The sequence below is a fragment of the Bactrocera dorsalis genome, chromosome 3 (genome assembly GCF_023373825.1).
Source record: "Bactrocera dorsalis isolate Fly_Bdor chromosome 3, ASM2337382v1, whole genome shotgun sequence".
Taxonomy (NCBI): Eukaryota; Metazoa; Arthropoda; class Insecta; order Diptera; family Tephritidae; genus Bactrocera; species Bactrocera dorsalis.
Window position 1 is genome coordinate 42,258,730 of NC_064305.1, and position 138,306 is coordinate 42,397,035.

A 138,306-nucleotide genomic window follows, 5' to 3' on the forward strand; every position below is an offset into this window, starting at 1 on the left:
AAGGAAGGAAAGCAAATGGGTCTAGCAGTGAACGAGGGCAAGATGAAATATCTCCTGTCATCAAACAAACAGTCGTCGCACTCGCGTAATTGTTGACAGTCATAACTTTGAAGTTGTAGATAATTTCGTCTATCTTGGAACTAGCGTATGCTCCACCAACAATGTCAGCCTAGAAACCAACGCAGGATAACTCTTGCTTACAGGTGCTACTTTGGAATGAGTAGGCAATTGAGAAGCAAAGTCCTCTCTCGACAAACAAAAACCAAATTCTTTAAGTCGCACATAATTCCCGTCCTGCTATATGGTGCAAAGGCTTGGACGATGTCAACAACGGATGAGTCGACGTTGCGAGTTTTCGAGAGAAAAGTTCTGCGAAAGATTTATGGTCCTTTGCGTGTTGTCCACGGCGAATATCGCATTCGATGAACGATATACGACGACATTGACATAGTTCAGTGAATTAAAAGACAGCAGCTACGCTGGCTAGGTCATGTTGTCCGGATGGATGAAAACACTCCAGCTCTGAAAGTATTCGACGCAGTACCCGCCGCGGGAAGCAGAGGAAGAGGAAGACCTCCACTCCGTTGGAAGGACCAAGTGGAGAAGGACCTGGCTTCGCTTGGAATATCCAATTGGCGCCACGTAGCGAAAAGAAGAAACGACTGGCGCGCTGTTGTTGACTCGGCTATAATCGCGGAAGCGGTGCCAACGCCAATTAAGAAGAAGATATAAGAAGTAGGTGTGGTTGAATTTGATCGGAAAGGTCTCGAGATTTGTGTTTTCACCTAACCACGCCCATCGTCCGATTTTGACAACCGATTTCACTATCGGTAGTAGTTCTTATAGTATTTGGGCCAATTTCTTCAAAAATATTTGCCTATAGGTGCCCCTGTACCAAATTAGAGTTTTATATCTTAATTTAGTGCTGAGATATTGCACTTTTTAAGGTTTTAGTCAATTACGTTTTGTGAGCGTGGCAGTGGCCCGATTACGTACAGACAGACAGTCCCTCGATTTCAATTCATCTCGTCATCCTGACAATTTATATATAAATAAGTCTGTATCTATCAATTAATCAATTAATTTTTGGTGATACATACAACCGTTGAACAAAACTATTGTACTCTGAAGCAACATGTTGCAAGAGTATAAAACGTGATGTTTTCAAATAAGTTGAGTTCTTCTCGGCATTAAAAAATGTGAAAGAAAGTAGAAAGAAATGGAAATATAACAGTCGTATTTGTTATTCTTTTATAATTACTAATTTCTCATCCGATCTTGTTAGAGACCTTAATACGAGTATGTGATATTATTTGACCAGTTCTCGGGTAAACGGGGTAGTGTTGACTGACCTTACTTTTCATACAAAAACGAAAATTAAGAGTAGTAGTCAGCGCCCAGTACTGCAGGAATATTGCTAGGTCGGATTTTCAAGGAAAATTTATTTTCCATATATTTACTGTTTGTTCTAGTCAACGTATATGGTATTTTAATAGTGGGAGAAACAGCTTTTAAGCTAATTTAGAAGAAGGAAACATCTTCACTAAATTTCAGTACCTTAGGAACCTTCCCAAAGGAAAAATATTGAACAAAATGGTATCCGGGGTTAGGGGTTAGGGTATCCCTTATGTGGGAGAAAAAAAAAATTGTTTAGGTATCGAAACGTATACCTCCTATTTCTTTTTAAATACAAAATTTACCTTTCTACGTCAACGTTAAATCGTGCCAAAAGAACTCTAAAGATCTTAAAAATTCCTGTTTTTAACCCTTTCCGTTTTCTAAATCAATTGAAGTAATAAATATTTTATGAAATATTTATTTAAAGAATATAAAATTACAGATCAGGCAGGATATTTTCTTCTTAGGGTCAGATTTTTTTGCTCCTGAACACAGCGTAGCAAAAATTGCTTTTGCTCTTCTTTTGCAGTGATCAAACCATGAAAATCTTACAAAAGTTTTTCAGCTCTTTCAGCTGTATTGTTAACTGCCATTAAAAAAGCCCTTTCCTTTTCGTCTCTAAATATGCAACATCTTTATCCCATGTAGAAATGGGACTCAGAGGAAAATTTTATAAATTTTAAATCGGGAAAAGTAAATTGGTGCTTCTGACAGACACAAAATATCTTAAAAATTTTCCTGCAACAATAATTAAATAGTACTATTCAATAAACATTCAATAAATTCACAATATACAATATAGTATTTATTATTTACTTATTATACCAATAATCAGACATATCTTCTTTAGATGGAATATATCTCTTCCCACAATCATACAAACTCTCTCTTTGGAAATTTACTACTAAATTCCTTTTGGTTTGTTCATTAACTTCATCATCAAAGAGTGACAAAACGACAATTTCTTCTGACAAGTACCAAAGATGAGGACTAAACTTGCTCAGGGCAGCTTCGGAGATCAATTTGTCAACACGTTCATATTCCTTGAGCCGCTTTAAAAAGTACAAATATTGATTTTGTGCCTTCATCGCCAGACTATATCCAAGCCATGGTTTTACATATAAAAATTTTGAACTAAGATTGCAACAAATATATCTTTAAAGAGTAAACAGCTCTAGCCATCCACCTTGGTTGATACATCGCTCCAGAGGCCTAATTTTATTTTTTTTTTTCATTGTCTCCTCCTAAGAAAATAATAGATGGTTTAATCAGTTCCCGATAATCGCCACGTCTAATGGTGTTCTTGATTATAAAATTTAAACAAATCTTCTATGCTTGTATTACAAAAATTTCGTGTGACGATATCGATATTTGTTTTTTGTTTCAAGGGCAGCAGGATTAATAGTTTTCCAGTTGTCTCAAAAATTTTTGAACAGTGGGATATCAGGACTACTAGTTTTTGTTCCAAAAGTACACAAGCTTGTTTCAATCGCCCAGTATGAGACGCAGTTGTGTCACACCTCATTATTTGTACTTTGTTACCGAGGTTCCAGTCATAAAGTGCGTTCAGCACAGCTTCACATTGATCCTGGCCGGAAGAGCTCTCCAGTTTAGGTACAGCCAGAAGTTGTTCTTTTTCTAAAAATTAAATTAGAATTGGTAATAATAACAGGTAAGAATTTCCCATCCCAATGAACGGTAACTTTTTCAGGCATATTATTCCGCAAATCTGATTTTTTAGATTTTTTTGTCGGAAAATTATCACAGCTAAGATCTACAGCTTCTTCTACAGCCTAAAATATGTAGACAGAATCTCGTATGCTTAATTGACACCTATGTATCTAAAGCTTCAAATAACTTAGGCGTGATAAAGTATTTCCTTCCTCGTTTTGTAGTTTCTGAACTTACCCATTGAGAGGTGGATGCCAAGGATTCCTCAAGGCTTTCATCAGCGCTGGTAAGTTGGTCTTGATGTCCTTGCATTTAAATAGAATCTTGCGCTGTAACAGATGACGATGAACCTCCGAAGCACATTTGCTTAGTAATTTTTTCTTCATTCAATTTCCTTAATCTTATTCTTTCTTCTTTTTCAGCTAACTTTTTCTCTACACCCGCTAAACACTCTGGACGCTCTGATTCTCTTTGTTTTTGTAAAAATATCTTATCTTCTTCAATATTCATTAGTTCCAAAGCATCAGCTTGTACTACATATGTATATCAAATAAATTATCTAAATTGTTCTTAAAATCCTCCTCACTACGCTTGTAAACATATTTTTTTAGGGTTTTTTCCAAAGAAAACCCATTCTTTATTGCTTCTTAATTCCTATGCCATCTTTTAAATGCATAATAATACGTGTTAATCGCGAGAATAATTGAGAACAAATGACAAAAGCCGGGACTATCCATCGCTCTTGCCGCGCAACATGTATGAACATGATTCGATGCAAGTCGGCACTCTGGTTATCGCACTCCAAATAAGGTAAAAATTTATTTCCTACTGTTTTAAAGGCAAATGAACAAAATTAAGACCTACGTGATTAAAATTTAAAAAAATAAGGGACACCCTAATGAGGGTGTTGGCAAATCGCAAAGGAGAGGGGAAGAGAGTTGAACTTAATAATTAAAATAATTCTGATAGTGAAAATTAACCACAATCTGAATGTTACAAAAATTTAGTTTTTGCACATCATTAATAGTTTCTGGAACAACAAATAATTTTGGACGATCTTCACAAAATTGGAGTGACTTATGACCTCGTCACTCCAATTTTGGTGGCCTGTATATTGGTGGAATGAGAAAATTTCCACGCTGAGAAAGCTTTGTCACTCAGCTAGACGGCATCTACATCATAACCGGGGCGAAACGAACGAAAATCGCCTTAGGGAAGAATTTAAAAGCCATAAGAAGCTCCTGAAGTCGGCAATTACTCGAAGCAAAAAGTCATGTTTTGAGAAGCTGTGCGAGGAAGCAAACATTGACCTTGGGGTACTGTTTCAAAATATGTATGTCGAGATTTAAAAGTAAACAGCAGCAACCTACAGATGCATCTTTTATGGGAAAGGTCGTCGAAATACCCGGAACCGACCGGATTTCGTATGCCAAGCGACGAAACGAAGCTGCAGAGTCACTCCCGTTAGTCACGGAAGACGAACTATTGGCAATAGCAAAGAAAATCAAGAATACCAAAGCGCCTGGATTGGATGGCATACCAAACAGAGCTCTGAAAGAAGCCATAAGCTCAAAACCTCGAGTTTTCGCTAAAATGTACAACGCTTGTATAAAGGAAGAAGTATTTCCCGACTCTTGGAAAGTACAACGTTTGGTTCTGCTCCCAAAACCAAAGAAACCACCTGAAAAACCTTCATCGTACCGACCTCTGTGTATCCTTGATACAATGGGTAAAGTGTACGAAAGTATAATACGAAACCGCTTGGAGCTAGCAATCCAAAAAGCCGGCGGATTATCGGAGAGACAATACGGCTTCATAAAAAAGAGATCCACTATTGACGCACTACGAGAAGTCGTCGATACTGCGAAATGTGCAGTAAGTGGCAAAAGATGGAAAGGTGGCACAAAAAAGTACTGCGCACTGATTACCCTGGATGTCAAGAAAGCGTTCAAATCGGCAAAATGGGCACACATAATCAAAGCGCTGGATGAAATCCGAACCCCTGAATACCTCATAAACATTATATTGATCTATTTTAAAAACAGAAGGCTGTTTTTTGATACAGACGAAGGTACCAAGAGCTACTCTGTCTCGAGTGGCGTACCCCAAGGCTCAGTGTTAGGCTCACTATTGTGGAACCTTATGTACGACGGGGTGCTAAAAAGACAGCAACCAACAGACGTAAAACTGGTAGCATAAGCGGATGATTTCATGGTGGTAGCAGTAGCCAAACAATTAGCCGACCTGAGAAATAAATGTAATAAATGCCTAAATGGTCTGCGCCAATGGTTCTTTTCTGTGAGTCTGAAACTGGCGAAGGAATAAGTAGAAGTTTTACTCATAAGCGCTAGGAAGATAGAAGAACGAATAGAGCTAACTATAGGGGAGTGCGAGATTACCTCGCAACCGGGAGTAATCTGGGAGTAATGGATTCCAAACTAAAATTCAAAGAACACCTGGAGTATTCTTCAGCGAAGGCAAACAAAATTTATAATGCCCTATTGAGAATGATGACCAATAGAGGCTGTGTGCGTTCCAGCCGGTGATTCTTAATAACGAAAGCATTGAGTTCCGTAATACTGTATGCGGCACCAGTATGGACACAGGCAACGGATATAAAAGCGTATGTTAAACAACTAATTGCAGTGCATAGGCTTTCTGCAATTCGTGTAATAAGTGCTTTCTGGACTATATCAACCGACGCTGCTGAAGTATTAGCCAGCATGCCGCCCATTGACTTCCAGGGACACGAACTCGATCGTTTATATCAGCTATCAACGTCTAAAACAGTATCGGCAAGGACAGAGGAGAGAAACAAGAGCACTAAAATGTGGCAGGAGCGGTGGAATTCCTCATCCAAAGGGCGATGGACTCACCGACTTATACCAGATATCCACTCATGGATAGACAGACGATATGGGGATCTAGACTTTCATCTGACCCAAATACTTAGTGGACATGGATGCTTTAGAATCTATCTTTTCAGATGATAAATGGAAAGCTGTCAGCAAATCGTCCGTGGTTCCGTGGGAGAGTCTTGACTTGGGAGTAGGTTAGGTTTAGCGGATTAAAGTTCCGCACTCCGGCTTTCGATGCTTCCCCTACTATAAAAAAAAAAAAAATGACCTCGATTGGATTCGCCATACTATTGATAGTTACTGGTCCTTGATGGAGCTCCATCGTAAAAAATTGTTGCCTAGTAAATCCACGTCGAAAGTTCTAAGAGTATTTTAAGATATTGTAAGTAAAAGTGGCCATACACGACACACAAGTGCGTTCGATCGGTATGTGTGCGCATGCGGTTTACTCTTAAGGGCTTGTGTGCATACCGATTCATGTTCGCGAAAATGTTTGACTTTTTACGATCGGTGTGCGCACATGTGTGTCATGTATAGCGCTATGTGCACACAAAACGTCATTTCTCTCGTGTCACCGAACAGTGAAGAACGCGGACGAACAATGGCAAGTGTTATGGGGTGAACCTGCTTTAGAGGCTTCAAAAAATCGATTTTTTATAGTTATATACTGATACTATTTTTTGAATACAAAATCTTTGATTTTCTTTCCCGATGCATCTCGCATGAGCATCTGCTAGACGCTCGGTCACTATTTCCCTTCTAGCTTCGATAATATTGGGTTGTCAAAAAAGTCTTGCGGTATTGCTCTTGCTCTTGACCGATGCTACGGCTGCTACTATGCCGGTCTCTTTCGACCAATTCAGCGATTTTATCGCAATTTTCGACGACAGGCCTTCCGGAGCGTGGCGCATCTTCGATCACCTCTACACCAGAACGAAAACGTTGAAACCATCGTTGTGCGGCGGAAATGGAAACTGTATCGGGTCCATAAACTGCACAAATTTTATTGGCGGCTTGAGATGCATTTTTGACTTCATCGTAGTAGTACTGTAAAATATGCCGTATTTTCTCTTTATTTTGCTCCATGTTTGCGACGCTATAACTCACGAACGACTTAAAAGAAAGGACAATCAATGAAACATGTGTTAGCGCGTGAAATGAGGTTTCCAAAAAGGTATAGCATGACCCGATGCGACGAATAAAACTAGAACTACGCGCTTTCAGCGCCAACTAGCGAAAATGTGTGTCGTGTAGGGCTCCTTTAACACAAATAGCGATCGTCTGCCAAAACCTTAGGAGTATGTATAACAACAAAAATGTCAAACCAGAGAACGTTTATCATAGACAGAGAACGTTTATCATAGAGGAGGTTCACGGCGCGGAGATCGTAAATGTTTCACCACTGCCTGCTCTGCAGGAGAAATTTTCGCTTGAACAGAGCTGAGCGTGAAATAAAAACAAGTAAGGAAGGGCTAAGTTCGGGTGTCACCGAACATTTTATACTCTCGCATGATAAAGTGATAATCGAGATTTCATTATCCGTCATTTACATATTTTTTTATTTTGCTGTAAAATTAATTAGAATTAAATTCTGAGAGATTTACCGATATTTTTGGTGAAAAATTAGGTTAGGTTAGGTTAGGCACTGTGTTCTTCGTGTTCGATATCAGGGACCTTGAAAAGCTATAGTCCGATCACGACAATTTTTCCACAAGGGATACCTCAGCTCAAATACCGTATTTGTGTAAAGTTTTATTCCGCTACCATCATTGGTTCCTAATGTATATATTATACAGAGAAGGCATCAGATGGAATTCAAAATAGCGTTATATGGGAAGAAGGCGTGGTTGAGAACCGATTTCGCCCATATTTAGTATATGTCATCAGGGTGTTAAAAAAATATTATATACCGAATTTCATTGAAATCGGTCGAGTAGTTCCTGAGTTATGGTTTTTGGTCCATAAGTGGGCGACGCCACGCCCATTTTTAATTTTTAAAAAAAGCCTGGGTGCAGCTTCCTTCTGCCATTTCTTCCGTAAAATTTTGTGTTTCTGACGTTTTTTGTTAGTCGGTTAACGCACTTTTAGTGATTTTCAACATAACCTTTGTATGGGAGGTGGGCGTGGTTATTATCCGATTTCTTCTATTTTTGAACTGTATATGGAAATGCCTGAAGGAAACGATTCTGTAGAGTTTGGTTGACATAGCTATAGTAGTTTCCGAGATATGTACAATAAACTTTTTAGGGGCGGGGCCACGCCCACTTTTCCAAAAAAATTCCGTCAAAATATGCCCCTCCCTAATGCGATACTTTGTGCCAAATTTCACTTTAATATCTTTATTTATGGCTTAGTTATGACACTTTATATGTTTTCGGTTTCCGCCATTTTGTGGGCGTGGCAGTAGGCCGATTTTGCCCATCTTCGAACTTGACCTTCTTATGGAGCCAAGAAATACGTGTACCAAGTTTCATCATGATATCTCAATTTTTACTCAAGTTACAGCTTGCACGGACAGACGGACGGACAGACAGACATCCGGATTTCAACTCTACTCGTTACCCTGATCACTTTGGTATATATAACCCTATATCTGACTCTTTTAGTTTTAGGACTTACAAACAACCGTTATGTGAACAAAACTATAATACTCTCTTTAGCAACTTTGTTGCGAGAGTATAATTATGCTCAAAACTATAAGTATATTACTCTAACAGAATCGAGTATCAAACTATCATAATATTATTAAAAAAATGAAATATATTACAATAGTGATAAATGTACATTAATCTTATACATATGTATTTTATCATTCAAAACTTATGTTCACATGTATCATGACCAGATGTGTTTATTTTCGCTTTCGCGAATTCAAATCATATTATCACTTATCAATAATAACATGTGCGCGGTGATCAATGTACATATAAATATGTGCGTATGACATTGGCACACAAAAAACGCATACACAACATACATACTTATATGCGTTCACATGTAGATATGTCATCCGCAAAAACTACAAACATTGCTTTACAAAAACAATAACCGTTTGAAATAGCATCATATGTACATACTCGTACTTATATGTTTGCACATTTTTTTTTTTGTTGTCGGAGGGGGAATCTTCTAAAGATACTGCCAGGGTGAGGCTGGTAGCATGCACGATTCATATATTGTTCGCTAGAGTACACCTCTTTCGGGTCCACGCCCAGCCAGTGTTTGATCACTACGCTGGACTTGCGAAACAGTATGCCTACGTACTAAACCCTTAACTCCGGCTGGAGTTCACGACCTACCTCCAGGGTTATTCATGCGGTCTTATGCTTCTGCGCTGCCTTTCTTTCGTTCTGAGTTCTCGTAGCGCTATTGCACTCCACTCTTTCATTTTAGCCCACACCAGCTGTGATCGCAGCATGTGACTAACTATGTTGTCGGGCGTCATCCTTTCATCTGTTAGTTTTTCTATGGTCTCTCTCTCAATTGAATACCTCATGCAGGAGAAGAAGATGTGCTCTGCGATTTCTGCGGCATTTTCAGAGAAAGAACAGTGTGTTTCGTCATCATGACCAAATTTGTGTAGGTATTCCCTGAAACAGCCATGGCCCTATAAGAACTGGGTTAAGTAGAAATCTGTCTCCCCATGTCGTCTGTCAATCCAGGCCGGTACATTCTTAATAAGCCTATAGGTCCATCTTCCTTTATCTGCCACATCCCATTGCTTTTGCCACTCCTCGAGACTGGTCTTCCTCTCGTTTTTGCGCTCGTCGGCCGTTAGGCGCCTATGCATGGCTTTTGTTTTACTCTACTTAACTCAGAGGCCATTATATCCGGTGGCATAAGACCAGATATGATAGCACTCGCCTCGTGCGACACCGTTCTAAACGCATAGGCAACACTAAGGGCGCATAGCCTGGACACAGGTTTGGCCATATTGATATTTATAGATCGAGAGCCAACCGGCTAAAGCTTATCCTTGCGAAGAAATGCCTAGCGGTGGTCCCGCAAGGAAGATAAATAGCTAGAGGAGACGGAGTTAGGGTTTAGTACGTAGGCGTCCTACCCCGCAGGTTCCGCACTTGGTAACAATGGCGGCCCATGCGCGTGTAGGATGAATCGTGCATGCCGTCTGAAATAGGACGGTATCTTTCGAAGATTCCCCCTCCGGTAACAAAAAAAAAACAGGTTTTTTGACGAAGGGCTGTCCCCCATATCGGAGCTGCGTACATAAGCATTGATTGGCTAACTTTAGCCAGCAGAGCTCTTCTACTTTGACTTGGGCCACCAATGTTTGCCATGATTCTCGACAGGACCGCAGTCACTTTAGCCGCCTTACCACAGGCCTTTTAAATTTGCGCCTTGAAATTGAGCCTCGTATCGATCATAACACCAAGGTACCTCAATGAATTTTGCGTTACAACGTTATATCCATCAATGTTCAGAGTCACCGTTTCTAGATTTTTTCTGTTCGTGATGAGCACTGCCTCGGTTTTTTCACCTGCAAGCTGCAGCTCATTGCATATGTTTTGTATCTGCAAGAGTTCTTTAGTTACGATCGTTACGGCAATGTCGTCCGCATAGCCAATTATCTGTGCTTCTTTTGGTAGCGATAATCGTAGCACCCCGTCGTACAGCACATTCCAATATAGTGCGGAGCCTTGTGGTACTCCGCCTGTCACCGCGTAGGTTTTTGGACCTGCATCGGTATCATAGAGCAGTAGTCTGTCTGACAAATAGCTGCTAATTGACCTCAGAAGATAAACCGGGGTGTTTCTTGCCTCTAATGCTCTCAGTATATGTGGCCAGTACGCCGAATTGAAAGCGTTTTTCACGTCCAGCGTAACAACTGCGCAGTATTTTTTATCTCCATACATCCATCTGGAGCCCTCTATGGCTTTGGCCGCAATGTTCGTCACTTTTCCAACTGCATCAAAGGTGGACCGATGTCTTCTGAATCCAAATTGGTTTTCAGATTACCCAGGAGACTCTTCTTCTAGATGGCGTTCTAGACGTGTGCAAATTAGTCTTTCCACGATACGCACTCGGCTCTCCCGCCGGTTTGTTTGGCTTTTGGAGAAGAACCAGCCGCTGTTTCTTCCAAACTTTCGGGAAAACACCTTCGTTGAGACATCGTGTGTAGAGTTCGGCGAATGCCCTCTTGGTATGCCTGACGGCAATTTTCAGTGCCATGTTCGGGATGCCATCAAGTCCTGGAGCCTTTGCGTTGCCAAATCTCTCCGCTACTTACATTACCTCCTTCTCGTCTACAATTGGAGATTCCATCCTGGTTGGTATCGTTCTACTCATTTGTGGTTCTTGCGTTGGGGCGTTTTCACCACATTTTTTAGGAGAATCGGACAGGTTGGCGCTTGGCTTTTACCCCCTCTGATTTTTGCCATCACTATTTTATACGCGTCACCCCACGGATTCTCGTCCTCCTTCTCATATAATTCTTTAAAACTCGAGAACTTACTTCTTTGATAGCCTTTTTGAGTTATTTACGTTTCCTTTTGAAATTTTCTCGCAATCTAGTGTGATGTAGCGTACCTTGGCTTCTTTGGCAGAGGCGTCTCGCTTTATGGCATTCACTTCTCAGTGTGCTGATCTCCTTGTTCCACCAGTATGCGGGCCTGTGGGTTATGTTGTGCCTTTTCCTACACATAGCAGCATCACAGGCCTTACTTATACGCTTCACCAAATTTTCAGCCTGTCGGTCAACGTTGATCGCACCATCTAGGTTCCCATCCAACATAAGTTTGAAAATTTCTTCATCGAACGTTTCCACCTTCCATCCTTTTTTCTGCCATTTTTAAGCGCTGGATCGAGTTTGTATTTGTTCGCGCTTTGAGTAGAGCATTACCCCGTCTGTTTGTGTAGCTACTACCCCATTCAATTGCCCATGCGTTGAAATCGCCTGCTATCACGTTTGGCGTGGTAGTGAAGGCGTCTCGGACTATTTGATCAAGAATTATTTTGTAGTCTCTTTGCAACACACTCGGGGGAATATAGCAGCTGCAGAAATAAATGCCACCTATTTTCGCTCGTGTATAGTAAGATCTTCCTAGGAGCGGTTTATCTTGGAAGGCGTTACCCCCACAGGCCCATATGGCAGCTTTGTTTTCCATGTCAGAGATCCACGTGCCAGCGTTTATGTTTTTATATTGCTCACACACTATCGCCACCTCTACTTTTTCCTCGAAGATTGTTTGCTTTAGCAGCTCTTGAGCAGCTTCACAATGATTTAAGTTGATTTGGACCACCTTCACTGCTTTTGCATGCTGCACACGACGGGCTTTTATCACACTCCTTTGCGAAATGCCCCTTTTCACCACACTTAGCACAACATTTGCTTCGGTCATCCTCACTCGTGCATGCCCTCGCCAGATGGGCGTATTCCAGGCACCTGAAACACTTTCTGAGATTCGGCTTCTCCCTTATTCTACAGACCACCCATCCAATCTTGATCTTATGGGCGTCAAGTAGCCGCTTTGAGTCCGCTGCGGGGAGACTGATTACTGCCGTCTGTATGCCCGCGTACGCCTGTCTCATGGTTTTGATCGCCTTTTCGTCAAAGGAATTTAGCTCTTTGATTTGTGAACGTATTGCCACTGCTATGTCTTCTTTGGTGGTTATTTCGTCCAAGTCGCGGATCTCCACTGATACTTCTTGGGTTAGGGCTTTTATTTGCGCCTGGTCGCGCAGAACCTTGCGTATCTCCTTTTCATATGCTCCCGCGTTCATCTGGGCCTTCTTCATTTCTAGAATTATTTCGCCTTTTTTCGCCGTCTTCCGGATCCGCGAAACGTTTTCTCCAAGCTCTTTCAGAGCATCTTTCTTTTTGATCGTTGTACGACATGTTTCCAGTGCGCGCAATGATAATTGCATCGGGCCTCGGACGTGGAGCAGAAACCGTCTTCTTATTCTTGTTTTGTGTTTTTGGTTTCACCTGCGTCCATTCACCTCCCTGTTCCTCTGCTTTCCGTTCTTTTGTAGGAATATTTCCTTCATTCCTCTTCCACGCAGTGGTCCTCTTTTGGGCTTCCTCTTGGCTGGCTTTCTTTTTTGGCGGGGTCTTTCGCGTCTGCTGTTCATCCTCGCGGGGCCTTTTTGGAGTGGAACCTACTCCAGTGTGTCTCAAAGTAACATTTCGCCTGGTTGCTTTAACTGTGTTATACTCCATTTGGCCGCGTTCATGGAGCTTTGTGACAGAAGTTAGCAGATCCCGGATCTGATTGTTGATCGATCGTTGAGGCAGTTTCATTGCTTCCGTTAGCCTCTTGATCATATCTCCCAATTCAGCCATAATGTCCCCCCGTGGTTGCGTTAGCTCCGCTCGAAACGTGCTGTCTTGCAGCGCTGGTGGCGACGATCTCGCTCTTTCAGGCCTTTCCACGGTGAGCCCCTGTTTCGGTGATCGCATCAACCTTGGTGCGCGTCTAAAGGGATCAGCTTCGATGCAAAAACCACTCAGCGTTCTCCTGGATTGTTCCGTTTCTGGCATCTTACTGCCAGGGCTTTGAGAGCCGCTGCTCGTTAAGCAGTCTTGTACACTGCTACTTTTGTGTTTGTTATCTTTATTTAAATAATTCTCCATTCGTTTGTTTTTTACAGCGCATCGTGTTTAGGGGGCGGGCCGAAATAGACAGGAACGGGTGTACCCTCGGAAACCATGCTCCTACCCCAGTTCCCTGAGGCCTGTCCTTCGCTTTACCAGTCCCGGAAACTATTACCCCTGCGCCCAATGTATGTATGTTTATTTGTGTGGGAATGTCATATGCACATATGTATATACATGTGTACACATATAAGTATGTATGATGCTATTTCAAACGGTTGTTGTTTTTGTAAAGCAATGTTTTTAGTTTTTGCGGATGACATATCTACATGTGAACGCATATAAGTATATATGTTGTGTATGCGTATTTTGTGTGCCAATGTCATACGCACATACATATTTATGTGTACATATGAGCAGCGCGCACATGTTATTATTGATAAGTGATAATGTGATTTGAATTCGCGAAAGCGAACATAAACACATCTGGTCATGATACATGTGAATATAAGTTTTGAATGATAAAATATAAGATCAATGTACATTTATCACTATTGTAATATATTTCATTTTTTAATAATATTATGATAGTTTGATATATATGTATGCACATATATAATGAACTATACACATAAGTATGAATACATATGTATATCAAATACAAAAATTAATTATTAAATAGGCATTATTTTCACATTAACTACGAATATTGAAAAAGTAATTTAATTCAAATGTATTCAATTGCACATGTATTCATTAATATGCACAAAAACAATTCATACGAATGCACATGTTCGCATATAAACGTATACAAATATAAGCAAAAGAGCGAGCATACGTTTGTTAGAGCAATATACTTATAGTTTTGAGCATAATTTTTATTTCACGCTCAGCTCTGTTCAAGCGAAAATTTCTCCTGCAGAGCAGGCAGTGGTGAAAGATTAAGATCTCCGCGCCGTGAACCTTCTCTATGATAAACGTTCTCTGGTTTGACATTTTTGATGTTATACATACTCCTAAGGTTTTGGCAGACGATCGCTATTTGTGTTAAAGGGGCCCTACACGACACACATATGCGTTCGATCTGTGTGAATTCGTTTCGCCCATACATGACACACAAATCCATTTTGCGTTCGTTCTTCACACAGTGAACACGTGCGACAGGCAAGCGGAACATTTCTTGGAATTTATTTCTAATGTAGCACTTTTAACTATTTCTTTGTATTTTTTATTATTATTTATTCATTATTATATTATTATTATTTATTACTTATTCCTACTTTTATTTTTATATTTATCATTTTTCGTTTGCCAAATTGCCAATTCATTTTTTATAAGATCAATAAATACTGATACGAAATCTTTAACAATGGGGGAGCCTGCTTTATTAGCTTCAAACAATCTATGTTTTTTTTTGCTTAAATCTCTTTAAAAACTGTATAAGAATATATCCACAAAGTTGTAGATAGTAATTCGAAATATTATCGAAGCTAGAAGGGAAATAGTGATCGAGCGTCTAGCAGATATACGAACGCTGGGGCAAAAAGCGAAAACTTTGAAGCGCGATTTCTCTGTTTTTAATATTTACGATTATTCTTAATTGACGGGCAGGATAGGAAAAAACTAAACGTCGTATAAAATTGGGGCAAAGTTTATTATCTTTGGAATAAAATTATCTTCTATATAAACTAAAAAAAACTGAGAAATCTCAAGTATGAACATATTTTTAAACAACATAAAGTAAATTTTTTTATGGTCAAAAACCACTTTAAATTTAAAAAAAAATTGTAAAATTTTACACATTTTTTTGAAATTTCTTTAGTTTAACTAGAAGATAAATTATTAAAAATATGAATCTGCGTCCTGCCCGCCGTCCGAAAAATGCTCATGCGAGATGCATCGGGAAAGAAAATCAAGGATTTTGTATTCAAAAAATTTGTGAAAGATGTTTAAATATATAACTATAAAAAATCGATTTTTTGAAGCCTCTAAAGCAGGTTCACCCCATAACACTTGCCATTGTTCGTCCGCGTTCTTCACTGTTCGGTGACACGAGAGAAATGACGTTTTGTGTGCACATAGCGCTATACATGACACACATGTGCGCACACCGATCGTAAAAAGTCAAACATTTTCGCGAACATGAATCGGTATGCACACAAGCCCTTAAGAGTAAACCGCATGCGCACACATACCGATCGAACGCACTTGTGTGTCGTGTATGGCCACTTTTACTTACAATATCTTAAAATACTCTTAGAACTTTCGACGTGGATTTACTAGGCAACAATTTTTTACGATGGAGCTCCATCAAGGACCAGTAACTATCAATAGTATGGCGAATCCAATCGAGGTCATTTTTTTTTTTTTTATAGTAGGGGAAGCATCGAAAGCCGGAGTGCGGAACTTTAATCCGCTAAACCTAACCTACTCCCAAGTCAAGACTCTCCCACGGAACCACGGACGATTTGCTGACAGCTTTCCATTTATCATCTGAAAAGATAGATTCTAAAGCATCCATGTCCACTAAGTATTTGGGTCAGATGAAAGTCTAGATCCCCATATCGTCTGTCTATCCATGAGTGGATATCTGGTATAAGTCGGTGAGTCCATCGCCCTTTGGATGAGGAATTCCACCGCTCCTGCCACATTTTAGTGCTCTTGTTTCTCTCCTCTGTCCTTGCCGATACTGTTTTAGACGTTGATAGCTGATATAAACGATCGAGTTCGTGTCCCTGGAAGTCAATGGGCGGCATGCTGGCTAATACTTCAGCAGCGTCGGTTGATATAGTCCAGAAAGCACTTATTACACGAATTGCAGAAAGCCTATGCACTGCAATTAGTTGTTTAACATACGCTTTTATATCCGTTGCCTGTGTCCATACTGGTGCCGCATACAGTATTACGGAACTCAATGCTTTCGTTATTAAGAATCACCGGCTGGAACGCACACAGCCTCTATTGGTCATCATTCTCAATAGGGCATTATAAATTTTGTTTGCCTTCGCTGAAGAATACTCCAGGTGTTCTTTGAATTTTAGTTTGGAATCCATTACTCCCAGATTACTCCCGGTTGCGAGGTAATCTCGCACTCCCCTATAGTTAGCTCTATTCGTTCTTCTATCTTCCTAGCGCTTATGAGTAAAACTTCTACTTATTCCTTCGCCAGTTTCAGACTCACAGAAAAGAACCATTGGCGCAGACCATTTAGGCATTTATTACATTTATTTCTCAGGTCGGCTAATTGTTTGGCTACTGCTACCACCATGAAATCATCCGCTTATGCTACCAGTTTTACGTCTGTTGGTTGCTGTCTTTTTAGCACTCCGTCGTACATAAGGTTCCACAATAGTGAGCCTAACACTGAGCCTTGGGGTACGCCACTCGAGACAGAGTAGCTCTTGGTACCTTCGTCTGTATCAAAAAACAGCCTTCTGTTTTTAAAATAGATCAATATAATGTTTATGAGGTATGCAGGGGCTCGTATTTCATCCAGCGCTTTGATTATGTGTGCCCATTTTGCCGAGTTGAACGCTTTCTTGACATCCAGGGTAATCAGTGCGCAGTACTTTTTTGTGCCACCTTTCCATCATTTGCCACTTACTGCACATTTCGCAGTATCGACGACTTCTCGTAGTGCGTCAATAGTGGATCTCTTTTTTATGAAGCCGTATTGTCTCTCCGATAATCCGCCGGCTTTTTGGATTGCTAGCTCCAAGCGGTTTCGTATTATACTTTCGTACACTTTACCCATTGTATCAAGGATACACAGAGGTCGGTACGATGAAGGTTTTTCAGGTGGTTTCTTTGGTTTTTGGAGCAGAACCAAACGTTGTACTTTCCAAGAGTCGGGAAATACCTCTTCCTTTATACAAGCGTTGTACATTTTAGCGAAAACTCGAGGTTTTGAGCTTATGGCTTCTTTCAGAGCTCTGTTTGGTATGCCATCCAATCCAGGCGCTTTGGTATTCTTGATTTTCTTTGCTATTGCCAATAGTTCGTCTTCCGTGACTAACGGGAGTGACTCTGCAGCTTCGTTTCGTCGCTTGGCATATGAAATCCGGTCGGTTTCGGGAATAATATTTCGACGACCTTTCCCATAAAAGATGCATCTGTAGGTTGCTGCTGTTTATTTCTAAATCTCGACATACATATTTTGTAAACAGTACCCCAAGGTCAATGTTTGCTTCCGCGCACAGCTTCTCAAAACATGACTTTTTGCTTCGAGTAATTGCCGACTTCAGGAGCTTCTTATGGCTTTTAAATTCTTCCCTAAGGCGATTTTCGTTCGTTTCGCCCCGGTTATGATGTATATGCCGTCTAGCTGAGTGACAAAGCTTTCTCAGCGTGGAAATTTCCTCATTCCACCAATATACAGGCCACCAAAATTGGAGTGACAAGGTCATAAGTCACTCCAATTTTGTGAAGATCGTCCAAAATTATTTGTTGTTCCAGAAACTATTAATGATGTGCAAAAACTAAATTTTTGTAACATTCAGATTGTGGTTAATTTTCACTATCAGAATTATTTTAATTATTAAGTTCAACTCTCTTCCCCTCTCCTTTGCGATTTGCCAACACCCTCATTAGGGTGTCCCTTATTTTTTTTAAATTTAATCGCGTAGGTCTTAATTTTGTTCATTTGCCTTTAAAACAGTAGGAAATAAATTTTTACCTTATTTGGAGTGCGATAACCAGAGTGCCGACTTGCATCGAATCATGTTCATACATGTTGCGCGGCAGGAGCGGTGGATAATCCCGGCTTTTGTCATTTGTTCTCAATTATTCTCGCGATTAACACGTATTATTATGCATTTAAAAGATGACATAGGAATTAAGAAGCAATAAAGAATGGGTTTTCTTTGGAAAAAACCCTAAAAAAAATATGTTTACAAGCGTAGTGAGGAGGATTTTAAGAACAATTTAGATAATTTATTTGATATACATATGTAGTACAAGCTGATGCTTTGGAACTAATGAATATTGAAGAAGATAAGATATTTTTACAAAAACAAAGAGAATCAGAGCGTCCAGAGTGTTTATCGGGTGTAGAGAAATAGTTAGCTGAATAAGAAGAAAGAATAAGATTAAGGAAATTGAATGAAGAAAAAATTACTAAGCAAATGTGCTTCGGAGGTTCATCGTCATCTGTTACAGCGCAAGATTCTATTCAAATGCAAGGACATCAAGACCAACTTACCAGCGCTGATGAAAGCCTTGAGGAATCCTTGGCATCCACCTCTCAATGGGTAAGTTCAGAAACTACAAAACGAGGAAGGAAATACTTCATCACGCCTAAGTTATTTGAAGCTTTAGATACATAGGTGTCAATTAAGCATACGATATTCTGTCTACATATTTCAGGCTGTAGAAGAAGCTGTAGATCTTAGCTGTGATAATTTTCCGACAAAAAAATCTAAAAAATCAGATTTGCGGAATAATATGCCTGAAAAAGTTACCGTTCATTGGGATGGGAAATTATTACCTGTTATTATTACCAATTCTAATTTAATTTTTAGAAAAAGAACAACTTCTGGCTGTACCTAAACTGGAGAGGTCTTCCGGTCAGGATCAATGTGACGCTGTGCTGAACGCACTTTATGACTGGAACCTCGGTAACAAAGAACAAATAATGAGGTGTGACACAACTGCGTCTAATAAAGGGCGATTGAAAGGAGCTTGTGTACTTTTGGAACAAAAACTGGTAGTCCTGATATCCCACTGTTCAAAAATTCTAGAGACAACTGGGAAACTATTAATCCTGCCGCCCTTGAAACAAAAAACAAATACCGATATCGTCACACGAAATTTTTGTAATACAACAATAGAAGATTTGTTTAAATTTTATAATCAAGAACACCATTAGACGTGGCGATTATCGGGAACTGATTAAACCATGTATTATTTTCTTAGGAGGAGACAATGAAAAAATAAATAAAATTAGGCCTCTGGAGCGATGTATCAACCAAGGTGGATGGCTAGAGCTGTTTACTCTTTAAAGATATATTTGTTGCAATCTCAGTTCAAGATTTTTATATGTAAACCTTCTGGCGATGAAGGCACAAAATCAATATTTGTACTTTTTAAAGCGGCTCAAGGAATATGAACGTGTTGACAAATTGATCTCCAAAGCTGCCCTGAGCAAGTTTAGTCCTCATCTTTGGTACTTGTCAGAAGAAATTGTCGTTTTGTCACTCTTTGATGATGAAGTTAATGAACAAACCAAAAGGAATTTAATAGTAAATTTCCAAAGAGAGAGTTTGTATGATTGTGGGAAGAGATATATTCCATCTAAAGAAGATATGTCTGATTATTGGTATAATAAGTAAATAATAAATACTATATTGTATATTGTGAATTTATTGAATGTTTATTAAATAGTACTATTTATTTATTGTTGCAGGAAAATTTCTAAGATATTTTGTGTCTGTCAGAAGCACCAATTTATTTTTCCCGATTTAAAATTTATAAAATTTTCCTCCAGAGTCCCATTTCTACATGGGATAAAGATGTTGCATGTTTAGAGACGAAAAGGAAAGGGCTTTTTTAACGGCAGTTAACGATACAGCTGAAAGAGCTGAAAAACTTTTGTAAGATTTTCATGGTTTGGTCACTGCAAAAGAAGAGCAAAAGCAATTTTTGCTACGCTGTGTTCAGGAGCAAAAAAATCTGACCCTAAAAAAAAAAATATCCTGCCTGATCTGTAATTTTATATTCTTTAAATAAATATTTCATAAAATATTTATTACTTCAATTGATTTAGAAAACGGAAAGGGTTAAAAACAGGAATTTTTAAGATCTTTAGAGTTCTTTTGGCACGATTTAACGTTGACGTAGAAAGGTAAATTTTGTATTTAAGTAAATCTGCATAGCTTAAAAAGAAATAGGAGGTATACGTTTCGATACCTAAACAATTTTTTTTCTCCCACATAAGGGATACCCTAACCCCTATCCTCGGATATCATTTTGTTCAATATTTTTCCTTTGGGAAGGTTCCTAAGGTACTGAAATTTAGTGAAGATGTTTCCTTCTTCTAAATTAGCTTAAAAGCTGTTTCTACCACTATTAAAATTACACATACATTGACTAGAACAAACAGTAAATATATGGAAAATAAATTTTCTTTGAAAATCCGACCTAGCAATATTCCTGCAGTACTGGGCGCTGACTACTACTCTTAATTTTCGTTTTTGTATGAAAAGTAAGGTCAGTCAACACTACCCCGTTTACCCGAGAATTGGTCAAATAATATCACATACTCGTATTAAGGTCTCTAACAAGATCGGATGAGAAATTAGTAATTATAAAAGAATAGCAAATACGACTGTTATATTTCCATTTCTTTCTACTTTCTTTCACATTTTTTAATGCCGAGAAGAACTCAACTTATTTGAAAACATCACGTTTTATACTCTTGCAACATGTTGCTTCAGAGTACAATAGTTTTGTTCACCCAACGGTTGTATGTATCGCCAAAAACTAATTGATTAATTGATGGATACAGACTTATTTATATATAAATTGTCAGGATGACGAGACGAATTGAAGTCGAGGGACTGTCTGTCTTTCCGTTGAGCCAGGTAAAATTGAGGTATCTTGATGAAACTTGGAATGCGCGCTTCTTATGTACGTAATCGGACCACTGCCACGCTCACAAAACGTAATTGACTAAAAACTTAAAAAGTGCTATATCTAAGGACTAAATTAAGATATAAAACTCTAATTTGGTACAGGGGCGCCTAGAGGCAAATATTTTTGAAGAAGTGGGCCCAAATATTATAAGAACTACTACCGATAGTGTAAAAATGGATGAAATCGGTTGTCAAAATCGGACGATGGGCGTGGTTAGGTGAAAACACATATCTCGAGACCTTTCCGATCAAATTCCACCACGCCTACTTCTTATATAGGGCAATTTATATAACGGGATAAAACTTTGCACGAAAGATGCGTTTGAAGTATGCTATCTTATGACCAAAAACTGTACAAATGGAACTAAAAGTGTTGAAGCCTTTAGGTGCCAAATGCTTAGAACCCAGAGCCTATAGTTGACTTCTTACCGAAAATATCGGTCAATGTTTGAGATATATAATTGAAATTTGGAGAGAACCTCTTCTGATAATAGTATCTCTGTGTATCAAAAATGGTTTAAGTCGTGACAATGCTTTCCTTGGCCCCATATACCTAATATAAGGATTTTCAAACTTCAGAGTGACTTTATACCGTGTATATCGGCCAATATGAGAGAGAGTGTTTTTTTTAATAATGGTGCATTTTTGTGCTTAGAATAAATCAAGACGGGTGAAAACTCGCCAAGACCCCATGTACTCGCAACTAATAAGATTTATATTTTACATGATTTCCTGAGTTTTTATTCTAAGTAGTAGGAATATAAATATTTGCTTATTTATTAAGTACTTTTGTTTCTATCCTCGAATTGCCAACAATTTGGGAAAACTTTCTATAGACGCACACACTTTTTTGCTATCACTCACTCGTCATAACGGGTTATCCAAATAGAGGTACTTTTTACAGATTACACGTAAGTCGCTTCAAGCTGTCATGTTATTTTTATTACGAAAATTCACTTTATGTAAAGAATGTTCTTCGCGCGCTTTGCTCAACTTATGGTCAACAAAAGGGGGTTTTTCGAGAATATGCTTCGGTCTTAAAACCGTCTATTAGTTGAGACTAGACGTCATCCACCGGGTTGAATGCCAATACTCTGCGACGGAGTCTCCCTCCCACACCGAACTTGCGCTGGTTTATATGGTCACTGGAGTAAATGCCACAAATACCTACTAGCTTCAGCCCTTGTCTCGTCCATCGCAATTCTTCGACGGCGGTGATGTCAGCGTTTACTCTAACGAGGAAGTCATCCATCTGGGAAACGGCATCTTCCCAATTAAGAGATAGGAGATTCCAGGTACATGTACAACCAACAAAAACGTAGGGATGTTGCACCTTCCCACTTTAGCTCGCCTTCAAACGGATGTTCTTTGGCTACCCAGAGGACACTTTGTCTAAGACCGAATGTCGTGAGCTGCTTGAGCCATATGTAAAAGAATCGTTTCTGGCCACTCCCAAGTGCATGGCACTTGGAGAACTTTCCTCAGTTGAGGGAGCTTCTACCCATGACTTCATCCATCACTTTCGCTTTTCCTAGGCCCAAGTGAACTTTAAAATAGTTTTCCCTGTCCTTTTTCACTGATCAACGCTGCCAGTAAGGTCTCTGACTATTAATCGTCGATTCTCAAGCACCAATTCCTTAATTTTATTGACTTGTTGATCATTAGTTGAACATGGTTCGCTCTCGACCTTCTTTGATTTATTTGTACCGATCAAAAACACTTGTTCGATACACAAAATTATCACCGAAGCCTTTTTCCGAAATTTTAGCACGCAAAATTTAATGGAAATTTCCTCCTTCTTGGTTATGTTGTGGAAATAGCCCTGGTATTAAAGCCACCTGCAATTATATTAGGTGTAGTTGTCATCGCATCTTTTACCAAGTCGTCAATTATTTTTTTATACTCAGCATGTGTTTTACTTGGTGGTATATAGCAGCCGTAGAAATATATCCCCCATATTTTGGTTCTCTTATAGTATGCCTTGTCAGTTAATGGTTTGTCTTGCATCATTTTATCTCCGCAAACCCATATTGCAACCTTTTTTGTGGTGTCAGAAATCCACTTGTCAGAGCCTTTATTTTTATAGTTTTCACAAATAAATGCCACGTCTATCTTTTTTGAGTATTTGATGGCCTGTGGTTGTTCTTCCACTGTTTTTATACGCCTTACAGGAGGGTTTGTTAACATATTCGCAAAATGACCCTCCTCTCCGCATTTAATACTTCCAACTTCTACACTTGCTCCTGTCTTCCAAATTGCTGTATGCTTTCCCCACATGTCCATATTCAACGCATCTGAAACATTTCTTCATTTGTGATTTTGCAGATTGTCCAACCGATTTTAATCTTTTCTTAATTTGGTTACTGATTCACATCGTGGCTGACACTTCGGCAGAGCTGACTCACATCACTCTCTCCACACCACCAGTGAAAACAGCTGATGATGCTTTAAAGGACTCCCAGTGCGCCCCGTTATGGACCGGTCTTATTTACATCCGCACGTAACATGGTGAACAGACGCTGATCAGGAAGCCGCTCACTTTGAGTCCATCACACCTGAATTTTGAACGGTCACCTATATCAGAGAGGCGGTAACTACTCGCCTCTTTCGCAGGAGTTTCATCGGCTTCGCTGGCTTTTATACATATGTATAAATTTATATAAATGTTTATTCTTTAACGTCGCGGGTGAATTTCTCAACATTGAGGGTGCTGGACTTTATCTACTTCAAAGCAATATTAACCACTAGGGTGGGTCGATTCCGGACTTTTTTCGATTCGGGATTTCTAATAGTGCGGAAAAGTTGCCTTAGTACTACCTGATTCCAATGAAACTTTTTGTTTTGAGATCGGATTGCATCTTCCACCCCAACTCCGGCCTTGAAATTTCGGAAATTCCCCTAAAATCGTGAAATTGTCTACCTAGCGCCTCAAATACGCATCTCATGGCAAAATGTATAAAACAAAAGTTATTTGTCACGTCATTTGCTACCGAGATACGAGCGAAAATGCGGCGCACCACAGCGCAAGGTGAAAATCGGCTTGCGGCCACACTTCTTGACGTTGATTTCGCCGATCACATTCATTCACCTACGCCAAAGGACACTTTCGGATAGGTCTCCGCAGAAATATTTTTTCATCGAGTTCCTTCACTCTTGACGTTGATTTCGCCGAGTGCTATCACGCACATTCATTCATCTACGCCAAAGGACACGTTCGGACTGGTCTCCACATAAATATTTTTTTACCGAGTTCCTTCACTCTTGTCGTTGATTTCGCCGAGTGCTATCACTTATATTCTCTCAACAGAACACAGAACTCAAAATGTTTGTATCTAAATTTAAATTTAGACAGAAATGTCCTGTGTTTGGCATATATCCGTACAATCTCTCTGAGTCCCAGTTACCTACTTACCAGGATGTTCTTTTGTGTTATCAGTTTGAAAGATTTCGTATAGGGCGACTCCGAGGCGACAACTATGAACCTAGGAGTAAAGAGGTTACAGAAATAGTTGCAAAAAAGGTTGAAAATACTTTCAAAAAGTCATCTATTCCGATAGTTTCACACACCAGAGTTGTACAAATGCTCACCACATACCATAAGAAATTTCTGACTCTTAAACAAATGCTTTTAAGGAACCCAATAGATTTGAGCTCTAAAAAAGACGACTTTGTCTCTTCTGCCGGAAAATTATTTGACATCGCTGCTTGTAAATGCATTTATTTTTATACTCTCGCAACAAAGTTGCTAAAGATAGTATTATAGTTTTGTTCACGTAACGGTTGTTTGTAAGTCCTAAAACTAAAAGAGTCAGATATAGGGTTATATATACCAAAGTGATCAGGGTGACGAGTAGAGTTGAAATCCGGAGGTCTGTCTGTCCGTCCGTCCGTCCGTGCAAGCTGTAACTTGAGTAAAAATTGAGCTATCATGATGAGCCTTGGTACACGTATTTCTTGGCTCCATAAAAAGGTTAAGTTCGAAGATGGGCAAAATCGGACCACTGCCACGCCCACAAAATGGCGGAAACCGAAAACATATAAAGTGTCATAACTAAATAAAGATATTAAAGTGAAATTTGGCACAAAGGATCGCATTAGGGAGGAGCATATTTGGACGTAATTTTTTTGGAAAAGTGGGCGTGGCCCCGCCCTCTACTAAGTTTTTTGTACATATCTCGGAAACTACTATAGCTATGTCAACCAACCTCTATAGAGTTGTTTCCTTCAGGCATTTCCATATACAGTTCAAACATGGAAGAAATCGGATAATAACCACGCCCACCTCCCATACAAAGGTTATGTTGAAAATCACTAAAAGTGCGTTAACCGATTAACAAAAAACGTCATAAACACTAAATTTTACGGATTTTGGCAGAAGGAAGCTGCACCCAGGCTTTTTTTTTTAATTTGAAAATGGGCGTGGCGTCGCCCACTTATGGACCAAAAACCATATCTCAGGAACTACTCGACCGATTTCAATGAAATTCGGTATGTAATATTTTCTTAACACCTTGATGACATGTACTAAATATGGGCGAAATCGGTTCGCAACCACGCCTTCTTCCAATATAACGCTATTTTGAATTCCATCTGATGCCTTCTCTGTATAATATATACATTAGAAACCAATGATGATAGCGGAATAAAACTTTACACAAATACAGTATTTGAGCTGAGGTATCCCTTGTGGAAAAATTGTCGTGATCGGACTATAACTTTTCAAGGTCCCTGATATCGAACACGAAGAACTCAGTGCCTAACCTAATCAACCTAATTTTTCACCGAAAATATCGGTAAATCTCTCAGAATTTAATTCTAATTAATTTTACAGCAAAATAAAAAAAATATGTAAATGACGGATAATGAAATCTCGATTATCACTTTATCATGCGAGAGTATAAAATGTTCGGTGACACCCGAACTTAGCCCTTCCTTACTTGTTCTTCTTGCATTTGTTCAAAGGAAAGGAAAGTTCCTATCAATGAACAACCATTTCTCTTGGACCAGAGAACCAGAAGAATTGGTCACATTGGAAGTGTTGTATATGGACTGTATTTTGACGGCCGCAAAGACAATACACTTACACAAGTCAGCGAAGGTGAAAAGTACTACCGCGACACTGTCAAAGAGGAACATATTTCTCTTATAGCGGAACCTGGTTGTCATTACTTTGGCCACGTCACCTCTCCTTCCGGGTCAGCTGAGGATGAGAAGCAAGCTATATGGCCACAATTACCAGACAATTTAGTTGATGTGGAACATCTAGAAGTTGTCGGTGCTGATGGCACCAACACGAACACAGGTTGGAAAGGTGGCATCATTCGGAAACTAGAAGAAATAATAGGTAGGCCATTACAGTGGGTTGTTTGTCTTCTACATTTCAACGAACTTCCATTTCGTGCTCTTTTCGAACACATAGATGGTGTCTCAAAGAGTCCAAATACATTCTCTGGCGACATAGGTAAACTGCTCCCTGATTGTGAGAAGTTGCCTGTTGTCAAATTTGAAAGTTTTCCATCCTTCCAATTACCTTCTGAGGTTATTAATCCGACCCAAATTAGCACAGACCAAGCTTATCTCTATAAAATATCAGAAGCTGTTATTTCCGGTCAATGTTCCTTAGATTTAGCGTCGATGCATCCAGGTAACATGTGCAAATCTCGCTGGCTCACCTGTGCAAATAGAATTCTGAGATTATACATTTTTACTGACAAACCAACAAAGGAAATAAAGATTTTGGTCAAGTACATACTTACAGTTTACTCACCTTTGTGGTTCTCAATAAGATTCAACAGTTCAATCAAAGATGGCTCGCGCCATCTCTTTGCTGCAATTCAAAGGTCGAGATACTTACCTGCTAAACTGCGCAAGGTTGTCGATTCATCCATTCATCAGAATGCTTTCTTTGCTCTTCCAGAAAACATTCTCCTTAGCATCATGACTGACGGACGGATAGAAGTCAGAAAGTTGGCCCTTAACCGTCTTCTGCCAGCCAGAGAAGCAGAGTCTGACACTGTAAATGGAAGGGTTAGATGTAATAAAGTGCCAAAGCTGAATTTCAAAGCCAATAATTATTACGATATGATTCACTGGAAGACTATTACCTTGACGGTTCCACCAGTTCTTTGTTCAGTTTCTAACGAAGAACTCATAAAAGGGCTGTCGGGAGACACTGCAGAGGTATGGAAATTTGGTGAATTCCCCTCTCACACCGTGGCAGTCGAGAGAACCGTCAAACTGGTGACAGAGGCATCTTCTAAAGTTATTGGCCCCCAATCTCGTGATCGTTTTATACGCTCTACACTGAAATCTAGGCAACAAGTGCCAAAGTTTAGTACAAAATCTGATTTTACCAATAAATTTGACACAGATTCAGACTAAAACAAGCCTGACATATGGTTGGTTGGGTTGGGCTTGGGAGGAACCCGAAGAGCAGCCACATCCACGCGGTGGGTTCTGGTTGACCAATACAGGTTAGCTGAGAGCTGCAACAATTTTCACCTTGCGCTGTGGTGCGCCGTCTTTTCGCTCGTATCTCGGGAATGGTTCGTCATACGGCCATGATCACATATACCATTTCGGTAGCGAATGACGTGACAAATAACTTTTGTTTTACACATTTTGCCATGAGATGCGTATTTCAGGCGCTAGGTAGAATTTAGGGGAATTTCCGAAATTTCAAGGCCGGAGTTGGGGTTGAAGATGCAATCCGATCTCAAAACAAAAAGTGACATTGGAATCAGGAAGTACTAAGGCAACTTTTCCGCACTATTAGAAATCCCGAATCGAAAAAAGTCCGGAATCGACCTACCCTATTAACCACTGTTGTGTACCAAAAGCTCATTGGACATTTCAATCCAAATGAGCACCAATACAAAGTGAAGAAATTTATATACCTTACTCGGGTAAGTGCCAGCTGGAGCGCAGCAAACATTCGAGACAAAAAGTAAATAAATTTGTAGAATTAACTGTTTAATTCCCTAAACCCCTTCCCTTTTGTATATATTTGTAGAAAAATTTCTTTATATTAAGAACTACCATAATAGAGTTCGGTTACTAAATATCGCATAAAAAGGATTTAAGGCGGCTGTTCAACAAATTCATTTCAGCTTTTCACCGTTATTTCGAATCTTTCAAAACTTGGATTACATATGGCCGAAAGTCATGTAATTTGGTGGAAGTTTATTGTGCACTAGCTGAGCTTGCGGGCTAAAAGTGGTGTGCACGATTTAAAAGTGGTGATTTTGCCTTAATAGACTAAGAACGTCCAGGGTGGCCTTACTCGATGAAGATTGTTACAAACATAAGAAACCCTCATCGAATCTATGGGAGTCACTCAGGCAGCCATATCAAAATGTTTATATGCTGTTTGAACGCAATAGAAATAACTCCGTTTTGCGTGTTTGTAACTGGTCAAGAATGATAGAAACAAAGATTGCGCAATGACGAGTTCAATTTTTGTTTGTTCTGCGCATCTACGTCACGGTTGACCAACGTACAATCAGCTGATTTTCAGTTGTTTGTTTTTCTTTGCAATAAGAAGTAATTTTGTATGCAGGCATACAAAAACATCAATATCATCAAAAGTTAACATCAATATAAGTGAATATTAATAAAAGATATCAATATAAGTGAATATTTTATAGTGAACATTTACCTACATATTCATTTCATTGAATTTTCATTGTATTATTTAATTTTGTCTCTTTGTTGTGTTTGTTTCAACCATATACATTTATGTAAATAAAAAGATAGAATATTTTGTAACTAAGTATCAATTTATTGTCTTATTTTATTTTCTTTTTTTGCTATACATATGTCTAGCTCTGAGAAACATATATTTTACTTTCGAGCTACAATTTACAAAATTACTTAAATCTAAATGCTTCTGGACGTAATTTGTACATATAGTACATATATGTAAATCAGTACCATTTACGTCGTCAAATACTGTTTGCAAGGCTCTCATGTGCTCCATCAACATATCTGTTGGTTTTGAGAGTTCTCCTTCAGAAAGGTAATCCACCCAAGTATAAGACGACTCGGGGTTATCTTTAGGGAATTTGTGGCAGATGTACTCTGACAAATTCTCAAGTAAATCGTTGTTGAGAATCTCCAAGTCATCATTTTTTTCAATTGGGTCAGTGGAATTTAGATCAACTGACAGCGGTTGAAAAATATTTCCTGCAAAAATATAATAAACATACATCCATGCGTATAAATAAATGGAATAAATTGTTAGTTATTATTATTAGGATAAGAGACAGTGGTTAGTATGCAAAAACTTAGTTTGTACGTAAGTACATATTTGCATTTGTTAACATCAATACATTCTTATATAAGAATATTTTCTGTAGTTTCAGGTTTATAATACTATGTACGTTTGATATTTTGATAATTACCGGTTAGAGATAAGTAATTCCCTTCCAAACCTGGTTTGTTGTCGACTTCAACGTTTCCTTCATCTGTGATCGCTCCTTCGAATCCGTTGTTTTAGTACTGTTTTATCTTTAGGGAAATGGAAAAATCTCCATTTCGTAGCACAATTCTTACCATTATTATTATTGCATCCTAACACTGCGCAACGCATTTTAAAAAATATAAAATTTCACAATTAATACAAAACTTGAAAATACAATTCAAATTCGTTTTCAATAGCGCGGGCGAATAATAAGTCAACCGTGACGACAGCAAGAACAGCTGACTGAAAGCAAACATGCGCATTGCGTAATCTCTTTCTCTGTCATTATTGGTAACTGGTGATGAAGTGGATCCATTACGGTAACCATAAACGCAAAACTCATAGGTGAAACTTAACCAATCAGCCAAAGCCGAATTTCTATGATTTATTTGAATTCCTCAATACTAATGGTTCTAAATTAATTAAAAAAATTATTGTTAAATTAGCAAAAATTGTGTGAATATTAAGAATTACTAAATTGATGTATTTAGAATTGTAAATTATACAAAGGAGTATAACAATATAAATTATATACCATACGAGTATATCATACCCATTTTACCAAAAAAATTATGTTAATATAGTAAATACCAGATATAGTAAATGTTGCCAAACAATTGATTCAAAGAAAGAAAATTTTGTTTGCGATTATATATACATGTTAATATTAAAAAGTTAATCTATAACAACTACTAAAAATTATTTGAATTCAGTTTGTAATGTATATGTAAATAGTAATATATGGTTAAAATATAAAGGAAAATGTAACTGTTATGTATAAACATTTAAACTTTCAAAAAAAAATTAAATAAAAAGAAATAAAATAAACATTTTAATTGTTTTATTTAAAGGAAAATGGCTGATACGATAGGTTAGATAGATATATAGATAAGGTTAATAATGTTATAAACTATCGGATCAAAATCAAAGTTAATCACACCGATGTGTAGTGAAAGAGGATAAATGGTTACTTTTTTCAAGAGGTTAGAACAAAAATAGCCTAACTGATAACTAAGGCATTATTTCCCACAGTATATTCGGATAGTATTAATCGGTTAGAAATAATTGGCTATCAGGTTGTTCGAAATGTTTTAAGAGTTCTAGGTCACATATATCTACATATGTATATCTTCTTCTTCTTCTTCTTTACTGGCATAAACACCGCTTACGCGATTATAGCCGAGTCAACAACAGCGCGGCAGTCGTTTCTTCTCTTCGCTACGTGGCGCCAATTGGATATTCCAAGCGAAGCCAGGTCCTTCTCCACTTGGTCCTTCCAACGGAGTGGAGGTCTTCCGCTTCCTCTGCTTCCCGCGGCGGGTACTGCATAGAATACTTTCAGAGCTGGAGTGTTTTCATCCATCCGGACAACATGACCTAGCCAGCGTAGCCGCTGTCTTTTAATTCGCTGAACTATGTCAATGTAGTCGTATATCTCGTACAGCTCATCGTTCCATCGAATGCGATATTCGCCGTGGCCAACGCGCAAAGGACCATAAATCTTTCGCAGAACTTTTCTCTCGAAAACTCGCAACGTCGACTCATCGGTTGTTGTCATCGTCCAAGCCTCTGCACCATATAGCAGGACGGGAATTATGAGCGACTTATAGAGTTTGGCTTTTGTTCGTCGAGAGAGGACTTTACTTTTCAATTGCCTACTCAGTCCGAAGTAGCACCTGTTGGCAAGAGTAATTCTGCGTTGGATTTCCAGGCTGACATTGTTGGTGGTGTTAATGCTGGTTCCTAAATAGACGAAATTATCTATAACTTCAAAGTTATGACTGTCAACAGTGACGTGGGAGCCAAGTCGCGAGTGCGACGACTGTTTGTTTGATGACAGGAGATATTTCGTCTTGCCCTCGTTCACTGCCAGACCCATTTGCGTTGCTTCCTTGTTCAGTCTGGAGAAAGCAGAACTAACGGCGCGGGTGTTGAGACCGATGATATCAATATCATCGGCATACGCCAGCAGTTGTACACTCTTATAAAAGATTGTACCTGCTCGATTCAGTTCTGCAGCTCGAATAATTTTCTTCAGCAGCAGATTGAAAAAGTCGCACGATAGGGAGTCGCCTTGTCTGAAGCCTCATTTGGTATCGAACGGCTCGGAGAGGTCCTTCCCGATCCTTACGGAGCTTTTCGTGTTGCTCAACGTCAGTTTACACAGCCGTATTAGTTTTGCGGAGATACCAAATTCAGACATCGCGGCGTAAAGGCAGCTCCTTTTCGTGCTGTCGTAAGCAGCTTTGAAATCGACGAAGAGATGGTGAGTGTCGATTCTCTTTTCACGGGTCTTTTCCAAGATTTGGCGGATGGTGAATATCTGGTCGGTTGTTGATTTACCAGGTCTGAAGCCACACTGATAAGGTCCAATCAGTTTGTTGACGGTGGGCTTTAATTTTTCACACAATACGCTCGACAGAACCTTATATGCGATGTTGAGGAGGCTAATCCCACGGTAGTTGGCGCAGATTGTGGGGTCCACCCTTTTGTGGATTGGGCATAGCACACTTAAATTCCAATCGTTGGGCATGCTTTCATCCGACCATATTTTACGAAGAAGCTGATGCATGCTTCTTAACAGCGCCGTGTTTTAATAGCTCGGCCGGCAATCCGTCGGCCCCTGCCGCTTTGTTGTTTTTCAGGCCGGCAATTGCTATTCGAACTTCTTCATGGTCGTCTGGATGGAACGTCTGCTCCATGGTCATCGATTGGGGTATCGGGTTCGCCTTCTCCTGGTGTTGTGCGTTCACTGCCATTCAGCAGGCTGGAGAAGTGTTCCCTCCATAATTTAAGTATGCTCTGGGCATCGGTGTCTAGATCACCTTGGGGGGTTCTACAAGAGTATGTTCCGGTCTTGAAACCTTCTGTAAGTCGCCGCATCTTTTCGTAGAATTTTCGGGCGTTACCCCTGTCGGCCAACTTATCAAGCTCTTTGTACTCACGCATTTCGGCCTCTTTCTGTTTCTGTCAACAAATGCGTCTCGCTTCCCTCTTCAACTCTCGGTATCTATCCCATCCCGCACGTGTTGTGGTCGATCGTAACGTTGCGAGGTAGGCAGCCTGTTTTCTCTCCGCTGCGACACGGCACTCCTCGTCGTACCAGCTGTTCTTTTGCACTTTCCGAAAACCAATGGTTTCGGTTGCAGCTGTACGTAAGGAGTTTGAAATGCCGTCCCACAGTTCCCTTATACCGAGTTGTTGACGAGTGCTCTCCGAGAGCAGGAGTGCAAGCCGGGTAGGAAATCGTTCGGCTGTCTGTTGTGATTGCAGCTTCTCGACGTCGAACCTATCTTGTGTTTGTTGGCGTGCGTTTTTTGCTACACAGAGGCGGGTGCGTGTTTTGGCTGCAACAATATAGTGGTCCGAGTCGATGTTAGGACCTCGGAGCGCACGCACATCTAAAACACTGGAGACGTGTCTTCCGTCTATCACAACATGATCGATCTGGTTGGTGGTTTTTCGATCCGGAGACAGCCAGGAAGCTTGATGTATCTTCTTATGCTGGAAGTACTACAGATAACCATATTTCGGGCCCCGACGAAGTCGATCAGCCTCAACCCATTTGGGGATGTTTCCTCGTGGAGGCTGAATTTACCGACCGTAGTGCCAAAGATACCTTCTTTGTCCACCCTGGCGTTGAAGTCGCCAAGCACGATTTTGACATCGTGGCGGGGGCACCTCTCATAAGTGCGCTCCAAGCACTCATAAAAGGCATCTTTGGCCACAACGTCGTTCTCTTTCGTAGGGGCGTGGGCGCAAATCAGCGATATGTTGAAGAACCTCGCTTTGATGCGGATTGTGGCTAGACGTTCATTCTCCGGAGTGAATGATAGTACAGTATAGTATGTATATACACATAAAAATTACGTGTCAACAGTTTGGTTCAACCTAAAAGGTGGAATAGTTTATACGTGGTGTGTTCAAAACGTATCGCGAATTTTGTGTTTTTTCAAAAATTATTTATTTATTCACGAATATCTATTTTGTCCCCTTCAAAGTAATCCCCATGAAATATTATACACTTGTGCCAACGGTTTTTCCAATCTTCGAAGCACTTCAAAAAATTATTTTTTTTTATCTTCTTCAGCTCCTCCTTCGATGCCGTCTTTATCTCGTCAAGAGAAGCGTAACGTCGTCCTTTCATGAACCTCTTCAGTTTAGGGAACAAGAAAAAGTCACAGGGGGCCTGATCTGGGGAATACGGTGGCTGCGGCATCATTAGTGTGTTGTTTTTGGCCAAAAAGTCGCGCACAAGCAACAATGTGCGAGCAGGGGCGTTATCGTGGTGCAACTTTTTTGATAGGTAAAAATCGAAGACGATCCAAAACACGTGCAAGCAAAGCAGCTGTCAACAATTAAATGAACATTCAAAATGGCCGAGCTTGTCGGCATAAGTGGGAGACATGAGTACCAACATAACGCCACAAAAAATTTGAAATTCGAATATATGTACGTAACTCGCGAAAATTCAAAATTCGCGACACTTTTTGAACACACCTCGTATCTCAAATATATTAAAACTAAAACGATTAATAAATAAAAAATGTATTTCTAAACGTAAGAATGTTCGCAATATTCCAAGAAAAAATAAAAATTAATTCAATATTTTTTCAATTGCAAATAGTATTTGTATGAATCATTTTCACATTAAACCTGAAGTACAATCTCTTGAATTCTTATGGCGGCAATTACGTTTTCACCTTTATTTTTATTTTGTATGGCAATGGAAGGGCCTCTTTAAAAAGGTCTACGTTCATTCCACGTACATACGTAATAACATAATTAGCTGACACGTTAACGTAAGAACGTTTTCGAGTATGCAACACCTATCACTGTTTCTCATCGCTCTTAAAAAAATGTAAGAGCTTTATATTCTCTTTATTGTGAAAATACACCTTGGTTTACAATACGTACGTGTATTAAAGTATGTTGTATACATAGGTACATATGTGCCTAGGTGCACAAGCTCTTGTGAGCCGAGATGAAATGCGTTGGCTGCAGTAGTGTATACCGAATTTCTCTATTCATGGATTGTTTTCCACCATGCAGAAGATACCATGGTTGTACTCGTATTATGAAAAATGTGTGGTTAGTACATTTTTAGCCCTTATTCGGAATCGACGTTGTGAATTTCTTCTTGTGCGCGGCCTGTGTAAATAAACTAAGAAAACACTTATATGTGTGCATATTACATATATGTAGTTACATATGTACATATGCTTCTCTTTTGGATACAACGGATGTGTGTGGGCAATTTAATTGCCTTGCTCGCCATCTCAGCATTTGGACAACAGTAGCTGATATATCCGTAAAATATTTGTACCAATGATGATTATGTATTATTCAATGGGCTGCAATTATTTTAAATCTTCAAAGAGTTAAAGTGGAGAGACTAATAAGTTAGTAATTTTGCAAAAACACTAGTTGCAATTGGAAATCAAGTATGTTCTCCGTTGTATGTATTTCCAAGAATGGATAAACAGAAATACAAATACATATATGTACATATGTAATCAAAATCTTGTGTATCGGCAAAAATTACAATGCGTTTAAAAATCCTATGGAGCAATAATTCTAGAGTTTGCGTCTATACCTAGCTATGTATGCATTATAGCGCATGTGTAAAATAAGTGGCTTTATGAAATTTGTGTAACTTTGTTTCGACTGCAAAATAAACAAATATCAATTAATTCAAGATTTTCTAAATTTGTATCTTCAACTAAGAGTAAATGCACTTGCAAGTAAATGTACAAATATACATATGTATGTAGATACTACATATTATAGCATATGTGTGTATCTATGTATATATGTATGTATGTATGGATATGTGTATACAAATTTGTTTAAAAAGAAAAATGGTTCGAATCCGTTTCCCAAACCAATTCGAAGATCTCAAAAATCACATAAATATACTAATGCATCCGTTTGTGAATACATATGCGCAAAATAAGGTTCGTGAAAATAATAATGTTTAATATACATTATGTAGTTGAATAACGTACATACATAAGTAGAAACGGTAAATTTGCATAAAGTGAAGAAGCATAATAATAAATACTAAAGATTAAAAAAGTGATATATACATATTTACATGTACATTCATGTACTTATATTAATCTATATAGTGCCAAAATATGGGATTATAATAAAAAATTATAGTGGAAATTAATGTAAACATTATAAATTAAAATTAATTTAAAAAGTCCATACATGAAAGTTTGCATATAAAACGATTAATATGAAAGCCCTATGCAAATAATGTAACCATAATAAACTCAACTATAAATTCAAAATGTTACCACAACTACTACCGGAAAAACGGGAAGATAGCAAGACTGAAAATTCATTCACAAGAGGAAATATAACAGACGCCAGCAGCAAATGGCGACTTTGGTGTCCATTTCATCTATACACTGCGCTTAGCTGGCAAAGTTTGCGAACTTCTCGCCTTACGAATCGCCGTATTATGCCCAATGGTGAGTTCCTTCTGATGTATTTTTTATAGGCGACGGCGTATGAAAATGCTTCATTCATTTTGCAATCCCGGTTCAGCAATGGCGTACATACATATGTATGTATATGTACATATATGTACATGCATATATACATTTACTTATAATTTATTCGTAAGAACATTAACATATTTATATACATAATATACGTATGTACGTATATGTACATACTTATGTGCAAAACTTCATCCTCATATTCATATGTTTGTATGTACATGTAACCGCTGAAGTAATTTTTCTGATGCACCTGTGCTTTGACAAAAATGGCGTGCCAGGTTCTTGTTATTTGTTATCCAACGAAGAGCAGCTGACACTAGATATACACAAATATGTACATAATCATCTACATAAATACGGTCATGTATGTATACACCTCTGCGTATCGTAATTTGTATCTGCCTAACTATGTGCAAGTATACACATCAATAATTCGTGTTACCATCGGACGTAGTAGCACAAAACTGGTTTAGGACCCGATTGGAGGCATCTTTACCACGCTAGCATAAGAGGCAAACATTTCGAGTCTATGATCGTAGTAATGACTTAAGCCCACATACTAATAATTATGTACATAGTAAAGTAATACATAAGTATGTATGTGTATTTAGTTTAATTTGTTGAACTTAATAAAAAAGAACTGATCAAGTGATTTTTTGCTGTTGTCGTTCATTCATACTATGTTTTAGCGACTTCTAACTTCGTTCTATGTATGTATGTATGTACATTGAGTTTATACTATATCTATAGTACATCCATGTGCACCTAATAAATATGTACATATGTCTATATGTACATGATATACCTATGCACATACATCAAAATTGGCAATTATTGTTTATTTATTATAATGGGAGCTCGAAAGAAAGTGTATAATCCTAACATGTTTGGATTAACGAGTGGTTAAAAGGTAGCAAGTATGTATACTATGTAGTTGCATACATATATGCATATAACAATGGCTATGTTCGTAAATGCATTATGACTTGCAGCATAAGCAACAGTAGCAACACTGCAAGTTTGACGTTTGATACTTCTTATACAATTTTTGACAATTTGCAGATACATTTGTTTGCATTTTTGAACGCGCATAATACTAAAATGGAAATTTTGCTGAATCTAACACCAGACGAAATTTGTGAGCAAAGAAATGATAGATTTTCTTTAAATTTAAGAAAAAAGAAGGGTATTGAAGAAATCATTTATTAAAACAATAAAGTCGTGTGGGCGACGTTGACAGTACCAAATCCAAAGAGGCTTGCAAATTTGCTATTGGTGGAGTAATTGAGTGCCTTGTACCATACCTCCAGTATGTAGCTTCTCGACCGGAAGAATTATTTCTTTTCTTAATGCGCTTGTACGTTACCAAGAGATTTAAGAACTTTCTCTGCGCAGTGGTGCTGTCCAGTCTTATATGTGGATTTACATTTTTAACTTCGGTCACAACTTTCTTTCCTAATACATTTTTTTCCTTCTCGTCCTCCATATTCAACCGTACTCTCAGCAATAACTGTGTCTCCGCATTACTGAGATTTTCTCTAAAAATTTAAAAATAATAATTTATACAATTATTATTAACATAATTTAACTAAATTTCAATACAAAAATTAAAATAAAACAGTTTTGCACTTACTTTTCGTCAGACATCGTAGTTAAATGCAGTAAACAATTTTTTGATAGAAATTATGAGTGACAGCTGATAGAAGTGTTGTCTTTTTGAACGCTTGATTATTGCAGTGCTGCAATATTGGCATTTCTGAACGTTCTGTTTGTTATGGAATCGTCATGATGCGCGTCATGATGCATTTACGAACATAGCCAATTTTCTACTACTACATTTGTTAGAAATTTACTGAATGCAAAATTTAGCTATTGGTCCTTTCCACAGTCGAGAACAAACACAGTGGAAAAGAAAAAAAAAAAAATTAAATGAAACATTTTTCTATACAAGCACTTGATTCCAATACTTCAATTTGTATGACAGATATATTTTATGGTGATCCGATCTGAACAATTTGTGCCCGCAGATTGGACGCTCAAAGCCGAAGCAAGCGTAAATGGGAAAATGCTCGGCTTTAAGTGTCCACTCTGAGAGTTCAATTAGGCAGTAATCCATGCCCAATTTTTTTAATCTCGTCAATTTCAAATTTCATGAATATTTTTCTTCAAAACTTAAATTTTTTATTATATTTTCTAAATCTCTGCACAACTGGTTTAAGTTAGGTTAGGTTACAAGGACGACCCAACAACAATCTCACTTGAACAGCTTAGAACGTCTAGCTAAGATCCATCCGAGAAAACGTTCACTGCGCCTCTTCTCCAAGTCGCCACGACTAATGCAGTGATCGAAGTTTTCAGGAATATGTTTGAAGAAGGAAAGAATTTCAGCGTGTCCTTGTTCAGATCCCTTCTTATATTCAGCTTAATTGAGCGCATTTCGCAGCAGTGCACCTGCCGCGCTGCAATTCACAGTATACGGGAGGTACTTATTACAGTCGCTCTTAGTACAAGTTCAAGTTTCTTACCAATTGTAGCCTTTTGGAGCACCCTCTACTAATCGAATACACAGAAATGTTATTGGTTTGACTATGGTTTCGTAGAGCCAAACGACCACCTTTGAAACTATACCTTTTCTCTAAAGCTGCTCTACAGCAATATAAGGCAGCCGAAGTTTTCCTTACTCTCTCATCAATATTTGACCTTGTTTTCATGGAAGACATGAGTCTCCGAATGAGGGAAGAGGCACCTCTGGGATTTTATACCTCCTGGTAAATAAAACCGAATGATATCGTTTTTGAAATTGGAATTAAGTATATTCGTTCCGATCCAAGTCAGAAAATTTTGGTTTCCTGATTTCGTATTAACGTTGTTTTTTTACCCCTCGATAATGGATCAAATATAGAAATTTCACTAAGTTGTACATTAATTGTTGAAAGAAAATAGTTATGTATGTAGTAGAAGGATGGTATTATATGACTTGTTGTTATTGCCTGCCTTGTTAGAAGTGAGTTCTATAAGGCCTTAACCCAATTGTTAAGGATTAAGGGCTTAACCCAATTGGCTAATGTTAAAATAACTATTTTGCAATTTATACCAATTTCTCTTGCAACATGTTGCAACAGAGTTCATCCTGTCCACTCCATATATAGCGGCACTGTTAAAAACGCCAGAGATATAAAATTTGACACCCGAGATGGTATAAAAAGGTTCTGTAGGGGCAGGCGTCAAATTTGGACGATGGGCATGACACCGCTCACTTTTAGGTGAAATCACATATTTCGGAACCCGAACTACCAATTTCAGCCAAGTTGGGTACACAACATCCTTCTCAGATTCCTATGTCACAGTGTGAAAATGGGCGAAAACGCACTACAGCCACGCCGATTTCCCTTATAACACAGTTTTAAATTCCATTTGATTCTTTCCCTTTGCAGTGTATAAATCAAGAAGCAATCAATATAATGCAATACAACTTTGCACTAATAACGTCTTTTGAGTAAGCCTTTAGGTACCGAATATTTGGACCCCAGTACCTATACTTGACTTTTTACTGCAAATATCTGTAAATGTGTGAGATATATATATAATTGAAATTCAGAGACTTAATACAAAGCTTTTTGAACATTCGGGTGACTTTTGCCGCATATGTATATCGGCGAACATGTGAGTTATATCAATGTGTTCTACTCACTCTCTGGTTGACGTTTAGCACCATAAGGTATTTCCCTGGCTTTGGTTTTTGCAAGTAGAATATAAAATTATTTGATTGCACCCGAACTTCCGTACTTGTTTTCTTATATTCTCATGCATCACAAGTTTTTTTTTTTTGTAATAATGGGAATAAATAATTAATTGTATATCAATTCAATGTTATTAGTTTACAGAATAAAAAAGTAAATTTTTATTTCTTAAATACAGTAAAGTGAACAATTTTATGCTCTTTTATTGTAAATTTTATTCTATAACAGTTTCCGTGTACATAATTATATATATGTTACACTTTCAGTTGAAATTGTACTATTTTAGTCAATGTCGCGCCATGTGTGCATACGAAACGTGAATGTAAATATGAGTTGTTCTGCCTACTATATTGATTTGATTGTTGTTTAATCTGCTGACAATCAGTCGATCATAATGTCCCTTATGCGGTCACGATAATTGAATTGGGATATTATTAAACTAATTAAATTCAGCTTAAAGTTTAAAATATATAGTCCTTTAATACTAATTTATTTATGAAAATGTATACATGTATTTTAAAATGTAAGATTTTAATAAGAGATTTATGAAGCTCATAACATTTCATAAAAGACATATATTTTAATAAAATTGATCGAATCAATGTTCTAAGACCACATACATATAGTACAGTTTGAAAATATCGAAACTTGACTTTTAAAGAACAATATACTACACCCCAACAAATATGAAAACTTCTGCAAAATGCCTTATATTTCCTACTTTTAGTTGTTACTTAATGGTAATATTATACCATCCTCCCGTTCTTCGAAAATCATGAACGCAGTGGACGCCCAAAAAGGTAGTTAAGTTTGAAATGACCAAAAAATGAGTTTGGATGAAACTGTGCCATGTCTCATATCAGTAGAAGCGCTAAAAAAACTGGATTTTAAGCCTCTTTCGTTATGCAAGTATGGTATTGAAATGTTGGAGATCGCTTTAATCGGTAGTTTGTTTAATAATGATCTTGAGTTTAACCAAATATGGTTAATAGTTAAAATGTGATTTTTGGTAAATAATCGTTCTTCGAATGTTGGATTCTGAGCAATTTTTGGTCGTCAGTCAATTTGTGCGGGGCAACCCGTGTACGCACCTTTCGTAAGCCGAAATGTTCGGTCAAAATCCGATAAATCGATTTGGAGATGTTCAATTCCATTTCAATGATTTTCCATTATGATTTCGGCTGATTTTTGATGAATTCACGCATAGTTTCGATGGAATTTCTAGTGATCACGAATTTTGATCAGTCGACTCATAGATGGCGCCACCAGGGGGCACTAGATTCAAAAAGTCCTGTTTACTTTGGAACACACCTTGTATTATATAAGTATACATACTTGTATATGTATGTACATTTGAGTTAGGGCATTTTAGTTTAAGAGTTGTTCTAGTGGTATGGTTGTGAGCTTTCATTCTCACACAATGTTATTTCAGTTATTGCATATTCCCATCTTCAGCAGAATTCCCACTATTGTTTAAATGCTTTTTTTATTTTTGGCTAGCCCATGCTTTCAAAATCGTTTTATAGAGTATTTCTTTTACGGTTGGGTGAATTTTCGTCAAAAAAAATATAATTGTACGTATTGTTGGTAAAAGCGCTAGTTTTCAGTACGATTTGTTAACTTTCCTATACATTAGCATTAAGGTGCGCCGTTGAATATTATATTAAAAAGCGGAAAATCTAAACATTTTAATCAATATCTTATCTTGAATATATATTAAATACACTTGTAGAATTAAGCATAATTGTTGTCTAGATTCCAACCACTGATTTTTCATATAGAAAAAAAGGAGAACTATTTTGAGTGCCCAAATAAGATCAAGTTGATAAAAAACAGTTTTCAATAGAGAATGAAGGGAAATTTTTGATTTTTATCGTATAAAAAACAGGTATTTAATCCTAAATCCTTTCATTGATGGTAGGAATCGTGCATTTAAACAACTTAATAGGAAAACAAATAATTATAGACTGAATATTACGTTTATTATACAATGAATTCATGTAAACTTATTCATTTATTTTAGTATATTTGTTCATTCTGCTGTTTATGGTGTTACCCCCACCGATACTGGCTCAGCAACAAAAGTTCAGAGTAACTCCTTACGATCTACAAGTGTTAGAAGGAGCGGAAGCTATGATGCGCTGCGAAGTGTCTAATAAAGCAGGCGCTGTGCAATGGACTAAAGACGGGTTTGCACTAGGGTTCTCAGCTGTTATTCCTGGGTTTCCACGTTATTCGGTTTTGGGTGATCGAAATCAAGGTGTATATAATCTACGAATATCGAATGCGTCTATTACTGACGATGCGGAGTATCAGTGCCAAGTGGGACCAGCACGTCTTCACTCAGCCATACGAGCAAATGCAAAGTTAACAGTCATAGGTAAGTAAAATATTAAAAGCTTTTTACTTGTGTGGATTGACTACGAAAATTTAGCCGTAAAATACTTTTTATGTTATAAATTCATAAAAAATACATTATCATTAATCCCAACCTTCTCAATTTTCCATTTTATGTTTAGAAAATTTTTTAATTTTTTATTTGTGATTATTATTATATCTAGCCTAGTTTTTATTTCTTAAACCCTAAAGATTATTAATAAATCTGAACAAACAATAAAAAAGAATTAAAAATCAGAGGCTGTGCTAATAATAATTGGAATAACGGACATATGTACATAATATAGTTAATAATGTTATTATTGCATTTTTAATTTTGTATACCATATCTTTTTTGATGTTGCAATAATTCATAGAAAAGCAGTCGTTGGCATAGCAGTCGTTCATAGAAAAGCAGTCGTACTTATATATTCATAATTGTTTCCCAATGGAAAACTCATTTAACTCTTTTCATATTTTTTTCACTTAGGATATCCAAATAGACACAATTGTGCAACTACATACTTATATGTCAATATTTTAAAAATAGATGATTCATTTATAGAAGATCGTGTCTATACGAAGTGTGCTTCGTCTTATGAAAGAAATGTTTGTATCCAATATGTCAAAATTCATTTCTGCACAGCTTTCTTATTTTCAAAGCGTTGGTTCATAAACGATTTTGTTAGGAAAAACATCATTTTTAAAACATATTCATTCATTATGATATAAAGGTATTTAGAATAAACCCAACTAGTAACTAGTTTTTTGGGCGGGTGTGTAAGCAGGCGTGCAGGCAGAAGATGAAGAATGAGCAATCGAAGCTTTTGGGTCAGTAATCGCGTTGTATCAAAGATATTTTACGATAAGTTTTTTCTTTCGATCAGTCAAAAATTGGTTCAACGAGTTTTACCGTGGTCGTACGTCGGTTGTTGAGGTGTCCCGACAACGGCCACTACGCAGCAGGACGCCATTTTGTGACCGTCGACAAAACATGGTTTTTTCCGCAAATAAGATATAAAAAACAGTAAACTTCACCCAACGACCCTTCTCTAAAAAAGACGAATAGTGTCCATTCAGCCGGACAGGTGACGACCACAGCTTTCTGGGTTACAGGGCTTGAACCTCAATGATTGGAACGATTGTCAAAAACATGTGCATTTGGCAAAGAAAAAAGTGTTTGTCCACAGTGACACCGCGTTGGAGCATCGGGCCAAGTGTATTGAGCTAAAAGGAAACTGTCTTGATATATTCGTATATCATTTGTTTGTTAAGTATTTATTAGGTGCCGTGATATTTTTTATCTTAACATAATAAAATGTAAAATTAAGAATAACAAGTAAGGAAGGGCTAAGTTCGGGTGCAACCGAACATTTTATACTATTGCAACTGGCAAGAATCAAAGGATTTGTCCCGAAAGTAATAGGACTGGTTTTCTTCCGCCGCGACTGTACTTTGGAGCGTGCGCGCGCCGACTGGATTCGGTAGAGCGCGTTCCTAGCTAACGAACGAGCGGCTGGTCAGTTGTCTCCGAGCACCTGGAGAGTCAGGACAAACATTTACGCGCGCGAAACACGTCTGTGAGTGGTGCAAGCCGCAAATACAGCGTTTGTTAGAGCAGAGTTACGCGATTAAATTGTGTGTGAATTGTGTGTGTCGGTACATCTGCCTCAGAGACATTTGATATAATCAAGCAGGCTTACCTAGATGATGCTTTAGCAAGAAATGGTGTGTTTCTGTGGCACTAGACCTTTTTGGAGGGTCGGGAAGAGGTCGCTGATGAAGACCGTGCTGGGAGACCTGTGGCTTCGACAAACACCGACAATGTGACTCATGTGCGTTGACTAAGTATTCGTTTAATTGCCCAGATGTTAAATTTATCTGTGGTTCATGACATTGTGGCGGAGGACTTGAACATGAGCAAGGTGTGCTCGAAGATGATCCCAAAAATTGCGGCGTGTGGAAGCGTGCCAAGAAAATTTGAACATATGTATGTGAAAGTGACCCCCAAGTTTTAAATAACTTAATCACAGGTGACGAGTCATGGATCTTTGAGTATGATCCCTGAAAAGGCATATGAAAGGCAAGCATTTGAGACGACAGAGAGGACCCAAGCAGCATCCACTTTGGCTCCCAAGGCTATTCCGGATAATGCATTCCGTGACTCCTTCCTTCCACTGGCAGCGCTGCGTTGACGCAGAAGGAACATATTTTGAAAGTTTTTTAAGAATTGTAACGATTGGTTCAATACATTTTTTTAAATCGGCTGAGTCCTATTACTTTCCGGACAAACCCTGCATTTTCTATAGGGTTTGTTAGAAACAGCAAAATTATTATATGTATGTAGTACATGGAATTTAGGAATTTGGAATGATATCGACCTGATTTTATCTATTAACTATTATCATGCCACATACTAAAAAACTGTTCCCTCTCTTTCATAAGGTACCTCGCGTACAATCACTAATCAAACAGAGTAAACTCAGCCAGTTGTTCGAAAGTGCTGATATTAGTTATATGGGGGGTAGGTCAAGTTTTCGTTAAATTCTATTTATTAGGCACAAATATATACTGTTATGAAAACATATTCTGTAATTTTCATTGAGATAACTCATATATTGGCTGATATTATGTATATATCCAGCATCAATTTTATATTAGGTATATAGGCACTCAGAGAGTATTGACTCGATTCAACACTTTTACTAGTTTTGAACAGTACCGTTATATGGGGAGTGAACGGGGTTATCTTCCGACTCCATTCATTTTTATATTGTCGGTAGAAGTTCATATAGCATTTGAGCTGCGTAAATTTAGTTGTTGCAGCTTTAGTGGTTTAGGAGATATGTAGATTAAACTTATTAGATGGCGGGACCACGTTCAATTTTTCAAAAATTTTCGACCACAAGTGCATCTTGCTACCGTGATACCCTGTACCAAATTAGAGTTCTATATCTTAATTTATGGCTTACTTACGGTACTTTATAAGTTTTCGGTTAATAGCAATTTGTGGGCGTCCGATTACGCCCATCTACGAACTCGTATTTGTTTTGCACCAAAGTACCCTCATATTAAATACCTCGATTTCTTTTAGTTTTTTTTGGGAGGGAAAAAAATAATTGACTAAAGCGAAATTTATAGAGTTTATATGTTAAACATCATCCGATTTTTTTTTTGGATACGAAATCTTTAATATTCTGCCTTTGAGAAGCAATTGTCCGATGCATCTCAAATATACATTTGCGGACGGTGGGCAGTATGCAGGTCGTCGCAGTGTAAAATTATAAAATTTTTTAAAAGTAAAAACAAAAATTACTTTATGTTGTTTAAACATATGTTTAAACTTAACTTTTCTTAGTTTAAATAGAAGATAATTGAATGCCAAAGAGAATAAACTTTGCACCAATTCCGTACGACGTTTAATTTTTTCTATCCTGCCCTCCAATAAGGAAAAATTGTAAAAATGAAAAACCGAGAAATTGCGCGTCAAAGTTTTCGCTTTCTGCCCATACGCGCATATGTCTGCTAGACGCTCGGTCGCTGTTTCCATCTACATATAACTTTGGGGACATATTCTTAGATAATTTTTAAAGAGATTTAAGCAAAAAAAAAAAAATCGATTTTTTTGAAGCTTTTAAAGCGGGCTCCCCCCCTTAAAGAAGATTTACAAAACGTAATAAACGTAATTTAACACCCAAATGCGTCTTTATTCATTCGATAAATGTTATTAAAATCTTCCTTTAAATCGGAACTAATTAAAAACTTTAATAGGATTGCTTCCAAATGTATTCATTTGCAAGTTTCATCACATTAATAAACAGCCGAATATTGGGTTTGCGTATATTCGAAAAGACGAACATCCAAACAGATTCCGTGACACCAATGAAAACAGAATTGGTTTGCAATTCTGACAGCTAAGCAATTCTGTCTTGGATTTCACAATACCCCTGAATGTTTTTTTAACAGGTTCATATTATGCTAAGTGTTAATGTTAAATGGGGCTCAAAATGTTGTATTTGCAGAATCCTACATTTTACAGCTAATAAAATCTGTTCAACATATACACATAAATAATTAGATAACTGAATTGATACGGTGATTGTTTAACGATGTGTGTTTCAAAAAACTAAACTCTATCAAAACTGCGGTACGAGATTTAGATTAAAAAAAGAAGTCGATCTCCACCTTTACGATAAAATATGTAAATAAAAAATCATGTAAAATTTTTAAATTCTATTCAATCTTTTTATACTTACATTATTGTTTTTAACTATTCTAATATCTGGATGTGTTCTTTATTCAGCACCACCTGGCTATATTGAAATACAAGGCTATACTCAGAATTCGAAAGTAGAGGTAAGGGAAAATCAAGATTTATCATTGAGCTGTGTTGTTGGAAATGCAAAGCCAGCCGCACAAATCATCTGGTTTCGTGGGAACGTGGAATATAAAGAAGGTAATTAATAAATACTAAAGTTATTTCTGTATGATATGAATATATTTTGACATGTCTTCGAAATGAACCGACATAACTTTCTGTAGAATTCCTCCAAGGCTTATTTATTGGCGTTAAGCAAATTACCATGTACAATACTCAGCTGGCTATGGAACCAGCTTATTTTTTTCGGACATTTTGTTGTAAGAAAAACCCTTACGAAATCAAAATATTGTCCTTCGAATTTCGAAATCAAATATAAATCTAAATCTTTGGAAAAAAATGCTTTGATTGCTTTTGCGGTACGTTGTTATTATTGAACATTATGTAAAGCGCACTAACGTTGCTCGAGTTCTGATTGTAATAAGTTGGTGATTAATAATATATTTAATAATATATAATATATATATAGATTTCAGATTTCAATCTTTCGACCAAGCTGGAGCAGCTCATAGTGGATGATTCCTTTTCAATTTCACCAAACATTCCGCATAACCTTTTGATCTTGGCTTTGCAACCATTTGTTGAGCTTCACCACGCTTGAACCATGATCTTTTCCGCACATTATTGTCGTACTTGACCCATTTACCACTTGCGTGGAATTATTCCCTTTTTGTAAAAAAGTTTCGAAAAATAGCGAATTTCTTCATTATTTTTACTCATTTTTGAACAGCTGTAACTTTTTTTCAACTTCCCCAATTTAATTTTTTTGGTTAATTGACGCTTAAAATCTCACCTTTCCAACACTATATGATATGACACAATGTGATTGGTAGCACTGGAGATATACGAATAGAACGATATCTATTGACAAAAGACTTTTTCGACTACCAAATATAAACCATTCAAGCTAAACCTCCAAACACATCTTTTCGACACTGTTTAGAATAATGTAAAAATTGGTGGGGTCGCTGATATATAAATAAATACATAACTAAATGCGGCAGAAACGTTTAATTTTACATCCAGGATGGTAAAAGAGGGCTCTATGGAACCCGTTGTCAAAATTGGTCGGTGGACGTGGTACCGCCCACATTTAGGGGAAATCAGATATCTTAGGACCTATACCGAATGTGTGAGGTATTTAATTGAAAATCGCAGAGAATACTTTTTTGACAATAATATGTTTTTATGTTGAAAATGGGTTAAATTGGACACTTCCCATATACAGGGTTACCATATCGGTCTCAGTCAAAGTCAATCCCGTTGAATATGTGAAAATTCTTACAATTCATTTATTTGAAGTTATATTGAACAAGTACAATATTCTGAACGGTCTCAACTGAGAGACGGTTACGCTCGTTACTCCACTGTGTATTGATTAAGGAAAAAATACACATATGTATATCCCACAAACTTTTACTTACCAATAATTACAGAAATACAATAAAATATTAGTACTCACCAACTTCACACTATGTCAAGAGCACTACCACAACTATTTATTAAGGTTTCAGCCGATTTAGAAGCAGTAAAGATAAAATTGTCAAAAAATTCTCTGCGAATTATGAAATACGCGTCCAACCATTCGCTCTATTTTGGCAAATGAACATGTATTTACTATTTAAAATACCACGAATGCAAACAAATATCGTTAAGAAGAGTATAAGCTACAAAATGGGACTAATTGAACCCTTTTTAACCACTTATTTTCTACGCCAGGTATCTTTGAAAATACACCGGGACATATACATACGTCCCGTTGATCAGAAGGGTTAAGTGAGTGTGGTTTTATAATAACAGTGTATCTTTTTACATAAAATGAATAAAATTGGAGGAAAACTTGGCATTACCATATAACTTCTTTTAAGATTTTCAAACATCTGGTTGACTTTACTCCTTATGTATTGGAGATGGTATCGAAGTACCCTAATCACCGCTTACGCGATTATAGCCGAGTTAACAACAGCGCGCCAGTCGTTTCCACAGGCCCATAAATCTTTCGCAGAACTTTTCTCTCGAAAACTCTCAATGTCGACTCATCACTTCATGTCATCGTCAAAGCTCGACTTATAGAGTTTGGCTTTTGTTCGTCGAGAGAGGACTTTTCTTTTTAATTGCCTACTTAGTCCGAAGTAGCACCTATTGGCAAGAGTTATCCTGCGTTAGATTTCCAGGCTGACATTGTTGGTGGTGTTTATGCTGCTTTTCAAATATACGAAACTATCTACAACTTCAAAGTTATGACTGTCAACAGTGACGAAAGAACTGACTTTGTCAGTTGAATGTGGAGTTGCATTGCAACCGGGTGCCGGACCCAAAGCACGGCAGAGGTTTTAGATGGGCCTCGAACCCTACCAAGGTGGTTAGTGTGTCCATTCCACACTGCCAATTGGTACTGAAAATGCTTAGCATTCTCAGGGCGCTGATCAACGCATTGATTTGATCCGCTGTGCTTTTGAGCGCCGTGGAGTAAGGTTGTCGTCAGCAGGTACCCACGTAAAACACACCGGACGTTGTCAACAGTGACGTGAGTGCCAAGTCGCGAGTGCGACGATTGTTTGTTTGATGACAGGAGATATTTCGTCGTATTTGATATCAATATCATCGGCACACGCCAGCAGCTGTACACGCTTATAAGAGATTGTACCTGCGCGATTAAGTTCTGCAGCTCGAATTATTTTCTCCAGCAGCAGATTGAAGAAGTCCCACGATAAGGAGTTGCTTTGTCTGAAACCTTGTTTGGTATCGAACGGCTCGGAGAGGTCCTTCCCGATCCTGACGGAGCTTTGGGTGTTGCTCAACGTCAGTTTACACAGTCGTATTAGTTTTAGGGTGATACCAAATTCAGACATCGCGGCATAAAGGCAGCTTCTTTTCGTGCTGTCGAAAGCAGCTTTGAAATCGACAAAGAGGTGGTGTTTGTCGATTCTCTTTTCACAAGTCTTTTCGAAGATTTGCCGCATGGTGAATATATGCTCGGTTGTTGGTTTTCCAGGCCTAAAGCGACATTGATAAGGTCCAATCAGTTTGTTGATGGTGGGCTTTAATCTTTCACACAATACGCTTGATAGAACCTTATACGCGATGTTGAGGAGGCTTATCCCACGGTAGTTGGCGCAGATTGTGGGGTCCACCCTTTTGTGGATTGGTCATAGCACACTTAAATTCCAATCGTTGGGCATGCTTTCGGCCGACCATATTTTACAAAGAAGCTGATGCATGTTCCTTATCAGTTCTTCGCCCCCGTGTTTGAATAGCTCGGCCGGTAATCCGTCGACCCCTGCCGCTTTGTTGTTTTTCAGGCGGGCAATTGCTATTCGAACTTCTTCATAGTCGGGCAATGGAACGTCTGTTCCATTGTCAGAGATAAAGAGATGTCCAACTCTTCTCTCACTGGAAGTGAGAGAACAATTGCTAAACGTCAAAACCACCTAAACTTTGACAGTTGACTGGATTGAGGAGGTTTTGACGTTTAGCAATTGGAAACGAGCGATGGCCAGACTGAAATCTTACCAAAAAAATATGAAAACGGAGAGATTTGTTGCCGCCGTTCAAGATGGCTAATAAAAATTTAAAACAATGAAAATCAAAGAAAATGCGAAATTTAAATATATTTCATGAAACGTTTTGTAATTTGATGCATAATAGAATTAATTTTATATTACAAATGATTAAAAACACTTATTAATTGAGAACTAACAGGCTTAATTCACCTTATTAAGTATTGAAAGATCGAAAGTCAGTTGATTTAATATACCATAAAATCATAAAAAAGGAATTAAGTAGATTCGCCATATATTAAAAGTCCGATATATAATAATTTGCAATCGTAATAAATGTTGGGTGTTATAATTTAAAATGCCCAAAAATTCTTATTTCGTTCAATCTGGCCATAATGGAAAATGTTATAAAAAACGCTTATTTTGAGGAGCTCTCAAACTGGAATAAGTTGGGCATCCCATTATCCCTGCCATTGTCATCGATTGGGGTATCGCGTTCGCCTTCTCCTGGTGTTGTGCGTTCACTGCCATTCAGCAGGCTAGATACGATTTCCCTCCATAATTTAAGTATGCTCTCTTCTTCTGTGACTAGATTACCTCTGGGGGTTCTACAAGAGTATGCTCCCGTCTTGAAACCTTCTGTAAGCCGCCGCAATTTTGCGTAGAATTTTCGAGCATTATCCCTGTCGGCCAGCTTATCAAGCTCTTCATACTCACGCATTTCGGCCTCTTTCTGTTTCTTTCTGCAAATGCGTCTCGCTTTACTCTTCAACTCTCGGTATCTATCCCATACCGCACGTGTTGTGGTCGATCGTAACGTTGCGAGGTAGGCAGCCTGTTTTCTCTCCGCTGCGACACGGCACTGCTCGTCGTACCAGCTGTTCTTTTGCACTTTATGAAAACCAATGATTTCGGTTGCAGCTGTACGTAAAGAGTTTGAAATGCCGTCCCACAGTTCCCTTGTACCGAGTTGTTGACGAGTGCTCTCAGAGAGCAGGAATGCAAGCCGAGTATCCGAGCCGAATTTTTCAGCTGTCTGTTGTGATTGCACTTCTCCACGTCGAACCTTCCTTGTGTGTCCGAGTCGATGTTAGGACCTCGGAGCGTACGCACGTCTAGAACACTGAAGACGAGTCTTCCGTCTATTACAACATGATCGATCTGGTTGGTGGATTTGGGGTAGAGAGACAGCCAGGTAGGTTGATGTATTTTCTTGTGCTGGAATCTAGTACTACAGATAATCATATTTCGAGCCCCGCCGAAGTCGATCAGCCTCAACCCATTTGGGGATGTATCCTTCTTCCATTGGGGAGTGGGCGCAAATCAGCGATATGTTGAAGAACCTCGCTTTGATGTGGATTGTGGCTAGACGTTCATTCACCGGAGTGAATAACAGTACTCGGCGACGGAGTCTCCCTCCCTCCACGAATCCTACACCAAACTTGCACTCCTTTATATGGCCACTGTAGTAAATGTCACAGGGAGCTACTCGGCTCAGCTTTTGTCCCGTCCATCGCATTTCTTGGACGGCGGTGATGTCAGCCTTCACTCTAACGGGGACATCAACCAGCTGGGTAGCGACACCTTCACAATTAAGGGACCAGATATTCCAGGTGCATGCCCTCAATTCGTAGTCCTTATTTCGTTTGCCATGGTCGTCATCAAAAGGGGGGTCTCCCATCCGAAGCTGATTGTTAATTTTCATTGGGGGTGTTTTTTTACGTGGCGGGTCCCAAACCCCGCGCACAACCCTATGTATGTGTATGTTGTGATTCGGCTTCTCACTTTAGCTCGCCTTCAAACGGATGTTCTTAGGCTACCCACAGGATACTTGGTCAAAGACCGGAAGTCGTGAGCTGCTTGAGCCATATGTAAAATCGTTTCTGGCCACTCCCAAGTGAATGGCGATTAGAGAACTTTCCTTACTTACGTGACACATGACTCCATTCTCCAACCTCAAAAAACGACATTAAACGAAAATCTATAGAAATCAATAATTAAGCGCTTAATTAAGATATAAAACTATAACAAATAACAGTTTTGTTAAAAACTTGTGTCATAAAACAATAAATTAATACGTTAGAGACATTAAATTTTACACCTGGGATGATACAGGAAAACTTTATAGGAGCCGGGGTAAAAACTCAGGATGAGCGTATAAAATGGATGAAATTGTGCTCAAACTTCCATGTAACTAATAATAGTATTTTTAGACATCCGACCGACTTTACTCCATATGATTGGTGAAGACCTTAAAGAAACTCCGGAAATATTGTATTAGTGTGTGACATGTTAAAATCAGGTCAATAATACCTCCAACTCCTGTATTTTACAAATAATAAATTTCCTTTTTTTGACCAACCTTATGCTTAACAGGGCTCTCATTCGTAGCAGCAAAATTGCTAGAGTTATTGCTACCGCTCTCACTTTGTCCGGAGCCACATAGCCTTAGTATAACAATGTAAAAGTATGTGCTCTACTCTGCTCTGAGTTTTGCTAGGTAAAAAACTATAGCTGAAGCGTGAGCAAAAAATGAAATTCTGCGCTATGCTCTGGCGTAGCGGTAGCAGAGTGGAGCTAATAAAAATTTTCATGTGCTACAGCTTCCGCATGTGTTTTTTTTTCTTTTTTTTTTTTGCTATATTCTGTCATCTATAAGTATGTATAGCATATAGTAAAAGAAAGTCGTATTAGTTACACCATTTATAACTCAAGAACGGCTGAACCAATATGGCTTAAAATTGGTGGGGAGGTAGCTTAGAAGGAGGGTAAGGGGCCATCCATAATTTACGTCACACGAATTTAAGGACTTTTTAACCCCTCCCCCCCTCCTTTTCACAAGTTGTCACATTTTGAACTAGACCCCCCCCCTTTCGTGACGTCACACATTTTCCAATTTTATAGATTTATCAAAAAAAAAAGGTGCGTGGAGTCCCTACGCGCGGATGAAGTTATACTTCTTAGTGATATTCAGAAATGCATATCATTTTGTATGAAAGAAAACTAGAAAACTTAAATTCACATTTTATAAATTTACTATGCACATAAAATGAAGAATAAAGCAAAGTCTAAATGAATGAATTTTGACTCAGAAAGTAGTTCCGTCTCTTCGTTGCGGAAGAGAATATGCAGCGTAATCATCTCTCTTTTGTTCTTCGCCAATTTGGCTGCCGGATTGACTTGTGAAGATCAATTTTTTGTTGGTGACATATTCATATGTGTACGCATATGTATGTTTGTATGCTTGTGATTTATTTGTTCGGCAATGTATGCAAATATATGTACATATAAGTATATATGAATGTATGAACATGCAAGTCAATGCGCGCACATGCGTATGCATACACTCTTATGAGCATGTGCAGATACACAAGATAGGATAGAAGATGTATGCCTTTTAACATCGTATACTATACAAATAAATATTTTTCTTACTAATAGAAATTAAAATAAAGAAAAATATTTATTTTTATAGTATACGATGTTAAAAGCAAAAAATTGAAAATTTATTCTGTCGGGATTCCTGTGTTAGCATCTTGACCTTCCAAGCGCTTACCACCAACACCACCATTGACAATTAGGTTGCGCTGACTTAAGTATGATTTGGTTATGAATGCAAGAAACATACGATGGTTCTAATAATTTTGTTTAAGTATAGAAATATACATACTTTGTAGAATATTTGCTTTCGCAATAAATTTATCACAGCAATACATATGCATAATATGTATATACATATACATAACATTGCTGTGATGCCCTGAGAAGTATAGTCTTAATAAATTTATTATTAATTTTTTGCTTACTAATAGAAATTAAATTTATCACAGCAATATTATGTATATGTTTATGTATATTGCTGTGATAAATTTATTTTCTATTAGTAAGAAAAAAATATTTATTAGTATTGATTTCCAAAAGCACAGAAATGATTCTGTGAATTTATTCATTAAAATCGCCACTCAGAAGTCGTTTTATCCCTTGTAAGCGAGCGATTTTTTTAAATCTCACGCTCCTAGATAAAACGATATACCTCGTCCTCGTGGGTCAATTTCAAAAACCACAGAAATGATTTTGTGTGATTCTGAAAGGCCAACGCAGAGTATTTCAATTAAGAGTCACACAAAATAGTTGAGAATTCGCAGAAAGGCAAACGAAAGAAAAAGAACTATAACTTCAATAATGCACAAGCATACAAACATACATATGCGCACACATGTGAATATGTCACCAACCAAAAATTGAAACATTGTTCTACAAAAACAACAACAGCATAAGCATGGCAACATTGTGTTGTGTTGTTGTGTCGGCCGAGCTGTGCCGAAAGAAACGAACAAACGATCGCCGATTGTCACCGCTTCGCTTGCTGCTCGCACATCTTCGCAGACAAGGTTGCGTTACATTCATATGGATGGAGCGAGGTTGCGCAACTTTGCGTTACTTTTATATGGAAGGTTGCGCAACCAGAATCTATCGCAACCTTTTCCGGCGTCGTATAAGAAGTATAACTTCAAAAAAAGGCTATTCTATTTATTCTTATATTTATAATAATCTTTAATAAAATCAACATTTAGTTAAATATTAAAGTACAGACAGAACGAATGAGTAGTCAAGAAATAATAGATACTTAAATATGCTAATTAAAAATACAAAACTGAATCATCTCGTGTCCACGGACTTTTGACCCACTCCTTTATATCATTTCCTACTGGTAAATCAGGCACTTCATTTTCGTTCTGAATTTGGATGTCAGGAACATCTTTCGTATCAAAATCGTCTTCTTCCATCCATAAAACATCGTTATCATTCATTAAACAGAGAATCCCTCGGGCACCTCCAGCCGCAATTCTTTGACGACGAATTTTCGCGATAGGTAACAGCTCTTGTTTTTTATGTGATTGTTTGTGTTGATTGGCGGCTTAATATGAAGAAAAATATAGGCCACATATGCTACACGATCTTTTGAACAACTGTGACTCGACACTAGGGCATTAACTATCATATGGAACTTGTTATAGATGGGATGATGCTTGGAGATTTAATAATATCTGTAGTAATAATGGAGCAAACTTAGCGTCGTTGTCATCACTCCCTTTGACTCCATAACCTTCTGATGTCTGTTTAATTAACACAGGTGGTGGTAAATATCCTTCTTTTAATAATTTCCAAAGACTATAACGTCTTACACCGCAACATGCAATAGTTTCACATTTAAGTATTTGTAAAAAATATTGTGACTCACGTATATAATGATGCTACTTGGTAAGCTAATCACCAAGTAGCATTATTTTTCAACATCATAGCCTGTTCAATATCCAGTCCAGTAACAGTTGGTGCAACACATTTAGCAACGACTGGAAAATTATCAATAACTAACTTGCTCCAAATGTCAGCCAACACATTGCCCGCACTTTCGAAGTTTCGGTTTTCTAGATCTAAGTCAGTAGTTCGATTACTTGAATCAAGATGTGACCCAAAATCAGCATGATTTAATAGTACACCAGTAAGTTCGCGACGGAGAGGTGCCATGCGTCGTTCAACTCTGTTAAATGCACTCCTTCCTGGGGCATTTGTAGCTATATAAATTACATCAATGTTTACAAATTTATTGTAACGAACCCTGGACACGGCGAGTATACCTCGGCAAGTTATACTTGTAAGAAGCAGGGGCATTAAAAAGCTTGGTTACAACTTAAGTATTAAAAACAAAGATTGTGTTTATAAATGCTTAATATTTTTTGTTTACCTATAAATTTCACGTTTGTACATCACAAATTTTGAAATGTGATGTCACAAAACTTTTGACCCCCCCTGCCCCTTGTCAAACAATGTCACTTCTGAATGATACCCTCTCCCCCCCTTCGAGGTGTGACGTAATTTATGGATGGCCCCTAAGGACATATGATAATTTTTTCTCTTTATGTTAAAAACCAATACAACTCATAAATACAAAATTTATATTGCAAATCATAAGCATTTGATCAAAATTAATGTAAGCATCATTTGAAAATTTTAGTAATTCTAAAATAGAAAGAAATAAGTAAAAAATTTTCATATCCATACATGCTTAGTATATAGGTTATACTGATTTTGCTTCTGAACCTGGCAGTTTTTTTAGGACGAACAAATTAATTGGGTTGCGCGAATTACTAAGAACGTGCCTGTGTCTAAGCGAATATAAAAGATGCCGGTTAAGAAAACGTAAAAAAGGGAAAAGTATATCGTCACCTGAAATGCAAAATAACGTATCATCAAAAAAATCGAAATTGAGTGTCTTATTGATTACGTTTCACTACTTCAAATTATATACATAATATTACATATGTTCAACATTTTCTGGTTCTGCGGTCATATATATTGTAATACATTTGCAACAGATGTTTTTGGTAATATAAAAATGGTAAATATTTTATACAAAAAACATTTTATAATTTATGCAATTATTATCTACTTCACTTTATTAATAAATTTCTTAAAATATTTGGTTTTAGATTTATAAAGTCACTTGATGCAACAAGTGCCAAAATGATTTGCATAATTTTTTTTTTTTGTTTGAATTATTCAATTAATTCAAATATGATGACAGAAAATAGCAAACAAGAAAAACAACAAACACATGCGGAAGCTGTTGCACATAAAAATTTTCATTAACTCCGTTCTGCTACCGCTCCCAATTTTTTTTCGATTGGTACTCGGAAAAATAGGTTCCTAGACACCTCTAAGAAAGCATCTCCAAATATGAGCTTTTAATTGTAACAGGAAGGTCCTCCTACATACAGTTTTCTATTTTTTCTTATTATCAGATAGAAAAATTTATATCTCCCTTCCAACTTCTTGAAAAAATATCTTGTTCTTTAGATTTTGTAGGAAATTGAATGCCCTAAAAAAAGGTCTCGTATGATGTTTTCGTAAACCCAACCGTTTAAAAGATATTAATAGTTAAAGTTTGATAAATTTGGGACAATTTTTTATTTCTTATGGATTTTTTAACTCAATGAAAAAAATCATTCTGAATGACTCGTTCACTCGTTCGACATACTTTTGGACCGTGCAAAAAGCTGTATTGCAGCGGAAGGAGACTATTTTCAATAAAATAAATTGATTTTGCCGAAAAAAACTCTTTGATCTGTTTTTTTTAAGTCCTGTTTATTTTGGAACGCACCTTGTGTATAATATGAATAACTTCAAAATTTTAGTGTCTAGAATAAACTTCTGTGTCATATAAAATATGAGGTGAACTTGCAGGTATTTTAACACATTTCATAATACTATCTTAGAATGTTATAATTAATACGTTAAATCAATACCTAATTTTCTTAAATGCCGAAAGACAAATAGCAAAGTGAATTTATGCTTTGAATAATTTTATTCTTTAAAAATCATATTACATTCAGCCCTATCACGCAATCCATCGTATACTGGTTTTTCGGGAAAGCTATCATACAAATCGAACAATTCCGAACGTAAGTTCGAAAATCGTAGAGTGGCAGTTAGCGGAGTCATACTTTGTTCGTAAATTCAATTTGAATAAATTTCAGTTTTGTTTATCAAAATTTAAATTTTTTTCTACCCTGCATATTTTGAAAAGTCAAAATTCAGAATTAAGGGGCTTCAAAAAATCGATTTTTTTGAAGATTTTTTGTAGAGGGAAAGAAAAAATTTATTAAAGCCTTGTGTGATGTGTGAGTGATTTCTGGTGTTTATAATTATATATTTAAACATCATTCGTAAATTGTTTGTATACAAAATCTTTTATATTTTGTCTCTGGTAAGCAATTGCCCGATGCATCTCAATCTCTATCTGAAACAAATATTTCAAAGAGATTCATATTTGTTAATAAAAATAATAAACTAAAAAAATTCCAAAAATAGTGTAAAATTCTACAAGTTTAAAAATATGTTCAAACTTGACTTTTCTTAGTTTTCTTTTTAGTTTAAATATACAAGTCTCATAAAGTTGTAAGTTATAACGATTCGAAAACATAGCATTGAGAATTGTAAATGTGTAAACTCATTTTTGTATGAAGTCCAACAACAATTTTTTTAAACAAGTGTAAAAATTTATAATTTTACGATTTTACGATGCTTTCGGACAGGTTGTGAGTACCCCAATAGAAAATAATTTAATGCCAAAGATAATAAACTTTGCCCCAATTCCAAATGACGTTTAGTTTTTTTCTATTCTGTCCGCCAATTACGAAAAATCATTAAAATGAAAAACCGAGAAATCGCGCGTCAAAGTTTTCGCTTTCTGCCCAAGCGCTCATATACCTGTTAGACGCTCGGCCACTATTTCCCCCTAGCTTCGTATTTCCATCTATAACTTTGGGGACATATTTTTAAATAATTTTTTGAAGAGACTTAAGCAAATAAAAAAATTCAATTTTTTGAAGCTTCTAAACCGGGTTCCGCCCTTAAGTCTGGTAACAAAAATTTCGAATTTACATGCATTCAGTGATATCAAATTATGCGTATTCGTAGCGGACATTTGTATTCTTAGCTTTGCTGCGTTGGATTGCGTAATAGCTGTGATTAGAAAAAGATTTCTAAGATCTGTTCCATTCCTTATTTTTAGGTCGCGTTGATAAAATTGAAGAGACTTCCTCAAAACGTTACACTACAAAGTCGACATTAAATATAAAACCAAGTGCCGATGATGATTTTATGGAATATACCTGTCAAGCGAAGCATAAGGCGTTGCCTCCGGATATGCCGCTGCGGTCGACCGTTCAGCTTTCCGTTCTCTGTAAGTAAATAGTAGTTTGAAATGAAAGAAAAATATTTACAATTTAATTTTAGCCTATTAACGTTTCTGTAAACCCTTATGTATAAATATATTTATAATACTTGAATTAGTCATTCCTAAGAAATGGTTTCATGCTTACGCAACCTAACGGTCTAAATATATATGTATATTGGGTTGTCAAAAAAGTCTTGTGGTATTTTTATTGAATCAATTCGTGTGGCACCCATACATCGAGCTTCTTAGTGACTCCAAGCTTCTTCAAATGGTTTATAACGGTTTGATGACTACTATGCCGGTCTCTTTCGACCAATTCAGCGATTTTATCGCAATTTTCGACGACAGGCCTTCCGGAGCGTGGCGCAATCTTCGACCACCTCTACACCAGAACGAAAACGTTGAAACCATCGTTGTGCGGTAGAAATGGAAACTGTATCGGGTCCATAAACTGCACAAATTTTATTGGCGGCTTGAGATGCATTTTTGCCTTTATCGTAGTAGTACTGTAAAATATGCCGTATTTTCTCTTTATTTTGCTCCAAAAAGGTGTAGCATGACCCGATGCGATGAATAAAACTAGAACTACGCGCTTTCAGCGCCAACTAGCGAAAATACCGCAAAACTTTTTTGACAACCCAATATAAATAAATGATAAAGACGACGAGAAAAGCCCGTGCAAGCGATACATTGAATAAAAATTAGTAGATGGGCGTAATCGGGCCACTGTCACCTCCACAAAATGCCATTAATCAAACACGTATAAAGAGCACAAAATAAAGATACAAAAGTGTAAATTGGCACAATTATAGTAGCACCTGCGGGCAAAAATTGTTGAAAAAATTAAGCTATTCTCTTGATATTCCTATATTAAAATTTAAAGTCAAGGTGATTCTTTCACTTTTCGGCATACAAATCAAGAACTAATTATTGTATCCGGATAAAACTGTACACGAATAGTGTCTATGAGATGTGCCACCATATGACCAATAATTGTTGAAATCGTACTAAAACTGTTCAACTCTTATATACCGAATATGTGTTCCAGTTCTTACTGCGAACTTTTTATCTAAAACAGTGGTAAATCTATATCTATTATTCGAAGAAAATCCTCTCTTGATAAAGTATGTCTGTATGACAAAAATGGGTTGAATCAGATCCTTAGCCCCCATTTCCGGCTTACTAAAATTGAGAGATGAATAAAACAGTTTAATGCTGAAATGATTTTTGTTATTCTAACAAATCATATACCAAGGATGTCGGTAAGTGACGTTGGTCCAACCTTCATATTATTAATATGTATAATGAATTCTGACCTTCTGTTTATTAGAGGATGATTCACAATCATTTACGATTTGGCCGAACAAGAAATGTTGAATTATTTCGAACACCTGATGGTAATTTCCCGGCTTGATTCTGGCAAGTTGCAGGGAATTGAAATGTTCAATAACCCCAAACTTAGCCCTCCTTACTTTTTTAATATTGTTTTTTGCATGTGTCATGAGTATACCCAATGCCTTCTTCATTATAACATTTTAAGATTCTTAGTTCTGCCATTTCTATCGCTCAAGTTAAAAATTAGTTAGTTAATATGGATTGCAAAAATATTGACCAATTATAATATGTTGATCAGCTTTAAATTCAATTATTGTATATTATATGCTATATATTGTAAAGCGTATTTCGATATATACATACTTATATTACTACCACACATATACACATGTATGTATGTATGTATACGGATTAATGGCTAAAAGAGTGCTATAATTTATTATACATATGTATATGATTGTTTCCTTTTAAGTATAATGAAGTATTTGCAGGTTATATGTGATACAATCAGCATTATTTCAGCTATATTTTATATCAACTTCATTTACACGAGTATTCGGTAAAACAATATACATATATACATATGTATATTATTCCTAATACGTACAAACAAGTTGAGATAAAAACGTCATCGTCAAAAACGCCCCCATCTTTTTTGCTTTCGATATTTTCACGTCGAATAAATTAAACTCATTCGATGAATGTTGTTGCGAAATAAAAATCTACCATTATATGATTAAATCTATTCAATGTTACTAATCTGTGTACATATTTGCATGCCTATGTATTGTATATTATTTTAATTTTTTGGGATAACTCTGAGGTATACGCCCGAAAATTTAATATGTTTCATAAAAGTTGTACTGGTTAATCGGAATCGGCGATAGCGATGTTACAAATAAATCTAGAACGTATGGGTCTATTAAGATAAATCCGGAGTTGCATATTTCCGCGTTGTAGTTGCTTTAAACATAAGCAAATAAAGAAATTGATAGGTGTCAGAAAAGCAATTACGTTCAATAGACGATGATACCATAATTGTACCACTAACCACGCTGGTAAATAAGCTTTAATTGTATGTATGCATGTTCACCTATTCGTAAATTAAAGCAAAGTTTGATTGATATCTCCCTCTGAACCAATCGTTGCTCACAATAGTAATATTACATACATATGTATGTATAATATTTCTAATATTTAGTTTTTTGGAGCTGCAGACAGCTATTGCTAGACATACCGATATTTTTCTGCATTATGATATTAAATTTATTTCTTCTCCTTTTCCTAAATTTTCCAAAAAAATTTCTATCAACTTATTTGAATAATTTTTTAATAATTTAGTATTTAGTTTCTTAGGAAATTTTTGACTATTATTATCAAATTGTTCCAAGCTTCAATTTCCGGTACAGCCATAATCGAGATAAAATCTGTATCTACATTAATTGCCGTATGTGATGACATCGGGTATTTTCTATAACTGTAATTAAAATAATATTACAGGGATAATTTTAAGAAAACAAACTTGGGGCAGATTTTCACTCTTACATTCATTCCCTCTGGTATGATGAACCGATTCTGGGAATTTAGCAACATCATTGTATCTCACAAATTTTGAAATATGGAAAAAATAAATTTTATTACTAACAGAGCCGCGAATTGGTCAAAATATAAGTTATACAAAAATCATAATCAGAATAGCACATTAAATACTTAAATGAATAAATTTGTAATTGCGACACTTGAAAACATCAAAATTTGCTAAGATATCTAGCGAACAAGAAAAAATTATTATTTTTTTGTAGAGCTGTAATAGTCGGACATTTCACACATTTTCGAAATGAAGCAGTAGTATATTCAATATTATACGTTCTCTGAATTTTCCTAAGACATCTTACATAGTGATAATGGAATAATGTCAAGCACTAAATTGGGCTGAAATTGGCCCAGTAATTTCTTCCTGTTATAGGAAATTTAACGATCTAAAAAAATGATTTTTTTAAGTCAACTCGCTCAAAATTTATTCGCGATCAAGCTTATATCGGTTGTATTGTATTAAACATCACAATAAAAAAATACAATATTCCTGTTATTTATGTATATGGGAAATCAAAAATTACAGTGAGCCACCTGTTAATTTAATATTAAGAGCTCAAACTTTACCAGAACTGTTTCGTTATTTCAAAAGATATTTTCTTTATATCTAAGGACCACAATTTTGTTTTTTGTCCACGGTAATGGGCATAACCGTACACTTTCTATACCATTAACAATGAAAATAAACGAATCGGAATACTATCATCTCTTCCATCTGTTTTTTCTTCACTTTTCATTATATAAAACAACCAACCAAAACAATTTCGGAGTAAAAATTTCAAGTACTTCTTGTCTAATAATTGTTGATATTGGCTTATCTTTTAGAGTCTAAAATAGAAATCTGGTTAGTATTGGGCTTAATGCCGAATATGTTAATCAATGCGTTAGAGGTCTATCATAATACCGGGAGTTGTAAAAATATATGTACATATATGTATTCAGTGCCGGATTAAACTATCGCGGGGCCTGTAGCAAATTCTGTCAAGAGGCCCTTGGTTTGCTATAGGTTCTTAAGTTTATGATACTAAAAAAAAAACAAAATTGGAACAAATAAAGTTTTCAGGATTTATTATAGGCAAATTTAGATATAATACATTCAATATCGTCTTCTTTAAGCAAGTTATGCTCTATATTCAACAAAGTGAGATGATTAAGACGTTCTTTGCCCATCGTGTTCCTTAATTAATTTTTTATACGTTTTAATGCTGAAAAAGAACCTTCGCCACTGAAGTTAGTAATCATGAGAGATAATTAAATTCGCAAAGCAATTTCTAAGTTTAGGTAACACGATTCTAAAGAATTATTTAATAAAAGTTATTTAAAAAATGGAAGGTCATAAGACCAATAAAAATATTGTAAAAATTTAATAATTATACTTATTTTCTTTTGACGGCCATGAAGCATTCGATATTGATTTTCTTTTTAATTTTATTTTATGAAAATATTTATTTAAATTTAAAATGAATGGTAGTATCGATTATAATATTCATAATTAAACATTAGAACATTAAAGTTAAGAAGTTCGTAAAATACCTACTTATTTTTACGATTTAACGTAACGAAATCGAGTTTTAGATTTTCAGGTGGAAGGTGGAAGTGAAGCTTAGCCTAATACTATGTTCAGACCGACACTTAATCACACGATTTCGGCTGTTGAATGGATTATCCCACTAATCTTAAAAATTTATCAAGATTTCGCCATACAAAAATGACAGTTCAAAATCACTTCATTGAAATGATTTGAAACTGATCCACGCTAAATCTGTCCGTGCGACTCTGTTTTTGCGCAATCTACTTGTCAGCACTGGAAAAATACTAGTCAGCACTGGAAATCTGTTACATTGTCACAGCTGATTTAGACACTGCAAAGGGAAAAAAATGTAAACAAACAAATTTTTTTTAAAGCAATGAATCTAATTTCACCTGAAAATCGACCAAACAAATGAAAAAATGCATCCATTATTTCTATTATATGGAAAATATTAAAAAAAGACGGCTTTTATTTCAAAATACTATATGACAATCTTTTCTTTTGATAAATATTAAGCGATGTGAATTCTTGAATGACAATAACAGCTGTTTTTTGATCTTTCTAACGGCAGTGAGAACACTGTTGGATTATGAAATGATTAAGTGTAATCTAATCTTTGAAATTTTCGGTCTGAACATAGTATAAGCGTGCAGGGATATTTTACGCTCCATTTAAATTGTTATTTTTTAATTACGGTCAGTTGGAGCGCGGGACCCGTAGCATTTGCTACTCTTGCTACGTGGCTAATCCGGCACTGTACATATATTTTTACACATTCTTCAAAGTATACATTAAAAATGTTTGGTAAACGACCATACTAATAATATATATTCCTTTGTTATTGCTTATATTTTAGATCCACCAGGCCCTCCATATATCGAGGGTTATACTCAAGGCGAGATTCTGCGAAGGGGTCAAACAGTAGAGTTGGTGTGTCGGAGTAGAGGCGGAAATCCACCAGCGCAATTAATTTGGTATAAAAATGGTTCTCAAATCCGAATGGCTTACAGGTGAGTAAAGTGAGCAATATATGTAGTTTCTTGGATTAGTCAACTGAATAACATATGTATTTATATCCGCGAACGAAATTTAACGGCCATGAACAGTTGTACACATTAGATGTACAACGTCTGTTTTCATTTGTCGTTCATGTTTGATGCTAAACTGTAGTTGTCTGTAATTATTTGATGGAAAATTGTTTAACTCAAATTCATAATCAGCACACGACAAATACCCCACAGATTTCTTAGCATATCAGTCGTAACTTTTTCTTTTAGATTTATTGAGTAGTGTTGTTTTAGCGTTTCGTGTTGTGATGCTAGAATGTAAGGGCACTACTTGTAGTTCCAAAGTTTTCAACTGACTACAACCTTACACGGTGACTCCAACCTTACACCTCTTCTCAAGCGGAGCATATAAGAGGTATTCATATGAATTTTTCACTCAACATGAAGTATGATATAACGAACAATTCTGCAGAATTAACTCAAAAATCACGTTTTTTGATTTATGCCGGTCTTGCAGCAAATGAGCGAAATGTGGTGTGGTCTTGTATTGTGTGACATTGTGTGGTGTATTGTATTAGACTGTGCCCGTGTTATCCATGTAGAGTCTTTTGTTGATAAGGTGACGTTATGCAGCACTAGGTGGAGGTTTAGACTCGTTTAGTCATATTAAGGGGATTCTCTTGCTCTTGCAAGATTGCAGATTGCAAAAATCCTATACCGAAAGAGCACCCATTGCAGAATCTAATGATATATGAACGGCTGATTCGGTCAATTGTGCATGGCTATTGTGAATGGTGCGCCAATTCATTCTTAACAAAAAAAACTGTAACAAATCTTTATAATTTAAATAGAAATTATCAAATCTATTTTAATAATTTACCTTCCTCACAATTTAACGTCAAAATACGTATTTAAGTAAAATGGCAGCTAGCACAGCAATTATTTTTTTACGTGTCATTGCACGAAAATAAACATGGGTTTTCGTCTGACATATTTTACAGCTGTTGCAAATATTTTTCTGCGTGTGTTTGTTGTTGTGCCCTTTCATTAGGTGGAAAATCTGCAATTCGTGCACCGTGCAACGGTTTTGCAAGAGCAAGAGAATACCCCTATTATATTTCGATATATGCTGCTCGATATCTTCATTGGGGATACATTCATCTATTGTAAGGTCATTTAATTTGGAAATATATGTAAGTAGACTCTAACATAAGGATGTCAAAAATATATTATTTTCCATATTCTCTTCAAAATGTTTGCCGAAATACGAAATGGACATCCAGAAACCAATTAATTTTATCATCCAGATTATGCTAGGGTATACAAATTATAATAACTATCATACTTATATACAACATATTGCTAGAGTATAAAAATTAATTAATTGAAACTACATATATTATATTTTTAAAGGACTGCCGGACGATTGTCTGAAAATATCTACACCTTTACAGCAGAAGCGAGCGATAATAATGCACGTTTTCGTTGCGAAGCCAGTAACGTAATGTCACAGAATCCTTTGAAAGCAGAAATAGACATAACTGTACTTTGTAAGTAAACGTATTATAATTACGTTCATATACATATATATGTATACGTATGTCTAGATAATATAGACATAAGTAAATTTATTTGTAATTCAAAAATGTATATTTAATTCGTATATGGAATTAATTTGTTTAAATCTCGAATTTGGGATTGCAAATTAATTTGTTTATTCAAATATTAATTCAATTATTTTTTTTATGTAATTTTAGCAACTCTGCTGCTATCCCTTTTTATAGTGGTTTTATTAAAATATCTGTTTAAATGCAGCAATGTTTATAATTCAGCTGTAGTTTTAAAAAGATTATATGGTATAACTAGCTGACCCCGCAGCCGTTTTCCTGCGTGTTTTGTAATGAAAAGAAAATTAAATGTATCATTTATTTTATTTTCAATGTAACGCAGCTTGATTAACAACATTTTTTGGTTTCTGTTCCGGTGCGTAAATGTACAGAGAAGATAGTTTTCTAACTCGTGAGCACGCCACGTATTTTTGGCCGTGTAAAAAACATAGCAGCTCAAAATTTTTGCCATACATTTCTAGCGACTATCCTTCTGTCCTGATGATTGTCATCTCAAATGCTATTTTACTGGAAACGGAATCCGTTTGAACTGAAATGGCAAATCGTGAGAACTCAAACAAATTCGTAGAATCAAGCATTCTGCCCCTTTGTATTCGATAGCTGCGTCACAATCAGTCGGGTTCCATTACACAGTTTCGGCTTGTTTCGGCGCTTGTAGATTGCGAAGCATAATAACGACAGATCCAACTTTGAGACGCAAATGATGCGCTGGCATACAAAGCCCCTCCAAAGAATTTAGAAACTCCACTGGATAATTCACGGCGTCGTCTTCATTGTCAAGACGATCGATCGATTTGTATGAGCGCAATTCTCCCGGAATTTAACTTTGAATCTTCCAGTTTAAGTCTCAACAATTCTTGATGAGTTCATCTTTCGTGAATCGATAAACGGCAAATGGAATTGATACCAAACCACCGGAATTTATCCATATTCAATTTTTAGATGTAAAATGTCTTCGGCAATGTCATTTTTGTTCGTATCCCATAATAGACGCGGATTTGGAGGCTGATATGTCGAAATTATTATCGTGAAAAGTGTGCGAACGTCATTTTCATTCCAGTGATTATCAATTTCCAGCAATTGTAATTGCTGGCTTGCTTCTCAAAAAGTTGCACACACCGTATCATTCACAGTACGCACACAGACTCATATGAAGTTGAACCGCGTACATTTATCAATAGCAACCGAAGGTAGAAACAATCGTCGTTTTTCGGGTGGATTGTGTAAATTCATCTTATAGCATTAATTGATAACACACCTGGGTGTCCATTTACTGGTTGGCCTTGCTTTCTGCGTAATTATTTCTTCAACGATGCATTCCATGCATAATATCGAGGTATTTCCGAATCTCCTCGCAAACGGATCACTGACGAAAGTTGAGCAAAAACTCATAAATGTTAATTTTGTTGCTAGCGGTGTTTCCATTGGCTGTACTGTATTCCCTGGGTTGAAATACACTCTTTGGCCATTCTCCAAATTAACTGCGAGACGCACAACAGTCGGAAAGCGCTACAAAGTGCTTTAGTGCAGTTCACGTATCAACCGTATCGTTCAAGACCAATAACCGCCATGTTGCTTCCTTTGGTCATGTACTTACAAACGTATTTTATCGATTACACCAAACTGCTATACTCAACATTGACATGACTTTTGAATGTGAATTAGACAACAGTGGTGAATATAGTACGATCCGTGTGTTGTCAACTTCGATATTCACTCTTCTAAATTGAAAGCTGAATGTTCTGCCATTGTCGTGTGGTGAGCAACGCCGATAAAGTACAGTACAGTACAGCCATCATTTCTTGTTTGTGTTTCCGAAAGAAAAGCACGTGGATAGTGTTTGGTGGATTTATTGTAGAGATGAGCGATATTGCGATTTTTAAATCACTGTGATTTCAGTGATTGCTATTTTTAAATCACTGTGATTTTATATTGCTATTGCGATCGCAACTAAGTCGACGTTAAAACGGAGACCTTTTGTTGTTGTTGTTGTAGCGGCAGATTCTGCCGATTTGACAGTGTTTGGTCGAATACAAGTCCGGGTCCCGTCCAGTTACGTACACCCGACTGTCGTGGGAACGACGAAAACATTTTGTCGTTATTGGCGGTAAATTCTCTTTTGGTTCCTGTAACTCGAGTCAAGTTTTTACGCCTTTCTTTTCACTACATTTTCGCAAATGTTGGAGCGGTTCGGCTACCTGAAACTTAGAGCTTATTGCATAGTTCATTTGTATGTTGGTATGATCCGCTTTTAATATTTTAAAAGAAAAACTATAAACTCCATAATCCATTAGAATGTTTTGAATACCCGCTAATAATATTTTCAAGACCAATTGGGAAAATATTAAAAACCCGTAACTTTTTTATTCCATATTTTTTCTGAAATTAATTAGTTACAATTCTTGTTTTCAACACAAAAAGCTTTCAAACTTGGTTTTAACAATAAGTAAAATTAAAAATTTTATTAAAACAAATTAAAATATTCCATTTTGATTATATTTCATCTCCCACTTCAAACATCACACTTCACTTCTTTTCCTTGATACATTTCCTGCCATTATTAAAAATTATAAGAACGTTACACTCAAAACTTCAAACCGCTATGACGCAAAATAGCATATACGATATATACAATACCCTGAAGAAAGTTGTTACTTTTCTGCTATTTGCTATTGTGATCGTAATTCACAGGTTCGAACTGCTATCGTAAATCACAGGTTCGAACTGCTATCGTAAATCACAGGTTCGAACTGCGATCGCAATCGCAGTTCATAGAAGCGAACTGCTATTTATAAAAAGTGATCGCAGTTGCGATTTGCGATTTTTCAATCACAGTGAAAAAATCACCGGTAGTGAAATATCGCTCATCACTAATTTATTGTCAGACATACAAATCGAAGTGGGATTGTGATATCCGCAAGGCCCGTGAACCATAATGGTTTTCATCACTTCGTATAATACTGGATCTTTCTCTGCATCAGGTATTTCAGCAGAAATGATTTCATCAATTTCATCTGGTGTAACCACCATCCAAAAAGGAATGTGTGCGTGGGGCAAACCTCTCTTTTGCCACTCAACAGAGTACATATAGTATCTAATCGCAACATATATACGTTGCTTCTAGATAAAGTCCATCGAAGCTGTTGCTTGAAAAGTCATGATGTGACATCGTGACGATCGCTTGCTGATTCACCGCGATCCATAATACCGCACGTATGTATCATCGCATCTTGGGAGTACTCGGTCAAGTGCCTTGCGCTGCTAATGTACTTATGTTGATGAAAAAAGAACACCGACCGATATTAAAAATTTCAATCTGTAATTGATCACTTTGTGTGCAACATATAAAACATTTTCATTGAATAATTTCAAAAAATTTTTGAAGCAAACGACAAATTTGAACGATTCAAATAATTGAAAAAAAACAAAACAAATTTGTATGGAAAAAATTTACTTTTTGGAATCGTCCAATTTTCCGACTTTTCCTCACGAAAAGCATTCAAGTTTTTTATTTCTAAACCTTCCCCGATCCACACAGAACATTCTCTGAAAATTTCCTCAAGATTGGTTCCGTCGTTCCCTTAGCGTTACTAATAAACAAACAAACATTCGTTTGTATGGGAAAAAGAAAATGGTTGTTTTAGGGGTTTTCCGGCAATTATTCGGGGTTTTCTTGCCGTAAAAACCATCCTTGAGCCTCAACGAACATTTAAAAAAAAGAATTGGCAAAATTTGTCCAGGCGTTTTTGAGTTATGCGCTTACCAACACATTTTGCGATTCATTTTTATATACATATGTATAAGATTATGGGCGTTTCAATTAGATAACAGAAATTGAAGAAAGAATCAAAACGTTATTTGTTTTCTCTTCATGCGATTAACAAAATTGTTTTGTACAATTTAGGACCGTTTTCTCAATAACCGCTTAATACGAGTGTTTTCCTTAATTAACAAAACCGTTTTCCCCAAATTGTGGTTAGCTTGCCTACAAATCGTTTGATTATTGTGAATTGCATCGTGAATGCGCAAAACTGTGTAAACATCATGAGCCATGTATTTGCATGAACCCAAACCGGTTTTCGTATTCAAGGGAACGACAAGGAAAAACGAGATCATACTCAGGTGGTTCGCTTTGTGTTTTTTCCGCAACAGGTCGCTACTACGCAATTCGCCATTTCTTTTCATTTTGAATTTTCATTCATTGCAACATCACTCGGATTTAAAAAAATATTTACTTTATATTCGGATATTAAATGTTATAACCTGTTTTTTGAATGCAATATCTATACATATGTATGTACATATGTTTATTGTAAATATATGTATGAATGCAAATATGCATAATATTTAATGGTAATGAGTGACAAAATAGTCCCCTTCCACACGACGTTTTTGCAGTTAATTTTTCTTAAAAATTTTACAGCTGACAACTTTCATTTCATGTTCTTCTTAGAAACTAATATAATAATAATAAAAATTCTTATCGTTCCCACAACAATCTACTTAGTTTACGTAACCGGATATGTACATACATATGTATGTATGTATGTAGGAGGTACTTTTTTGTTTGAGGAAGAATGCTCTATGCTTGATCTGCATATTTTACTTACATAAGTACATACATATGTATGTATGTATGTATGTATGTACATAAGTATATGCGATATTGCTGGCAGTACTCAATATCTTTAATTACGGTATGTCATAAGACATCTTACACCTGAGTGAAAAGGAATTAAGCAGTGAATAGCAATATTTTAGCTTGTTATGTGTTCTTTACATTGTTGTAAAGTATGCTCCGTACATAGGAAATTTTGGTAAGAGGGCGATTATTTTCTTATCACAATTTTCTTCCAGCCCCTAACATCATTTAGTAGTTTTTGGTTGTTTTATAATTTTAATCAACATCAACAAAGAGTCAGATGTACTCATTTACTTATGTATGTACATACGAGGGCTGTCTGATAAATAACCGACCTAACCATGATGCACGCGACTTTTTCAAATTTTTTTTTTTTATTTTTCTACATAGTCTCCTTGTAACTTCACACACTTCTCGCAGCGATGCTCCCATCTCTGCAACCCTTCCAAACAGAGCGCTGGAAATGTTCATGCGTGCACGTTTGTGGTCTAGCGTAAGCAAACGCGGCACCCAACGCGCGGACAGCTTTCTCATGCCCAAATCTTGGTTTAATATTTGACAAACACGTTCTTTTGACATCTTCATAATCTCAGATATTTCTCTAACTTTAATCCGGCGGTCATCTAGTACCAATTGATGAACTTTAGCGATGTTATCGTTAGTGGTTACAGTTGTTGGACGCCCAGGACGTTCATCATCTTCCAAGCTCCTGCGGCCACGTTTAAATTCAGCTGCCCAAAATTTTACGGTGGTAAACGATGGTGCAGAGTCACCATACACAGAGTCCAACTCATCTTTGATTTGTGAAGGCCTTTGATTGCCTTTCAAAATAAAAATTTAATTACAGCTCGATATTCAATTTTTTCCATTTTGGGGAAATCACCGAAATAGACTCACAAAAACGACTGTCAACAGATAATTGCGCAAGATAAATTTCTGAAATTTTGGCGAGTAGCTATTATAATATGCACAATTTGAAATAGAAACTTTTTTTTCAGATGTGCCGCTAGCTTCACGTTGAGGTCGGTTATTTATCAGACAGCCCTCGTAAGTATGTATACTATATGGATATGTAAGAATATATTACCTATGTGTGTACATATGTATGTATGTACATGTACATAGTATGTAGTTACCTACCCTGCAAACCATCAGCGGGTAAAAAACCAGATAATCAGTGGGTAACATGGTGGTAAACGAGGGGATAAACATATAGAGTGTGTCTTAGGCCGACCGAATATTTAACCCACTCACGTACGTATACATGTGATCATACAACAAAAAATAACCCGAAAATGTGCGTTGGTGTTAGTGCAAAGAGAAAAAATGTGTAGTTGTATTGAAATATTTGTCACAAGCGGGTAGCCGTGGTTGGCTGGGTACCCTCTTAAAGACTAATCAATCGACTGTCTTTTTCTCATACTTACACTTATAACAGATTTTTTTTACATAATACTAGTTAATTTACAGATTTTGTTTAGAAAACTCATCGTTTATACCATTTAAAAAAGGGAACAAATTCGTGCTGGATTAAAAAGTAAAATCGCAGATCTAATAACCTAACTCATTACAAAAATGCTGCATAATTTGTAAAAGTCTACTGTTTTTCTGTAAATTTTTACGTTTGTATATCAGACATGCATTCGAGTTGTGAATTTCTTCACAATTCATTCCATTTCCTGACGAGGTTGTTGCTTCTCTGTAGGGTATACACCGGCATACCTATGTACATACATATGTATATGTATCTACATAGTATGTAGGAAACATAAACATAAATACATATGTACATACATATAAGTATGTGTGCACACAAACAAAATGCGTCTCCTTAAAGCATTTCAAACTACCGATGTACACATTTTACCTCTTTTTTTTAACATGCATACAGTTGCATATCTAGACGTTAATCGCATTTCTCTCTGGTTCACACAATCCTATATTGTGCGCATAAAATCCCAAGTTTTAAGTATTGCGCTTTCATCACGACTACGCACCCCTAAGAGTATGACTATGCATCCAGTACTTGGCGGGGGAGCTGAGACTCAACAGTTGATGAGGCTGTGGCAGCTGTTGTTTTCCCAAGGCGTTGTTTCTGTTTAATATGCCAAGTGTTGTCAAGCGCACTCATACTTCATATTCGTAGCAGTGTTCATCTACATACTTATATACAAATATAAGTACGTACAAATGATTGTGAATTTGTACTAGTAAATGCAATGAGTATATAAATTTACATAAATGTATGCGTATGCTATATTATTTAATGTGTTCGCCTTGTATACAAAAAAGTAGATAAGTTATTACATTCAAACACCAAGAGGACAAATTAACAATTGCTCATATGTTTGCACATATTTGGATATGTTTCAATGTGGGAAGCATGTGTTTATTTTTTTGGGTCTATGGAAAGACTTTATTTAGATCATCTAGTGCACTAGTGCTTGAATTGTTTTTCTTTTTTATTATTTACTTTTAAGGGGTCAGTAGGGTACTATGGCCTCTTTTTTGACTTTTTTCATAGAAATTTTTTTTCTACAATAGAACTTTTTTCACATACCATGAGGTAAGTACATACATATATCGTGGAGTGTATAAATAAATTTTTTCAGAATTTTTTGATGACATCTGTCCGAGAAATGGCTGGATGAATGAGATGCGTTTTTTCCCTGGCGGACACGATTTCACATGTTTGGATCATCTGAAACACAAAAACCCAATTTATACTTAAAAAGTGCGTAAATGGTTATCGTCCCTACTGGAATCAAGAAAAAATGTTGATAAATAAAAAAAGTAATTAACGTTTTATTTTTCATTTTTCCCCATGTTTTTTATATAAATTTTGTCATAATATTGTCAATAAATTATAAAAAATTATGAATCTAGTAGGGACGATAGCCAGGGGTTTTGTGAACATTAAAAAAAAAAATTAAGCAAATCTGTTGAGTAGTTCGACCGGAATCATGTCCGTCAGTTTAAAAAAGTGTGTTCTGAGAAAAACGCGTTTAAAGTTTAAAGTAGTGTACTGCGAGCGCTCCGAACGTCGAGCGGTATTATTATTTTTGGGCCTTTTTTGAAACCTTCCAATTGTAAAATGGATTTCTACATTAATATTTCTAAGGTTATGAGGGAACAGAAAATGCAAAAAAAAATTGAAAAAAGATTACCCTACTGACCCCTTAAACGCACGGCCTCTGCATTTTTTACTTCTCTGAATTTTCCTAAACATTTTTAAACATACATACATACATAGAAATTGGGAGCAGACGTTTCCACATAACACAATTTTAAATTCCATCTGATTCTTTCCTTCTCAGTTTACAATTCAACAAGCAAATAATATAACGGGATAAAACTTTGCACGAATAATGATTTTACAGTATACCACTTTATGACCAAAAATTGTCCAAATCCAGCTAAAACTGTTAAAGTGCTAGGTACTGAACATATGGACTCAATATCTATAGTTGACTTTTTTCAGAAAATTTTGGTTCATGTGTGAGACATATCATTGAAATTCTTTCCTTTGAATCCTTTCCTGATAGTAGTACGTTTGTTTGCTACAAATTCGTTGAATCAGGTCAATACTACCCTTAAACCACGTATAGCTAATATAAAGATTTTCGAACTTTATACCGCACATACATACATACATATGTACATATGGGTCAATAAGTGAGTATGTTAATAAAATAGAGAGTGTGCGTTTTTCTTATAACGGTGTATATTTGTGCTTAGAATGAATAAAATCGGGTGAAAATTAACAAGCCTTATGCACCTGAAAGTACTTCCTTGGCTTCAATCTTTGGAAGTTGGAAGAGTATAAAATGTTCGGTTGCACCCGAACCTAGCACTTATTTGCTTGTTATGATATGGTATCAATCACAATCGCATCAACCACATTGGTCACCACTTTTCCTCCGTAACGGCTCTTCTATTTAGTCGGAGCGGACCGGAATTTTCAATTTGCCCAAAGACTATCATTCAAAAATATATACTCTAGTCGTATTCTTATATCACCATACAACCGACTTGCTTGCCAAATCAGTATAGCCTTCGGATTTATGTACATAAGTCTGTACAAAACTCCATGTTCTCGGTTCGTTGGTATGTACGGGAGATAAGTTATTTTTGGAATAAGCAAAGCAAAATTTAGTATATAGCGTTCCATCATAGCAACGCACGGGACCACACTCTAATGTCGAAATTAATAGGAATACTCAATTTATGGTATACCATATAACTTGAATATTCAAATTGTTATATTTTTAGGTTATTTAGTTATTTAATAAGTAAGTGAAGTAGTACGGACAAACACGTACGTATATATGTAATAATAAATGACTCCGAATAATATGGTTCACATTTTTTCATACAAAAGAATGATAATAGATTAAAGAGATACATATATTTATAAACCATGTACTTATGTATGTGTGTACATACTTGTATATATGTATGTACATACTTGTACATATATACATACATAGGCAATTCCTAATTATTTTCATTAAATAATCCACATCTCACATTACATTTCATCCCAAGTTGCTCCGACACATGTATCTATTGCGGGACCTACTGAAGCGCGTGTGGGAGACGTGGTATCACTAACATGTACAACTGCACCGTCCAATCCACCAGCGGAAATAAAATGGATGGTCGGCGGGCGTCAAATTCGAAATGCCACTTCAAAGACAAACGTCAGCTCTGAAGGTATATGAAAGTTTGTTTATTAATGTTATTGTTTTAAAAATTATATGATATAATTTACCAGTATACATACATACATATGTATGTTTGTGCTCATTTGCATTGATTTCTGTACTACATTTTCAGGTGGATGGGTTACTGTTTCCAACATAACTACAACTGTTGAAGCCAATAAAAGATCTCTTGTAGTAATTTGTCATGGACTCAACATGCAGTTAACAGAGAACGTTGTCTCCACACATACAGTAAATATTTTGTGTGAGTATTATATACATATACATATGTACATACTTATATTGTGTTATTAACATTGTTGATGATTGACTTTTTTGTAGTTTTTAACAGTAACTCGAAATAATCGTGTTAATTATTTTTTAACGGCAGGCAAAAATGACGGCGGGGGTTAGTCAAGTTCGATATTTTATATTTATAAATAACTCAACTGTATCCCTTGAAACAAGAAGCAAGTTGGATATACATATGTACATAAATACATATGTACGTTTACTTTTCCAACTAGAGTGAGTGCCCTTGCATCATGCTGAATATAAGTATGTACATACATACATATGTATAAATTAGTATATACATATACATAAATATGCGTTTATGAGCATACTATATATGTATGTGCCTTAATAATAGGAAATTAAGTGCTCAATAGTTTTCTCTTCCACAAAAACCGTTGTTCTGAGAATTTAATTATGTTCGGGTAGAATGTTTGTAGGACAGAAGAATAAAATTTTGGCTAGATTTGGAGAATTTCGATTAAGGTTCTTACATTTGTACACATACTTATACTTATGTATGCACATAATTTGTACAATGCATAATAAGCAAACATTAAAAGCCTTAATATGAATTTTAACAAGAAGACTGTTATTATTTTCAATTGGTGTATGACAAACAATCTACAAAACTGAAAATTTAATTAAATTTGCTTCGGACGCTGTTAGTTAATTACAGCTCATGAAACATATTTTTGTTCCAAATTTGTGTGACTGTTAATGTCAATATTTTTAACCTCCTTAATTAATTGAATGCGTCGATCTTTTGATTCATTCATTCAGTGCAAGTACAAACGAAAATTTCAGCGTTTTTTTTTTAGATACTTAGCTGCTTTTGTTCAGTTCATTTGTACATACCATACATATCTGCTAAGACTTAAATTGTATGTGGGGGTATGATTAGTTTACAATATGTTATAATTGTTATTGCTAACCACTTTCCAAAAGAATTGCTATTAGGGTTAATCAATAATAATTTTCGAAAAGGTGTCCGGTAGGTAACATGGATATGATGTGGCGCATATTTCAGCTGCTGCATTGTTTAAACCTTGATGTTGGATCTAAAAAAATAATTATAACATTATATCAGTGATCAATCAGTGATGTACAATAAAACTCACAAAAAATCTTTTTCTGGTAATAATGTACTATACTCATGTAGCTAATATGTATAAAAGTTAACTTAATGCCATATATGTTTGTAAATATGCAAAACAGTTTAGTTAAATTTAGCGAACTTATAAAATTTTATTTAATAAAGTCTGATGTGTGAAATTTTGCCTTGCCCCCATTACCCCTGCTCCCATATTTTACATATCGAATTTGTCAGTCAGTATGTGAGATAGGTTCATGCAAAAGTTAATACAATCAACTAACTTTTAACCGTTTATGAGGGAAATCGGTCTTTACTTTGATCTAATGCCCTTGACACATTGATTTTTGATTTTCTGGTTTGGTGCGATTTTTTGACCGTTTTTGCCTTTTTACAGATCCCCCTTCTTCTCCCATAATTTCTGGCTATATGGAAGGACAAATTATACCGGCCGGTTCTGTGCAAAAACTACTTTGTGTCTCTTCAGGCGGAAACCCTTTAGCTACCCTCACTTGGTACAAGAACGATAAGAGAGTAAGTAAAAATTAACTTATACGTATACATATGATATATCGATCTGTATATTACTACTACCATATAATATAGAGATTTTTTTCTAATGCAGGGTGCTTTTTAGATATGAAGATAAAATTTATTGTTAGGGGCAACAATTTACCTTAATAATAAAGGTAGAGGCACTACATCCCAGGCTGGCTCGAATAAATTCCAATCAATAGGCCCAATTTTTGCAGCAAGTAGGGCCGTAATTCAATAACGCACTGAATATCTTACAAGATGTTGTTGTTGTTTTTGCAGCAGCAGAAAAAATCTCTGAGGTAATTTCGAGGAATGCTGCGGAGAAGACAAACCTTAGTGCGTTGAAGTTCCGGCTCCGTTTACTTTTTTAATTTTTGTAAAAAGACCATTACTACATACAGTAGAATCGCGAAAAAGTTAACCAAAATATCCCACGGTGTTTTACTTTTCCAACATAAAAAAGGGGTTTTCGCATTTGAAAAAAAAAATACCGGAAATGAACATAATTTCGGTGATATAATAGTTTAACTTATTTGCATGGCTCACTTCCACTCGTAACAAAACAGAAACTTAGATTCAGCTTGTACTTTGTACACTATACATACATACATATGTATATATTAATTTGTAAGAGCTGATTTAAAGAAGCGGTCGTACTTGTTTGTTTCTTTTCTTCTTTGTAATAGCTCTAATAAGATGTGATTTCTGATTTGTATCATTATTGTTTTCATACCACTTTGCCACCAATATCTTAGGTGCATTCAAGTGTTTCCGAAAAACTCACTTTCTATTACTGCATATCTTCCTCGATAACTGATTCTTCAACTTCATTGTCAGACACTTCCAAACCTTCATCATCTTCGATCGTGTTCTAATTTTCGATGTCTTCACTGCTGACGTCAACACCATCTACCTTGGATAATAGATTGTATCTCTCGAAATGTATCATAGTGAGAACTATTTGATTTAATCAAATCAGTGGAATTTCTTCTTCACTGTCGTATCGCCACTGTTTTATACCTTTCCAAGCACAGCTCTTGGCAATTCACCCCATGATGATTTAAGCAGCCAAATGGCATTACGAACCTTTCTCTCGAAAACCCGTGACGTCGACACATCAGTTGTTGTCATCGTCCGTGCCTCTGCACCATATAGCAGGACAGGAATAATGAGTGACTTATAGAGTTTGTTTTTGTTCGTCGAGAGGGGTTAGTTCTCTCTTGCCTACTTAGACTGAAGTAGCACCTGTTGGCAAGATCCTGCGTTGGATTTCGAGGCTGCCGTTGTTGTTGGTGTTGATGCTGGTTCCTAAATAGATGAAATTATCTACAACTTCGATGTTATGACTGTCAACAGTGACGTAGGTGCCTAGTTGCGATTGCGACGATTGTTTGTTTGATGACAGGAGATATTTCGTCTTGCCTTCGTTCACCACCAGAGCCATTTGTTTCGCTGCCTTATCCATTCTGGAGAAAGCAGAACCAACGGCGCGATTTAGTTCTGCAGCTCGAATTATTTTCTCCAGAAGAAGGTTGAAGAAGTCACACGAAGAGAGTCGTCTTATCTGAAACCTCTCGTTTGGTATCGAACGGCTCGGAGAGGTCCTTCCCGATCCTGACGGAGCCTTTAATGTTGCTCAACGTCAGTTTACACAACCGTATTAATTTTTCGGGGATACCAAATTCAGACATCGCGGCATAAAGGCAGACATCGTGCTTTCAAAGGCAGCTTTGAAATCGACGAAGAGGTGGTTTGTGTCGATTCTCTTTTCACGGGATTTTTCCAAGATTTGGCGCATGGTAAATATCTGGTCAGTTGTTAATTTTCCAGGTCTAAAGACACACTGATAAGACCCAATCAGTTTGTTGACGGTGGGCTTTAATCTTTCACACAATACGCTCGATAGAACCTTATATGTGATGTTGAGGAGGCTAATCCCACGGTAGTTGGCGCAGATAGTGAGGTCTCCTTTTTTATGGATTGGGCAGAGCACACTTAAATTCCAACCGTTGGGCATGCTTTTGTGCGCCAATATTTTACAAAGAAGCTGATGCATGCTTCTTAACAGCGCCGTGTTTTAATAGCTCAGCCGCCAATCCATCGGCCCTCGCTGCTTTGTTGTTCTTCAGACGGGTAATTGCTATTCGAACTTCTTCATGGTCGGGCAATGGAACGTCCGCTCTATAGTTATCGATTGGGGAATCGAGTTCGCCTTCTCTTGGCTTTATGCATTCACTGCCATTCAGCAGGCTGGAGAAGTGTTCCCTCCATATGCTCTGAGCATCGGTTACTAGATCACCCCCTTGGATTCTACAAGAGTACGCTCCGGCATTGAAACCTTCTGTAAGCCGCCAAATTTTTTCGTAGGATTTTCGAGCATTCGGGCAGCTTATCAAGCTCTTCATACGCACGCATTTCGGCCTCTTTCTGTTTTTGTCTGCAAATGCGTCTCGCTTCCCTCTTCAGCTCTCGGTATTATCCCATATATTTGAATTAAAGTTTTAAAATATGTGTATTATATATATTTTTTCAGTCCTCGATAATTTTCATTATACCAGCATGTCGTGTCTCATTTCTGTGTGTGTAATTTTTCTTAAATATTTGCTCTTCCGAATTCATATCTTTTGCCATGTAAGAACACTAAAAAAACTTCACATTTGTTTCATATTTCTATAACTTTATTACCATTTAAGTCTTCTTGTGGGAATGAATTGTCATTGCATGGCCATTTATTTTATTATATAGAGAATTTATGCTACCGAAACTACCTAAATTTATTTCGTGGATATCAGAACTTATTCTGCTTAAGAAGTCTGCTACGCTATAGTCGTTTAACTTAATCAACCACCGGTAAAGTATTGGACTTGCGTCTTTTCCCTCCGTTTTTGTGTACAACCACTTGAGTGGCTGATGGTCAGAAAAAATGGTAAACTTAACTCAGTACAAATATGACCGAAAATAGCTAACAGCCTAAACGATGGCTAAGAGCTCTTTCTCCGTGACGGAATAATTAAATAATTGTCCCTGCACATCTTTTATTTGTTTATTTACTTCTTATTCATGTATTTATAGATATTTATATATTTTTAAATATATTTATTTCATGCTGCATTATGTTTGTATTTCTTAGGCGGTGATCCTCACTATAAAATAAATCTTGGTATTCATGTAACTTTGATTTTAACTGATTTCTTTCCTTGCAATTTAAGTTTTCAAATAAATGTTTTGTAAATGTTTCATCCAAATTGATATAATTTAACTGGTGAATGTCGTCTACTTTATATGGATATTATAACGGGTGATTTTTTTGAGGTTAGGATTTTCATGCATTAGTATTTGACAGATCACGTGGGATTTCAGACATGGTGTCAAAGAGAAAGATGCTCAGTATGCTTTGACATTTCATCATGAATAGACTTACTAACGAGCAACGCTTGCAAATCATTGAATTTTATTACCAAAATCAGTGTTCGGTTCGAAATGTGTTTCGCGCGCGCGTGTTTTGTTCAGCGATGAGGCTCATTTCTGGTTGAATGGCTACGTAAATAAGCAAAATTGCCGCATTTGGGGTGAAGAGCAACCAGAAGCCGTTCAAGAACTGCCCATGCATCCCGAAAAAATGCACTGTTTGGTGTGGTTTGTACGCTGGTGGAATCATTGGACCGTATTTTTTCAAAGATGCTGTTGGACGCAACGTTACGGTGAATGGCGATCGCTATCGTTCGATGCTAACAAACTTTTTGTTGCCAAAAATGGAAGAACTGAACTTGGTTGACATGTGGTTTCAACAAGATGGCGCTACATGCCACACAGCTCGCGATTCTATGGCCATTTTGAGGGAAAACTTCGGACAACAATTCATCTCAAGAAATGGACCCGTAAGTTGGCCACCAAGATCATGCGATTTAACGCCTTTAGACTATTTTTTGTGGGGCTACGTCAAGTCTAAAGTCTACAGAAATAAGCCAGCAACTATTCCAGCTTTGGAAGACAACATTTCCGAAGAAATTCGGGCTATTCCGGCCGAAATGCTCGAAAAAGTTGCCCAAAATTGGACTTTCCGAATGGACCACCTAAAACGCAGCCGCGGTCAACATTTAAATGAAATTATCTTCAAAAAGTAAATGTCATGAACCAATCTAACGTTTCAAATAAAGAACCGATGAGATTTTGCAAATTTTATGCGTTTTTTTTTAAAAAAAAGTTATCAAGCTCTTAAAAAATCACCCTTTAATAGCTTTAGTGGTTTTAATATATTTTGACCAATAATTGCATTAAACTTAGTCAATTTCCACGACATTGTTGCATATTTATGATTTTCTTTTGGTAGTTCAGTAAATATTTCTAAATTTATTTTTGTTTCGCTATCAAGAGATTTAAATTTCAAGGGATTTTAAATGGAATTCTCTTATAAGAAGGTTTTGAAATTGATTAAAATTTTGGGATTTAATGGGAATGTTTCGAATGAGGGCGCATTTCTAAACTGGTTCGAATGATTGTTACTTTGTCTAAAATTGTGATTTTGCCTAAAACTGTTATTTTGTTGGAAATTTTGATTATTTGTACTTAATTGTTGTTGTCTACTGGAATGTTGTTGATATTTGTTATTGTTATTTGTAAAAGAGTGATTTACATAACTACTCATACTGTTTCCAAATTTATTATTACGAATTAGACCCTCTCTTTCTAATAAGCTGGAGTCCTCTCAAACTATTTACTTTTCTACTAACAACAAGTATTATTTTTTTGTATTTAAGGATTTTTTTGGGAAGGAAAGAAATAAGTGATTAAAGAAAAATTTCTAGGGTTTATAGTAATATATTTAAACATCATTCGTAAATTTTTTGGATACGAAATCTTTGATATTCTGCCTTTGGGAAGCAATTGTCCGATGCATCTCGCATGTGCATTTGTCGGACGGCGGGCAGGATGCAAGTCGCAATTTCTATCGGAAACAAAAAATTAAAAGAGATTCATATTTTTTAATAATTTATATTCTAGTTAAACTAAATAAATTCCAAAAAAAGTGCAATATTTTAGAAATTTTTTAAAAATTGAAAAAATGGTTTTTGACCGAAAAAATTTTACTTTATGTTGTTTAAACATACATATGTTCAAACTTGACTTTTCTTAGTATGTTTCAGTTTAAATATAAGATAATTTAATGCCAATTGCCCCAATTCCATACGACGTTTATTTTTTTTGTTTCTATCCTGCCCACCAATTAGGAAAAATCGGAAAAATGAATAACCGAGAAATCGCGTGTCAAAGTTTTCGCTTTCTGCCCAATCGCTCATATACTATATCTGCCAGACGCTCGGTCACTATTTTCCTTTTAGCTTCGAAAATATTTCAAAGTGACATTAGATTATTTTTAAAGAGATTAAAGCAAAAAAAATCGATTTTTTGAAACTTCTAAATCAGGCTCCCCCCTTGAGAGGCTAAATTCTACTGATTTAGTTATATCATATTCAAACTTTTCCTTTTATTTTGATAAAAAGCTTAACAAAAACTTATAGTATTCACTTATCTTATTATAACGAGCTGCAAACGCCTCTGGGTACAGTTGATGCTATGAGTCTCTTACGCCAAAGTTTTGTATTAGAATCTCCTTAATGATACTCCAATTTGCACTTGCACACCTTGTATTTTGGTGATAATTATTTTGCAGAGAATACATACATACGTATATTCAGATGCCATCGGATTAGTGCACATTTAGTTATTGCGCTTTTAGTAGATTTGACCAGTATCGTTATATGGTGTGTATGCGGGGTTTTCAGCCGATTTCGTCGATTTTTACACTATCGGAAGGATTTCGTACCATTTGTGCTATGTGAATTTGGTCATCTAGCTTTAGTGGTTTAGGAGATATGCACATTAAACATATTAAGGGGCGGGGCCACGCCCACTTTTTCAAACACTTTTATCCACAGGTGCCCCTTGCTACTGCGATCCCCTGTGCCAAATTACAGTTTTATATCTTAATTTAGTTCTTCTTTATGACCCTTATGTGTTTTCGGTTAATAACGATTTGTGGGCGTGGCAGTGGTCCGATTACGCCCATCTACGAAGCCGATTTTTTTTGTACTACGGAACCTGTATATAATTTTTCATCAAGATATCTCAATTTTTACTCACGTTACAGCTTGCACGGACAGACGGACCGACAGACAGACCGTCAACGGGATTCCAATTGTTTTCGTCCCCCTGATCATTTATATATATAAAACCCTATATCTATCTCGATTAGTTTCAGATGATACGTACAACCGTTAGGTGAACAAAACTATAATACTCTGTAGCAACTGGTTGCAAGATTAAAATAATAATTATAAAAACTACTTAAGTCGGAAAGCTGTGTGGATAGTTAAAAGTTACAATACATTATTAGTGAAAATTAAAAAAAAAATGGATTTAGTTCTGAAAAGAACTGATATTTAGTTCTGAAAATAACGAAGAAAAAGCAAGGATCTGCGGGCGATAAACAAAACACGCATAACACGAATACTACAGGGTCTTAGTGTACATTCCTTTGTTGGATGGATTTCAACTGAGTTTACTGCTTCCAGAAAGAGTATGTACTTTGAAAAGCAAAGAAATGGAAAATATTATTGATTCAAAGGTCTTTTGGATAATGACTACGTCATGGGACGATTGTCTTGCTACTGGCAGTGCCATTGGTAGGCGAAGCGAAATTCATAGTTTTTTTTGCATATTCTGCACACTTTCTGTGACGAATGCGAGCTCTGAACACGATACTTCGCCGCATACTACTGACTACAGCAATAATAAAATGTGTCACCCTCACGTCTACGATTTATAATGTGTTCTTTCTATTTAGTAAGATTTTATATTAGAAGATCGATTTCAAAATATTCCACCATGGTATTAAACTGTATAAAGATATAATCTTCATGTTACAAGTAAATGTTTTTTTTTTTTCGGGAAAAACTAATAAATAATGGGCATTGAATTAGTAATATTTATTATTTTTAATTATTAGAGATTTAGTCGATATTCTTTATTTTTACAATTTGATACCTTATGTTTATGTGTACAAGATATTGTAAATAAGTATACTAAAAACAAATATTGATGATATTATTATACTTATAGGTTAACTCCGTAATACGCACAGCTGATAAGTCTGTCTCTGCGGAAATAACGATTTTAGCGAATGTAACTGATAACCAAGCGCAATATCGCTGCGAGGCATCCAATAGTGCTACTGAGATTCCCCTTTTCGAAAGCACTATTTTAAGCGTTCATTGTAAGTGTATCCGATTAAAAGTGTACTAAAAAATTGAACGCTTCGTTTTGGAGAGCATAATAATATAGTAATGGTATATTTTTAAAATATTGAGCCAACATCAGATGAGAGAGAATATTGCTAAGTATTAGTTTATATATGTATATGAAATTTATTGGTTTTATATACATACATATGTACATATTTTAATCAATTGGTAATAACCTGGAATGTGCATAAGTAAAGACAAAAAGTATTGTCCTACGGTTAGCATTATGTTATTTTATGGCTTTTTAACCCAATAATTTTTGTTATTCTAATGTCAAATGTAACATTTGATTTTATGTGTTAAGATTTTTTGCTGTGAGTTATAAAAATATTACAATGACAAATGATGAGTAAAATAAAAATCGGTATTAATATTAATTTTAATTTTTAATATCGAATGTCAACGAATAAAGAAAATATAAATATAATACATGTGGTATATTAAGAAATGATGCGAAAATTATCATAATGTTTAATTAATATAATTTACAGTTGCGCCAGAAATTGTTAAAATTCGCGTTGAACCTGAAGTTTTAAAACCTGGTATGGAAGTTGCTATAATTTGTGATTCGAGTTCAAGCAATCCGCCAGCAAAACTCACTTGGTGGAAGGATGGTATTCCAATCGATGGTAAGTTTAAGGTGTATAAAAATTTACAATACATTCTTTAAAACTACACAAAATTGTATCTATTTTTCGTTTTTTATTAAAAATGGCTGGATAAGTTTTCTGTGTTTTTAATTATTCGTATAAATGATATGTATGTACGTTTTCTACAATTTTAGAACCTCTCTTTTGTTACATGTTTGATTCAAATATGTAAGGTTGTGTTGCTAGAGAGCTTACTTTTTACAAACAATTTTTTTAATCTCTAATGTAACCTCTTTCTGTTTTCCTTATGAGTTTCTTGTTTACTTTTTGATGATTTTATGTAATTTTTCACTTTTATTTTATTGGTTGGAATGTCTGAACAGTTTATATCAGAAGCAAAACGGCGGCTTTCGACAATACGACATTTGTTATATTTAAATTTGCGCTAATTTATTTATTCCAATTTTTATTATGTTTTTTTTATATATATATAATAAAATCTTAATACATTTAATGAATATATGTGTATTGAAATGTTTGTTTCTAGTAAATATGTATAAATGTATTTATTATTTAAGGCATAAATAATTCGTCAAAACCAGGATTATGGGGAGGCACGGTCTCGACTCTGGAATTCAAAGTGAACGTTTCTCAGGAAATGAATGGTGTGGTTTATACATGTCAGAGTGCCAACGAAGCACTACAACGCAGTGTACACGAAGCAGTTAACTTAAACATATTATGTAAGTTCTAACCAATTAGGATGTTGTATTGCTATTTAAATTTACTTCGTCATCATAGATCCACCAGTGTTTCTACCCCCACCATCGTCAACTGCTGTAGGAGTTGAAGGAGAATCTTTACAAGTCTCCCTTAGCGCTACAGCTAATCCAGTGACAGTTTTGTATAGTTGGACAAAGGATGGATTACCAGTACCTTCAACTTCTGTTAGCAATGGTCGTGCAGAGCATCGTATATACGCAGACGGAGCTAATCTTAACTTCACAAAACTGAATCGAAATGACGCTGGAATTTATGTATGTGAAGCCAGTAATTCAGAAGGCTCTGCAAAGCTCAATATTACTATTGTAGTAGAATGTGAGTACACAACTAAAAACTTTAAACATAAAAATAGTTCATTGAAGGCAAACGATTTGCAAACAAACTAGTATGAGTTATTGGATTAATTGAAGATTGAAATCAAAATGACGTTAAAGGCTTTTCGGCCCAGGTAGTAGTATTCAAATGGCACAGTATGAATCTAGAGAACTTAAGTTGTAATACATGGTATATTAAGTTTGCCATGATATTTTTAATACTTAAAAGAAAGCCGGGATCCGATAAATTATATAATAATAATCGGACCTCTAAAAAGCTGCCATTCAACCTGACTTATCAAAATCAAAATAAAACCTTCATTAAATATCTTTTTCCTTATTAATAACTTTAATTCGACTAGAGGGTCGTTTATCTCAATCTAAAAAAAACGAGCATGAAAGAACTAGCATATCATTTTCTGACGGATTTAAACCAACGAGACTAGACTTAGAAAACATTAACTATTAAAAACAAACTTGGCGCATTGTATAATTTAAATCGATAAAAGGTCACTTGTAAAACAATGGTTTTAAAACAATAAAACAACATATTATTACATAAAACCCACATTGTTATATAAAATATACATTTCTTTCCACTTCGATTTATGTTGTTAAACACGATTTTATATTGCAGTTTAATTTATCATATGAGTTTTACGCCGTTTTCACTCTACAGTCCGCGTGTTTCTATTGTTTGACTTTCCTCGCTATTCGTAGCGCGTATGAATGGGATAGAGCAAAAATATATTTACCGTTAGTTTTCTTGGTGTTTTAAGAAATAGCTTTTAGACATATGTACAGTGGCAATTTTCAAACTTCTATTTTTTTTTTTTTGGCCTATGGGATCGACCACTGTTCGATGGCTGATCAAAATCTTTTTCTTGTATAGGAATCTTGTTTATCTTACAAGATATCTTCATAAAATTTAAGATGGACTATTCGCAGGCAACGGTGCAATCTCCAAAGAAATTATCAATGTACACTAGGGGTAGTCTATTTTTGTAACACCTACTTTACATGCCATAACACGATGAGGAATAGTAAAAAAATGATAACTGCGTTTTTAGTTTTTCGATTTATTTCAAAAACTTCACGCAGAATTTAAATTGAAAAAATTCATATGTTATATGTGAAGAAGAAGAAGACAAATTTTGATTTAGAAGCAGTAATGTCGGTATTCTGCGTGAGACGATTGTCTCATGTCTCTAATAGTGACTATAGTAATTTAGTGATTCTGTTAGTCAGGAGTCTCATTTTGGTATTCTGGCAAATAGAGTATACTACTTTACAGTATACTACTATACTATAACTGCCAGAATACCAAAATGAGACTCCTGACTAACAGAATCACTAAATTACTATGGTCACTATTAGAGACATGAGACAATCGTCTCACGCAGAATACCGACATAAGACTAATTTAAGTACAAAACAAATACATTTTTATAGTATATATACGTTTTAGTTCATTATTTAATTCATTTTGATATTATTTGAGATAAACTTAAGATTTAAACTATATGCAGATTTACAAAAAGGGTGAATTTCCTGAATAACTTTGATGGCTCTTTCAGCGCAAATATTAGATCTTTTTAAATTCAGAATGGCAGAATCTTCCTTTACCCAGTGTTTAAGAAAACACTTATGCGCAGTTTCGAATTACTTGACGGATTTTTCCAATATTTCAAAGTCATTGTTATGAAAACGGTGATCCGAGAACCAAGCATCATACCATGCGCTGCATATGAATTGGCAAATTGGCAAAAGTTGTATTCTGTGTTCTGGTATTAGTATGAACATTAAAATCGCTAATATAGCTCTAGAATTCCATCGAGCGTTGCTGAGCGCTGGTAACACTCTAAATTTTATGTATGGGAACTTGTTGTTTACTTCATAATATTTAAAATATTGCCCTAGTTCATATAAAAGTTGCATGTCATCACGCCATTTAATAGATCTTAAGATCAACTTTTCTTCGTTTTGTTTGTAGTTCTGATTTAGGTTTTCGTAGTTCATAATCAATTCGGTAAATATGCCATAACTGATGTTTGGCGAAGTCGACTTTCCACCTAGTACTTCATTCATCACATGCTTCAAAATTAAATCTAATACATGATGTTGGCATCCAATATACTGCGGTGTGGACAAATGTTTTTCCTGAAAACAATTCTGCAGTAAACGAACAACTCCACTTTTAACCCCTGTATTAACGTTTGTTGTGTCACTAACAATCATTTTATTTTCATTCCTTAATCCTTAAAAAAGTTATAGAAAGTTAATTAATGCTCTAAAAATATATTATTAAATAGAAACCTTCAAAAATTGACAAACTTTACCCGTTTTCAAGAACCATTGCCGCTACTCTTACTTCCTTAGCTTCATTTGTTAACACCACGGCCTGCACTTCTTTCTTCCCAAATTTCTTGCCGTCGAAATGAATGCACCAAATGTCATCTCTTGAGGAATTCTTATAATTTTTTTTCCAAGTTCAGCGCTTCTTTAATCATCGCTTTGTGAATACCTGCTTGTGTTGGTGTTGCTATATTTATTCCTTCTTTGGACAATTCATTGCATATTTTAGCGGCATTTTTGGTGCTTACATGGGCTGTTGTTACCATTGTCACTGCTGCTTTTGTTGAACACTTCGCATTTCTTTTTCTTTGAAGAGGAGCTTTATATTCACCAACAGGTGGAGAATGTGATTGCTCGAGAGATTCAGCTGATGATGTTGAAGTGTTGAGCGCCACTTTATTTAAACACGAGGTGCTTTGAACATTTTTTCTTAAAAGGCCAGCTTTGGAGGGATGCACACAAACTGATTTAGCTGTCGTGTACCTAACTTCTCCGTTTGTAGTTGTTTGGAGTTCATACAACTTTTTGTCCTCAGTTCCTAGCCAGACACCTTTTAAATCAGTTATATCACATAACTTGTTGAACGCCATTGTAACATTTCTGCCATCCGGGAATTTTAAAAATGTTGATTAATCAAAAGTTTAGTTTCGACCACAAGGCAATCATTTCGTTTGAAATAATCTGGCATCTTTTCTTTTTCAATTTCTCCGTGTTTGCTAATTCATTATACCTTCTTATAATCACGGTCTGTTTTGGAATCTTACACAATTCACTCAAGGGGTTTTCAATGTTATTGATTTCTCTTCTCTTATTCTTAAATTTTTCAAATGTTATTAAATTGTTTTCCCATTGTTTTGAATTTTCTAAAACTTCAGCACCACTTTTTTTAAAAGACATTGTTAATTAAAAAAGACTCTTTCACTCCAGCCGCCACGCACTGAATGAGATACCGACAGCTAAATAAAGGCAACTGGCGCGACGCTTATACGAAGTTTCAATCATTCATAAAGCATTTACTCAAATTTACCGTTATCTATTTTTGTCATATGCAAAAGTACGACGAATAACGGAAGAAGAGCAAAACAAAACAAACCTAAAAAAAAGAACATAATCTCATATGGTGTTTTTTCTTGGCATATGTATGAAATTTTCATACGAATTTTCAATTTAAATTCTGCGTGAAGTTTTTGAAATAAATCGAAAAACTAAAAACGCAGTTATCATTTTTTTACTATTTCTCATCGTGTTATGCCATGTAATTTTTTTTTTTTTTTAATTCAAAAAGTTATACCCCTAATGTACACATTTAAGAGTATTTCTCGACTTGTTAATCTGCAAGTAAGAAAGTTTTAGTAAATAAAATTTCGACTTGATTTTTCTATAGGAATATTAAAAATAATTATATACATATGTAAATGAAATATTTATCAAATAAAAGCTTAATTGTTGAAACGCCAAAATTAATCAAAAATTTTCGTTTTCCAAGCTTCTGTTATTAATTATTTTTCTTGAAAAATTATGTATCACCTTTTCTCTATAACATATTAATACTTCTATAAGCTTTAATCGCGATAGATTTCCTCTCGCTTACTTTTTTTTTCAAAATTATTTTATTTATTGTATCTGCTTTTTCTTAAAGCCTAACACTAAGTAATGAAATCTTAAATCTATTTAAAAACTAGACAGACTCAAGCAAGTGATTGAGCTGTTTTGGTGTTACGTCGCTCTTTAATACGCAGGCATATCTCTTCTTTTAAGTCGTGTTTGATCGCAGGAATGTACCAAAGCATTAGCCAAAGGGTTTGGGTGATCTCGGAGTTTAGATATATATTTAATTCTGCTGTCTTCTACTTATTTTTTTACCATAGGAATACCAATGTGTTTATGGATATTTTTGTTACGCATGTACCACTGTGAACACGTGATTGTTCTAAGCATTTTTGATTGGAACCTTTGTATTAGATCAATATTAGTTGCACAGGTCGTAGCCCACAGTTGAATGCCATACATCCAAATCGGCTTTATGACCGCATTATATAAGAGTACTTTGTTGTCTAGGCTAAGTTTGGAGTTTTTATTTAAAAGCCAATTTAAATTTGCAGCTCTAATCTTCATACATGTTATTCTACTAGATACGTGTTTTCTCCACGTGAGCCTTCTATATAGGTGAATACCAAGATATGTTACTTCGTTCGCTTGGGATACTAAGATATTTTTTATTTTTACTGCCGGGCACATCTTTGGTCTTAGCGAGAATGTAATGTGCTTACACTTCTGTTCATTCACATTTATACGCCAGTTCGCTAGCCATTCTTCGACAGAACTTAAATGCTCCGTTAATATTCTTGATGCTAAAATGTGGCATTTGTTACGGCTCCTTATAGCTGTATCGTCCGCAAAAGTTGAAGTTAATACATTGTTAGCTGTTGGAAGATCTGCTGTATATATGATGTATTGTGTTGGGCCTAAAACACTACCCATGGGGAACACCAGCCCTATCTGACGTTCATCAGATATGAAATCTCCCACTTTTACCATAAATGTTCTATTTTTTAAATAAGACTCCAAGGTTCTATACAATTCTAAAGGTAGAATTTTTTTAATCTTATATAAAAGACCTTCGTGCCACACCTTATCAAACGCCTGAGCTACATCTAGAAATATTGCTAAACAGTACTCCCTGTGCTCAAATGCTTTCCTTATCTCGTTAGTAATTCTATTTACTTGCTCTATTGTGCCATGTTTCGCACGAAATCCGAATTGATGCATTGGTATTGTGTTATTTTCGTGGAGGAAAGGAGACATCTTTGATAGTAATACTTTTTCAAATACTTTTGGAAGACAGGGTAGAAGACTGATTGGTCTGTATAAAGACGGCTGTGTTAAGTCTTTTCCAGGTTTATCTATCAAGATAATCTGCGACTTTTTCCATGAAATTGGATAGTATCCGAAACTAAGAATTGCATTGAAGAGCAAAGAGAGCACCTCTACAGCAATAATTGGTAACTCAATTAGCATTTTTGGGGAAATTTTATCATGTCCCGGCGACTTTTTTGGACTAAGTTCTTTGATGATACCAATGATTTCAGAAGGTGAAGTCATAAGAGGCTCGAGCGACTCTTTAGCTGTATTGGGTAAGATTGACAGCTTAAAGTTGTTCTTTGGCAAATTGGGTTGAAATACCTTTTCTAGGTGATTTGCAAAGCAATTAGCCTTTTTCTCGTCACTTCGAGCCCAATTTCCTCCCAAGTCTCGTATAGGCATGTTGGAGTCAGTTGGTGGCTTCATGGACTTTTGGGCTTTCCAAAGGGAATTTTGCTTGTTTGAATTCGAACACAGCTTCTTTATATACATTTCGGTGTTTAATTCTTCCTCACGTTTAAGCGCGTTTTTTAATTTACGTACAGCAGATTTTAATTGAAGCTGAGTGGAAGGGGAACGATTTATCTGCCATTCACGTGTTGCACGCCTTTTTACATTTACAAGCATTTCTATTTCTCTAATAGAGATTTTTCTGAAACCAAGCGGCTTATAGCTTTTGTTTGGTGTTGCTAAGACAGCTGCGCTGGTTGTTATATCATTGACTTCTCTTATACTTTCGTCAATATCTCTTCCTGTATTTATTTTGTACTCAATATTAATGTGGCTACTGACGTATTTTTTATATTTTAGCCAATTTGTTTTATAAGAAGTTAGACCCACTTTTGGATTAACGAATATGGGTTGTTCACATAATTTTATTAGTACCGGAGAGTGATCAGAAGATAGATCAGTACATGCATCTGCTGTTATGTGCGATTTATCTATATTTTTGATTACAGCAAAATCAATTAAATCTGGTATTTTCTTCCGATCACTAGGCCAATATGTCGGCTTACCAGGAGATATTATTTCAAGGTTATTGTGCCTATTTATAATAGTTTGATACAGCTGTCGTCCTTTCGGATTAATAAGACGTGAGCCCCAGTATCTGTGTTTTGCGTTGTAATCTCCACCTGCTAGAAATCTTTGACCTAGTGTTCCAAAAAAGTCTTTAAATTCGATTTCTGTAATTTTAAAACGAGGTGGACAGTATATAGCCGTAAGGTTTAAGTCACAACCCCGATTTTTTAGTGATATTGTTGTAGCTTGTAACTGTGGTGTAGCATAAGATTCTAGAGCATAGTGGTTTAAGCAATTTCTATTCAACACTGCCGTGCCACCATGCGCTTTTCCATCCGGATGATTTGTAACATATAGTCTAAATCCCGGTATGTTGAAATTATTTTTTTTTGTTAGATGAGTTTCTGAAATAAGCATTACATCTATATTCTTTTCAGACAGAAATCTGATAATCTCTAATTTATGTTGGTTAACAAAATTAGCATTCCATATACAGATATTTAGTAAGCTCATTTTTTACTTAATAAATTTTGCAGCATTTGATTTTGTGATTTTATTAAATCTTGGATCATGTTTTGCATGGTAGACATAAATTGTGTCATACACTGTGTAAGATTTATAATCATAGTTTCAATACCTCCATTTGGAGGATTTTGCGGCAGTTGCATTTGCACAGTGTTGCCTTTCATCACATTTGCATAGCTTCCTTGCATATTATTATTGTTAGAAGTAATGGGATGTACTTTTCTCTGAGATTGCTATAATTTCATTACGGGGCGTTTGTAACATTTGGTTACGACGTGCTTGAATTCCCTGTGACAACTTAGATTTCAGATCTTTATATACAGGGCAACCTCTGTAGTTAGCAGTGTGATTCCCTCCGCAATTGCTGCATTTTTTATTTAACTCTTCTTTCTTAAGGGTGCATTTAGAAGTGGGATGTAAATCACCACATACCACACAAACACTGCGTAGAGTGCAGTATGATTTAGTATGCCCATATTCTTGGCAGTTAGTACATTGTACCGGACCGTTTCTTTTATGTGGTTCTTCCACAGTTACTCTACGATGCAGCAAATATTTCAAATTATAAATGGGATGGGTCTAATTTTTTTTAAGTTGATTCGAATTCGGCAACAATTCTATTTTAAACGTTGGCTGTGGTATTTTGTTTCTATTAAATATATTTAAAACTGTTTTAATTCCAAAACCACATTCTTCCAATGCTTCTTTGACTTCACTAGAGTCTACGGCGGACTCTATACCCTTGATTACAACAACTAGGCCCTAAGAGCTCTTCAGTTGATACGAAAAATAATTTTTGTTTTTATTTGACAAAAATTTAACTATGTCCATAAAACTTTTTTCAGTGTAGGACTGAATTTTTGTTTCATCTATATTGCCTTTTTTCAAGGGCACTATATGGAAATTGTTAGTACCTACAATTTTACTTATTTCAGCAACGAGAGCATTACTGCTACGTTCGTGCAAATATATTGGACGTGGTTTGGCATTAACGACTGTGGTGGTACCCTTGGCATCGTCGTCTGTTCCATTGCTTAGTAAGGCAAACCTATTGCCATTTAAAACTTCCGGTTTATTCTTAATTGGTGTACCGCCATGAAATTTCTTCGGATTGACCGCTGACTTTGAAGGACTTAATTTCCTTTTTATGTTAATGTAGCGGTCAATGCCAGTTTGTACAGACTGGCCTTTTTTTATTGGTACATTCTCACCTTGCTTTATGTTGTTCTTCGCTGCCTGCGTACTTGCTGGTACCTGTTTAGTTGGTGTGATCATATTTGCTGCTGGCTGTTGTTGACTACCGTTCTCTCCTGCTTTAGTTTTTTGTAAGCTCTGCTTATGGTGCTGCTCAGTTGGTCGCTGCGATGACTCATCCTTCTCACCGTTGCCTTGTTTGTTAGTAGGAGCTGAACTCGCAGGCTCGACAAAGCTGAAGTAGGCATTCAGAGAATGCCTACGGCCTTGTTGGTGGGGCTGCGCTGCGCTCATGCCTTTGTATTTTTTTTTGTTTTATTTCACACTTATTATTTGTTATTTTGGTATGTTTTTTGTTTATAAACAGTTTGTGGTTTTTTATGTTTTGATTTGCACTTTCGGCGTTATTGCCTAACGTTTGCACTGAATGCACTTTTTTTAATATTTGTTGATTTTGTTTTATTTTTGTTTTTTTTTCGAAAGTTTTTACGGAGCGCATGAAAAACACGTCCGTATAGGTTGAAAGTTCGAATTGAAAAATTTCTCTTACTTACGCTTTCTCCCATTCAATTGAAAATTTAATGTAACACTGTATTTGAACAGAAAATGTAACACTGTACAGCTGAAGGTGTTTCAATGTATTTGTGCAATCTATTACTTCCGCCTTACAGGGTGTTGAGAAAACCACTGTTTAGCATGTTGTCCATAAAGTTCTGTTTGAGCGCTTAACCAGACATTTTGAGAGCGGTCCTTGGCTTTTCATAACCTATGTTAGCTTCGATAATGAACTAAGGACATTGTCATCGTTTTTTTTTTTTTCATTCACAAAAGTTTAATTTAAATTTTTTTTTTGCGAGTGAGGGGGTGGAAAATGTCTTCCGCATCATCGGTGCTATCGTCAAAGCAGCGGTATGTGCCACTTGCTGCCTGTATGCCGCGATGTCTGAATTTGGTATCCCCGCAAAGCTAATACGGCTGTGTAAGCTGACGTTGAGCAACACGAAAAGCTCCGTCAGAATCGGGAAGGACGTCTCCGAGCCGTTCGATACCAAACGAGGTTTCAGACAAGGCGATTCCCTATCGTGCGACTTTTTCAACCTGCTTCTGGAGAAAATAGTTCGAGCTGCAGAACTCAACAGAGAAGGTACCATCTTCTATAAGAGTGTACAATTGCTGGCGTATGCCGATGATATTGATATCATCGGCCTCAACACCCGCGCCGTTAGTTCTGCTTTCTCCAGACTGGACAAGGAAGCAAAAGAAATGGGTCTGGCAGTGAACGAGGGCAAGACGAAATATCTCCTGTCATCAAACAAACAGTCGTCGCACTCGCGACTTGGCACTCACGTCACTGTTGACAGTCATAACTTTGAAGTTGTAGATAATTTCGTCTATCTTGGAACCAGCGTAAACACCACCAACAGTGTCAGCCTAGAAATCCAACGCAGGATAACTCTTGCCAACAGGTGCTACTTCCGACTAAGTAGGCAATTGAGAAGCAAAGTCCTCTCTCGACAAACGAAAACCAAACTCTATAAGTCACTCATAATTCCCGTCCTACTATATGGTGCAGAGGCTTGGACGATGTCAACAACGGATGAGTCGACGTTGCGAGTTTTCGAGAGAAAAGTTCTGCGAAAGATTTATGGTCCTTTGCGCGTTGGCCACGGCTAATATCGCATTCGATGGAACGATGAGCTGTACGAGATATACGACGAGGTTGACATAGTTCAGCGAATTAAAAGACAGCGGCTACGCTGGCTAGGTAGGCGCCACGTTGCGAAAAGAAGAAACGGCTAGCGTGCGGTTGTTAACTCGGCTATAATCGCCAATTAAGAAGAAGAAGACAACACAAACAACTTCGGAAATTAATTTCCTTTTTTTTAAATTTTCATGACTTCAAGTCAACACATTCTATAATAATGCCGTATTACTACTTTTGTAAAATAACACGATTTAATAGCAAAAAAAAAATACTGAAAATTCTCATTTTTTCGTGCCTCTGACTACCCTTAACACCTTAATTCGTGCAAATTGCAAGAGGAAAAAATGTGCGGTTACGCTCGAACTTAGCCCTTCCTTTTTCCTTTATTTTTTTAATATAGAGTTTTGCAATACCTGAAAGAAAGTTTTAAAATCTGTAATTGTAAATCTAATGTTACATCACATTATTGCATTATAGCTGAAATAAAAAAATGAAGCGCCCTAGTATATATATGTATATATAAATATTTTTTTATTACATTACATTATTTATATATAATATGTATACAAAACCTGGTAGTGAAAAATTGAATGTTTAACTTTTAATTTTGTAAAAAATAAAATTGTAAAGAACTATAACTTTTGATTTGGATTTCAGATGGTACTACCATTAAAGCTATATCAGAAAATATTGTAGTAAATCCTGGCGAAGATGCGATGCTATCCTGTACAGTAGAAGGGAAACCATTAACCGAGGAGCACATTAAATGGGAGAGAGTTGCTTATGATATGACAGTGAAAACTACGACTTCGTTTGTGAATAATACTTCATATCTTCACATAAAAGACGCACGCCGGGAGGATGTTGGTAACTTTCGCTGTATTGCAGATAATCGTGTTGCTAATCCCACAAATCGTGATGTTCTTCTAATTGTCAAATGTAAGTTTCCTACAGTAGTCTCCATTGTAAATTCCAAACATACTTTCATTCTATTATTGTGCCCAATGATGTGATTGCAGTTCCACCCGAAATCGATAAATCGCCAACATTATTACGTGCAGCAAGTGGGACTGGAGAACGTGGACGCTTGCCTTGTCGAGCCCAAGCTGCTCCAAAACCAAAATTTACCTGGCGTCAGGAAGGAAAGGATTTGCAAATGAATCGTACATATAAGTATGAAGTTGATGAAAAGAAAATCGATTCACTAACCTATGAATCTACGTTGATAATTGAAAAAGTCGCTCCAGCTGATTATGGAGCTTATGAATGTGTCGCAACGAATGAACTAGGCCAAACTACGGAATTAATTCGATTGGATATCACCTCACAGCCAGATACGCCACTTAGTTTGAACATATTGAATATCACACATGATAGTGTTTCTTTAGCATGGACACCGGGATTTGACGGAGGATTGAAAGCTTCCTACAGAGTTCGATACAGGTACAGAGCTACAATACAAAATACATTATATTCATTCTAAATCATACATATTTTGCTTCCAATAATTCGGTATTACCTATTTAAATACCTACTTTTTAGTGTTACAACTAAATTTAGTAAGTTTATACCATACTAGTTTTATTTGTATAAATGTCCAGCCACAATATTCATGATAGGTATACATACATGACTGTGTGTTTTAATATTTTTTGATTGCTGATTTCTTTAAAAATGGAGGAACTACATAATCCCCTGTAACGTATCCTTTTGTTAGGCATGCAAAATTTATTTAAAGTTATAATCACAATTTTAGAATTTAATATTGTTCTTAACGACCTTTTATTCGATTTGTACTCCATAATAATTCATACATATAATTGTGTAAGGCTCCTGAATTACTATTATGTCTATTTGCGCTGATTACTATAAAATCAGTTTAACTGAAGCCATTTTACTTGAAAATGCCGATTAAAACCTTTACATCATGTTCCGACATAAGTTTTGAAGAGATTATATTACATTTAATTTATTCACTAATCTACCTAGGCTGTCCTCATTGTCGTTGGAGATGTATACAACAGCTGTTGTGACTCGATGACTCATCTCATCGTTTAATATTTATTAAAAGAACAATAAAATTCCCTTCTGACAAACAGAGTGTCTAGATTTCGGGTAGATAGTTTCAAATCCCGTCGGTGGTGAAAAAGTATCATTATTGTATGGCGAAAGGTTGCAAAATCCAGTAGATTAGTGAGATAATCAATTCCAAAATCTTGTGATTAGGTGTCGGTCGGTATTAGTTGACATTTTTAAGAAGCACTGTTTAAAATCTTTTACAACATTTCTCACCTTTGGTGAAACAATGGGGAAACAATGACTTTAATCAAAATTTAAAATGGTTATGCCTAATAGATTTCAAATAGTTAATACGTTAGTCGTGCGTTCGGTTCGGTTCGGTTTCTCAAACTGATTAATTTTGACAAATTTTGCACTTTTTATTTTTATTATGATTCCAATAAAACATATTTATCAAAATTTTTGATAACAAAAAAGTATTATTTGAATAGTTCAGAAAGTACTTAAAGAACACGACTTCTTGGAGATCAATTTTGGAAAAATATGATTAAATTGAAATAATAATAAATATGAATGAATGAATAAAAAATAAGGCATATTCAAACTTTAAGGGGGTATTCTGGTCTAGACGCATGAATTTTAGGCATTTTTTAAACTAAGATAAAAAAAAATGAAAAACATTTTTACTATTCATTTTTTTGTATGTTTTTTTATTGACATTTTAATAATATAAAAAAAAATTAAGAAAAAAAATCAAAATTCGTCGAGATACGGGCCGGTGGAGTGGGGGCTTCAATAAAAACGCTGCGTCTGGTTGACGTGATTTCAACCCATGTAGAGATCTAAAACACAAAAACCAAGAAGATTCTTCATTAGTAAGGATGTCGTTATCGGTTTGACCATTTTCAAAAAAAAAAATAATAATAATAATAAAATGGCGTCGACTTGAAAAAAAAAATTTTTGACCCGGTTTTTTCGACCTTTTAGAATTTTTTAAAAATACTTCAAATTAAAATTTTTTTGGAAATTCAAGGCAAACACGTTAGGGCATTGTATAAAGAAGATATATACCAAATTTCAAAGGAATCGGTTGAGTAGAACTTGAGATATCATGTCAACCACCTGAAAAAAGTAGTTTCGAGAAAAACACGTTTAAACTTTAGGAGACAATTCTAGTGAACACGGACACCACGTCACAAAATCGGCTGTATCTCCGAAAACAAGTCGAATTTTGAAAAATCCTTCCAAGTCTAAACTTTCAAAATATGCAAAAAAAATCGATTTTTTCAAAATCCTAGATCAGAATACCCCCTGAAGACTCGCAAAATACTGAAGACAAGTGGTCTTGATATGATCTCTGTTCTGACATTTATTTATACTGTAATAAAGAACGTCTGTGATAAGTAGCCGATAACAATTCATAATATACTTATAATATAAGTGGGAATAACTCTTTATATACTCAATTATTTTTATTTTCTTAATACTTTTACTTTTTTATTTAATGTAACATGCTTCGATAAATAATGGTATTTCTTCTTATTTATTTGCATTCTGCCTTATTCAGAGAGGCGAACCGAGAACAATACAAATATATCGACAGCTTACCAAATAGCCACAAGTTGACCATCAGTGGTTTAAAAACCAACACACTGTACTTATTTTCGGTGATGGCATTCAATGATTTGGGTAACAGTAAATATTTACCCGATTTACAACGTGCGCAAACCAAAGGTAAGATACGTACCTATAAACGTTTAAATTCTGATTTGTTAAATGTTAACATTGCGGAAGAAAGTCATGTGATTATGATCAATATATTGAATAAATGTAAATGTCAATTACATAGATCTGTTCTTAAACAAACTTTACTTGTTATTTTATTTTTTGATAAAAGCGAAAGTATAATGAACGTATTAAAAAACCTTTTAAAATATTTACCTTATTAATCATCTTAAAATTGTTAATGCTGCCTTTGGATTTTTACTACAATCACAACAATACCTAAAAAAATGTGATCACTTGAAACGAACAATAATCAAATAGAAGCTCCACCACCTTCGCAACCAGCCTCATCGTTAGGAGGTCCACCGACGACTACCTCAACACCATTGGGAGGAACTTCTGGTTTACTTCTTTTAGTAGGCGTCGTTTCAGGTGTCACGGTAGTTTTGTTAAATGTTTTCATTATCGGATGTTGCCTGCACAAACGAAACCAAAAACGACTTAAGCGAGGTATTTTATCACTGATGGAATATTTATTTTTATTTTGAATACCGTCGGGGTATCGTTCAAAAAGAAACGGTGAATTATGTAAAAGTGTAGTTAAATAAAATACCATGCCTTAAACCATCATGTCTTTAGTAGAGATTCGTCGAAAGTTCGTTTCTATTGTAAATAAATCTACACAGTACCAGAAAACTTGTACAAGTACAACAGTTTGCATGGACGTGAAATATTTAGTAATAGTCTTTTCCACAAATTCGAGCAACTTTTAATTGTAAACTGTCCCACATTTTATAAATAAACTCTCAATATCCCAATTTTTCAGGATGTTAAATATACATACATATATAAGTAAATGTGATTAGTCAAGTTACCAAACATTCAATTTTAGAGAAACTTATTTAAGAAACACTTATCTTATAATTTTTTTTTATTTATTATTATATTTATTTCCATTCGAGCGTGAGATACTCGTAGTTAACTATTTAATTTCCAAATTTTTTAATTTTTATTACCATTAATTCTTTTTTATTATAATTGTTTTCTTTTTATGTATTCGTAACCGCGTTTACTCCTTGATTTGTTTGCGTCGTTGTTTTCGGCTTTAATTTTTATGCGATTTAAGAAGGATTGGAAATATCAACTGAAGAATTAACTGAAGATTCAAGTACTCCCAGTCTTGTTATATTGGGAATATCAATGTCAGCGTTTGGATTTTTGATAGTCAATGCTGCTTTAGTCGCTTGGTTCTTTGTTCACAATCGACGCAAGAAAGGTTCGTTTATCTGTTTATCTATTTGCGTTTTTATAATATTTGATATATTTTTAATTATTAATTTTTAAACAAGAAGTTACCAGCGCTCTTTCGAAGATCAATTAGTCTGTAAGAAATGTAGTACAACTAAAAACTTGAGTTTGTGGTAGACCATATAAAAATACAAATTGAATGCCTTACTTGATTAGGCCAGCGTGGTAGATGTTCCAAAAATATTTTTGAAGCTACTGATTTATAATTAAAATACATATATTTGATTTAATCGCAAATCGATCACAACTTGTTTTAAACAAGTAAAGAAGGACTAAGTTCGGGTGCAACCGAACAGTTTATACTCTTTGCAAATGTCAAAAGCGGGCAACATACAGATGTAACAAAATTTTGATTTAAAAAATGTCGCGTTATAATTCGACATGTATTATCCGAAGAAGCGCAAAATCCAATACATTATCCCATGCCAACATACGTATAAACGGTATAAAATCAGGTGAAGAGTCAAAATGAAGAACAAGTTTCCAGCAATTTTATGAAGATAACTCACATAGTGACCGGTATATTCAACATAAAGTATGCTAGAATAACGAAAATCATTATATAAAGAATATGAACCTTGGGATTATTCGTAGACTAATTTCACATATACATATATTCAATATTATGCGTTCACTTAATTTTTAGTGATGGTTTACGAGGTTTGAAATTCGTATATGAGATTTACATATCTATGTACACATGTGGGCTAAGAGTGGTTTTCACCCGATTTTATTCAAACGAAAAATTTTAATAATAAGAGACGCTCTTTTGATTTCCTTAAGATATCTCAGACGTTGACTGGTATATCAGTACTAAGGGGTTATATAACTTCTTTGTCGAAGAAAAAAAGAAAGTTTGGATTTTTTTAGGTATTTAGCAATTATTTCATTACACGAATGTTTTTATTTTTTGATAGTATGCTTTATTAACAATGTTTGTGTGGAATTTCGTGGAAAAATATCAAAAAGTTTTTAAAGAGACGGCTGTTTCCCTTAGAGGCCTTTTTTGGCAGAGCCTTGCGGTGACAATTCCCCAGGTCGAACAAGTCAACTGAAACCATAAAAGTAAACAAATTTCATTAGTTTAGTGCGCTTGAACGATCGTTTTTATGATTTTTTTTTGTGCACACGGGAACGTTTTATGCAAAAAATTAACTTTTTGGTCACTAGAAATTTCACTAAAAAATTCACTTCGGCGAAAAAGATTTGTGCGTAAGAAGTCGATCTTTCAAGCACAGAAAAATTTCATTGCGAACATTAAAAAAAATTTGAAGAAAATCGGTTCAGTAGTTTTCCGCCAATCTATGTCACCGCAAAGTCATTTTTCAAAGAACACCATTTCGAGATATTCGCGTTTAAAGTTTCAAGTTCAGTTTATGCGAAGATAAAAGCGCGTTAGAAGTGCTGTAACTTTTTTTCTACTGCTCGAATCTATGAAAATTTGAGAAAATGTTCTCAAGGAGTTGTTTTTTAATATAAAGCAATAAAAAATTTCGATTTTTTGAAATTAAAAAGTTATATAACCCCTTAAGTCAACCGGAAGTTAATTTAAGTATTGATTTACCCTGTTTTGACTCAAAGACGCACTATTGTCTGAAATATTCTTTCTGAATATCAATAATACGCCTCAGACTCTTTCTATTATTTCTGTATATAGTCAGTTATATGCTCTGCAGTTTGCGTGCTCAGTAGCTAGGGTCCGATAATTTTTGGACATAAGATAGCATACCTCGCTAGATTTGCTTAAAAAAATTTTCCTATCACTTTTTTGTTACTTAATTTATATTACGTGAACTGGAATATTCGAATGAAATTTAAAATTGTTTATATGGAAATTTGGCATGGTTATGGTCCAATTTCGCAAAGTTTTATAACGTAACAGACGAACGTGCAACAATATCGGGGTCACGCCCACTTACAACAAATTTCAGATCAATTAACCGTTTTGTATTTTTATTTGGAGCTCAGTTAAAGCCGTTTATGTATGTATATGTTTTCATATAACGGCATTATGTGGGCATAACCATGGTCTGATTCCAAGGACAATTCATCTATACATCGCACTTTTACCTCAAATTATTACTTGCGCGGATGGACAAATCGACCGACAGACACTTGGAATTCAACTCAACGAGTATTGGGTGAACATAACTGTATTAACGACTGTTGCGAGAGTATAATGAATTATTAGGCATGCAAGAATTAAAATCCCATTATGTAATAAAAATAAAAAAAAAATAGTTGACATTTTGTATAACAAATACATAAATATAACTCATCCTAACCAGATTTTGTGAACTATCTCAGATAATGGGATTTTTTCAACAATTCTGTATTTATTAATTTTTGTATTCAAACTGTCATTATTTTTATACAAACAGCTGAAAATGATAACCAACCAGGCAAAACAGCAACAATCGAAATGTATGCGCCAAGTTCCTATAATGATACAGTTACCGGTGAAACCTTATCAAGTGTTTCCGAAAAGAGTGAATCATACTCAAATGATGGCAGTCAAATTGAATATACAGTAAGTGTAAATTATTAAAAATATTGACAAAACATACAAGTATGTAATACATTTTATTTCTTTGACTGATACAAAAAATCTTAACAAAAGTCACTGAATTTAATTCGAAAAGTAAATATGTTTCGTTATCAAATTATTAAATTTAAATGTTAAATTGAACTTTATCCTATAGCCCAGTGTTTCCCAAAGTGGGCGATAACGCCCCCTTGTGAGCGCTGCAGGTGTTAAAGGGGGCGGTAAGAGACCCAGAAAGAAAATGGGGGCGTTGTGTAGAGGCCTGGGGGGTTATTTGTAATTTTATTTAGCTAGGAGGCCTCTTAGACAACGACTACATGAGCTCTCGACTCTCAACAACAACTTGTGAATATCAACTAATATGAATTAAAAGATTGCTCAAACTCGGTTCTATATTTCTCTCCGCGTAGTTCATATATCTGTCCTATTTTATTGAATATAGAAAAAATGAAAATCATGTCAATCGGTCGCTCCGTTTCATAACGGGGCATTTGGACAGGATAGAATTTATAGAATACTAACTGTCAAACGTATTGCTATTGCCATTGCCAAATCTGTATGTGGGCATTTGCTATCATAATATAATCATTTGCGCAAAGGTGTAGGTTAGGTTCGTTCGAGCTGATGTAGCTCACGTTTTGAGCTTTTGAACTCCTTAAATCTTTTATGTGGAAAATAAAAAAAGGATCTTTATCCTTTCTTACAAATGTATTTCTGGAAAAAATAAGATAATACGAAAAGTAGAAAGATCCTTTTTTTTACAAATGTATTTCTGGGAAAAATAAGATAATACGAAAAGGAGAAAGATCATGTTTTTATAAATGTATTTCTAGGAAAAAAAAGAATTCATATTTTTGGACTACTATATAATAATTGTGCTTAAGCATTCCTGTAATGTAATATTTATTTTATATTCATTTGTGGTTTTGCGCGCAATAGATGAGCATTACTTACGCCTCCTTTACACTACTCGCGAAGTTAAACGTATTTCTCAAAGCAAAACAATGTTGGAAGTAAAAAAGAAGAGACGGCAATACTGTGCGGAATACATTAAATTCGGATTCATTGAAAATCCCACAAACCCATCCTCGCCTTTGTGTCTTCTATGTCTAAAAAAATTTTCGAATGAAGCAATGGAGCCTTCAAGACTGCAAAATCATTTGAATAAAATGCATCCAGATAAGAGAGACAAGAGTGTAGCAAAACTATTTTCGGCGGCTGCTAAGCAAGATGACGACGGACTTCGAGCTTCGTACAATATCTCTCTGTTAATTGCTCAAAAAGGCAAACCACATAACATCGGAGAAGAGTTAATATTGCCAGCAATAAATGAAGTAATAACTACCGTGCTTCATAAACCGGCCGCAGATATTATCCGAAAAATTCCTTTGAGTAATAATTCTGTGCAAAGAAGAATTGATGAAATGGCTGAAAACATTGAAGAATCATTGTGCGATCACCTGCGGCAAGCCAATTCTCAATTCAGCCAACTAATGAAGCATTGTTGTTGTCGTACGTGAGGTTTATTAAAGATGAGACAATATGTGAAGAACTATTATTTGCTAGAAATTTAGAGACCGATACCGAAGGCGAAACCATATTCAATATATTGGAAAAGTTTTGCGATGAGAAAGAGATTCCTTTGAAAAATATTATTTCAATTGCTACGGATGGCGCTCCGGCTATGATAGGGTGCCATAAAGGCTTAATAGCGCACTTAAAAAATAAAATTCCAGATGTCCTTGGTGTACATTGCGTTATTCATAGACAACATTTAGTTGCTAGAAACTTAAGTGAAAAACTATTTCAATCACTGCAATATGTCATCAAAGCAGTCAATAAAATCCGCAAGAGCTCTTTGAATGATAAATTAGTTCATCAGCTATGTGTTACTAATGACGAGGAATCGTTTGTTGTTTCATACTGAAGTTCGTTGGCTATCAAGAGGCAATTGTCTGACGCGATTCTACAACCTGTTTGACTCTGTTATAGAGTTCTTGGAAACTAAAGATAAAGAATTTCAAGACAAGCTCATAACATCAAAGAATGATATAGCTTACATGACAGACCTGTATAAATTGTTCAACGACATGAATCTCCAACTGCAAGGCGATAACTAAATTTAATTAAAACAAAAAACGTCGTTGCTGCTTTCGCAGCCAAACTGCTTCTACACAAAAGGAATCTGGACAGACGTGAGCAGAGTTCGTAAAACCATCAAAATACGCTCTTGCTCTGATGAGTAATATTCCGCAAGAGAACATCATTTCAAATACTCAGGAGCGCAAGCTTAACTAACATTCTCATCACAAAAAAACTCCTCACGTAGTTGGCTCACTCATATATTAGCATGAGCGAGAATTTTTAAAAGATAACTATTTGCCTAACGCATCATCTTTATTTTTATCGCTCTGAGTGTTCAAGTGATGCGAAAAATAAAACTCATCTTTTTTTACTTACATATACACAATACAACTTAAATTAACGGTTAATCATGTATGTACCCAAAACTGTTAATATTTACACCAACAACAATTAAACTTTAACATAAATTTATAAATATACATACTCTCTAAGAGAATAAGAAATTGCTCAAGAGCACTCTCTGCTGCATTACTGAGTTTATCAGCGATACAAAATGCTGAGTGCTGAAACCTGAGATGAGAAAAAGAAGCACGAGAGGAGCACGTACGTTTGCGGTAAATATTAGAGCGAAAAGATAAGATAAGTATTAAAGAGAAATATTCTAGAAGAGCACTCTTTCCTTTGAACTCACAATTGAGGAAATCAAAATTTATTGCTCCTCAATTGTGTTGTACTGAGGAGGAAGATAGAAATTTTACTCCTCAGTGATGAGTATTTGCGAACTCTGGACGTGAGTTTCACAATTTTCCGAATTTATCAGTATCATGCAGTAACGACGAATTGTTTGCCTTCCGAATTTATCAGTATCAGGTAGTAACGACGAATTGTTTGCCTTCTGCCAACATTTGGAAAACCTCCACTTTGACTTCACCGAACGATACCAGGACATTTTGAACTTGGAAATACCAGACTGGGCGTTGGATCCGTTTTCAAATGTCAACACAGCAATGTCACCTCAGCTGGAAGAAGAACTTATAGAATTGACAACAAACGAGGAAATAAAATTCAAGTTCAAAAATGGTTACCAAGAATTTTGGCTACAAAAACCGATCTCGCAATTGTACCCTGGATTGTGGTCCATCGTTCAACGATTCTTGATAGCATTCCCATCGACATATTTGTGTGAACGTGGATTTAGTGCTGTGACAACACTGCTTACTAAAAATAGAATTCGTTTGCTTGTTACCGAACGTGGCGACTTGCGACTGTTCTTGAGTAAATTGGAACCTGATATTAACACTTATTAAACAGCATCAGATTCATCCTTCACATTAGTTTTTATATATGGATCGATTATTTTAGTTTTATTTTTAATAAAAGATTCTCTGTTTTAATACTATAAAGTTGTGTTTCAATCATCATTCTTATTGGCAGGTGGAGCCCGTAAGAGTGAGACCTAAGCGCCGTTGTATGTTACCTACTGCGCTCAGGTTTCAACTTGCTGGTTATAGTAAAAGTTTCGTTTAGAATTCTCCGTTAATATACATATGTATATAGGTCACAATAATTAATTTGAAGTTATAGAGGTTTTTAAATAGGTGAAAAAATGGGGGCGCTAAAAAAATATTTATTCTCAAAGTGGGCGGTAAACAAAATAAGTTTGGGAACCACTGCTATAGCCGATACCTCTCAAACTGATAATAGTGAATAACTCGCTATATAGTAAATTTAATTTTTCGTATATAATCATTAATGTTTTATAAATATATATACCATCTACAAAAGAGTCACATATCAAGAATAAATTTTTCTGAAATTCCGATTCGTAATACCCCAGAAATGTCATTGTCTTCTCTCCACTTTTGTGTTATTAAGTCGTTAACCTCGCTCGTGCAATACCAACTAAAGAGTACTATTTGTAGTTGTGTCGCTATTGTAGAAATAAATCTTAATTTTTCTGATATATTCTACGAAGTTGTGTCTCTCTAAGTTAAAAATAGTGATAATCTGTATTATTTGAAATGTGCCACTTTTAATGAAATAATTGTGATTTTATTTTTATTTTCAGAAATTGTTCCCCTGAAAATTTTGTCATTTTTCGAGTAGTGACTTTTTTGTAGTTAGTGTTTCTAAACAAAATGCAAAATCATATGCGCCTTAATATGTATTTCACAGTATGAAATGCTTAATTCATACGAAACATTTTTTTTACATAAAATAATTTTTGACTCTCCAAAATAAAACCCATAGCTATACTACTTGAATTGCTCAAAATATTAATAAAGTGGCGGATTCAGTGGGAGGTAATGGGGGAAATGCCGGCGGAACTGAAAGTTGACGAAAAAAAAACCAAAAACCTGCGGCCGACAAACAAAACGCGAAAATTTTTGCGTGAGAATTAGCCAATAATATTACAGTCTCAGTGTACATTTCTCTTTTGGATACAATCCGCGAAGATTTGAAGACGCGCTTTTTTAGAGAAGTATTGGATGCTCCTTCCAGAAAAAGTATGTGCTTTGAAAACCAAAGAAATGGAAAATCTTATTGACTGCTTGATATATGAATTCAAAGGATAATGACAGCGTCGTGCGACATTTGAAGCTCAAAAGTAAACTGGTAGTGTCATTGGGGGCAGAAGCAAAAGTCAACACCGACTACGGCATTGAAAACGTTGAAGAACTGCGATGTAGACCTATACTCCATAATTCATAGGTTTCCTGCGAATGCGAGCTCTGAACGCAACGAATAAAAAACACTTCGCCGCAGGAAAACGTGGCTGAGGACGAACATACTTCAAGATAGATTGATCGACATTGAAGTCACTGTATAAGACTTGGTCCACATCATTTTGTTTTGTGAAATTTTCTTTTCAATACGAGGTGTGTTCAAAAAGTATCGCGAATCGTAACTGACAGTTTTCTTCGATTGCAGGGGCGTGGTGCATCATGAGTTCTTGCCACAAGGAAGAACGGTCAATAAGGAATATTACGCTCCTCTTGACGAGATAAAGACGGCATCGAAGGAGGAGCTGAAGAAGATAAAAAAAATGATTTTTTGAAGTGCTTCGAAGATTGGAAAAGCCGTTGGCACAAGTGTATAATATCTTATGGGGATTACTTTGAAGGGGACAAAATAGATATTCATGAATAAATAAATAATTTTTGAAAAAAACACAAAATTCGCGATACTTTTTGAACACACCTCGTACACGAACTGAATACAGTATTGTACATTACAATAAAGTGTGTAATCCGCACGTCTACGATTTTTGTTTTTTCAATTTTGTAGGATTTGATATTAGAAGGTCGATTTGAAATCTTTCCACCATGATTTTAAACTATATAAAGATATATTTAATATAATAATCTTCATATTTTAAGTAAATGTTAATTAACCCCTCCCCCCTTTCCACAAAAAAAATTCTGAATTCACCACTGATTAATAATTTAGATATTTGATTTTGTTTGAAAATCATTGATTTGACTACAAAAATAAATATTTTCTTCAAGGATGAGGCACGAAAAAAGGCAGCTTCGACATATTTGGTAGAAAGCAGCGATATGCCACCTCCTCGTTATCAGAAAGATGGTACTATGCCGATAGTCTATCCAACTAACATAGGTAAGTACGCTATTTTATTTGGATCTTGAAACTTACTACTTCTAATATTCGAAACTTAGGACCTTTTAAATAATTAATTTTTAATATTTTAACTTACAGTCAATGCTCGAACATTACCACATCCCCGGCACCACAGTAATGTCACAAATATATTAGATCACCGAGCACACGATGATCAAATCCTCATAAACAAAGGCGTGTACATTCCGTCCCCTTCGCCAGCGCCGCCACCTGATGGTTCATATTATAATATGAATAGTGACAGATATCTTTCATATCCGCCTATGGTAAGTAGTTTTCGTTTGATTAATCAATATAATAATTTTGAAAAATTGATCGCTCTCCATAAATAGCAACATACATGCTTTTGTAGCTTAAATATTTTTCGAATTTACAGAATAATTTGCTTGCATTCTACACCCTTAAAACACTATTATGTTCTAAGGCATAATCCAATTGAACCCCATGAAACTTAGGGGAAGTTCCATTTTGCAGAATAACTCCATTTTTCGCTAAAAACGATGATATTTACAAACCCAATTGATAAACTTATAGAATTCTATTTATTACATACACATATGTATAATTGCATGTAGTGAGCGATGTTATCACATAATTTCTATATTATATTATTTTTGGATAATACACTTGCTTTAACGCTTATGAATAGTCTAGTTTCAAAGCGCCAATTTAAGCCCTAAAGAAACATTCCTTTTAATTTATTATATTCTTGCAACCAGTTGCTACAGAGTTTTATATATGGCATCATAATTAAGGACAGTTGTACTAACTTAGTAAAAAAAAATTTACCTGTCTTCCATATAAGAGGGAGATTTACATGAAGAATTCCTAATACTTTCTGGACTGGGGTTAAATGATCAGCATGACGAGAAAAGTTGAAATTCGGTTGACTGTCTGTCTGGAATAGCTCGATGAAACTTTGCTATGTGGGTTCCTTAGTATAAAAAAAATTCGAGGTAGTAGGGGCAATCGGACCACTGCCACTTCCACAAATCGCTATTAGCCGAAAAATGTAAAGCGCCATAACTAAGCACTAAATTAAGTTATAAAGCTGTAATTTGTTAGAGAGAATCGCAGTAGAAAGGAGCACCTGTGGGAAAAATTTCTAACAAGTTTATTATACATATTTCATACTTAAGCTACAACACCCAAATTTGTAGAGTACAAATCTTATAAGAACTTCAACCGACAGGCTGGATGAATTCGGAGGTTAATCCTTGATACACTTGAGGAAAAAACTTAGCCTATCCCCTATATAACTAATATCGGTATTTTCGAACATTCGGCTGACTTTAGTAAAGTATGTATTTCACTGGCTTTGACTCTTCCAAAAGTATAAAATATTCGTTTGCACCCGAACTTATCCGCTTCCTTACCTTTTTAATTTAAAACAAGAAAAAACGTTTACTTCGGCTGCACCGAAGCTAATATACGCTTCACAGGTGCATAGCTATACGCTATAGTAATCCGATCTGAACAATTTTTTCGGACATTATATTATTATAATTAGCAGCATATTAGCAGTAATCCTTGTAAAATTTCGTGAAGATACCACGTCAAACGCAAAAGTTTTCCATACAAGCCCTTGATTCCGATCGTTCGGTTTCTTAGGCAGCTATATGCTATAGTGAGCGGATCTGAACAATTACATCGGATATTTTATTATTTCTATGAAAAATAACTCATAACAAATTTCATGAAGATATATCCTTAAATGAGGAAGTTTGTCATGCAAGCATTTGATTCCGATCATTCAGTTTCTATGGCAGCTGTGTGCTATAGTTAACCGATCTGTACAATTTCTTTGGAGACTAAATTGTTGTCTTAGAAAATACGCTATACCAAATTTCGTGAAGATATATTGTCAAATGTGAAAGTTTTCCATATAAGAACTTGATTCCGATCGTTCAGTTTATATGGCAGCTATATGTTATAGTGGTCCGATATCGGCAGTTCCGACAAATGAGCACCTTCTTGAAGAGGAAATGACGTATGCAAAATTTCAGAACGATATCTTAAAAACTGAGGGACTAGCTCGTATGTATACAGACAGACGGATATGGCTAAATCGGCTCAGCTCAACATACTGATCATTTATATATGTATGTACTTTCTAGGGACTCCGACGCTTCTTTCTGGGTGTTACAAACTTCGTGACAAACTTAATATACCCTGTTCAGGCTGTTCAGGGTATAAATATTCAAAATCAAGAGTAAATGTGTGTAATTATACGTATTAGCTATCTTTTAGTTGTTTCTCGACACATTTGTGAAGACAGGTAAAACACGGAAACTTAAAATTTAATTGGGAATGTTTATTATCATTCGTAGGTACTTTCTTTATTTTTAAAATTATCTCTTTTAAATTTCGAGGACTCGTTCGAGCATCTCGACTGGTAACTGGCGAAGACAAGACATCATTTTTAAATAAATATCGACCGATGTTTCCACCGGTCTACAAACAACACCAAACCGTAGTTTTTTCTGGATGAAATGACAGCTCTTGTATCTCTTTAGTTTGCTATTCGTCCCAAATGCGGCATTTTGCGTGTTTAAAGGGTTTGTCCGGAAAGTAATAGGACTGAGTAGATTTAAAAAAATTTATTGAACTAATCGTTACAATTCTTTAAAAACTTTCAAAATAGATTCCTGCGTCGATGCAGCGCTGCCAGCGCGATTTCCAAGTATGAAAGGCGGCACAGAAGGCATACTCCGGAATAGCATGGAGAGCCGAGGTGCGTGCTGCTTGGTTCCCCTTTCATCGGCATTTTCAGGCAAGGAAACAAAACAAAAAGTCCGGGCGGGCACATCTGGCCTGGGGCGGCTGCGAGAGCGTTGGGATGCGGCCTTGGTTAGTTCTTGCCCAAGCTGTATTTTGTACGCTTCCAATTTAAGATCTCAGCACCAAATCGTCAATCGAGTTGCTGCGATTCGACTCTCCACTGTTTTTATGTAAACTTTTAGCTGCGGCTGCTATAATGCCGTACGTACTGGACGTGGTCTATTCGGACAAAAATTATCCAATAATGAATGCTGGGTCTCAATATGGGTGACGGTTTTGCGAATAATACGTTCAGTCATTAAAAGTTGAGTGAAGCGCATATATGTATATAATGGGTTTTTCAATAAGAGTGCTACAAATGCTATTTTTTCTGTGAAAGTGCATTCGATGTCATAATGTATGGAACTCATAGAGCATAAACTTGACGTAGCCCCACAGGAAATAGTCTAATGTCGTCAGATCACACGACCAAGGCGTCCAATTCACTGCGCCATTTTGTGAGATAAAACGTTCCCCAAGCTTTGTTTTTAAAAATGTTGGAACCGCATATTGTCCAAGTCCATATCTTTTAATTCGGATCAAAAATACTAGGTTATCATTGAGCGGTAGCGATTTCCATTCATAGTAACGTGCCGGTCTTGATCATCACGGTAGATGTGTTCAAAAAGTATCACGATTTTTTTTTTTCAAAATTATTTATTTATTCATGAATATCTATTTTGTCCCCTTCAAAGTAATCCCCATGAAATATTATACACTTGTGCCAACGGTTTTTCCAATCTTCGAAGCACTTCAAAAAATCATTTTTTTTTTTATCTTCTTCAGCTCCTCCTTCCATGCCGCCTTTATCTCGTCAAGAGAAGCGTAACGTCGTCCTTTCATGGACCTCTTCAGTTTAGGGAACAAGAAAAAGTCACAGGGGGCCAGATCTGGGGAATACGGTGGCTGCGGCATAATTAGTGTGTTGTTTTTGGCCAAAAAGGCGCGCACAAGCAACGATGTGTGAGCAGGGGCGTTATCGTGGTGCAAAAGCCAATTTTTGTTCTTCCACAAATCCGGGCGTTTCTGGCGGATTGCTTCGCGCAAATTGCGTATAACTTACAGGTAATATTCCTTATTGACCGTTCTTCCCTGTGGCAAGAACTTATGATGCACCACGCCCCTGCAATCAAAGAAAACTGTCAGTTACGATTCGCGATACTTTTTGAACACACCTCGTAAGGGGATCACAATGACAAGAAGAACCTATGAGCTGAATTCAAAAAAAAAAAAACGGTTCTCCGATGTGAACAATTTCTGTGGAGATTGTTGCGATACCGTGAATAATCATTATTTGTGCCAAATTTCGTGAAAAAACTTTTCTAATTAAAGGGTTTTTTTATACAAGGACTTAAGTTTGACCAGGCAATATGTATAGCAGGTATATGCTATAGTTCTTCGATATCAGGGATTCCGACAAAAGAAAGGTGCTCTTTGCGAGAAAAGACCGAGTGCAAAATTTCAGATCGATATCTCTAAAACCCAGAGACCCGGACTGACAGACACCTCGATATGTTAAATCATTATCAGGGGTTATTTCTGGATTATATATTGAATTAACCTATTATGGTTTCGAGGGCTATTGAAAAGTTATGTGGAACGTAACAGAATAATTGGATTTAAATAATACATGTTTGTTTATGGCAATTCTCGGATCTCAAACAAATCAATTATAATTATTCCGTGATTTTGTACAAACGATTATGAAACCTGTGCAAAGACTTTTTGATGAAAGTTACTAGGAATGGTAATATTTATTGATAAATGCTTTGGAAATACTCCAGGCATTAATTTATATAATATTTATGAAAAATTAGACAATAATAACAAGTAAGGAAGAACTAAGTTCGGGTGCAACCGAACATTACTCTAGCAATTTGCAAGAATTAATGCCAGTGAAATACTTTAAGGTTTAAAATCCAAACAAAATTATGGCATACTTATATTGTTAGAAAAACGAACATAATTATATGTAGTATATGGGAGTTGGGATAGTATCGACTCGATTTTATCTATTTTTTCCAATACCACATATAATGTACACGCTGCATACTAAGAAGTCAATCATATAGATTAAATTCAGCCGGTTGGTCGAAAATCCCGATATCTAGTTTAGGCACTAAGGTATACTGTTATGACTAAAACACCCTCTCTCATTTTCATGGGGATAAATGACATATTGGCCGATATATGGGGTACAAAATCACCCCGAACTTCGAAAATCTGTATATTAGGAATATGAAGGTTAAGAGAAGTATTGGCCCGATTCAACCGATTTTTTAACATACAGACATACCATTGTCAGAGAAGAATTATACCTGATTTTCAATTATATATCTCAGACATTGGCCAATATTTTCGATCAAGAGTCAACTATAGATACTGGGGTGCAAATAATCGGTATCTACAAGTTGCGTTCCAAAGCAAACAGGACTTTTTGAATCTGGCGCCCCTGGTGGCGCCATCTATATGTCGACTGATGCGTTAGAATCTGCTATTTTCATCGATTGTCCAGTGAGAATTTCATGGCATTTAATTAATTGGATGTGAAGTTATTGCGTTTTAAGTGTCAGTATGTTTGTGTTATCGGTACGAAAATGAGCTTCGAACAAAGAGCCAACATTAAATTTTGTTTTAAAATTGGTAAAACTTTTACCGAAACGTTTCAATTGATGAAACAAGTTTATGACGATGATTGCCTATACCGTAGCAGAGTGCCCGAGTGGTTTCATCATTGAAATTCATGGAAATGGAATTGAACATCTCCAAAATATCGATTTATCGCATTTTCACCAAACATTTGAGCTTACGAAAGGTGTGTGCACGGTTTGTTCCGCACAAATTGACTTACGACCAAAAATTGCTCAGAAGCCAACATTCGAAGAACGATTATTTGACCAGAAATCATATTTCACTCATTAACCACTCCCCGTATTCACCTAATATGGCACAGTGCGACTTCTTCCTTTTCGGAAAAATGCATTTGCCCATGAAAGGAAAGCGTTATGCAGAAGAAAAGGTCATTCAAAAGGCTTGCACCGGCATACTGACGGCCATACCGGCCAACGAGCTAAAACACTCGTTCGACATGCTTTTGAACCGTGCAAAAATCTGTATTGAAGCAGAAGTAGACTATTTTGAATAAAATAAATTGATTTTGCCGAGAAAACCATTTGTTCTGTTTTTTTAAGTCCTGTTTACTTTGGAAACCTTAGGTGCTTGAACTTTTTTGGTTGGATTTCAACAATATGCGGTCATAACTGGCATGCACTAAGGGCATTATTTCTGCAAAATTTTATCCCTATACACTAATTACTTCTTTACTTGTGTACTGGAAAGTGAATGAATCAAATGGAATTTAAATTGTGGTAGTTGGGAAGTTGTCCTGATTTCACCAGTTCCCGTACTGTGATATAGAAATGTGAGATTACGTACGAAATTTGGTCAAAATCGGTAAGGCAGATTTCCAAGTATAGGATTTCCCCAAAAAGTGGGTAATGTCACTCCCATACCATCTCGCAGGTAAATTTTAATGTTTCTGGCGTATTTAGTTATTGATTTATTGCGCATTTAGTAGTTTTGTACAGTACCGTTATATAGCGTGGTTGTCTTCCGATTTCATCCATTGGCTTTAACGAAATATGATTGCAGCTTTAGTAGTTTCGGAGACATGTACATTAAACTTATTAGGGGACAGGCCCACTTTTCAAATTTTTTTGCTCACAGATAATTTAGAGCTTAGTTATAGCATTTTATAGGATTTCGGTTAATGTCGTTTTGTAGGCGTGGCAGTGGTTCGATTACGGACTTGTAATTATTTTTGTACTAAGGGACCCGCGTACCAAGCTTCATTAAGATATCTGTATTTTTACTCAGGTTACAGCTTGCACGGACGGACAGACAGACAGTCACCCGGAAGTTTAGTAAGTACAACCTATTACAACCGTTAGGTGATAAAAACTATTATATTCTGTAGCAACGAGTTGCAAGAGAATACGTACTTGTAAGAAGGATTATGGGCAAATTTGATGAGCAATATCCCATATACAATAAAATTCATAAAGTTGTTCCTTCATTATCTGAGAGTTATTTTAAGAATACAAAACAGATCTAACAATATCAAAACAAGTACAAGTATGTATATGTACATAATATATGAAATCATTGCCATGCCATTGGAAATATCCTCAAATGAGAATATTAATATATTTTTCTGATGTCATATGCAATGATATTATGATTATTATTACTGTAATTTTAAATATTATAGTCTTTCGTCATTTTTTATGTTTTTTATTCCAGTATAAGGGTCAATGATTTATAATCGAATTGATATTTAAAACTTTCATATATGCAATGTTCTTTTCTGCTCAACAGGATTATCCTCCTCAACTAGATTTTGCATCGCCTTCATTACCAATGGCACATCTTCAACCGATTACGCAGGCATCTATAATAAGTGGTAATGCAATGATTGGCAGTGGAAGCGGTACCCTTCGCAGAGGCATTATGCGTGGAGTTATGGGCATGCCGCCTCCCGATGTTACTCAACTAACGAATACTAGTTTGACTGGTGCTAGCAACATCCAATTGCTTCACGAACTGCATCCAATAAATATTTCAAATAATTCATGCTCCACACAAACCACAAGCATTACAGGTAACGGGAGTATGATGTCAACGATTCCAAGCAGCACCTCCAAACAGCCTCAAAGTATACTTAAGGATCCAAATAGGTCTAAACCACAGCAACAGCTATTAAGTGCGAATCTAGTTGGTGTGGGTGTACCCACTGCTTCAGGTAGTCTTCAAATTCTCAATATTCCCACATCTGCTGGTATTAGTGGTAATCTTTTGATGACCGCAAGCGGGACATATGATCCGGCAAACCTTAGTACTTTCAATGCTGCTACTGGTACAACATTGGCATACACCGATGCCGATGGGCATTTAGTATAGCTGTAGGAGCGCACGGGATTACCGAAGGAAAATACGCTAGCCGTAATTGATGACCCTTCGGCTCCCTCTGTTGTCAGGTCCAAAACTACATGTTACTGACAAAGAAATACTCGTACAATTGCATAGGTCAAAGTGAGAAAATATTGCAGAAAATAGAATAATTAGGCAAGAGAAAAAGATACTGAGTTTAACAATAAGATTAGATTTAAGTTCATTTAATACAAATAGCCTAAATTAGTACTTACCAACGTAAAAGACCTGATGCTGGAAAGGTTGAATTAAAATAATCATAAGTATATAACAAGTACCCAACCAAATATCATCACCATTGTTTAAACTTCCCGATAGCCATAAACAATTACGTGCAGACACCATAGAAAATTGTAAGATTTGCTAAAGGGACTCACTTATGAATTAGCATCCGTTTAGTTCTAGAGAGAATAGCATTACGTATACAGAATTTATAATCGCCCTTTATACTCTCACAACACGTTACAACGAGTGTAAAAGATTTGATTACTAAACGGTTATCTGTAATTAATCGAGAGAGAGTCGATTTAAATTCAGGACGTCCGTCTATCCGTGCAATCGATAACTTGAGTGAAAATGGAGAAAATTGCAGATTAGCAAAATCGGAGCACTGTCAGCCCACAAAGTGCCTTTAAACGATATAATATAAAGTTCTGTAATTAAGTTATAAATGAAGCTATATACCAGGTTGTTAAATAATTTTGTCGTTTGATAAGAAAAACACAATTTTAATATTCAAAATACACCTTATTATTCAGTATAATTTCCCTAAACATTAATACACTTGCTTCGATGATCCTCCAATCTGTGGTTCCCGGAAGGTCTGCAAAATACGCTTCAACAGCCGTTATGACATTCATTTGATGAAAAACGCTTGCCACGTATACATTTTTTGAGTTCTGGAAAGAAATGGAAGTCGCTGGGGGCCAAATCTGGTGAATACGGAATTCGAACTTTAATTCATGAAATTTAGCCATTGTCAAAATGCTCTTGTGACACGGTGCGTTGTTCTGGAGGTTTTTTCTTTCGAAAATCGGGTCTTTTTCATGATTTTTTTCCTTCAACTGGTCCAAAAGGTTGCAATAATATTCAGAATTAATTGTTTTACCAGTTTGTAAGTAATCCACACATGAGATGTGTAGAGCCTCTACTAAATCTCTCTCAGTCGATCGATGATCTTCCAAAATCATATCCTGTATTTCGGCTATGATTGCCGGTGTTGATGCGGTTTTTGGACGTCCTTCACGTGGATCGTCTTCAAGGCTTGTCACGTTTAAATTCAGCAATCCATCTTTCTACTGTTCTAATTGTAGGTGAACAATCATTATACACTTTTAATATTCGTTCGTGAATTTATTTTCGTGCTACACCTTCCAAATTTTATCCATTGCAAAAAAAATACGGTAACACGGTGCCACTAAATGGCTTGCAAACAAAGAATGAATTGACAGATGAAAATGAAAAGTGTACCAACAAAACAAAACAAATTGTGGCCTAGTAGCAATGCTCTCTCTTATCGAACGATAAATTTATTGAACAACCTGGTACATATTTTGAAAACCACTAAAATGCGTTAGTTCGCTAAAGAAAAAATTCAAAAGCTGTACATCTTGCAGTTGGGATGGTATGGAAAGGATGCATCTAAATTAGCATACAAAGTAGACAGTAGGTGTGGCACCACCTTCTTTTTTTTCCCCAGCAACTACTCAACCAAATTTTAATCAAATTGGATACCATTACCTTTGCACATTCCGTTACAGTTAAAAAATGAACAAAATCAGAACTAGGGTTACTTCCTATATAACACAATTTTAAGTTCTATCTTTTTCTCTTACTGTACAATAAATAAATCAACCACCAATGAAGATATTGAAATCAAACTTTGTACAATTAGTGTTTTTCAGGGTTGGTATCTATTAGAGTATGCAGAAAATAAATTCAAAATTTGTACGTCATTTTTCTACTGCAATTGATGAGGTTCGAAGCGTATACATACATACATATATAAATCAAGTACCTCTTTCTTTATAAAAGCTACTAAACATTTTTAACACATTCCGTCCGTCTAAAAATCAAACTAGCATGCCGAATACGAGTACATACGTTGACGTAATTATTTTTATGTCAAAATTAAATGCAATTTCGAGCTCTGTTCAATATTTCATTGATATTAGGCGGACACCTTTTCTTAACCAATCAAATGTAGATTGGCGATGTGATTGAAATCGGTCTAGGGGCAAAAGCCTGTTATACCTATTCCCGTCCCTCTTTGCCTCCAAATGTAGTCAATTTCGTTCCTTTGCTTGAGTTTATGTCTCAGTGGAAGAGTTTTAACAAAATGTTAGGATAAGTCAAAAAAGCGAATATTGATAAACATAGAAGTGCTCTTCAAGTATGAGCTCTTAATTATTACGGGAATGTCCTCCGCCTAATGGTTTTCTATTATTTATTACTAATGGTTTTCTATTACTTATTACTAGCGAAGTTTAAAAAGCCGACTCATCAAAATACCGATAAAATTTAAATAAGCAGCTAAATCAAAATGTCGGTTGTCAGAATTCTAAATTTCAAGATTTTGATTGTCGGCATTACGTTATACACCCGTTTACTATACATAAGTATCTCAGAAATTATTTTCTTTAACCGAAATTAAGTAGAAAATTTTTCTTCAAAATATTTAGCGTTGAATATGACTTAAATTGGGTAGACCGGGGTTACTAATATAAAAATTTCCAACACCTTAAATTATTCCCCGATCGGTTCTTCCTTACTTGTTTGTATCGTTATATGAGCTAATGTGTATGAATTTGTGTACATTAAAACTGTACAATTATTCGGTTGAAGTAATCCTAACAGAGAATAAAATAAGAAAACGAATTGTTGTACAGGTATCCCTCGAATAGCACGGTACTTGAGTTGCACGAAATCTCGAATAGCACGGTTAAAAATTGCGACAACCCTCGAATAACACGGGGTTCGAATTACACGAAGCCGCGAAAATTCCTTTTAAAAATTGAAATTTAAGGATCCTCTACCTCTTCAAGGAAAAACAAATCAATCTTTGGAGAGTGACAGTGGTTGAACATATGTAATTTAAAAATTATTGCGTTTATAAAGTTTTACCTTTTAAATTTCAAATAACACGATTTCGAATAACACGGAACCAATTAACCGTGTTATTCGAGGGATACCTGTATTATGTACAAGTGAATTTGACGGAGAAGTTGCGAGTCACATAAAGGTATGTTCACCCAAATGCGTGTACTTAGGAATATATGATGATGTAGACATAATAAGCGGATTTCAAGCTTTCAAGGGGCCTGAAAACTCTAAACATGCATATGTATGTGCAAATAATACTGAAAAAAAAAACTTTTTTGATGGCTTGAAAGCTTTCATTAAATAAGTAATGCGCACTAAAAGTTTGGTTCTCCTGCAAGTGTCTTTAAACAGAAATTACTGTGAATGGTAATTTCAGGAATTCTCAAGAAGTTTCAAGAAAAAATATAGTTACAAAGTCTATGCAATGAATTCTCATTAACCTATTCTATAGTAAACTCAAAATAGTTAGTTAAAGTATAATGTGAAGAACTTTCGTTTCACCAATTTTTAAAAATGTAGCCTCTTGTAAAAATTTTAGTATAATTGTAAGAGCACGTGTATGTAAGCATGCAAAAATGACAATAATCCACTATTTATTTGATAATTTCTTCTACAGATAATTTGACACTGTTCTGTATCTATACGCTTTTTTATTATCTTATTTAATTCCATAAAATCTCTAAAATATTGTCCTAAATTCTCAAGTTGATTCGAGTAATAGTTTTTCTCGAAACTGAGTTTCCAAAGTCGGTTGACAAGATTCCTCGTGAACTTTTCAACCGATCTTAACGAAATTAGGGTTGGTCAAAAAAGCGAATACTTTTTTTTGCTCGGTACTCTAAAAGACATTATCTAACGATTGAAGTTTGATTATTTTAAGCCAAATTTTTTTTTTTCTCTTAAAAAAGCCTTTATAATTTTTCGAATAAGTTAAGCGTTTAGCAAACATCCTTCGTCAACGAAAAAAAAAAAATAAAAAATAAATAAAAACAAGAAGCCATTTTTGTTGAGCAGAAAATTTTCTACTAAACTGATATTTTTCCAATTAAAATTTTTTTTTAATAGTTATAAAATTCATTCCATAAAATAGTCAAACTTAAACCCTTAATATCTTTTAAACGGTTAGGTTTCTATATAAAAAAATCGTTAGGGACGATTTTGTAGAGCATTCAATTTTCTATAAAATCTATGAAACGAGATTGTATCAAGTAAATGGAAGCTAGATTCCTCAGAGCTGTCAAAGAACCTATTTTTCAGAGTACCAAGCTAAAAAATTGTTTTTTTTTTAACCCACCTGAGTGTGCATATACTTTTTAGCTGACAATATTTATGTGGTGGAATGCATTTAGAATGTGCATCAAATGTATTTTCATTAAAAGTGAAGGTAAAAATAATCTAACGTAATATATTGGTTTGGTACTTGTTAAATATTTGACTATAATACATACAAACCTTTAGACGTAAAGCAATTTAAGGAGAAAACGGAAATTTGCCAAAAGCCGACTGAAGTTTAATCATATTATGACTAACTAAAGAAACAAAAAATGTTGATTAAAATTTAAACAATTAGTACATTTATGTATATAATATTTAAAAATTCTGTACAATTTTCGTATAACCGAAATATGGATATAAAGAACTTGAATTACTTATAGAACAAAAATTTTGCAAATTTAAATAGATGACGATTCATGTTAATTAATAATTAGGATATTTGTATATTAAGAATCCGTTCAAAAAAAATTCCATTCATATTTATTAAGTATACTTATATTTGTTAAGATCTGCATTTATAATTCGTATCATAAATTAATTTGGAGTAAATAATGTTAGACCAGTTTTTATTACAACCTTTTGGAAGGAATAGTCTGACACACAGATCAATCCACTCTCAAGTTTGATGGCAGCGGAACCTTTTAACTATATTTGTACATTCGTATATTGAGTAGTTATGTAGTAGGAATTAAATTTTTTTATAAAATCTTTAAATTGGCGTAAGGTTATTATTATTTACCCATCTTGTATGTATCACCCAAATGGGTAGATCTCTTGTTTTAAATATGCAAATTTAAACTTACGTGAAAAATTCTTATCGAACAAAGCAGATTTAAGGCCCCTCAGCTTATATTTGGTAATTTTTAATTTTTCCTACACTTGTATTTTTAAACATTGCCATAGTTGTAAGTTAGAGTAATATTGAAAAAAGGTATCGGTAATCGTTGCTTATGTCTTCCCGTCTAAATTACCAAACAGCAGACGTAAACTCATTCATTAAGAAATCATGCAAACATTTTATAGTAATATTAATAATTAAAATAATAGTGAAAGTAACAACTATTAAGTCAATATTAGAACTTTCGATTAAACCTCTGTTAAATAAATGTCCTTTTTAAACTATATTTATATACAAATTAAATATATATTTACATACGCCTACCATATAATAGTTTGGAAAAGAAGAAGAAACCATTATAATTATTTCATGCTAGGTCATAAAGTTTTTTTCAGAGTAATCTAAAATCTATCATTTCTAAATTATTCCTCTACACGGTATACATATGTACATATGTATATGGCAATGAGATGGTCATACACTATTTTAGTAAGAACTGCTTTTCTTAAACAAACAAATTTTAAGAATGGCTTTTAAAGATTTTAAAATTCATTTTTTTACCTTCAACCTGTTAGCAGAAATCGAAATATATTTGTTAAACGCGATTTTACACATGTAAATCAAAACTTATACCCATTCTTTTTCTAAATGTATTTTTTTGAGCTTTCGATGACTGACATAATGCGAAACTTAAAGTTTTTTATATTGATACTCAGAATGTAGTAACCGGACATTCAAATATATTCAACCCAAAGAGTATACAGTTTGTGGCGAAATTTGAAGCAAGTTCTTACCCACAATAACGATATATACATACGAATATATGGATATGTGTATACATACATACGTGTAAAAGTAGATTACATTATTTGCAACGAGAAATGGTACGAATCGAGTACCACTACGCTAGCTATAATTAATCATCGCTAAATACTAGCGTTCATCAAGGCTGAGAAATCCATTGAAATTGTTTAATTGAAAATTACAAATTGCCTATTTTACGAATAAATTACATATTCAACGGTGTTTTAAAAACAACGTAGCTATATTGCACTACAAGTGTATTTCACACAGAGTAGATAGCGTAGTGGTATTACTTAACTTGGTTCAACGAAATAGTGTATGAATGCCCATTACAAGTTTTAAATGGAGTAACACAGATTTTCAATCATACATACTCTTAAATAAACTAATATTATAATTTTCTGTTTTTAATACATTAACATATATACATAAATGAAATATTTTTATCTCTTTCGATCCTGTTATCTACTAGATAAAAATTAAAGATTGCATTAAACACAATATAAAGTTAAACATAAATCTCAAGAATAATATTATATAAAACAATGAGCTAAAAAACGAATTAAGAATAAGTAATATGTAAAGATTTTTATTATTAAAATTGCCAAAGAGTTTTTAAAAAAGTTTCTTAGGTAATTGTATATTCGCAATTTAAAACATAAAACTAAAAATTTTACTATGAAATTAAGTTTCACGAAAGTCATTAAACAAATATAAATAAGAACACATATGTACATTTGTAAGTATAAATAAATACAAACATTTATGATACGTGTATGAAAAAACATTCTTATCAATATGTATGGAAATGTGCTATAGTTTTTAAATAAAATTACATAAATACAAAATATTTATCTGTATAAAAATTTTGATTATGGTTTCAGCAATGAGTGGTAAATACTTTTGTCTAGCGGTGGATTATTCCTCAGATTTATCCGTTTTATTTGTTTTTCTATAAATATATAGATTTTCTATAAATGGATAAGTCAAGGAATCATCTATCAACCGCCCAAAATTCATGGAGGTCTTCATTACTCTTACAATGTAACAGGTAAATTGAAAAGTTCCCGGCTTACCATTATGATACGCTGATTATAGCGACCCTCCAACTTTTTGGTATCATTTTTATATTTTTGTAACATGTTGCTACAAAATACAATAGTTTTGTTCACCTAACTGTTGTTTGTATCACTTGCTCTTTTGTGTTATATATGTATATATAAAAATCAGGATGAAAACGTTATTAAACGAAGCTTTATAAGCCGCAAATGAAAATAAAAAACTAAAATTTCGCGCAACGAATTTTAACAACCCTGCCTACTTCCCTTACAACGTTTTTTTATTAAAAACTACTAAAAGTAGGATAAATCGACAAATAAATTCGTCAGAGACATTAACTTTTACACTCCAGATGGTATGAGAAGGGTTTATAGAAGCCGATTCACATTTGGGTGAAAATCCATATCTCGGGACCTACTCGATTGATGGAGAAAATCAGACTACAACCACATATACTCCTTATATAACACAAAGTGAAATTCCATATGATTCTTACACATTCGGTATACAAATAAAGCGGGATACACTTAAAATATCAAAGTTCAAAATACCGACAAAATTTAAATATACAGCTAAATCAAAATACCGACAATCCAAAATGCCGACATGTCAAAAATATGTTATCTATCGAGTCCATATTTTTTCTATGTGAACAGCAAAAGGGGACTAGCCACCTTTTCTGCCGTAACGCAGAAAGAGAATTATACTGATTAACGGTTATGATCCTGGTTAGTGGTGTTTTCTACTTTGGGAATTAGGAACGATATTAATATATATTATGTATCTTATTTAAAACTTTTTTTTTGTCGGTATTTTGAATTGTCGTCATGCCAGCTGACTTTACGTTTTCTACGCTTTTGAGTGGGTTCATCGTATGCAGTACACTCTGATGACTGTCAATTGGACTTCGGAATGAAATGGTGGAGCTATGTTTCAGTCATTGTCACCAATCGACAAAAAAATTACTTATTTACTCTTATTACGCTTGAACATCTCCAAATACTGCTCCGAATTATTAACTTGCCGTTGCTTTTGGTCAAAACTGAGCTCGCAAACTAATAATGCAACATCTGTCAAATTTAAGTTAAGCTAAGTTCGAGTGCAACCGAACATTTTATACTCTTGCAATATTATAATTAAATAATTGCTTGGATTTTACGCCTTAAAGTATTCCCCTAGCATTGATTCTTGCAAGTTGCAAAAGTATATACGAGGTATGTTCAAAAAGTATCGCGAATCGTAACTGACAGTTTTCTTTGATTGCAGGGGCGTGGTGCATCATGAGTTCTTGCCACAGGGAAGAACGGTCAATAAAGATAAAGATATTACCTGCAAGTTATGCGCAATTTGCGCGAAGCAATCCGCCAGAAACGCCCGGATTTGTGGAAAAACAAAAATTGGCTTTTTCACCACCATAACGCCCCTGCTCACACATCGTTGCTTGTGCGCGACTTTTTGGTCAAAAACAACACACTAATGATGACGCAGCCACCGCATTCTCCAGATCTGGCCCCCTGTGACTTTTTCTTGTTCACTAAACTGAAGAGGTCCATGAATGGACGACTTTACGCTTCTCTTGACGAGATAAAGACGACATCGAAGGAGAAGCTGAAGAAGATAAAAAAAATTATTTTTTGAAGTGCTTCGAAGATTGGAAAAACCGTTGGCACAAGTGTATAATATCTCAAGGGGATTACTTTGAAGGGGACAAAATAGATATTCATGAATAAATAAATAATTTTTTAAAAAACAAAAAATTCGCGATACTTTTTGAACACACCTCGTACATATACATATCGTTCATTTGCTGCAAGACCGGCATAAATCAAAAAACGTGATTTTTGAGTTAATGCTGCAGAATTGTTCGTTCTATCATACTTCATGTTGAGTGAAAAATTCATATGAATACCTCTTATATGCTCCGCTTGAGAAGAGGTGTAAGGTTGGAGTCAGTTGAAAACTTTAAACACGTTTTCTGGAGAATCGATTTTTTTGACTTATGCCGGTCTTGCAGCAAATGAGCGATATATGTATACACTAGGGTGATTCAAAAAAAATTTTTTTTTTTTCGTTTGGTATTCGGAAAAATAGGTTCCTAGACACCTCTAAGAAAGCCTCTCCAAGCGTGAGTTCTTAATTGTAACGGGAAGATTCTCCTACATACAGTTTTCTATTTTCTCTTATTATCAGATAGAAAAATTTATATCTCGCTTCCAACTACTTGAAAAAATATCTTGTTCCTTAGATTATTTAGGAAATTGAATGCTGTAAAAAAGGTCTCGTATGATTTTTTCGTAAACCCAACCGTTTAAAAGATATTAACAGTTAAAGTTTGATTATTTTTGGGAAAATTTGTTATTTCTTATGAATTTTATAACTCAATGAAAAAAAATCATTATGAATGATGAAACTCATAGTTTTGTAGGAAATTTACTGCTCTATAAAAATCGTGTCATATGATTTTTCGATTACGTTAAGCGTTTACGAGATATTCATCGTCAAACATCAATGCATATTAGGGTAGATTAAAAAAAAAATTTTGTTTTCGTTTGGTACTCTGAAAAATAGGTTCCTAGACACTAGAGATGAGCGATATTGCGATTTTTAAATCACTGTGATTTTATATTGCTATTGCGATCGCAACTAAGTCGACGTTAAAACGGAGACCTTTTGTTGTTGTTGTTGTAGCGGCAGATTCTGCCGATTTGACAGTGTTTGGCCGAATACAAGTCCGGGTCCCGTCCAGTTACGTACACCCGACTGTCGTGGGAACGACGAAAACATTTTGTCGTTATTGGCGGTAAATTCTCTTTTGGTTCCTGTAACTCGAGTCAAGTTTTTACGCCTTTCTTTTCACTACATTTTCGCAAATGTTGGAGCGGTTCGGCTACCTGAAACTTAGAGCTTATTGCATAGTTCATTTGTATGTTGGTATGATCCGCTTTTAATATTTTCAAAGAAAAACTATAAACTCCATAATCCATCAGAATGTTTTGAATACCCGCTAATAATATTTTCAAGACCAATTGGGAAAATATTAAAAACCCGTAATTTTTTTATTCCATATTTTTTCTGAAATTAATTAGTTACAATTCTTGTTTTCAACACAAAAAGCTTTCAAATTTGGTTTTAACAATAAGTAAAATTAAAAATTTTATTAAAACAAATTAAAATATTCCATTTTGATTATATTTCATCTACCACTTCAAACATCACACTTCACTTCTTTTCCTTGATACATTTCCTGCCATTATTAAAAATTATAAGAACGTTACACTCAAAACTTCAAACCGCTATGACACAAAATAGCATATACGATATATACAATACCCTGAAGAAAGTTGTTACTTTTCTGCTATTTGCTATTGTGATCGTAATTCACAGATTCGAACTGCTATCGTAAATCACAGGTTCGAACTGCGATCGCAATCACTGGTTCGAACTGCGATCACAGTTTCGAACTGCGATCGCAATCGCAGTTCATAGAAGCGAACTGCTATTTATAAAAAGTGAACGCAGTTGCGATTTGCGATTTTTCAATCACAGTGAAAAAATCACCGGTATTGAAATATCGCTCATCACTACTAGCTACCTCTAAGAAAGCCTCCCCAAAACCTATGAGCTTCATCATTCATAATGATTTTTTTCATTGAGACATAAAATTCATAAGAAATAAAAAATTTTCCCAAAAACAATCAAACTTTAACTGTTATTATCTTTTAAACGGTTCGGTTTACGAAAAAATCATGGGAAACCTTTTTTTAGAGCATTCAATTTCCTACAAAATCTTAGGAACAAGATATTTTTTCAAGTAGTTGGAAGCGAGATATTAATTTTTCTATCTGATAATAAGAACAAATAGAAAACTGTAAGTAGGAGGACCTTCCCGTTACAATTAAGAACTCATGGTTGGAGAGACTTTCTTAGAGGTGTCTAGAAACCCATTTTTTCCGAGTACCAAACAAAAGAATAAAATTTGTATTTTTTTGAATCGCCCTAGTATACAGTATATATAACTGATACACTGACTGACACCTAATATTTTTTAAAAACCCAGAATTATATGAGGTACTCACTTCGTGTCATAAAGTATCGTAAAATCATAAGTGTTTATACCAGTTTAAAAAATGTGTTGTTGGATTGCATATTAAAATAAGTTTACGCAAATACACCTCTGAACGCTACGTTTTCGGATCGTTATAACTTATAACCTTATGAGACTATGTGAAACCTCTACTTATATGGGAGTTGGTGTAGTATCCACATATAATGTATAGCCACATACTAAAAAGCCAATCTATAGAGTAAATTTAGTCGGATGTTCGAAAATCCCGATATTAGTTATATAAGTATCAAATTTATCTAGTTCAGGCAAAGGTACACTATGAAACACACTCTCTCATTTACATTGGGATAACTCACATATTGGCCGATATATGCGATACAAAGTCACCCGGAAGTTAGAAAATCTTTATATTAGGTACATAAAGGCTAAGAAAAGTATTAGCCCGATTCAACCCATTTTTGACATACAGACATACCATTGTCAGAGAAGGATTATCCCTGGTTTTCAATTATATATCTCAGACAGTGACCAATATTTTCGACCAAAGATCAACTTTAGGTACAGAGGTCAAAATTTTCGATATCTAGGTGCTTAAACATTTTTGGTTGAATTTGAACAATTTTCGGACGTAAGATGGCTGCACTAAGGGCATTATTCGTGCAAAGTTTTATCCCGTTACATTCATTACTTCTTGATTTGTATACTGGAAAATGAAAGAATGAAATGGAATTTAAATATATACCATATGGAAAGTTGGCATGGTTGTTGTCCGAGTTCGCCAAATTTGATTAAAATCAGTAGGTCGGGTTCCCAGATATGGGATTTCCTCAAAAAGTGGGCGGTGTCATGCCCATAGTTCAATTTTCACATCGGCTCCTATTAAGACCTGTCAGATCATCTTGGAGGTAAAATTTATTGTTTCTTGAGTATGTACTTATTAATTTATTGCGCTTTAAGTAATTTTTTACAGCACCGTTATGTGGGGAGTGAGTGCGGTTGTCTTCCGATTTTAACCATTTTCACAGTATCGGTAGCAGTTTTTATGACATTAGCGCTGCCAAATATGGTTGTTGTAGCTATAGTAGCGTAGGAGATATGTACGTTGCTTAAAGGGGGCGGGGCCATGCCCAACTTTTCAAGATTTTTCGCTCACACATGCCCGTGCTTCTTTTTTAGATTAAGGTGATACGTACAATCATTAGGTGAACAAAACTATTATACTCTGTAGCAACAAGTTGCAAGAGCATAAAAATAACTATCGAAAAATATAAATAAATATCCTCTGGGTAAGCCCCACACTTACGCTTGAGAAGGGCAGAAAATACTTAATTTTTTTGTGGTTAGAAGGCAACATTTTTAGAAAAGAACAGACGAATCTGAAGGAAAGTAAGAAAGGGCTAAATTAAAAAGTATTGCTCGATGCAAAACATTTTTGACACACTGATGTACAATTTCCAAGAAAGTAATAAATCTGTATTTCAATTAAATATTTCATACATTGACCAAAATTTGCGGTAAAAAAAATGGAAGGAAAATTCGTAAAATAATCTGCAAAACCATTCTTGTGCTGTTTCCCAATTTTGTAATTTCTACCTGCTATTATTATAGGAGGATGGAGTCATGTGTAGAAGTTCACGCAAGTGAGGAAAGTTCTCTGATCGCCATTCACTTGGGAGTGGCCAGAAACGATTCTTTTACATACGACTCAAGCAGATCACGACTTCCGGTCTTTGACCAAGTATCCTCTGGGTAGCGTAAGAATATCCGTTTGAAGGCGAGCTAAAGTGAGAAGGCGAAACATCCCCCACTTAGGGTTGTGCGCTGGGTTGGGGACCCGCCACGTTAAAATCACCCCCAATGAAAAGGAAAAAACAGCCTCGGATGAGAGACCCCCCTTTTGATGACGACCATGGCAAACGAAATAAGGACTATGATTTGAGGGCATGCACCTGGAATGTCCGGTCCCTTAATTGGGAAGGTGCCGCTGCCCAGTTGGTAGATGTCCTCGTAAAGATAAAGGCTGACATCACCGCCGTCCAAGAAATGCGATGGACGGGACAAGGACAGAGACGAGTAGGTCCTTGTGACATTTACTACAGTGGCCATATAAAGGAGCGCAAGTTTGGTGTTGGATTCGTGGTGGGAGAGAGACTCCGTCGCCGAGTACTATCATTCACACCGAAGAATGAACGTCTAGCCACAATCCGCATCAAAGCGAGGTTCTTCAATATATCGCTGATTTGCGCCCACGCCCCGACGGAAGAGTAGGACGATGTGACCAAAGATGCCTTTTATGAGTGCTTGTAGCGCACTTATGAGAGATGCCCCCGCCACGATGTCAAAATCGTGCTTGGCGACTTCAACGCCAGGGTGGGCAAAGAAGGTATCTTTGGAACTACGGTCGGTAAATTCATGTAAAATTCACCGAAATATGGTTATCTATAGTACTAGATTCAAGCATAAGAAGATACATCAAGCTACCTGGCTGTCTCCTGATCGAAAAACCACCAACCAGATCGATCATGTTGTGATAGACGGAAGACACGTCTGAAGTGTTTTAGATGTGCGTGCGCTCCGAGGTCCTAACATCGACTCGGACCACTATCTTGTTGCAGCCAAGATTCGCACCCGCCTCTGTGCAGCAAAAAACGCACGCTTACAAACACAAGGAAGGTTCGACGTCGAGAAGCTGCAATCACAACAGACAGCCGAACGATTTTCTACTCGGCTTGCACTCCTGCTCTCTGAGAGCTCGGTATACGGGAACTGTGGGACGGCATTTCAAACTCCTTACGTACAACTGCAACCGAAACCATTGGTTTTCGGAAAGTGCAAAAGAACAGCTGGTACGACGAGGAGTGCCGTGTCGCAGCGGAGAGAAAACAGGCTGCCTACCTCGCAACGTTACGATCGACCACAACACGTGCGGGATGGGATAGATACCGAGAGTTGAAGAGGGAAGCGAGACGCATTTGTAGACAGAAAAAGAAAGAGGTCGAAATGCGTGAGTACGAAGAGCTTGATAAGCTGGCCGACAGGGGTAATGCCCGAAAATTCTACGAAAAGATGCGGCGGCTTACAGAAGGTTTCAAGACCGGAGCATACTCTTGTAGAACCCCCCAAGGTGATATAGCCACCGATGCCCAGAGCATACTTAAATTATGGAGGGAACACTTCTCCAGCCTGCTGAATGGCAGTGAACACACAACACCAGGAGAAGGCGAGCCCGATACCCCAATCGATGACGATGGAGCAGACGTTCCATTGCCCGACCATGAAGAAGTTCGAATAGCAATTGCCGGCCTGAAAAACAACAAAGCGGCAGGGGCCGATGGATTGCCGGCCGAGCTATTCAAACACGGCGGCGAAAAGGTGCATGCATCAGCTTCTTTGCAAAATATAGTCGGACGAAAGTATGCCCAACGATTGGAATTTAAGTGTGGCATGCCCAATCCATAAAAAAGGAGACCCCACAATCTGCGCCAACTACCGTGGGATAAGCCTCCTCAACATCGCATATAAGGTTCTGTCGAGCGTATTGTGTGAAAGATTAAAGCCCACCGTCAACAAACTGATTGGACCTTATCAGTGTGGCTTTGTGGACCCCAAACTCAATTTTAATCTTCACGTATCTTCCACGGTTTTTAAAGCTAAAGGCGCTCTTAGTTTTGTTAAACGTTGGTCTAAAGAATTTAGAGATCCGTTTACCACAAAAATTCTTTTTACATCTCTGGTGAGGCCTATATTAGAGTATGCTTCTGTGGTTTGGAACCCTAGTTACCAAGTCCATTCGGATAAGTTAGAGTCCCTTTAAAAACAATTCTTACTTTTTGCCTTAAATCATTTGCATTGGGATTCCAGTTTAAATCTTCCCCCTTACACTAACCGTTTAAAACTTATAAATCTCCCGATACTCGCTAGTCGTAGAGAGATGCTTGGTATAATATTTCTTGCAAAACTCATAAATGGGTCAGTCTATAGCCCATCTCTCTTATCTGGTATTAATTTTAACGTTCCCGCTCGCTCTATCAGGCAGTTTAGATCCTTACTTTTAAAATTTTTTAGAACAAATTTTGATTAAACGAACCATTCCGCCGTATATGTCATGATTTCAATTCTCATTCCAGGACATTTGATTTAACAGACTCACTCTATACAATTAAAAAAATTATTTTATCTACTCTTAACAAGGAACATTTAAAAATTATAAGCTTTAATTTAATTCTTAATTTTGGCTGTTGAAATTTTTGTTTCTGTAGCTGAGCAGTTTAAGATCACAACGCTTAAAACTCTCTTGCCTTTTATGACTCGGCTAATTCCGCTCGTTCGCGGATCGCGCCCCTCGAGTCGGTTTGGCGGGAGGAGGGTAACCGTTGGGTATTATTATAAGGCGACTCCCTATCGTGAGACTTCTTCAATCTGCTGGAGAAAATTATTCGAGCTGCAGAACTTAATCGAGCAGGTACAATCTTTTATAAGAGTGTACAGCTGCTGGCGTATGCCGATGATATTGATATCATCGGCATCAACACCCGCGCTGTTAGTTCTGCTTTCTCCAGACTGAACAAGGAGGCAACGCAAATGGGTCTGGCAGTGAACGAGGGCAAGACGAAATATCTCCTGTCATCAAACAAACAGTCGTCGCACTCGCGACTTGGCTCTCACGTCACTGTTGACAGTCATAACTTTGAAGTCCTAGATAATTTCGTCTATTTAGGATCCAGCATTAACACCACCAACAATGTCAGCCTGGAAATCCAGCGCAGGATTACTCTTGCCAACAAGTGCTACTTCGGACTGAGTAGGCAATTGAAAAGTAAAGTCCTCTCTCGACGAACAAAAGCCAAACTCTATAAGTCGCTCATAATTCCCGTCCTGCTATGCACCATGCAGAGGCTTGGACGATGACAACAACCGATGAGTCGACCTTAAGAGCTTTCGAGAGAAAGGTTCTGCGAAAGATTTACGGTCCTTTGCGCATTGGCCACGGCGAATACCGCATTCGATGGAACGATGAGCTGTACGAGATATTCAACCGATTCAACCCATTTTTGACATACAGACATACCATTGTCAGAGAAGGATTATCCCTGGTTTTCAATTATATATCTCAGACAGTGACCAATATTTTCGACCAAAGATCAACTTTAGGTACAGAGGTCAAAATTTTCGATATCTAGGTGCTTAAACATTTTTGGTTGAATTTGAACAATTTTCGGACGTAAGATGGCTGCACTAAGGGCATTATTCGTGCAAAGTTTTATCCCGTTACATTCATTACTTCTTGATTTGTATACTGGAAAATGAAAGAATGAAATGGAATTTAAATATATACCATATGGAAAGTTGGCATGGTTGTTGTCCGAGTTCGCCAAATTTGATTAAAATCAGTAGGTCGGGTTCCCAGATATGGGATTTCCTCAAAAAGTGGGCGGTGTCATGCCCATAGTTCAATTTTCACATCGGCTCCTATTAAGACCTGTCAGATCATCTTGGAGGTAAAATTTATTGTTTCTTGAGTATGTACTTATTAATTTATTGCGCTTTAAGTAATTTTTTACAGCACCGTTATGTGGGGAGTGAGTGCGGTTGTCTTCCGATTTTAACCATTTTCACAGTATCGGTAGCAGTTTTTATGACATTAGCGCTGCCAAATATGGTTGTTGTAGCTATAGTAGCGTAGGAGATATGTACGTTGCTTAAAGGGGGCGGGGCCATGCCCAACTTTTCAAGATTTTTCGCTCACACATGCCCGTGCTTCTTTTTTAGATTAAGGTGATACGTACAATCATTAGGTGAACAAAACTATTATACTCTGTAGCAACAAGTTGCAAGAGCATAAAAATAACTATCGAAAAATATAAATAAATATCCTCTGGGTAAGCCCCACACTTACGCTTGAGAAGGGCAGAAAATACTTAATTTTTTTGTGGTTAGAAGGCAACATTTTTAGAAAAGAACAGACGAATCTGAAGGAAAGTAAGAAAGGGCTAAATTAAAAAGTATTGCTCGATGCAAAACATTTTTGACACACTGATGTACAATTTCCAAGAAAGTAATAAATCTGTATTTCAATTAAATATTTCATACATTGACCAAAATTTGCGGTAAAAAAAATGGAAGGAAAATTCGTAAAATAATCTGCAAAACCATTCTTGTGCTGTTTCCCAATTTTGTAATTTCTACCTGCTATTATTATAGGAGGATGGAGTCATGTGTAGAAGTTCACGCAAGTGAGGAAAGTTCTCTGATCGCCATTCACTTGGGAGTGGCCAGAAACGATTCTTTTACATACGACTCAAGCAGATCACGACTTCCGGTCTTTGACCAAGTATCCTCTGGGTAGCGTAAGAATATCCGTTTGAAGGCGAGCTAAAGTGAGAAGGCGAAACATCCCCCACTTAGGGTTGTGCGCTGGGTTGGGGACCCGCCACGTTAAAATCACCCCCAATGAAAAGGAAAAAACAGCCTCGGATGAGAGACCCCCCTTTTGATGACGACCATGGCAAACGAAATAAGGACTATGATTTGAGGGCATGCACCTGGAATGTCCGGTCCCTTAATTGGGAAGGTGCCGCTGCCCAGTTGGTAGATGTCCTCGTAAAGATAAAGGCTGACATCACCGCCGTCCAAGAAATGCGATGGACGGGACAAGGACAGAGACGAGTAGGTCCTTGTGACATTTACTACAGTGGCCATATAAAGGAGCGCAAGTTTGGTGTTGGATTCGTGGTGGGAGAGAGACTCCGTCGCCGAGTACTATCATTCACACCGAAGAATGAACGTCTAGCCACAATCCGCATCAAAGCGAGGTTCTTCAATATATCGCTGATTTGCGCCCACGCCCCGACGGAAGAGTAGGACGATGTGACCAAAGATGCCTTTTATGAGTGCTTGTAGCGCACTTATGAGAGATGCCCCCGCCACGATGTCAAAATCGTGCTTGGCGACTTCAACGCCAGGGTGGGCAAAGAAGGTATCTTTCGAACTACGGTCGGTAAATTCATGTAAAATTCACCGAAATATGGTTATCTATAGTACTAGATTCAAGCATAAGAAGATACATCAAGCTACCTGGCTGTCTCCTGATCGAAAAACCACCAACCAGATCGATCATGTTGTGATAGACGGAAGACACGTCTGAAGTGTTTTAGATGTGCGTGCGCTCCGAGGTCCTAACATCGACTCGGACCACTATCTTGTTGCAGCCAAGATTCGCACCCGCCTCTGTGCAGCAAAAAACGCACGCTTACAAACACAAGGAAGGTTCGACGTCGAGAAGCTGCAATCACAACAGACAGCCGAACGATTTTCTACTCGGCTTGCACTCCTGCTCTCTGAGAGCTCGGTATACGGGAACTGTGGGACGGCATTTCAAACTCCTTACGTACAACTGCAACCGAAACCATTGGTTTTCGGAAAGTGCAAAAGAACAGCTGGTACGACGAGGAGTGCCGTGTCGCAGCGGAGAGAAAACAGGCTGCCTACCTCGCAACGTTACGATCGACCACAACACGTGCGGGATGGGATAGATACCGAGAGTTGAAGAGGGAAGCGAGACGCATTTGTAGACAGAAAAAGAAAGAGGTCGAAATGCGTGAGTACGAAGAGCTTGATAAGCTGGCCGACAGGGGTAATGCCCGAAAATTCTACGAAAAGATGCGGCGGCTTACAGAAGGTTTCAAGACCGGAGCATACTCTTGTAGAACCCCCCAAGGTGATATAGCCACCGATGCCCAGAGCATACTTAAATTATGGAGGGAACACTTCTCCAGCCTGCTGAATGGCAGTGAACACACAACACCAGGAGAAGGCGAGCCCGATACCCCAATCGATGACGATGGAGCAGACGTTCCATTGCCCGACCATGAAGAAGTTCGAATAGCAATTGCCGGCCTGAAAAACAACAAAGCGGCAGGGGCCGATGGATTGCCGGCCGAGCTATTCAAACACGGCGGCGAAAAGGTGCATGCATCAGCTTCTTTGCAAAATATAGTCGGACGAAAGTATGCCCAACGATTGGAATTTAAGTGTGGCATGCCCAATCCATAAAAAAGGAGACCCCACAATCTGCGCCAACTACCGTGGGATAAGCCTCCTCAACATCGCATATAAGGTTCTGTCGAGCGTATTGTGTGAAAGATTAAAGCCCACCGTCAACAAACTGATTGGACCTTATCAGTGTGGCTTTGTGGACCCCAAACTCAATTTTAATCTTCACGTATCTTCCACGGTTTTTAAAGCTAAAGGCGCTCTTAGTTTTGTTAAACGTTGGTCTAAAGAATTTAGAGATCCGTTTACCACAAAAATTCTTTTTACATCTCTGGTGAGGCCTATATTAGAGTATGCTTCTGTGGTTTGGAACCCTAGTTACCAAGTCCATTCGGATAAGTTAGAGTCCCTTTAAAAACAATTCTTACTTTTTGCCTTAAATCATTTGCATTGGGATTCCAGTTTAAATCTTCCCCCTTACACTAACCGTTTAAAACTTATAAATCTCCCGATACTCGCTAGTCGTAGAGAGATGCTTGGTATAATATTTCTTGCAAAACTCATAAATGGGTCAGTCTATAGCCCATCTCTCTTATCTGGTATTAATTTTAACGTTCCCGCTCGCTCTATCAGGCAGTTTAGATCCTTACTTTTAAAATTTTTTAGAACAAATTTTGATTAAACGAACCATTCCGCCGTATATGTCATGATTTCAATTCTCATTCCAGGACATTTGATTTAACAGACTCACTCTATACAATTAAAAAAATTATTTTATCTACTCTTAACAAGGAACATTTAAAAATTATAAGCTTTAATTTAATTCTTAATTTTGGCTGTTGAAATTTTTGTTTCTGTAGCTGAGCAGTTTAAGATCACAACGCTTAAAACTCTCTTGCCTTTTATGACTCGGCTAATTCCGCTCGTTCGCGGATCGCGCCCCTCGAGTCGGTTTGGCGGGAGGAGGGTAACCGTTGGGTATTATTATAAGGCGACTCCCTATCGTGAGACTTCTTCAATCTGCTGGAGAAAATTATTCGAGCTGCAGAACTTAATCGAGCAGGTACAATCTTTTATAAGAGTGTACAGCTGCTGGCGTATGCCGATGATATTGATATCATCGGCATCAACACCCGCGCTGTTAGTTCTGCTTTCTCCAGACTGAACAAGGAGGCAACGCAAATGGGTCTGGCAGTGAACGAGGGCAAGACGAAATATCTCCTGTCATCAAACAAACAGTCGTCGCACTCGCGACTTGGCTCTCACGTCACTGTTGACAGTCATAACTTTGAAGTCCTAGATAATTTCGTCTATTTAGGATCCAGCATTAACACCACCAACAATGTCAGCCTGGAAATCCAGCGCAGGATTACTCTTGCCAACAAGTGCTACTTCGGACTGAGTAGGCAATTGAAAAGTAAAGTCCTCTCTCGACGAACAAAAGCCAAACTCTATAAGTCGCTCATAATTCCCGTCCTGCTATGCACCATGCAGAGGCTTGGACGATGACAACAACCGATGAGTCGACTTTAAGAGCTTTCGAGAGAAAGGTTCTGCGAAAGATTTACGGTCCTTTGCGCATTGGCCACGGCAAATACCGCATTCGATGGAACGATGAGCTGTACGAGATATACAACGACATTGACATAGTTCAGCGAATTAAAAGACAGCGGCTACGCTGGCTAGGTCATGTTGCCCGGATGGATGAAAACACTCCAGCTCTGAAAGTATTCGACGCAGTACCCGCCGCGGGAAGCAGAGGAAGAGGAAGACCTCCACTCTGTTGGAAGGACAGAGTGGAGAAGGACCTGGCCTCGCTTGGAATACCCAATTGACGCCACGTAGGGAAAAGAAGAAACGACTGGCGCACTGTTGTTAACTTGGCTATAATCGTGTAAGCGGTGTCTACGTCAATTATGAAGAAGAAAAAATGAAAAAATGCGATGAAAAAAGTTACTTTTATTTCTTGATTTATTTGAATGAGTGCGAAGTAGTAAATATAATTGTCAATAGTGCCAAATGAAAATCCCAAAAAGGGTCATAAAAGACGATTGAAAGACGCATGTCATTCGTGATCGTACCATCGTAAAGGAAACTCGTACAACTAGAAGCTAAGTAAATGATTTTTATGTGATTTTTTTTTTTAATAATTTGCAAATAATTACTTCATTTGTTTTCATAGCATTGGAAATCAGAATG

General features: G+C 36.1%; 1 protein-coding gene and 1 pseudogene across 12 annotated transcripts; one reads left to right on the plus strand and one right to left on the minus strand.

The window, feature by feature from the left end:
• The first annotated feature begins 34,661 nt into the window (after positions 1-34,661).
• Positions 34,662-120,350, plus strand: LOC105232163 (nephrin). Of its 12 annotated transcripts, none has more exons than XM_049451186.1 (23): positions 34,662-35,302; positions 35,706-36,056; positions 41,853-42,209; positions 46,509-46,661; positions 58,659-58,829; positions 64,139-64,292; positions 65,703-65,839; positions 75,108-75,275; positions 75,399-75,530; positions 77,050-77,186; positions 84,309-84,462; positions 84,982-85,119; positions 85,659-85,823; positions 85,882-86,178; positions 96,496-96,777; positions 96,858-97,281; positions 99,425-99,591; positions 99,904-100,092; positions 100,712-100,858; positions 103,272-103,420; positions 109,030-109,141; positions 109,241-109,428; positions 116,360-120,350. In XM_049451186.1, the coding sequence occupies exons 2-23, from the start codon at positions 35,873-35,875 to the stop codon at positions 116,939-116,941; spliced, it is 4,587 nt and encodes a 1,528-aa protein (XP_049307143.1). In that variant the 5' UTR covers positions 34,662-35,302; positions 35,706-35,872; the 3' UTR covers positions 116,942-120,350. The 12 variants fall into 12 exon arrangements, with proteins under 12 accessions (XP_049307143.1, XP_049307144.1, XP_049307145.1 ...); XM_049451187.1 differs by having other exon boundaries at positions 34,662-35,178; XM_049451188.1 differs by having other exon boundaries at positions 34,662-35,032.
• Positions 54,041-54,170, minus strand: LOC125777920 (small nucleolar RNA U3; annotated as a pseudogene).
• Positions 120,351-138,306: the final 17,956 nt, after the last annotated feature.

Coding starts and splice junctions, on each gene's coding strand:
- LOC105232163 (XM_049451186.1), top strand. CDS start 35,873: ATGTTACCACAACTACTACCGGAAAAACGGGAAGATAGCAAGACTGAA. Junction 75,531..77,049: donor ACATACAGTAAATATTTTGT/GTGAGTATTATA, acceptor GCCTTTTTACAG/ATCCCCCTTCTTCTCCCATA. Junction 97,282..99,424: donor TCCTACAGAGTTCGATACAG/GTACAGAGCTAC, acceptor TGCCTTATTCAG/AGAGGCGAACCGAGAACAAT.